At 45.6% G+C, this 119888-nt stretch overlaps 5 protein-coding genes and 1 long non-coding RNA gene across 17 annotated transcripts; 4 read left to right on the top strand and 2 right to left on the bottom strand.

The window, feature by feature from the left end:
• Window positions 1-12007: 12007 nt before the first annotated feature.
• PDIK1L (PDLIM1 interacting kinase 1 like) lies at window positions 12008-20556 on the top strand. 2 transcript variants are annotated; one of them, XM_081203490.1, is made up of 3 exons: window positions 12008-12842; window positions 16834-17135; window positions 18859-20556. In XM_081203490.1, the coding sequence occupies exons 1-3, from the start codon at window positions 12788-12790 to the stop codon at window positions 19597-19599; spliced, it is 1098 nt and encodes a 365-aa protein (XP_081059616.1). In that variant the 5' UTR covers window positions 12008-12787; the 3' UTR covers window positions 19600-20556. The 2 variants fall into 2 exon arrangements, with proteins under 2 accessions (XP_081059616.1, XP_081059617.1); XM_081203491.1 differs by lacking the exon at window positions 12008-12842 and adding an exon at window positions 13800-13982.
• A 16050-nt stretch (window positions 20557-36606) lies between these two features.
• FAM110D (family with sequence similarity 110 member D) lies at window positions 36607-47007 on the top strand. 6 transcript variants are annotated; one of them, XM_081203835.1, is made up of 3 exons: window positions 36636-36732; window positions 38182-38322; window positions 44087-47007. In XM_081203835.1, exon 3 carries the CDS (start codon window positions 44418-44420, stop codon window positions 45468-45470), a length of 1053 nt encoding a protein of 350 aa, XP_081059961.1. In that variant the 5' UTR covers window positions 36636-36732; window positions 38182-38322; window positions 44087-44417; the 3' UTR covers window positions 45471-47007. The 6 variants fall into 6 exon arrangements, with proteins under 6 accessions (XP_081059960.1, XP_081059961.1, XP_081059964.1 ...); XM_081203837.1 differs by lacking the exon at window positions 36636-36732 and adding an exon at window positions 36823-36922; XM_081203834.1 differs by lacking the exon at window positions 38182-38322 and having other exon boundaries at window positions 36607-36732.
• A 5464-nt stretch (window positions 47008-52471) lies between these two features.
• On the bottom strand, window positions 52472-62207 carry LOC308592544 (uncharacterized protein C1orf232). Of its 3 annotated transcripts, none has more exons than XM_081204117.1 (4): window positions 61744-62207; window positions 56382-56468; window positions 55028-55125; window positions 52472-53083 (listed from the first exon to the last, which is right to left on the bottom strand). In XM_081204117.1, the coding sequence occupies exons 2-4, from the start codon at window positions 56448-56450 to the stop codon at window positions 52783-52785; spliced, it is 468 nt and encodes a 155-aa protein (XP_081060243.1). In that variant the 5' UTR covers window positions 56451-56468; window positions 61744-62207; the 3' UTR covers window positions 52472-52782. The 3 variants fall into 3 exon arrangements, with proteins under 3 accessions (XP_081060243.1, XP_081060241.1, XP_081060242.1); XM_081204115.1 differs by lacking the exon at window positions 61744-62207 and adding an exon at window positions 57625-58823; XM_081204116.1 differs by lacking the exon at window positions 61744-62207 and adding an exon at window positions 57236-57535.
• On the top strand, window positions 58946-66661 carry ZNF593 (zinc finger protein 593). Its single transcript, XM_081204114.1, has 4 exons — window positions 58946-59084; window positions 62630-62918; window positions 64090-64152; window positions 66151-66661. Exons 1-4 carry the CDS (start codon window positions 58949-58951, stop codon window positions 66281-66283), a joined length of 621 nt encoding a protein of 206 aa, XP_081060240.1. The 5' UTR covers window positions 58946-58948; the 3' UTR covers window positions 66284-66661.
• Window positions 66662-68451: 1790 nt separating this feature from the next.
• Window positions 68452-84228, bottom strand: LOC308592553. Of its 2 annotated transcripts, none has more exons than XR_014010540.1 (3): window positions 84093-84228; window positions 75105-75253; window positions 68452-71842 (listed from the first exon to the last, which is right to left on the bottom strand). It is a non-coding gene; the product is annotated as an uncharacterized lncRNA (long non-coding RNA). The 2 variants fall into 2 exon arrangements; XR_014010541.1 differs by lacking the exon at window positions 84093-84228 and adding an exon at window positions 75675-76353.
• A 192-nt stretch (window positions 84229-84420) lies between these two features.
• Window positions 84421-115720, top strand: CNKSR1 (connector enhancer of kinase suppressor of Ras 1). 3 transcript variants are annotated; one of them, XM_081204057.1, is made up of 21 exons: window positions 84421-84558; window positions 86720-86877; window positions 87611-87813; window positions 88839-88923; window positions 94686-94727; window positions 96032-96151; window positions 97495-97554; window positions 98433-98504; window positions 100152-100286; window positions 101384-101469; window positions 103297-103418; window positions 105567-105757; window positions 106395-106425; window positions 107766-107938; window positions 109512-109585; window positions 111116-111187; window positions 111702-111775; window positions 112833-112897; window positions 113665-113803; window positions 113985-114166; window positions 114811-115720. In XM_081204057.1, exons 1-21 carry the CDS (start codon window positions 84507-84509, stop codon window positions 115030-115032), a joined length of 2358 nt encoding a protein of 785 aa, XP_081060183.1. In that variant the 5' UTR covers window positions 84421-84506; the 3' UTR covers window positions 115033-115720. The 3 variants fall into 3 exon arrangements, with proteins under 3 accessions (XP_081060183.1, XP_081060184.1, XP_081060185.1); XM_081204058.1 differs by lacking the exon at window positions 98433-98504; XM_081204059.1 differs by lacking the exons at window positions 84421-84558; window positions 86720-86877; window positions 87611-87813; window positions 88839-88923 and adding an exon at window positions 91042-91251.
• The last annotated feature ends 4168 nt before the right edge of the window (window positions 115721-119888 follow it).

Here is a 119888-nt window from a genome sequence, read left to right as displayed (position 1 = left end):
ATCTTTTTTCCATATGTGGTGGGAATGTAAGAAGGTAAAGGGTTTCTGGGAAATGATATACAATGAGTTGAAGAAGATGTTTAAATACACATTTGTAAAAAAACCAGAAGCCTTTTTGTTAGGAATAACAGGAAGAGAGATAAATAGAAGGGATTACAAACTTTTTCAATACGCAGTATCAGCGGCAAGAATATTAATGGCCCAAAAATAGAAACAAGAGGAGTTACCGACCCTTGAAGAGTGGAGAATGAAACTTATGGACTATGCAGAACTGGACAAATTGACCGGGAAGATTAGATATCAACGGGATCACAAGTTCATCGAGGACTGGGGAAAGTTTACAGATTATCTGAAAAGCATATGTGACGAACAGACATCGCTAGTGGGATTTAAAGAGGCTTTGTGAAAGTTAAAGATGTATTGTAAAAAAGAAATAGAACTGAAAGGTTAATATTATATGGCAATATTAAATTTAGAGAATGCACAAAAATAGAAAATATGGATGATTGGTGGAGAAGCTGGTGGAAGTCCAAAAAGTTGAAATTTGTGAATATTGTTTGAGATGGCGAATTTGTAAAAGGAAAAATTTAATAAAAATTATTATTAAAAAAAAAAATAGAAGGCACTCGGCACTGGACCTCGGTGTCCGGGCAGAACAATGGGGGTGGAGATGATCCTTCATGTATACAGGACCGAGGCCATTTAGGGATTTAAAGGTCAGCACCAACACTTTGAATTGTGCTCGGAAACGTACTGGGAGCCAATGTAGGTCTTTCAGGACCGCTGTTATGTGGTCTTGGCAGCCACTCCCAGTCACCAGTCTAGCTGCCGCATTCTGGATTAATTGCAGTTTCCGGGCCACCTTCAAAGGTAGCCCCACGTAGAGCGCATTGCAGTAGTCTAAGTGGGAGATAACTAGAGCATGCACCACTCTGGCGAGACAGTCCGCGGGCAGATAGGGTCTCAGCCTGTGTACCAGATGGAGCTGGTAAACAACTGCCCTGGACACAGAATTGACGTGAGCCTCCATGGACTAATGTAGCTGAGTCCTCAGTAGCAGCATTAGCTTACAAAAAAATATATCTAATTGGCAACATTGTACATGGTGTTGCTTGGGAACTCCAAGAAACCAAAATATCAGTGTAGTTTTGAATTCATTGTTTAAAAGCCGTGCAGTTTTTAAAGGTGCAGTCCACCATCTTGATTCAAAATGGCACCCAATCATATAAGAAAAGCTCAGGAACCATCACACAAAATTCAGTTATGAAATCTTAAGAGATGTCCAAATGCACAGAGAACAAACAAATGGCTTTCCAAAGGATATGGTGGAGTAGTAGGAGAGGAAGTGATGCATTGTTTTCCTCAAATAGCTGTGTGACTTTTTCTTCAGCCTAAACACTAATTTTGCTACAGAAGAAGAAGAAGAGGAAGGAGGAGAAGCAGCAAAAGCAGCTTGCAAAATATTTCAGTCTGTGCAGCCTGGCTGAAAGCTGAGCAATCCAGATCTAATAAGGAGACATGCATAGGGTGACCAAGGACCAAAGTAGACAAAGCTCTTGCACCTTTCATAGTTGCGGAGCGGGAATTTCAGCAGGTGTAGCTTATCATCCAAGCTGGCAGTGGCTGTTCTACACAGTCTATTAAAGGTGCAGGAGCCCATTTGCACCTGGTCACACTAACTGCAGGGTGACCAGTCCCCTAGGTTTCATTGCAAGAAAAAGAGCACAGTCAAGTTTTACAGAAAACAATCCCAAGGCCAAGGCTGCAATCCAACATCCACTGACTTGGGAGTGAACCCCATGGGGCTTACTTGGAAGTAAACAGACATAGGATTGGGCTTTGCAGGTGACTAGCTGAAGACCAGGAATAGAAACTCACCCAGGAGCACAGATCACATTGCCTGCTCTGTTTATTATTTCTAAGGCCAGAACGTGTTTTTGCCAGGCCTGATTCTGTTTGTTTGAATCTTCCAAGAATGAGAGTGCAGTTACACCATCATTCTCCCGTGCAATTTAGTTCTTGTGACTTTTGAGGGAGGGCACAGATGTCCCTGACAGTGTAGACACATTTTCTCAGACAGCAACAGTATGGGTAAGACAGAAATTCACTGTCTTGGACCTATCGGTTTATAGGTCTCTCTCTCTCTCTCATTTCCAGAAGAGTTAAGCAACACTAACATCTGTTTTGCAGCCTGGGAGAGTCTCAGCTGTTGTTTGGAGAGGTGTTGATCTGGGCTCTCGCATATCTGGCTAGTGAATGAGTTGCGACCTGAACTTTATGACTTCCCCCACCTCCTCCTCATTCTCCTCCACCCCCAGTGAAAATTGACAGAGTCCTCTGGCTGAGGTCAAGGTTTTAGTTTTCAATATCAGTCCCCGGCCATGGGCATTAACTTATCTGCCAGTCAATTAGTTTCATTATCTGTCACTGTTGACATGCTTACTGTTGTTGACATCCATCTGTCTCGAGAGACAATGGAGAGGGACAATGGGAGTGCGTCTCCACAGTCAAACTGCTGTGTTAGCAGCACCAAAGTGACCTCCCTGGAGCACGAGCCTGGGCAGTTTGTGTATGGAGGTCCTAGGCTGCACAGACAACAAGACCCCCTCTCTTGGCCTTGCTGATGTGGTCCAAAGGAAAGCAGAGCAATATGTTTGGCACCAGCTTGGCTGCAGGAGGTGTTGGAAGGAGGTGTACAAGTCGCCACCCAATCATCTCCACTCTGGATTTGTGTAGGGTCTACTCTTTAGCCTTTTCTTCTCCTGAAGATATCCCGCAAGGCAGTAGAGGTTTAGGATCAGAGGCTATTTTCTCCTAGACGGGCTACCTTCCCAGGTTGACGAGTCCCATCTGTCCCTCACTTCTCTCTATGACACGTGCAGAAACCGCCTTTTTGACCATTGGACCCACTCTTGGTGTCATCTGCTCAATTCGCTGGAGCTGGCATCACTGCTCCCCCTTCCAAAGCAGCTTGAGAAACAATGGGGAGAGACTGTCTCCTCTGGCCCTGGTTCCCATCAATCACTTCCTCCTCCTCCTGCGTAGGGGTCTGTCAATCCTAGCCACACAGTGGGTCCTCCATATTGTTTTCAGCACCTGCTAAAAACTTTTTTTTATCTAGGCAAGCCAACCCAGACATGTAATTTTATCATGAATGTTCGTTTTTAAACTTCTGGCTTTATATTTTTAAAGAAATTTTATACCTGCTAGTTTTTAAATGTTTGATTTTATCACTTTTTATTGTTATATGTAAACCACTTAGAGGTCTTTGTTCAGCTGCCCTTTTTTCTCAAACGTAGCCAATGTTGTGCACTGACTATTGACCCTGCTGGCTTGGGCTGATGGGAGTTGTAGTCCAATCATTCTTGGAGGGCACCACGTTGGACTGCCCTGCTTTTGCTGATTAAGTGGGATATACATCTTGTTAACCAATCAGTACTGTGTGGAAAAGGACTTCCTTTGAATCTAAAAGAGCAGAAAGGGTTCATCGTTTGTTAAGTTTATCTTCATTGACAACTAGTGGTACATAGTGATGCAAGAGCCACAGCATGATAGAAAGTTTTAAATGGCCAGACTGTCATGTGATAACTGTGTGATCATCATGTGCATGACCTGCAACTGAATCTAAAGCAGGAATTGCTGTTCAACTGTTCTCTCCTGCAACAGCTAAGCTGCAAGGCGGCCACTGGTGGTGGATTGTCACTGACATGCTGCAGCCAAAGGGAAAACACCAAACGGCCTCATTCCTTGAGGGAGTCACTTTGGAAGTGATACAAGGGCAAGGGCCACTATGTATTTTTAATGTTATTATTGAGATGGTTTTCGTTGGTTTTATTGTATTGTGTATTTTATTGATTTTTTGTAAACTGCCCAGAGGACTTTGGTCAATGCAATAAAATGATAATGTGAGATGAAAAGTGCATGTGATTAGTTGATTTAATTTGTATACTGATTTCTGTTTCAAATTTCTAAGTCCCCAAAGTGAGTTCCATGTGCATAGAAATGTTTGTGTGTGAACTTGTTGTTGTTGTTGTTTAGTCGTGTCCGACTCTTCGTGACCCCATGGACCAGAGCACGCCAGGCACTCCTGTCTTCCACTGCCTCCCGCAGTTTGGTCAAACTCATGCTGGTAGCTTCGAAAACACTGTCCAACCATCTTGTCCTCTGTCGTCCCCTTCTCCTTGTGCCCTCAATCTTTCCCAACATCAGGGTCTTTTCCAGGGAGTCTTCTCTTCTCTTGAGGTGGCCAAAGTATTGGAGCCTCAGCTTCACGATCTGTCCTTCCAGTGAGCACTCAAGGCTGATCTCCTTAAGAATGGATAGGTTTGATCTTCTTGCAGTCCATGGGACTCTCAAGAGTCTCCTCCAACACCATAATTCAAAAGCATCAATTCTTCAGCAATCAGCCTTCTTTATGGTCCAGCTCTCACTTCCATACATCACTACTGGGAAAACCATAGCTTTAACTATACGGACCTTTGTTGGCAAGGTGATGTCTCTGCTTTTTTAAGATGCTGTCTAGGTTTGTCACTGCTTTCCTCCCAAGAAGCAGGTGTCTTTTAATTTTGTGGCTGCTGTCACCATCTGCAGTGATCATGGAGCCCAAGAAAGTAAAATCTCTCACTGCCTCCATTTCTTCCCCTTCTATTTGCCAGGAGGTGATGGGCCCAGTGGCCATGATCTTCATTTTTTTTATGTTGAGCTTTTTTGATGTGTGAACTTAATAACCGGTTAAAGAAATCTTACAGTGCAATAATATCCAAATTCACGGTGAAGTTCTACCCGTTTCAGTGGTGGAATGCTGTGCAGCAGTTGAACTAGCAGAAAACTCACGGTTCAGAAGATTTCACTATGCATCGTGCCACAAACTTACCAGCAACCCACTAGTGCATTCTCTTGCACAGCAACATTTTGCAGAGCAAATATACCACTAAGTGACCTTCCTTACTAATACACTGGAAACAAATCAGTATCCCCATATTGGTGATGAGAGAAGATCTCAGAGACAAAAGATGACTTAGGCCACTTAAGGCCAGAATGGCAAAAGTGAGATTAAAACTGTGCATATCCTGATGAATACTTCCTTAGCTCTCTTGGCGAGTACTCTGAAATAGATCTTCTGCCTCAGAAACCCCTGGATTTATAGAGAACTTGTTTACTAAAAAGTGATTGCCTTCTGGGAACTTCTCTTACAGTGGCCTGGAATTGCTGCTTCTCAGCCAGCAGCTGGTATCCGTCACTCAGTCTTCAATCATCAATAGCCTTCTGGAGAGAGCGCTTAAAACCCAATGCTTCTAATTTACTCCACTGTCTGAAGACACCCAAAGCTGTCCGGACACGTCCTCCTATGCCCTTCTGGCTTGAGAGTTCATTAATGGCCAGGTTCCCCCATTTTTCAGCCACCACCTGCCAATGCTTCCACTCTGAACAGATTGTGAATGATTTCTATATACCGTATTTTTTGCTCTATAAGACGCACTTTTCCCCTCCTAAAAAGTAAGGGGATATGTGTGTGCGTCTTATGGAGTGAATGCAGGCTCCATGGCTTCAGCGAGAGCAACGCAAAACCTCCAGAGTGCAGTGGGCGGCTTTGCGTCGCTTTCGCTGAAGCCAGGAGTGCAAGAGGGGTCGTTGTGCACTGAGACCTCTTGCTCTCCTGGCTTGGCTTCGCTGGAGAGGCGCTGCGCAGCTTTCCCTCTCTGCACAGCGCCCCTTAAGTGAAGCAGGAGGAGAAATGGAAAGGGCTCCGCTTCTCCTGCCGCTTCGCTGAAGGGGCGCTGCGCAGAGAGGGAGAGAATTTTTGTTGTTGTTGTTCTCCCCCTCTAAAACTAGGTGCGTCCTATGGTCGGGTGTGTCAAATACGGTAATTAATCTTTGAAATGCAACTTTCCTTTTGCTTGGAGGCCTTTTGAAAGAAAGGGGATTGGCCATTTTGGTGGAGTCCATGACGTGAGCTTCTTACATCAAGAAAAAACAGTTTACCTATTTCTGCTTTCCATGCTTTAAGCATGGTTTGTGTGTGCCTGTTTAGTGTTGCGGGAATTTTCCTTAGTCTGACACAAAACCCTACACATATATTAAGTAAAACGGAAACATCGCCACCTGACTCCACCCCCACTCACCATGGCCCCCGCCACCTTTCTCCCTTTTCTTCCTAATGTAACACTAATGTCTTAACAAATGAAACTGATCTGTAGAAAATGTAACTTGAAAAAAGACACATTGCAGAAGGAACAGGACCAACAAGCCTCTTTTCCTTAGCAAATTAAACACTTTGCAATACAAGCTCCGCTTCCACTGCACACTGCTAGTTGTGCTTTGTGGCAGTGTGATTTGCATGCCACTTGCATTTATTTCCATTGGCTGTCGTGGGACAGCAAAAAGATCTTTAGCGGTAAATAATCAAATGCATGTACAGGCATTCCTCCCCCGCCGTGGTTGCTGGAGCTCCATTTTGTGCAGAAACTTGAGTCTAGTGCAAAGATGTCTCCTCGGCAGTGGCAGGGAATTGAATGTGCATGCTCAACCCGGCTGTCATGGGAGGCCAGAGGAGGCGGCAACCAAAAAATGGACTAGAAGGATTAATGGGAAATCACAGCCTTTCAGTGGTCCTCCCCTGAAAAAAAACGAGTAAAATCCAAGACAAGCAGTCAGGTGTGAAAGCAGGACCCAACAAAATTATAGCCGGATAAGTAAGTCTAGACCTAGGAGAAAGTTTGGATGGGCTTTCAGGTTCAAGTCCCACAGAGATAAAGGAGCACACTGTGAGAGAATGGTAAGCACATTGTGAGAGAATCCTTACTGGCATTGCCCATCTTGACACACTTTAGAAATGTGGAGCCAAACCTTTGCTATCAGGAGCAAACTTGCAATATTTAGAAGAGACTGGGAGGGGGGGATTGAATGTAGCTCTGGAACTCTCCCCAGGCCATGCCCCTCGTGGGTTTTGCATCATTCTCCCAAGTGGCTTTGCCTGTCTGCAACTCTGATCGTGCCTCCTGCATGTCTGGGTGGAGGATAAAGAGGAGTGGGTGAATACATGTAGAAGCTTTGGCAGACCTTGGGGTCTCCAATTTCAGCAGGGTTTTTTGCAAAGCCAAAATTCAGAACACCTCCACCTCTCACGCTCCATTGTAAATCATAGTTGTGGCATCTCCAAGGTTCTGCACTGCTAAGTCCACCTCTGGTAGAAACTAGCCTATTGGACAAAAGGGAAATGTGTGTTTGTTGCCCCACCCACATTTGCTTTAGGCCCCCCCCACTGGTATGTGGCCCTCAGAAGGTTGTCCAGAAGGGAATGTGGCCCTTGGGCTGAAAAAGCCTTCCCAACCAATTTTAGAGATTTATGTAGAAATTATTTGTTATCTATAACTACCAGTAAGTTCTACCAGTTGTTGTTGTTTAGTCGTTTAGTCATGTCCAACTCTTCGTGACCCCATGGACCAGAGCACGCCAGGCCCTCCTGTCTTCCACTGCCTCCCGCAGTTTGGTCAAACTCATGCTGGTAGCTTCAAGAACACCATCCAACCATCTTGTCCTCTGTCGTCCCCTTCTCCTTGTGCCCTCCCTCTTTCCCAACATCAGGGTCTTTTCCAGGGAGTCTTCTCTTCTCTTGAGGTGGCCAAAGTATTGGAGCCTCAGCTTCAGGATCTATCCTTCCAGTGAGCACTCAAGGCTGATCTCCTTAAGAATGGATAGGTTTGATCTTCTTGCAGTCCATGGGACTCTCAAGAGTCTCCTCCAGCACCATAATTCAAAAGCATCAATTCTTCGGCGACCAGCCTTCTTGATGGTCCAGCTCTCACTTCCATACATCACTACTGGGAAAACCATGGCTTTAACTATACGGACCTTTGTTGGTAAGGTGATGTCTCTGCTTTTTAAGATGCTGTCTAGGTTTGCCATCGCCTTTCTCCCAAGGAGCAGGCGTCTTTTAATTTTGTGACTGCTGTCACCATCTGCAGTGATCAGTTCTACCAGTAGGCTGCTTGATTTTTTAGTGCCCTCTTTTCTCTTTTTCATCATCCTCTGTTGACTGGACAGTTTTCAGCATCCTCTTCTAGGAACTATGAACCAACATTTCGCCTACCTCAGAGCTCCAGCTCTTTCTAGTGCTTGGTGGGGGAAAGGGCTCTTTCTGAAGCTACAAGGCGCCCCCTCCTGACACACAAACCCCCAAACACTCCTGGTTTTTCCCCTTCCCACCATGCACTCTGTTAACAGCTGCTGTGACTATTTTTGAGTGCTGTGTGTGTGCCTCTTGAGGATCTACAAAGGGGCGAGGAGAGAGAAGCTTGCTGACAGCATGTCCAGAATTACTTTGAAATCCACATATTCTAAAACGGCTCTGAGCGCTGCTCCATTGGATAAGCAAATGGCTATAAACACCGAGACCCACTTTATATATTAGAGTTGTATCCAATCTTACGTTCTCCTACTCAGCAGATTGAAATTAATGGGCATGACTAAGTTTGGTCCATTACTTCAGTGAGTATACTTGGAGTAAAACTTAGCTGGCGACAACACTAGGTTTTTACTAAGAATGTAATTCACAGCGTAACATGTATTAACCTGAGAGTAAGGCTGTGTGCATGTTATGAGCTTAAAACACAGCTAGGTAGTTCTTTATCTCCATTTGAATCGAAGATAGATTTGTGGGGAAACACATCAAAATATTGGATGGGGGGCATCAACATATTGGATGATTTGGTTGCCAATTACCTATTGGAACCCATTTGGTCTGTGGGGTGAGGCAGCGTCAAGGGAGTGGTTAGAGCCCAGAGTTTTACCTGTTGCAATCACACACAGAGGTATTTGTGGGCAATGCTTTTTTTTCTAGAAAAATAGGTGCTGGTACTCAGCATAAAGTTGTTTCAAGAAGTGGCACACTTTTTAAGAACTAAAAAAGAGGTGTTGGTACCCTTCAAATTCCCCTGAAAAAAAGCACTGTATATAGGTAGAATCATAGAATCATAGAGTTGGAAGAGACCACAAGGGCCATCGAGTCCAACCCCCTGCCAAGCAGGAAACACCATCAGAGCACTCCTGACATATGGTTGTCAAGCCTCTGCTTAAAGACCTCCAAAGTAGGAGACTCCACCACACTCCTTGGCAGCAAATTCCACTGTCGAACAGCTCTTACTGTCAGGAAGTTCTTCCTAATGTTTAGGTGGAATCTTCTTTCTTGTAGTTTGGATCCATTGCTCCGTGTCCGCTTCTCTGGAGCAGCAGAAAACAACCTTTCTCCCTCCTCTATGTGACATCCTTTTATATATTTGAACATGGCTATCATATCACCCCTTAACCTCCTCTTCTCCAGGCTAAACATGCCCAGCTCCCTTAGCCGTTCCTCATAAGGCATCGTTTCCAGGCCTTTGACCATTTTGGTTGCCCTCCTCTGGACACGTTCCAGTTTGTCAGTGTCCTTCTTGAATTGTGGTGCCCAGAACACAGTACTCCAGGTGAGGTCTGACCAGAGCAGAATACAGTGGCACTATTACTTCCCTTGATCTAGATGCTATACTCCTATTGATGAGGCCCAGAATTGCATTGGCTTTTTTAGCTGCCGCGTCACACTGTTGGCTCATGTCAAGTTTGTGGTCAACCAAGACTCCTAGATCCTTTTCACATGTACTGCTCTCAATCCAGGTGTCACCCATCTTGTATTTGTGCCTCTCATTTTTTTTGCCCAAGGTAAGGAAAAACAACAAAGCATTTTATTGTAGGAAATACACATTTGGATAGGAAAGTTTCTGGTTCTAGTTTAGCTTATTAGCCTATAGCAGAACAATGCAATCATGCAGGTTGCTTTGTCCTTTCAGAAGACAGTCCCAGTATGACCTCTCATCTTGAGGTGCAAGAGAAAAGTATGACCATGGCCATTCTAAGAGAACAAGGGAGGTGTTCATGGTGAGTTCTGGAACCACAGAAAAATAGCATTGCCCTATCTGCTCAAACTTCATGCAAGCCCCTCTTCTGCCAGCTGAGTTGCACTCAAACTACCAAACAAACCACAGAATACCATAAGAAATGATGGGATAGATACAGGGTAGAGGCTATCACCTTGTGTACACTGGCTCAAAAATCAGGGTGGGAGTGCACACTGGATGCAAAGTAAATGGGAATGTAGATACCGCCTAAGTCCCACAGTGCTCACACTGGCTTAGACAGTAATCCTATATATGAAGCGGGAAACCATCATCTCTCCAGAAGTCGTTGGACTCCAGTTCCATCACCCCCAACCACTGGCCATGTCAGCTGGGGGTGATGGGAGCTGTAGTCCAACATCTGGAGGGCCACAGGATCCCAACCCATCCCAGATACATTTACTCCCCAGGACTAGGTCCCACTGAATTTAACAGGACATATTTCTAAGCAGACATGCACAGGATTGCCCTGTAAGCATGAAAAGTAACATGAAACTAGCACTGCACAGCACACAGCAAAATGCAGGTGTGTAATTATCTCACATGATCATTTATACATGCAGGATACATGTCGTTTCCAACATGTAAGTGCATATCACGGACAAAAGGTAATAATTAAGCCCCTATATCTAGATGCTGGGATGTTCAAAATGCTTCCCTTGTTTTTATTTTAATAAGCCTTTTAGGCAGAGCTGTATTGTCCCCATAGTATGGATAAAGGGAGCTGAGAAATAGTGCCAAAAATTCATACTTTTTCTGCCTAAGCTTTAATAGAGCAGATTTTTTTTAGATGCATCCATTACATTTATATTCTACCGTAGTTCCCAAGTGGTCCAAGGACCAAGCAGACCTGCTTAGCTATAGGAATGCTGCTGCATCACGTTTTTAGACCAAGGATGGGGATTTTGTGGCACTCATCCCATACTGGAATGTTGGGATGCAAACTCAGCTTGTCTTAAGACTAATGGAGCTTTGCATGGGGAGAAGACAGGCAGAGAAACCTCCATTTCTGACCTAATTTGTGCTGACCTCTCTCCTCTCCCAAAATGCTAGACTGATATTTCTCAGGGTTGTTGCCCTCATTTCTGCAATTCCTCCTTCTCCAGCTCACCTCTGCAGAGGAGACATCTTCCCTTTGCTTCTTTCTCCTGCAGAGATTCAATGAGCAAGCATGACCTCTTTGCATTCCCAACTTAGCTAGAACTAAGAACTTATTGCAATGGCCAGCTGGATGCCTGTGGGAAACCAGCAAGCAGGATTCAAGCCCAAGAGCTCTCCCCCCCCCCCCATGGTCTCCAACAGTTGGTTCTCACAAGCATTACGGCCTGCAACCGTGGAGGCAGAGAATTGCCAGGGCAGCTATAGACTTTGATCACCCTCTCCCCTATGAATTTGTCTCATCCTCTTCTAAAGGTTAGCGGCCATCGCTGCCTCTTGTGGGAGTCAGTTCCATACTTTAACTATGCCCTGCACATAACAGCTTGTATCTGTTCCGAATCTTCTTGCATTCAGCTTCAATAGATGTCCACGGCATTATGAGATAAACTTCTCTCTATCCACTTTCTCCATGACATGCATAATTTTATAAACATCTGACATGTCACCTCTTACTCACCTTTTCTGCAATCTAAATACGCTGCAACCTTTCTTCATTGGGGAGTCACCCTAAGGCAGGCATGTCCAAAGCCTGTTTTGGGGGGCCTAATCTGGCCCGCCGGTCGATTTAATCCGGCCCCTGTGGCAGTATATGTCCCGGGGGTAAAACCTTAAAAGCTCAACAACTTTGGGGTAAAATCCTAAAAAAATCCGGCCCTCTTTGAAAAGGGCCTAAGGCAGGGATCAGCAAACTTTTCCAGCAGGGGGCTGGTCCACTGTCCCTCAGACCTTGGGGGGGGGGGATTATTATTTTTTTAACAAAGAACAAATTCCTGTGTCCCACAAATAACCCAGGGATGCATTTTAAATAAAAGGACACATTCTACTCATGAAAAAACGCGCTGATTCCCAGACCATCTGCGGGCCGGATTTAGAAGGTGATTGGGCCAGATCCGGCCCCCAGGCCTTAGTTTACCTACCCATGGCCTAAGGAATGCCCTTTTCTGAGTGTTTTCCAGCTCTACAAATTCTTTTTAGAGGTGAGGCAACTATAAGTGTACACAGTATTGCAAATGAAGTCGCACCACAGACTTGTATAATAGCATAATGATGTTGGCAGTTTTATTTCCATTTCCTTTCCTAATGATCCTTAGCATGAGATTTGCCTGTTTCACAGCTGCTGCACACTTGATGTTAAGAGTTGTAGAGCTGCTCCAAAGTAGCTCTACAATGGAAATTCAATGGAGGTACTGGTCTGTGCAGATCCTTCTGCAATTGACAGGTGAGCCCTTCTAATCCACAGCAGGTCCTTCTGCAAAGCTGCACTTCATCTTCCCTCTCCCTGAAGCACAGACAACCACCCCCACCCCAGATGCCATATAGATAAAAGTGATTTCATTCTCCCTTAATAGAGAAAAATGGGAAGACGGTGTCCCTTTAAGGGAAGATACCAACAGCCCTCCATTCTCAGGAGGAGAGGGGTGGGAAAGATCTTACCATCAGATTGCAACCTTCATGTGTCTGCAGCAGCCACAGAAGCATGTCCCCATGGCCTGGTGGGGAGAGGGGGGATAACAAAAGGTGTCACTAAGCTTCCTCACGTTGCAAAAGCTATTTATATAAGGACAGCTGACTCTTTCCTCTCTCCTTCCTTTCTTTAAGAAAGGCAGACAAATAAGAGATTCCAATTTTTTTTAAGCAGCAGCAACAACAAAAGAAAACATTGGCTAGCAATCTAATTGAAAGAAGAAAAATAAATATGAGAAATGCACAAAAATCCAGCGGGGAATCCAGCAGCAAGACTTCTGGGTGAAAGCTACGGTAGGTATTTTGCAGGGGCAAGACAGCAAGTAGGAGGCAGCCGGGACCCAAACGGTGACAAGTGGTTTATTGCGCACCATTGCAAATAGGCCTCAGCACCTAATTTGGGAGGTGGGGTGGCGGGAGGAAAGGGTGGCGGTGCGTGCAGATAGGCTCCCCATTTCTGCGCAACCTCTTTCATTCTTCACCAGGCGCCGTGCACTTCTCCGGAATCGCCTGTAGGAGCCGCCTCGAAAGCGGTGCATAATCCGCCGTTCCTTCGCACGCTTTAACGCGGTTTGCGGCGGCTGCGCTCTCGCAAAGGCAAGCGGCTCGCGTCTCCCCGCCGCTTCCCGTCCTCTAGCAGGGAGCTCTCATGCTCCATGCCCGTTCCCACGCCGCGCGCTAAGCAAAGGCTCCCCCGCTTTGCCAAAGGTACAAGGGCTGCCGCGCAAGCCCGTCAGCGCGCTCCTCAAAGCTGCGCATCGCGATCCCGAATATACGAAGCGTGCTAGTCAAAGTCAGGAGCAATCCGCATTAATAATAATCATCATCAGACAGGAGCAGTGAATAGCAGCAGCCGTAATAAAACGTCTCGCAAATAAAGCACGGGAAATAATACAGCATTAAAAAAATAAGCAAAACCCGTAGCAACGAATGCCGCTTGCTTGCAGCAACGTTCCACGCAGTGCATGCAATCTCTCCCTCCCCCCTGAAAAAACACCCCCCAAACTCTCCCTAGCGGACTTTGAGTCATTCTCGCTCCGCGAGCAACCCGAGGTTGCCCAAACTCAGCGCAGGTTGGGTGACAGGAGCTCGAAGCACCGGCTCTGCGGCTTCAGCAGCCAATGAGAAGCAGCGCGCGCGCGCGCTCTCTCCGCGTTGCGAAGGGAAAGCAGGCGGACCGCCCCCTTTCTCCGTTTTCAGCAGCCAATCAAAAGAGGGGGCGGTGAGTTTGGTGTCGGCCTGGCTTGTCTGTCTGGTTGTGCGCGCGCGCAAGCGTTCTGTCCTTGGCGCGAGTGCGCGCCTGCGCGCGCTGGCCCAGAAGGGGGTGTGTCGGCGAACCCGGGAGAAGCGAAGGCGGCGGCGGCGGCGGCAGGAGGGGGGGAAGGGAGCCTGATAATGGCGGCCAGGAGAAGAGAACGCCGCGGCGCCTCTGAGGTAAATGTTTGACACATTCGGGCCTCGGCGCCGAGTCCTGGCACGGGAGCAGCGCCCGGAGCTCCGAGGACGCTCCGTGACAGGCCCTAGAGGCCGAGCCAGGAACGCCGGGCGTCCCAGGGGCCTGGGCCCGAGGAAGCCCCGAGCTAGCGTCCCGGGCCTTGGGCGCTCGGAGCAGGCAGCTCGACGCCCGGCAGGCTTCGTAGCTCCCTTCACACGCCTTCTTGTTGTCCTGGGAAGGCGGTCGTGGAAAATTGCGGAAGTGTTTGCGTGTCCGGAGCGCCGGTTCAAACGTTACGTGACGAATACCCGGGTTGGCTTTCCAGGGGCTGGGCGGGGAGGGAGCCCGAAACAAGCTGTCCTAGCCTGGCCTTCTGTCGCTTTAAGGGAGGTGGGGTATCAGCAGGTGAGCTTTTTTTTTTAATGATACGGAAGTAAACACGGCCACCTGCTCAGTGCTGCAGGTCTAGCGGCAGTGGCATCGCTGGTTGACTACCGGCTGTCAGCTCCGTAGGTATGTCACCAACTTTTTTGCATGCGGCGGAGGGCGGGCTGCTTTTGTCTCCTAATCAGCTGCTGCTTTTGCGGCTATTGCCAGGTGATAATTCTGCTGGAAAGCTTTGCCTGCTGGTTTCTCTGGAGCAAGCGGCTGTTAAAGACGCAGGAGGAGGCCAGGCCGGGTGCTGTCATTCTTTCCTTCCTTCTAGGCTTTCCTCCAGGTGATTTTATATATATAGGGGCACCCATCCGCTCCCAAAGCAGTCTTCATTTTCTTCTCATTATGCCTGTGTGAAGAATGTGTTTTGCAAACAAGTATTTTGTGCCATTTACAGGTTGGCTGAAAACACTGACATGGCAAACGAGGCTGCAGCTATATGGGTTGGATCCAGACTTTGTCTTCCGTAGTGTAGGTTTATGGGGGCTTGAATTAGTCGTGGATCTAGCCCTGTGCACACTAACCTGTTGAATAGAATCAGACTGCTGCAGGTGAGCTGCAGTGTCATCTCTGTATACAGTATCTTCCAACTTCTGCAAGAGAAATCTGGGTGCCTGTATCTTTTAATGGTTATGCAGGGATGGTGTAAGCTGGCCTTCCCAATCTGATGCTTCAGACATCCAACTCCCCGTCAGCCCCAGCAGCCATGGCTAGTAGTCAAAAGGGATGATGGGATCTGTAGTACAAAATATCTGGAGGACACCAGGCTGCGAAAGAGTGATGTAAGATATACTGCTTGCAGTTCTCCTTCTGCATAACTAATCAAAGGGATGGAACCGCGACCTCGTTCTGCTGAATTATTTCACTGGTTAAAACAGGGATATGCTCAATTTAGATTATATGGAAGAGCTGCCTTTCAGTGAATGGTAAAATTATGCTGCTTTTCACAGTGATTTGTTAGAGATTCATGAAAGGATTTTGGAAAATCCTTACCATGGGTGTATTCCTTTTCATAACATGTAGGAAACATGTAATCTTTAAAACTCGGAATTTGGTACTGGAGTCTCCAGAAGCTGCTAAAGTATTTATTCCTGACAAAGGAAGCTGATATTTTTACCAGCTAAATAGGCATACTTGGAGAAAGCATACACATTAGATACACAGCAATGTCTAGTATACATAAACAAAGCGACCCTTGGGGAATGGAGATAGGGAGAAGTCTAGCTGATAGGGAGCTAAGAGAGTTAGAGCAAAACCAAATTGGTATGTGTAGTTCAATGGACCCAGAATTCTGTGCTTTGTAGCAGGGGTTAGGAGCCTCTGGCCTACAGGCCATCTGTGGCTTTCCAGGGAGTCCAGTTTGCCCCATGAGGCCATTTCCCCCAAACCACACTCACTTTTCAATCAGCTGACATCACTGGGTGACGTAGGCAAGGGGTCAAGGTTCAGTCCTCAGTCTTGCTGAACACGATCCCCGCAGGGAACGTGCTGAGGAAGCAGATCCCTGCAGAGAACAGTATTGAACTCTCTGCTATCAGCTATCAGTTCAGTCCTTCAGGGTGCTGCTTTAACATATTCCCTGCAGAGAACATGCTGGTGAAACAGAACCACCTCCCCTGCCCCATGGGTCAACTTTGACAGGTGGGCAGGAGTACCCACCTTCTAGGCACCTGACGGTTGTCATGATGTCATCATTGCAGATGATTGACAAGTGAGTGGCCCCTCCCACCTGTCAAAGTTTGCCTCCACAGTTGGAGGAGATAAAGATTTGGCCCACTGGGGCAAAGTGTTTCCTACTCTTGTTTTATAGGTTTCCAAGGATTGTACCTGCCACATGCTTTTGACAGCTGTTTCTCCTACTGTATAAACTAAAATGCCCCTTCCCAAAGATCATACCCCTGGATGGGCAGGGTACAAATAATAAATTATTATTATTAATATTATTATTATTACTCTTGTCCAAACCATGGCATCATAGAAAATATTTGGTATGTGTCCCATGCTATGTGGGAGTTCTGTCTTTGGTTTAATATCTGTTTTGTAGTTTTTTGTATATTTATATGTTCATCTTCAATATTGAAATGTTTTGTTTCTGAAGAGCAGCTGCCAGTCTGTAGTTAAGATAACAAAAGATTGGTGCAAAGTCCTGTCCCATCTTAAATACTAACAGATGTTTAGAAGTGGGGTGGGTTATATAGATATTCCTAAGAAAAATATGTGTGGTCTGAAATTACTACATCAACAAATAGATACAGCCACCACACAGTAGCACAGAAATGAACTGAGAAGTGAGGTCCACAGTTGGGGTAGAGTGTATATTTATAGCACTGGGATGGCAGTGATGGGGCATAATCAGTGGTAGGACATCTATCAGCCAGAAATTTCTTAGTTGTGCTTGGCTTTTTGTTCTTATAGATACCTTGACCTTGAAGATGGTGAGTAGCCAGCCAAAGTACGATCTAATACGGGAGGTTGGTCGTGGCAGCTATGGTGTGGTGTATGAAGCAGTAGTGAGGAAAACCTCTGCACGTGTTGCGGTGAAAAAGATTCGGTGCCATGCTCCAGAGAATGTAGAGCTTGCCCTGCGTGAATTCTGGGCACTTAGCAGCATCAAGAGCCAACACCCAAATGTTATTCACTTGGAGGAATGCGTTTTGCAAAAAGATGGCATGGTGCAGAAGATGTCCCACGGCTCCAGCTCTTCGCTTTACTTACAGGTAAATGAAGTTGCAAGTAGTGGAAGAAACACAGTGGGTTAGAAGTAAAGGGAGGCAGAAAGGACAACAAAGACACAGATGCCAGAACTGTGCATACTACAGTGTTCTTTAGAATAGTGTTTGCTTTTCTGTTTTTACTACAGTTAGAAACTGAAGCAGAAACTTAGGGAAAGCACACAAAACTGTTGTACGCAAGGCTGTCATTGAATTTCACTCATCGCGGTGCCCCGTTGCACCAGAAGCGGTTTAGGAAAGCTGTCTGCGGACAAACGCTGGCTCCCTTGGCCTGAAGTGAGATGACCTCTGCACCCCATAGTCTAGTTTGACTGGACTTAACCGTCCCGGGATCCTTTACCTGCATGAGATTGTAAATACAACTGATTTTTCTAAACTTTGGCTGTACTTGAAAGAGGAATGAGATGTAGGAAACTGCTGTCCTGCTGTCCAAAAGTAATAGGTCTCCCAACAGTTGTAAATGACAGCCATGCCAACACAACATTGAATAACATTATTTTTGCATGGCAGGAATGTTAGTGGTATTATACCAATAAGTACTGTTGGGATCATCCTGGGAAAAGAAGCATTAATAACCCTTTTAATAATTTTGTATCTGCTTCACAAAGTCATCACTGTATTAGGCAATGTTATGATCAAATCATCTCTAATGAAATACATTTTTCCATGCCTTGAATGCATATTGCATTATTTCCAAAGGGTTGTGTTGTCTAACAGCACTATAACAACAAAATTAAAAATAAAAAGCCAGTCAAAGAATAAATTAATCATCTTTTTAAAGTCTTTCTATAGGCTAAATCATTGTTCTAATGTTAATTCTTATTAGCTTCTTTCCACTTGATATTCTAAAGAAGGAAAAACAGTCTTTTTTAAAGGATAGCAGAACGAGCTTTGTGTCAAGCAGATTGTGAAAACAGCTGCTCAGCAATCTGCATTTCATGCAGTAAAATAAGCAGTAAAAAAATAACTTTGAGAACAAAAGCAAAGGCCTCTAATTTTTTTGTAGTTGTGCATTTTTATTGTTCTGTTAGGTTGGTCTGATGGCATTCATTCATGCAGATGGAGGGGAAAGTGTGTATCGGTGTCCCACTAGATACATATTCCATTAATCCAGAGTCAGTAATGCTCATAATAGTACTCATAATGGAATACTGTAGCTTCATTCACACAGTACACTAAACCATATCAAAGGAAACTTAACTGTGGTTTGTTGTCATGTTTGTTGGTTCACACTATTGCTTTAATCAGCCAGCAAGCCAGAAATGGAAACCATCCTTTGAAGTGGGTTTACAAGCCATAGTTCCAGCTGAGACTAGAGGTCCCCTGCGCTGTAGAGTCCCCTGCGCTGTAGAAAGGAATGCTGAGCAGATAGAAAATAAAAGCAGACAAGCAGCTCCAAACCATGATATGTCTGCATGTTTGGAAGTTCAAACCACGAGTTTGTACTATGGTTTAGAATTAAGTCTGTCCTTCCATGGAAAATGTTGGTTGAATGGGTGAGATGATTCCTATGCATATATGGTGGCATCAGATGTCTTTTGAAAATACTGTTTAAAGAAGAAAGTTGGGAAGAAGGATGAGCACAAAAGGGGTATTTATAATACATGCATTAAAAGATAATGGGTTTCTAGCATTCCTTTTCATCAGCTGCTTTCTTAACTTGACTCCTACTTGCTGAACAGATTCCTTAAATGTTTTCTTATTACAGCTTGTAGAGACCTCCTTGAAAGGTGAAATTGCCTTTGATCCCAGAAGCGCCTACTACCTTTGGTTTGTGATGGATTTCTGTGATGGAGGTGATATGAATGAATATCTCCTGTCTCGAAAGCCTAGTCGTAAGACCAATACTAGCTTTATGCTTCAGCTCAGCAGTGCCCTGGCTTTTCTGCACAAAAACCAGATCATCCACCGTGACCTCAAGCCTGACAACATCTTGATCTCTCAATCCAGGGTGGATGCTAGTGACTTGGAGCCCACTTTGAAAGTAGCTGATTTTGGACTGAGTAAGGTTTGTTCAGCTTCAGGACAGAACCCTGAAGAGCCAGTGAACGTGAATAAATGTTTTCTTTCTACAGCTTGTGGCACAGACTTCTACATGGCTCCTGAAGTTTGGGAAGGTCACTATACTGCCAAAGCAGACATCTTTGCATTAGGGATTATAATCTGGGCGATGTTGGAAAGGATCACTTTCATCGACACAGAGACCAAGAAAGAACTGTTGGGGAGTTATGTGAAACAAGGAACTGCAATTGTACCTGTTGGAGAGGCATTGTTGGAAAATCCAAAAATGGAGCTACTCATTCCTGTTAAGAAAAAGACAATGAATGCTCGTATGAAGCAGCTGATTAAGGAAATGCTTGCTGCTAATCCACAGGATCGCCCAGATGCTTTTGAGTTGGAACTCCGGTTAGTTAAAATTGCTTTTAAAGACAGCAATTGGGACACGTGACCTCCGTAGTGCTTTGAACTCTTGTCAGGATTGTGTCTGTAACAATAGGGCAGTCCTCTGTGGAAGCAAAAAACAGACTTAACCCAAAATTTAAGGTGTCAGGGTTCAATATTCCCCCCCCCCATTGCATTTCTCTTGATTTTTGTAAACAAAGCTCAAGGTGGCTGTTCTTGTTTCAGAACCATATGTGTATATTTCCAAGCTGCAGCTGTAATGCTATCCACATGGCCAGGAAACTTGACATTTTAGGAGGTGATTGCTTTCTAGGAATATTTCAAACATTCCAGTTTCATACTGCAGAATTTGGAATGCCCATTGAAGAGAAGGTTTGCATGCTGGTAATGCAAATTATTCAACTTTGTAGAGTAAGCATGTATATATTTATGTCTGTATGAGTGACTTGACTTCCCCATCTTTCGAAAATGTCCCCATTATTTATATTGTCTCATATTGAATTGGGTGACTATAGATCATCCGTAAATTCCACATCATAAATATTCTCCACTTTTTTTTAAAGAAAAAAAAGTTGATGGCACAAAATATGATAAAACAAATATGATGCAAAGGGAACCTCTGGTTCTAGCACTAAGCTACTGTTGGGCAAATCTCTTAGTTTGGAAGGCTGCAATAGGAGTCTGATGCAACTTCTTAGTTCATTGAGCATTCAGGTTCATATTTTTTTTAAGGTAAAGGAAGTCTTGTGCTAAATCTCTCTCTAGCTCCTCCCCCCATCCTTTGCATTTGACATCCAGCGTTACCTTTAATGCATTGTGTCCCTTTTTATCAATTTTTTATTTTATTTTATTTTTTACAAATGTAGATCATGGGGAACAGAAAAACCTCCCAAATTCTGCTGAAAACTTTGCAAATGAGAAAAAGGTTCCCATATTTTGTTTCCGCCCTGGCTTTTAGAGGCCAGTCATGCTAGCTACTCCCTCCCTTCTTAGCAGAGGTTCTTTTGGCTAATCTAAACCCTTCCTCCATCACCTTGGTGCTTCCTCACTACTGTCTCTGTGTGCACCACATTACATCTGAAGCCTTTACTCTGCAAGAAAGCCCTTCCCTTTCTTGACTGCTACTCTGAAGTTTTCAGCAACCTTGATTCTCCCCCTGTGGTTTTTGGGTATGCAGGCTACTCTGCCCATGGCTCTCCACGCGCGGGGTAAACAAAAGTTCCACGTTATGTTGTTTTGCATTAATATACAGGACTTGATAGCAGACAGGAATAAATACCTTGATTTCATGAGTAAATAGAACTTCCACAGGGAAAACTGGCATAGTGTGTGTATTGATTTCATTGGGGAAAATAACTGTATTGTCTCAATTGAAATAGTCTTGATGCCATCAGCTGCAACCTGGAAACTGGAGTGTGAATTGACCTTTCCCCCCCCTCATGAAAGGCACTGGAGCAGATTATATCTTGCCTAAAATAACTGAGGAAATGTCATTCCAATGATCTTGGATTTCACAGAGACAAACTTCAGGAGAATATCAACTTGTATCACTTGACATATATCCGTCTGCCCAGCTTTCAGTGTGATGCTATAGTATATTTTGTCAACTGAGGATCCTGTCGATGTCTGTTCTTTGAATGCAAAGGTAATACACAAGCCAGATTTCTTCTCTGCAGTTACAATGTAAATGTTCAGAGGCGGAAAAAAACTCTTTAAAGCACCACCTGTGCCTTTAGAGACAAGATTATATTGCAGGTAGGAAGGCACTCCTGCAATTTTATCCATCAACAAATTTCCTTTAAAAATGTGTCAAACAAAAAGAGCACGACTTGCAGGAGTTTGGCAGTCTTTTCTTTGAGGACTGGAAAAGCAGGAACTCTCAGTCATGTACGTCCTAACTAGTCTGATTACTGTGTACAATTTCTTGGCACTTGCAAATCGTCAGCAAATCCAGATTCTGGATACATTATTGCATGTGCTTCATAGACACAGTGCAGTATCTAGTAATAGAGCAAGTTATATTTATCGTACAGTAAAACTGTTAATGCCCAAATGCACTGCTACTTCTTAAGAGTTGGGGAGGCCTCACCAGGTCACCTCCTTTCATGGTGCTTAGCCCCTTGGCATTGAATGCTAACTTGATTGTTCATTAATTATCCACTGAAAAATTGTCCCTGAGATCTGTGTGTGTGATTTTTGTTGTTGTTGCTTCTGTTTGCTTTGGGTTCTTGTAAAATCTCCAAAATCAAAACTATTGTAGCAGCTACAAAACAATTCACCAGCGTAACAAAGAAGTTGAGATACTCATCAGCACTTCAGAAAGAAAGCAAACTTTCAAAGCTTTTCCTTAAAAATTGTAAACTCTATTTTGTGAAAAAATTATTAAAAAAGGGTGGAAGGAGAAATGATTGTGTAATTTATTGAGTTCGTGACTTTAAAAAGAAATAAAGTCTGAATTGAAAGAAATTGTGTTTGATATGCTTCTTTTGTGCTAAATACAAATTTATTTCCATGAACTATCCCGCTTTCTCGTGACACAAAATTAGCATTGGGACCAACACATGGTGGCCTTGGGGTGTGATAGTGGTGGCTTTGTTATGTAGCAAAGGTGGGAGAACCTCAGGCCCAGGGGCCAAGGCACTCCTCCTTGGGGTTTTTTATTGGTTCTGCTTCATACCCTGAGGGTTTTTGTCTGTCTGGAATGTGTCTTTGAACTCTGATAATGCCTCTTGTTTGTCTAGGCAGAGGATAGATAAGAGTGTGTGAATGTGGTAGAAACTAGCCCATGGGACAAAGATAAACTTTCCACCCGTTTTTTTCTGCCTGTTTTTGCATCTGGCCCCTCCCACTGTTGGCATGCGATTCCCCACCCCCAGATGGTTGCCTGGAATCCGGAAAATAGTTCCTAACCCCTGAAATGTTCAGTTTCTTGTATGTAGAGTACAGGGAGCTCCGTTTGAGCAAACCCTGTTGTGTACTAGTATTACTATTTCTAGAGGCAGCTTGACAGAGGCAAGGTGAGAGCTGTTCCAAGTGGCTGGTTTGGGGTACCAATAAGGGCAGCAGAGTAGGGGAAACAGATCTGCCCCATGAGATGTACCGTATTTTTCGCCCCATAAGACGCACTTTTTCCCCTCCCAAAATGAAGGGGAAATCAGGGTGCGTCTTATGGGGCGAATGCCTGCAAGCCTCGCGCGCCCGGCAGGAGGTCCCACCGGGTGCGCGAGGCTTGGGGCGGCAGCGGACTGCTTGCGCGCACCTAGAAGCTTGGGGCGCGCTGAGCTCAGCACGCCCCAAGCTTCTAGGTGCGCGCAAGCAGTCCGCTAGCCCTGGGAGAGCCCCGCGGCTCTCCCAAGGCTAGCGGACTGCTTGCTGGCACGCAGAAGCTTGGGGCGCGCTGAGCTCAGCACGCCCCAAGCTCCTGGTGTAGCGCAGCGATCCGCTAGCCCTGGGAGAGTCCCACGGCTCTCCCAGGGCTAGCGGACTGCTTGCCGGCACGCAGAAGCTTGGGGCGCGCTGAGCTCAGCACGCCCCAAGCTCCTGGTGTAGCGCAGCGCACCTGGGAGGGAAATAACATTTTTTTCCTTTATTTCCCCCCCAAAAATCTAGGTGCGTCTTATGGGCCGGTGCGTCTTATGGGGCGAAAAATACGGTAACCCACCTGCAACTTCTGCACATGCTTCACTGAAATCTCCATGTGGAAACATTGTTATTGATAGGGAACACTGATGAGCCACCCTATAAATACTTGTTCTTCAGGTAATGCTATCCCTGTTCAAGCACCAACAAGTATGTTACTTAATATACATTGTTTGTTCTGGTTGCCCAATCAGGTTTAGCCAGAGAAATGCAGCCTTTGCGGATAAGAGCTTTGCAGTGCTCCTTAAGCTTTGACATGGAGTGTCTCTTATTGGTGTCCAAGAAATGACCTGTGTCTGGTACAATAAGGAGATTTGGTCGTTATAATTCCCATCCTCCCCAGTGCTGTTTTCCCAATTTCAAATGCCTCTTTCAAGCTTTAGTGTACAGTCGCACCTTGGAAGTCGAACAGAATCCGTTCCAGAAGTCCTTTTGACTTCTAAAACGTTTGAAAGCCCAAGTGCGGCTTCTGATTGGCTGCAGGAAGCTCCTGCAGCCAATCGGAAGCCCCATCGGACATTTGGCTTCCAAAAATCATTCAAAAAGTGGAACAGTCACTTCCAGGTTTGAGTTGTTTGGGAACCAAAACGTTTGGGAACTAAGCTGTTTGACTTCTAAGGTTTGACTGTAGTGGCATTCTGCATGTTTCCTGCTCTGAGCATAAAAATAATAAAAAAAATAAATTTAAAATTTTAAAAAATAAATAAATATATTGAGCGTTACTGTTCTTGAAGGAAATGGATAATGAAACAAGAGAAGCTGGGTGTAGATGGGGGTTTCTTGGTCCGTCAGAAGCTGACACTCTTGACATTCAACCTCAGAGACGAAAAAGAAGCACTGAACTCCTTAGAGGGAAGGTATGGTTTAAAAAAAGCATGATAAAACAATGCATCCTTATTCAAACAGCAGTTTAAAGTTTAACCCAGTGCTGTGCTCCTAACAATTAATCTCTTCTTCAGAAACTTGTTGGGAGAGAAAGGACTACCCAACCCTCTCAGATGTTCAGGCCCAATTATGAAGTTGGCTCCAAAGCCCAACGGTATGGAGGACAGTTATTTGGATGGTATATTTAGATTATCAGCTGTGTATGTGCCAGAGGGGGAGGGCCCTGAGGAATAAATGTGGTTCCTGAAAGAGTCACCCACAAAAGAGATCGGAAGTGCAGGTGCTATTCCAGACAACTCACAAAACTGTCCTTGCTTTACAACAAGAAAAGAAAAGAAAAAGAAATTTATGACCAATGCAAGAAGTATGGCTTCAGTATTAAGCTAGCCTTTCCCCCCCTCCTACATACATACCACTTTTGTTCAGAATCCAGCCTGGTGCAGAATTCTGTTGGACTCAAAAGCTTGCTCTCACACATTTATGACATTTTGGTTGGTACAGTGGTACTTCGGGTTAAGTACTTAATTCGTTCTGGAGGTCCGTACTTAACATGAAACTGTTCTTAACCTGAAGCACCACTTTAGCTAATGGGGCCTCCTGCTGCCACCGCACCGCCGGAGCACGATTTCTATTCTCATCCTGAAGCAAAGTTCTTAACCTGAAGCACTATTTCTGGGTTAGCGGAGTCTGTATCCTGAAGCGTATGTAACCCGAGGTACCACTGTAATTACAAAGGGCCTTGGGAACAGTCTAGTCCCCAGATCAAAGTGGTCAGGTGGGCACATATGGGGTAAGGCAATCTTGCAGGTAAATTAGTCCCAAGTTATAAGGGTTTAATATACCAATCGTAACACCTTTAACTTCGTCCCAACCCATGCAGCTCTCTGAGCATAGACGTTTCATGCAGACAAAGTCTGACTCCTGTCAGCAGTCTTGTTGCAGCATTCTGCACTAACTTCAGCTTCTGGTTCAAGCACAGGGTCTAGCCTCACGTAGATTTGACTTCAGGTGTCTCCTAGTCCAACGCCCTAACCACGACACCCCACTTATTCTCCTGTATTCAGAGCTTGCTCTTGCCTTTTGTCTACCCTGTATGTGCCTGCAGATGTCACACGCAAGGTGTTGAGTCTGCATGGCTGATGTTGAGAACTGTTCCGCTCGTTCCTCATTGCAATCTGTTTCCTTTCTACACACATTTCAAATGGTGCTCTCCTCTCCGCGCCAGCCAATCAGGGCTTCCGCCTGAAACTGCAGAGTAATGCTAGACCGTTGGTTTGTGCGGTTAGTTAGATAAACTTTGAAGGGAAGTTGGGCAACAGCTGAGGCTGCACCTTTTTGGAACGCTGCTTTCATAAAAAGTCACGCCCTGTCCCTCAATCCTGTTCAGTTTTGAATCTTGGAGGCTGACTGAGGATTTGCTGTTCTCACTTGGTTCATGCATTAGCTTGTGCTTAGAATGTACAGGTTTTTGCTAAGTCTTTGTGTTAAGGTATGGAGAAGGAACAGGCAATGTATGACGGAGTGCACAGGGTTCACCTTATTTCCCTGTGCTCTGCTTAGGGAATGGTGACGAGTCAGTCCATTTCAATCTCTCCCCCTTTATCATAGGATCAGAGGATGGTAGAGTCGGAAGCGATCCCAAGGGTCATCTAGTCCAACCCCTTGTAATGCAATTTACCATTTTTTCAAAGCTTAAATTCGGTTCTCCACTTTTCTATAGCAGTTTGTGAACTTTTTGTAAAAGTCCTCATGAACCTTCTCCAGCATTTTAGTGTGTGATTTTTTCCCTAATGTACACACGTGTCTGTATGCAATTGTTCCTAATACGTACATTTTTGCAAACCAATTTCCCCTAATACAATGCACAGAATTGTATTGTTTCAGAAAGTGCAAATTGGGTAAGTTCACATTTAAAAACAAACTGAATCAAACTCCTCCCCTTTCCCAAGCTCTGCTTCAGGTCCTCATGTCCTACATCAGGCTTCCTCAACCTTGGCCCTCCAGATGTTTTTGGCCTACAACTCCCATGATCCCTAGCTAGCAGGACCAGTGGTCAGGGATGATGGGAATTGTAGTCTCAAAACATTTGGGGGACTGAGGTTGAGGAAGCCTATCCTACATGCTCACTGAAAACTCGGTGGTTGGTGGATTACAGTTCTAGAGGGCAGAAAACAACAAAGCATCAAAACAATAAAATATAAAACAAAAGAAATAAAACATTTCAAAACAGTCATATATCATCACAGCTAATGATTCCAAGGTTGTCAGGCATAGTTATGTTTCAGCCATCTCCAAGCATGGATCCTTAGGCCAGTGTTTCCCAACCACTGTTCCGTGGCACACTAGTGTGCCGCGAGATGTTGCCTGGTGTGCCGCGAGATGTTGCCTGGAGGGAGGTGGGCGAGTCGGGCGGCGAGAGGCGGGGCGGCGGCGGCGAGGAGAGGCCGCCCAGCACGGGGCTCTCGCCGTCTGCCTGCCTGGCTGCCTGCGAGCTCGGCGGGCAGCGCCTCCGTCCGCAGCGCCCGCTTCGCGGCTCTCATTCCCTGCCCCTGCCAAAGCTCACCCAGCCAAGCCGCGCTCTCCTTCCTGCCTCGCTTTGCTGCCTCCTCCCCCCCCCACCCCCAAAGCTTGGAGGTTCCCCGGCAAGGGGGAGGGGGAAAATTGAAACTTACACTTTCGTGCGTCCCTCCCGGCGTGACGCTGCGCGCTGACGTCACGGGGCTGTAATGGTGGTGTGCCTCGAGATTTTTTTCATCAAACAAGTGTGCCTTTGCCCAAAAAAGGTTGGGAAACACTGCCTTAGGCAGCGAAAATGGCTCAACCCAGGCACAAAAGGAAGGTATCAACAGGCTTGGGGGAAGACCATGGTATCAATCAATCAATCAATCAATCAATCCTTAAGGCAGGGGGGGCCCAAAGAATTCACTGAGGACTGAGCATGCTTAGTGGCCACAGATTGCTAACTGCCTGCTGAGAAGTGGGGCTGAGTAAATGGAGAAAATGGGGAAGGGGGTGGAATGGAGTGTCCTGGAAGAGGGCTTGGCTGGCAGCTAGCCAACCAACCAACCAACCAACCAACCAACCAGTAAGTCACTGCCTCTCAGCCTAACCTACCTCACAGGGTTGTTGTGGGGATTAAATGAGGAATGTGAGAATCATGTATGCCCCTGTCTGCTCCTTGGAGCGAAAGATGGAATATCAATGAAATAAATAGCTAGCTAGCTATTTAGGGCAGCTTCTTGGAAGGGTTGCAGTATACAGGCTAGCCACAAGGTGGTACACTCCCCTTAAATTTACTTTCAGCTGTCCCAACTCTCAATTTTAGCTGCTTACCAACTGAACATTTACTCTGCATCCAGTAGCTTATACCACTGATTTGGGAAGCCCTGTACAAACTATGTAAGCCACTATACACATCTATGCAGTTAGCTTCTTATGAAATACTGCGTTTTGATATGTTCCCCCAACCCAAAATAGCTATGATCCAAATTGAGACATAGAAAAACCTGGGGCTTGTTTGCATTTCAGAACTAGTTAGTTATTAATCCAATTTCTCTCATACACAGACACACCCACCATATTAATTAGACCAGAGTAGTCCACACAGGCATGTATAGGAGTAGCAACTTTGCTCTTTTCTGTCTATAGCTAGAGTAGATGTTCGCTTTTGGAATTGTCTCCACCTTTTAATTTGTTGATTCTATCATACTGCTCAAATAACAACAAGCCATGTATGCATGCAGATAGTTTTGAACACCTTGCTTTTTAAAAAATATTCTGCCCAGGAAGTGTGCAAAAGCACACAGAGATCAGGTGTAGTTCCCCACTTTTGATCCCTCAGAGTTGCACAAACCAGAAAACTGCCCAAGGAAACCACATTAAATGTATTTACATAAATAAATAAATGTTGGATTTTACAGTATTTTACATATTTCCGTGTGTGTGTGTGTCTGGCACTGCTTGCTCCTATCTCATTTAAGTACAGCAAAGCCATCTCTCCCGATCCAAAATAGAATGTTTTGCAGAACAGAGTTAATTCAGTTATATCTACTGATTAAAAGACTTTTTAATCTGTTGACAAACCAGTTAAGCAGCTTAGATTTAGAAAAAAAGTGTGCATTTTGCTGAACCTCCAAACAGCTGCTTTTCTTGAGACATTGAGGGAAATAATTTGGTTTAACAAACAAAAATAACCACTACTTGTTAGGTTGAAATGACATACCTGATTATCACTCCCATCCTAAACATCAGAGCCAAGCAGCCTCAAAAAATAAGAAAATTCTTAACTCAGTTTGGCCTCTCCCATTAAAAAAATTGACTTTCCAATTTGTATAAGAATGTTGACGACTTTTATGTCCAGGCCAGGGGGTCAGGAACTATGATGGGCTAGTGGGCCCGATCTTTATCTCCCCCTACTCAGCAGACCATCTTTAGAGAGCACCCTGTGATGTCAGCTGATTTACAGGTGGGCATGGTTTGGGGAAAATGGCATCACAGACCAAAATGGACCCCCTGGGAGATCAGGATTAGCCCATGGGATGGAGATTCCACACTGCTGGTCCATGGCAGAAAATCCAGATAGTGTTGTTGCTTTTGCTCATTCGACCACCATCCACTGCTATGTTCTCCTGTGTAGACTGAAGCCACACTTGTATAGTTTGTTAATTTTAGGGGTGAGAGGTGGGCCTTAAATCACTTAGTCACAGTTATGGTTACAGTTACAATTTTTTTAATATATTCTTTTGATTGACTTGCGCATCTTAGTGACTTTTTAAAGCTCTAGTCTCAAAAAGTTCGTAAACCTTTATTTAAAAACAGCAACAACTTGAGAAGTGGCTCAAACCATAAGGAGAGAACGGCTCCCAACACAAGCCCAGATGGACCACTGGCTTAGCCTTGTCCTCAGCGGTGTGGGAAAAGGAAGAAACTAGACAATGCCTGCTCACAGCACGCTTACGGTTACGGTGTTTGGAAAATACGTTGGGGGGAAATAGATAGTTTTGCCATTCATCTCCAATGCTGTCCACTGACACAAAGGCCGGAATTCGAACCTTCCTGTCTTACATTTATTAGAAGAGAAGATTGCCATTCTGCCTCTTCTGGCGCAAGCCAAATACTCATTCCAGGGCAGGTTTTGTAGGCTGGGCTCTGTATATGCTGTGACTGTTGGAAGTGTGAAAGCAGGGATCATTCAGTTTGTAATTTGGGGGTTAATTCTGTTAGTGTTAAAGCCAACTAGCCAAGAGAGGGACAAGTGGAGGTATTGCTCAGCAACCAAGGAGAGTGGCGCAAATTCACTGAGGAAGCAAGTGCTCTGATTGGTTGTGTAGTTCTGAGAGATTTTCCAAATATATTTTCCCCTCTGTGTGTTTGGTTGAATGCCTCCCTGCTATGTATGCAACCTGACCTAAGAAGCACAAAACTTCTCTCTCCCTTTCTCCTCAAATTATATACACTGATTCTCTTAACTTTACTCAGCAAAGTTTACTCAGGGCTCTTCTTTCTGGACTCCATCTATGTTATTTAAGTGCCTTTGCTAACAGTGACTCCACAAAGGAGTGAGACCCTGTCAGCATATAAAACTTCTGCTCAGAGATTGGCACCAGTAGCTTGTTTGCTACTGACCCCAGTTCAATGTATAACTGTTAGCATACAAAGTCCTTAACAGCTTGGAATCAGTTTACCTGTGTGGGATCACTTTATCCTTCATATGCCCACTTGGCTCCTTCAGTCCACAGAACTGCCGCTGTTAATGGTTCCACATAATACTAATTAAATCATTTTTATTTTTATTTTACTGTGGCAGCACCTATGTTTTGGAACACCCGACCTATTAACAGGCAAAGACTTCATTGTACTCTTTTTGGTGTCTGCTTAAAACAGTTTTGTTTAAGCAAGCCTATCGAGACACATAGACAGTTCACATACATTTTATCTCTTTCTAGCTACTGTTGATCTTAATCACCTTTGAATTTCCTGTTTTAAACTGTTTTTATTAATTATTTTAATGCTTTATTTTATATTGTAAACTGCTTACAGGTTGTGGTGTTTTTTACAGTCAAGGGGTATAAAAATGTTGTTATAAATAAGCAAGCATACATCGACGTCAGCTTGTTAAGAATTCCATCTTTATATAGCAATCAGTGATAAGAGATATTCCATCACAGATCTATGTGTAAATGTAATAAAGTTGTGCAGTTTTATTTTTCTAGAAAAAGAGGTGCAAGAACAGCTCCCTTGTTCTCTTATAATGGCAATGGTGCCCTCCCTAGAAGTGCCGGACCTCAGTTCCAGTGAGTTCCAGCTGGGGGGAAAAGCCCTGAAGTTTTGTCAAACTTCAAAAAGGGAGAAAGGAAATAGTAGCTGGTTTTCCCATGCCTCTTATTAGGCCCATCCCCCCCCCCGCAATTTCCCACAAATATATAATTCAAATCCTTAGCTCCCTCCTGATGGGAATCCCTCACGCAGATGTGCGAGTCATTCACTTCTGCCTTTGTGAGTGTTTTGCCACACTGAAAATAAGAAGCCATTGGAAACCGAGATGATTCACACCACAGGAGGCAGCAGTCAGACTATTTTAAACATTTGTTTGTTCTTGTCTGGCTTGCTATTTCCAGCCCAGCATCCTCTCACTTCCCAAAAGTAGGATTTGCCAAGCCTGTGTGCTCTGTTGCCTGAATGCCTCATTTCCCTATCACTGACCATTTTCCTTAAGTTGCATAATTATTATCATTCTTAACATCATCATCATCACCATCATCATCATTTTTCCACCCAGGGAAAGTAGCTCCTCCAGATAAAGTCTAGGTGTGAAATAATTTCCACATCAGCTCTGGCCCTGTGGATTTGGAGCCTCTTCACATTGCTGTTTTATTTCCGGTGTATTCTGCAACGCATTTTTGACACAATAATAGTGCACTGGTGGTGGATTTGTTCTGCTTTATTAGTTCTGCTTTACTTCCCCACATTGTTGCTGTCTGGAGAGTCTGCAGCACTACAAATGCCACACAAACAAACAAAACCCACAACATTTATGGGATTTCAGCAGCAAATTACAGGATCTGCCTGATTGGAAATGAAACGGTATGACCACACCAGAATATTTGCAGTTGCAAATAGTATTGAAAGCAGGATTGTGTATGGGGAGAAAACTGGAATTTTTCAGATGGCTCTGGCTTTCGTTGGCTCCGGCTCCCCCTAGTGTTGACCTCCCTGTGTTCTGCCCTACTAGTGGGTGCCAGCCACCACCGGCTAGATCAGGGGTTGTCAGCCTGGTCCCTACCGCCCACTAGTGGGCGTTTCAGGATCCTAGGTGGGCGGTAAGGGGTTTTGCAGCACAAGCTGAATCCTCCTTCCATCGAGCACTGGTGGGCAATAAGGAAATTTTACCATCAAGAAAGATGCATTAGTGGGCGGTAGGTATAAAAAGGTTGACTAGATGGACCAAAGGACTTGCTCTGTATAAGACAGCTTCCTATGTTCCTAGTAAAAGACATGGCTTAAAAGGTTTGCAATTGGCTACAGCTTATGTTTAGTAAGGATAACCTTGGCTTAGCTCATACTTGGCAGGAGTGACTGCGAGCTCCTTTTGGGGAGCAGGCATGTTCACGCAGTCCGGGTAAGCCGTTGTTTGGCTTATTGTGCTGTGCAAGCCCAGACCACAGATCAAGGCTTTGGTTGCTCTCTAGGAGATTACTTATTTTGACTAGCCGTAGTAAATATATTACTGCTGGTGGTTTGCTTTTCCTTTTCTCAGCAAGAGATGCCCATGTATCCTTCCACATAGCTGGGTGCGATTTCCCCCTGCCCTTTGGCCTTGTTATCTGGACAGCTGGAGTAGCTTTGGTGGCAGCATCTGTCTCTGTCACTCAAGCTGTCTTTGCAAGGTTTCCTTGCACCGAGACCTCCCACCCCAGCCCCGGATGGCTATTTCAGATGGGACATGTGGAATCTTCCACTTTGGAGATATGACAATGGAAGAAGGAAAGGGGGTCTTTCAGCAGGAAGTCATGCTTAGGGACCCTGGTTTTGGCTGGCGAGTTTTAAATCTTTGGAGGTTAAGGAGCAAGGGACCAGTTCCTTTGTGTTTGCTCATTCATTCATTTAGCAGCATTTCAAAGCCAATGAGTGATTTAAAATCTCAAAGTGGCATACAAAATGCAACAACAGAAAACCCAGTATCAAAAAAGCAGAGATGCAACATCAAAAACAGGTTAAAAGAAGAATTCCGAAATAACAGGGTCCAGAGGAAGCCTAACAGGTAACAGAGGAAGCCTAAGCAAAATAGATAGGTCTTTAAAAGACACCTGAAGCAACTGGTGGGTGATGCTCCATGACTGGCAGAGCAAAGGACATTCCACATGGCAGGAGATACCCATTTGGGGTCACTGCCCTGTGATATTCTGTAGGGCGTGCTGCCACCAGTAGAATTTCCCCAGATGATCTAAGTGATCTTAGTGGTTGCCCAGTACCTGATCAACAGCCTCTGCAGCTGTCTCAGCCAGGGCCAGATTTAGGTTTGATGAGGCCCTAAGCTACTGAAGGTAATGGGGCCCTTTATATGCCCAGCTGTCCTTTGTCAGCAACAAATTGTCGCTGCTTTTTGTGTTGGATATATGCTATATGGTAATTTATGGACCTAATAGATATCTAAAGCCATTTGCACATGCAGAATGTAGGTACCCTATATATATAAATGAGCAAACTACAGTGGTACCTCAGGTTACATACGCTTCAGGTTACATACGCTTCAGGTTACACACTCCGCTAAATCAGAAATAGTGCTTCAGGTTAAGAACTTTGCTTCAGGATAAGAACAGAAATCGGGCTCCGGCGGCGCAGCAGCAGCGGGAGGCCCTATTAGCTAAAGTGGTGCTTCAGGTTAAGAACAGTTAAGAACAGACCTCCGGAACGAATTAAGTTCTTAACCTGAGGTACCACTGTAGTGATATTTTAGGGAGCAGGCTAGCAGGCGGGGCCCATTACTTACATCATAGGAGCCTAAACAACACAAAACACTGTTGCTGTATGTAGGTTTTATTTTATTTGTTTCTTATCTTACATGAACGTCATCTATGTCCCCTTTTGATCTCCAAATGAAAATTCCCTCCAGAGCACTTGTGGCATAAAAAGTTACATGATTTCAGCAGGAATGTATGGGACGTACACTGATGGGGAACGAAGTGTGGCTGCCCCAAAAGTGGATTACACACAACCTCTCTGATACCACCATGAGCAAAAAAATATAATGAATATACCATAAAAATGATGTCCAAAGGCTCTTTATAGAAATGGAGCTGCTTTGTTATGTATTGGTGCTGGGGGAATTGCAGTTTATGTCAATTATTTTTTATTATTTCTGGGAGCATTGATATATATGCACATACACACACACTCTTTGATTGTAGCAAAATCTCTAAGCGGTCTAAAATAAAAATAAAAAATATCTATAAAAACAGTTTGTAGTTCTTTTGTTTATTATATACTGTGTGATAACAGTTTAAAAGTAATCTCCTGTATTTTATATCTCAAACATTTCTCTTGTTTTATTTTCCATTTGCTATAGTAACTCTACTGGGGGGGGGGGAATATAATTGCTTTTCATAAAAAGGAGCAACATTCTGAGCAGTTCAAAGACCAGCCACAAAAATAACCTCTGGCAACTGCTATAGGTTCTACTGTGGCTTCCTGCAATTTAAATCTCCCCAGGAAAGAGTATGATCAAAACTTCCTCTTGACTGGGAGGGAGTAGGGTGGGGTGGGGCGGAAAAGAGGCTTTCACTCTTAACCCTGTCAGTGCCAGACAGACCCAAGGGCCACAGTTAGATCAATGCATCTGAATAAGTTGACTTTCTGGTCCATAAGCGCTTAGGCCATTTAATGCATTTGTTTGTCTTTAAGGTGCTAAAACACACTGTTTTTGCTGCAAAAAGAGACTCATGTTGATACCTGCCCTATATAGTAAAGGTAAAGGTACCCCCTGACCGTTAGGTCCAGTCGTGGACGACTCTGGGGTTGCGGCGCTCTTCTCGCTCTATAGGCCAAGGGAGCCTGCGTTTGTCCGCAAACAGCTTTCGGGTCATGTGGCCAGCATGAATAAGCCACTTCTGGCAAACCAGAGCAGCGCACGGAAACTCCGTTTACCTTCCCGTCGGAGCGGTACCTATTTATCTACTTGCACTTTGACGTGTTTTCAAACTGCTAGGTGGGCAGGAGCTGGGTCCAAACAACGGGAGCTCACCCCGTTGCGGGGATTCGAACCGCCGACCTTCTGATCAGCAAATCCTGTAATCTCAGGGTCAGTGGTGGCTGGTGTCCACTGAAGCTGGTAGCATTGTAGGGAGGGAGGCTCCCAGTAGGTGGTGCCAGAGCCAATAACAGGCAGAGACAACTTCTTCTAGTTTTGTCCCCATTCTCCTCCCAGCTGAGTTCTACAAGGGCAATACTAAGAAGGGGGAGAAAGCTGACAGCTCATGCCAGGTTGTAAGTAAGAGGGCAGGCCAGTGGGAGCTGTCTGAGGTTAGCAGGGCAGGCCCCCACTCACCCAAACAGACTTGTCATTTGATGGGGATAATAAGCTTTCTGTACTTCAATTAATTCTCTGTTGTTCATCTTACGTTCTCCTTCAAATGACTCCCTTTCCACACTTTCCCATCCCTCAATCCGGATTTTATTATATCAGGGATGCTCTGAAAAGGAGAGAGTATGAGAAAACCTGAAGGGAGCGCGGGAAATGCACACCAGCATAAAGTGTGCATTGAGATGCACATGGTGGTGAAAGGAACATACAAGAATGTGTTTTATTTGGGATAATTGAGGTGCAAAAATGTATATGTTAGGCAAAATCACATACAAATGTACACTTTATGCTGATGATTTTTAATGAGGATATGTGTTTGTTTATATGTTTGGGGGTTGTTGTTTTTTTAAAATTAAACTTATGTGGAAATGTAGAGAACTGAACTTAAGAATAGAAAATATTAGAAACTGACAGGGGGGAAAACTGGCGGATTTACCCATCCTGCAGTGCCTGGAGAGAGGCAGGCAGACAGGTCATGTATCCACAGTGGTGACCAGAGGAGAATGACTGCTGGGAGAAGTGCAAGGAGTTGAAACACCATGGTATACCTGCAGCAGCACAACCAGACGCCTTCATCTGCCCCAGCTGCAACAAAACATGTCTCTCCTCTACAGCCACAGCAGGTGGTACAACGTTCTAACAGTTGCACTTTGCTCATAAAGGCACACTTCTCCATTGTCTCCTGAGATGGGAGAATGCCAACAACAAGGCCATTTATTTATTTATTTGATTAAACCAGCCTTTCACCATGGGGCCCTCAGGAAAAGGTTACAACAACCATACGATTAAAAACCACAGAGAAAGTCCTTTCCCAGGCTGCCATTCCTTCCACTTCTGAGGGTGGTGGACTACCATGAGGGGCCCCCTCTGCTCATCTTAAAATTCAAGAGGGTCTGTACGGATGGAGGTGGGTGTCCAGATATTCAGGGCCCAAGTTGTTCAGGGCAGCAAGGCTTGCCATGGCACCTGTGGACACACATATGCCCCAAAAGGCCCTGCTATCCACAAAGCCCCCTCTCCCTATTCATCCCATGTGCTTAAATTAAGCTTGAAAGAAGTGTTATACTATAGCAGGGGTCAGCAACCTAAGGCCCATGAGCCACAAGCTGCCCATGGGGGTTGTTTAACTGGCCCATGGACTCTCGCCCGCTCGGTTGGCTCCTATGCATGGGGACCGCCTTCCGTGACGCAGGCCGGCTTCCCATTGGCTGCAGGCACGCATGCCTCCTCCACGCTGGAAGGAGCGCTGGAAATAGTGTTTGCGCATGCATGCATGTGCACACGCACACACACTCCAGCCCACCGTGGCATTTGTGGGACCGTGAACTGGCCCAAGCCACAAAAACTTTGCCGACCTCTGTACTATAGCCTATATACCAGGCTGAAGTGTGAGCTTGGTTGTAGGGAATGTCATGCCCACAGCAATATCTCCAATTTGAAAATGTCCCCACAACCCCCAAAATATTTGATTTAGGGGTATGTGGGTGTGTAAACACACACACACATGGAACTGTGGTTTATCCCCGACAGAGCTGCAGTTCCCCGCACCTTTAACAAACTACGGCCCGCAGGCTTCGTAGTGGGAACCATGTCCTTTACACATGCTTTGAATGTGGAATTGACCATCAGTATACTTCATCAGCTTCTTGCAGACACAATAAGTCAGTTTTACACCTAAGTTTCAGGTGCAGCACATGCAAAAATTGCACACCCCCAAGTCCTCCTTGCTTTTTGGATTTCCGAAAACAAATGTCATTAACGCAACACAGAGGGATGTGTGAGAAACGGAAGGGTTAATGCTGTTGGCAGAAATGCAGGAAGGCTGGGGGGGGGCAATAAAGACTGTGGCATAGAAGGGGTCAATAGCATCATGCCTGGGGCAGCTCAGTTCAGAAAGGGTTAAGGCAGGGGAGGGAGGGAGCTTGTTTGTGTCTTCCTGCCCTGGCAGCCCATATTTACCAGCCAGCCTGCTGCTGCTGCTGCTGCAGCTGCTGAGCTCACTTTGCCCGTCTGTCTGGCCATCTTTTGCTGGAGATGGCAAAGCAGCGTTGACATGTCTTTGGCCAGGATAGCAAGGTGAGTGCCTCTTCGGGGATAACTCTACCTGCTTCTAGAGGCTCCCTGCCTCCAAAGCCAGCGAGGGTGGGTCATAGGAAGCATCCGTCCTAGACTTACCTGGGGATGCCACGGAGATTGAACTTGGGACCTCCTGCATTCAAAGCAGATACTTTTTTGGAAGGGTGGTGATGTCTGATTAACTGCTCAGGTAGGGGTGTGTGTGTGTGTGTGTGTGTGTGTGTGCTTTATGAACTTGGATGAACTGAGGATCTTCCTGCTGTAGGCAATCTCCCAAAAGGAAGCTTGTGCTGTATGAATTTGGATGACATGTAGATTTTTGAGCTCTAGGAACCCAGCCCCCCCCCCCCAAAAAAATAGGAGTCTTGTACTGTAAAGAAATACTAACAAATGCATTGTGGTAGCATTTTTGGTAGACAAAATGGGGAGGTTCGAATAATGGGTTTTTATGAGCACCATAATAATAATAATAATAAATTTTATTTATATCCCGCCCTCCCCAGCCAAAGCCGGGCTCAGGGCGGCTAACAACAATCAAATAATCAGTCAAATAATCACACAATCTAAAAATATTTCATTATAAAAATTAATTAAATCAAATTGATGGCAACCAATTAAGCAGAATTATGTGCAGGTTGCCAAAGGAGGGAGTCAGGCTGCGCCCTGACCAAAGGCCTGGCGGAACAGCTCTGTCTTGCAGGCCCTGCGGAAAGATGTCAGGTCCCGCAGGGCCCTAGTCTCTTTTGACAGAGCATTCCACCAGTTTGGAGCTGCAGCCGAGAAGGCCCTGGCTCTAGTTGAGGCCAGCCTAACCTCTCTGAGGCCTGGGACCTTGAGGATGTTATTATTTGCAGGTGAATACCTTCTTGTTTTCTCAGATCTTTTAATTTAATTTACAGAGCAATCCTATGCAATCAGTTCCATAGGGCTTACACCTAGGAAAGCGTGTGTGTATAGGCTTTTAGCCGCAACCTATTTGATTTTTGCTGATGGTTGCATTGTATGAGTCTTTTAGTTTGGTGTTGCTCTTGTAGATCCTGCTGTTCTTGGTGTATTTTTGCTCACTTTAAACATTTTTATATATTTTGAAAATCTGTAACTTGCCCTAGAAATTCTACTGAAGGGCAGGAGGCAGATCCCTGGGATCAATCAATAAAGACCAGTGCACAAACGTCAAGAAAACACTTTATATGCATGTGACAAAATGAGATTTAGTGTACAGAAGCACTGGACGCAATAAACGTGTGTGCCACCCTCTGGAAATGGGTAGAATATTGTAAGGTTCCTAGGTTGAATCCTCATCATCTCCAGGCACAGCTGGGAGAAAATCCTGTCTGAAACACTGGAAAGCTGATGCCAGTCAGTGCAGACATTGCTAAGCACTCAATATAAGGCACCTTTCTATTTTCCTAATGCCTTGGGACCCCATTTTCATTATTGTCCTTACAGGCAGAACTGGACGGACCACCCATCTGCTTTGCTAGCAGGTATTTCCTGTGGTGAGCAACCCAGAATGCGACTCTCTTTCTTTTTTAGCCTCCTCTCGGGGAACGGAGCTTGGAGTTCTTCTCTCTTCTCAGTCCGCTGCACGTAGGTATCCCATTTGGCCAGGGCTGCCCTGTAGTTAAAACCCGCCTCTGGCGGGTGTGTCGCAGGGAGGAGGGAGGCTGCTTGCCCCAGGCGTGCTTATTTATAGCTGTGGATTCAAGAGGCAAAAAGTTCAGCCGTAATTGGGGGGTCTGGTTCTGTAGCCTGGAGAGGATGACTTCTCTCCTGGCATCCTAGGGAGAAAGCTGGCTGACCTCTGCAAAGTTTATAAGGAGGTGGATGTCCTCCTCTTGGGGTCAGCCTACAGAGTGCGTGGCAGCAAGGAATCAGTTTTTTTGCTTTGCCACAGAGTGAAAAAATGATGGGTGGCTGAGGGCTCCTCTAGACGGTTGGGTGTGTGAAGACTGTGTGTTGGTCAGCATGCACTGATCTACACACATAAAACAAATTCATGCATATGCGTCTTCCAAAAACCCATCCCAGCCCCATGCTTGTATTCTGCAGCATGTTATGGACACAATAATAAGGCTACAATTTCATGCATGCTTTAGCGATTGATTCCTCTTCTCAAGAAAATCTGGGGGTTGTAGCTGTTAAAAGGGAATAGCCTCCCCCTAAAAGCAACTCTCAACACCCTTACCAAACTATAGTTCCCAGCATCCTTTGCGGGGAAGCCATGATGGTTTAAAGTGGCATGATACTGCTTTAAATATATAGTGTAGAAGGGCCCAGTATTGAAAGCAGGACCCGGTCTTCCTATATAGCACTTTTATTAAGTGCTGGGCTAGCTCAGTCTGTAGGGAATGAGGCGCTTAATTGTGGGTTTGAGCCCCATGTTGGGCAAAATATTCCTGCATTGCAGGGGTTGGATGACCCTTGTGGTCCTTTCCAACTCTACAGTTGATTCTATGCTTAAAGCATAAATTATCTTGGCAATCCTTCCCCAAACCCTATATGCCAATCTAGTATTATTATTCCCTTGGGGTTGAAGGGAAGGACATGATGAAAGATGGTGGCCTACCTAAGGCTATCCATACTGGAGTTTTTTGCGGTTTGGGAAGTGACAGGAAATGCTTTGGCAGTGTGAGATGAGTGGATTATTAACAAGGAGACATGAAAATATCCCACAGCCAGGAGGAATGATTGATAAATACGTTGTCTGGAGGGACCCCTACTAAGGTGCCAGCTCAGAAACGTGGGAATGACTAGGAGTTGGGGCGCAGGAGAAACTGTCTCCCCAGCATCTGACAGTCTGCCTGGTGCAAGGCTGGCTCTGCAGGAGACCCAGTATTAGGAAAGGGGCATCACTTGAGGGGCTGTACAAAGGAATCTGGGTCTTTTCCAGGATGTGCAATTTCTCTCTTTGCACCGATAACCAGATATACCTAGGGTCCCTTCTAAATGTCCCTTCTATTCAGCATTCATGATGATATTGGGGCAGCCATATGCAATCCTGCTTTCGATATTCTTTGCTCCTGCCAAAGTAACACTGCTGCACTTCCAATCAGCACATCTTCTGCAGCTTAAATAATACACCCCCAATAAAACCTCGGTCTGGAGGGGCCCTTAGTGCTGCTTTTTATCCAAAACCATGGGCAAATACAAGATAAAAGTAAAAAGTTGCACAAGGCAAAGAGGAAGGGAGAGGCAGTGGGTAGCAGACAGCTCAGGAAACAGCTGGTCTTTTTGCTACAAGGGATGGAGCAATGGGGACCCTCTGCAGCTTCCTCTCCTCTTGCAATAGGGCTGGGAAGCTACAGGAAAGCTGACATGGCTGATTGCGTAAGGATTAACATTGGACTCACATTTGGGGTGACTCAAGGAGCCAGACAGTTGCTCAAGCCACTTGCAGAAGCTGTGTTTGAAGACCTGTCTATCATGGCATCCCCGGAGGATAATAGCTTTCACTGGGTAGGGGTTAGGTGGCCCTATTTGTTCTCATATAAAACAATGAGAGGTTTTACTACTATTATATATAATTTTTGCTAAATAAGATGAATTAGTCATGCACAGTTTGGTGACAGAATAAATGTTCCCCGCATATGAAGCTTCTCCTTTGAAACCCGCCCCTTCCCCCAGTATCTGCAGTTAAGGAATCTTGAATAGCATGGATGACGAAAAGCCCTGGCCTAATTCCCTAGGGAGCTACATTTGAGAACTGCATCCAGAGGAAGTTCAGATTGTTGGTCCATCGACCTCAGTATTGTTTGTTGGTCTTCAAGGTTGATCGGTCTCTGGAGTAGGATTCTTGCTTTGGGTTCAAGAGGGCCCTGGGTTTGGTTCCTAGACATTCCCATGAGGTCAGGAGAAAGAGCCAGGCTGGATCTACACTGACCTGTTTAACTGAGCTGGATGGACAGAGGCCTGACTCAGTGTAAGACAGCTGCCTTACGTTCCTATTTAACTCAGACCTTTATTCAGAACGATGAAGACTAGAATCTCACTTTATGTTTAGGGCCGTAGCACATTGGGAGAGTGCATGATTTGCCTGCAGGAGGTTTCAGGTTCCATCCTGGCATCTCTAGGTGAGGCTGGGAATGTCCCCGTCTCAAAACCCTGGAAAGCTGCTGCTGTCAGCACAGATAATACACAGCTAGATGGACCAAAGGTCTCAGTAAAAAGCAGCTTCCTAGGTTCCAAAAGTGCCCCCCCAGCCCCACTATTTACATCACACATTATTTGCAAAAACAAGTGGCCAAGTGTGGCTTTTTTATTTGTTTCTGAGAACTCTTTAAGTCTATTTGGATGAACGTAGCAAGGAAATACTCATTGCATTTCCCAGAGACAAATGGCTTTGGGCTACTTAGCATGTGCCAGATATTTGGTGTGAATCCCATTTACTCTTCTGTTCTGAGTATCCCCTGTGTATGATGAAGTGGCTGTTGCTGTACCATTTGTGTCTCCTAATAGAGAAGTAACCATCTGTGACTCCTACTGGGTGGGAGGAGTGAAAGAGGGGGAGGCATTTGCCACCTCTGAACTAAGTGCCAGGACCTGGTTAAGGCCTGCCGAGATCCCAGCTATATCAAATTATATTAATAGTCTCCACAACAACAAAAATGTGCATTATTCCAATAGGAAGGACCATGAGAATAAGACAAAAAATTATATTTGCATATATGCTGGTTCTTAGGTGAGGTTGCAGCTAAAAACATCTCAAGGGATAGCTCAGTTAGTAGAGCATAAGACTCTTAATCCCTGGGTCATGGATTCAAGCCCCACATTGGGCAAAAAATTGCTGCCTTGCAAAGGGCTGAACTTGATGTCACTTGTGGTTCTTTCCAACTCTACAGTTCTATGATTCTAAGGCTAACAATCTAGCTGTGTACACATTGTACCTTTAAAGCAGGGGTCGGCAACCTAAGGCCCATGGGCCACAAGCGGCCACGGGGGTTGTTTTACCGGCCCATGAGCCTCCCTCAAACCAAGCCTCCCTCAACTAAAGCGGCGCAGTGTGGCGCGGGGACTCGCTTCCGTGGCGCCGGAAATTGCATCTGTGCAGATGCAGATGCCGGAAATCACACTCACGTCCACCCACAATCCAGCCCACAGAGGGGGCTCCACAGCAGTGAACCGGCCCAGGCAAGGTCAACCTTGCTGACCCCTGCTTTAAAGCATGTATTCTCCCACCTCAGAGAATTCTGGGCCCTATAGTTTACCCCTCATAGAGATGCAATTCCCAGAATTCTTTGAGGCAGTCAAATCAACCTTAGTCAGTGATTGAAGTGGGAATCAAAGGCCATTGCAGGGGGGAGGGGGAAAGGGGCCTGCTCTGAATTATGCCAGCAGGTGCAGAGCCCAGGAGATTGCACCATTTCCTCCCTAGAGCTGGGAGGAGACCATCAGAGCCTCCAATTCACCAAGAGGCCAAGGAGTGCTGTTGCTGCCACAATGGCAGCAGCAACGCGTTCCTTGGAGGCTGGATCTGCGCTTTCAGATGGCAATGAATGTAATAACATTGGGGAAGCACCGCAGAACAACTAATAAAGGGGACTGGTGCATGGACATTTCAGTGCAAATCCACCACTAATGCCCTATTAATGTGTTAATGACATGCCACACTGCTGCAGAATAAACCTGCGCGCGCACATAATCCCCATCAGTCTGGAAGGGCCCTAGACCCTAGGTTAGCAGTCATGAAATCTGACAAGCCAGTAAGCTTCCAGTTCTGCCATGGTTAGCCAATGGATTAGTGGGTCTTACCGATGAGGTTCCACCAGTGACCTGCCATCCCTGCCTCTCCCCTGGACTCATCAGATTGCCCCAAGCTCTGCCCTGCTAGCCCTGAGATCAAAGGCAAGCCATCCTGTCCAAAGGCACCTCCCGAGTTTCTTGGCATTGCTTTCTGAAAAGGAAGCGGACATCAAGGTCCCGCGTCAGCCAAAACCCCTTTAGATTGTTCCAAGCTGCATAGAAGCGAAGGCGAATCCATGACACTTTGGTGGCTTTTTCCAACCTCCCGCTGTCTCCTCCTTCCTATAACTGACCGCCTGGAGGGGAGTGCAAAGATACCCTTTTCCATGGCAGAGTTTGCTTTGTTCTGTGGACGGCTGAGACCGTAAAGATAAGATTGCTGGCTCCTTTATTTTTTCCTGCTTTGTTTCCTTTTGGAACCTCAGCACACAAAAAAAATCAGAGCCCTTTGACAACATGCCCAGTAGAGCTTCCTTTTCCTGGTCGGGTCATTCCCACTTCAAGTGCTGCTGTCTAGAGTTTTGTCTTGGCTCTTGGCTGCACCTTCCTTGGGGCAGGTGCACTGGCCTGGTTTTCACATACGGAGTCTTTTGATGCTAGAACACAAAACTGAAATTCTTCCCCTGCTCATGCTTCCACGACTGTGAGTCACCTCTCTAGAGGGTCACTATTGTTGCATGCCACCCCAGCCTCTGAGGGGTGCAAGATTCATTGGCTTCCATATACTTACCCAGGGTTAGTTTTCCTTGGAATGAGGGACAGCATAGGAAACTCATTGCTGATCACAATTTCCATTTAAATGGCATAAGGAATGGTAGCTCTCTGAGGGGAATGGGGCCTGCTAATAACTCTCAGAACCCTTAACAAACTACAGTCCCTGGGATGCTTTAGGAGAAGCTATAGCTGTTAAAGTGGTATCATAGTGCTTTAAACATACAGTCATACCTCATGTTACGTTTGCTTCATGTTACGTCTTTTCAGGTTGCGTCCTGTGGCGACCCGGAAGTACCGGAAAGGGTTACTTCTGGGTTTCGCCGCTCGCGCATGCGCAGAAACGCCAAATCGTGCCACGCACCTGCGCAGATATGGTGCTTCAGGTTGCGGGCTTTTCATGTTGCGAATGGGCCTCTGGAACTGATCCCGTTTGCAACCAGAGGTACCACTGCACTGTGTGGACATAGCCTGAGTCAAAACATTGCAATTCACCGAATCAGTTATAAGTCCATAGTGTATCAACACCAGAAACTGCTCACCTCATTCAACAAAAATCATTCACTGCTAGGATTATTATTACAGATAGGTAGCCGTGTTGGTCTGCCATAGTCAAAATAAAAAAATTCCTTCCAGTAGCACCTTAAAGACCAACTAAGTTAGTTCTTGGTATGAGCTTTCGTGTGCATGCACACTTCTTCAGATACACAGTGTATCTGAAGAAGTGTGCATGCACACGAAAGCTCATACCAAGAACTAACTTAGTTGGTCTTTAAGGTGCTACTGGAAGGAATTTTTTTATTAGGATTATTATTGTTAGTCACCAACTGTTCCATTCTTTCTAGAGTCATTTCCTCTGACAGATATTATTTCACTAATTGACCACATTCTCTGCTTCTAGGGCAACTGTTGACCTGTTGATACCCACCCACTCCTCTATTCACAGAAAAGGAATTTTCCTAATCTTCACAGCGTGAGTGAACTTTTAATGACAGGAAGTAAGAAACAGGAAGCTGGTTACAAGGGCTGCCATAGGAGTTCAGCTGCAGATTCTGAAGAAGCCAGCCAAAACCTAGAGTGGTATAACCACCAACTTAACCTATTGCCCAGTTCAGGGCAAAGCTCTGGCAACCATCCCAACTTCCCAGAGATACCTTGACATCGCAAAGTCTCCTCACAACTCTCCTTCTGAAACTGAAGGTTGCTCATTATCCCAGTACTGTGGACATAAAATGAGGCCTCTGTCTCCCGGAGAAGGACTTTCCCCTCTTGGGCTGCTCAACCGAGGGCCCGACTACCTCCGTAAGCAGCTGGAGGGGAGTACCGGGGGGCGGACCCCAAGTGCCGTGGAAAGGCTGGAGGCTGATAAAGCCAAATACGTCAAATCCCAACAAGTCATCAACAGCCGCCAAGAGCCAGTGCTGCTCTGCTACACCTTCCAGTCGCCTGCTTGTGGCAGAAGAGCCTTGACCCTCCACCAGCAAGGCGAGTTCTCTCAGGTAGGCCAAGATGGCCTTGGGCCCAAGAAGCTGCCTCCTTCTCCTCAGTTGCCCATAGCACGGAGAGGGGGCGGCAGGCGCATGCTGAGGCCCGATTCGCTTGTTATCTACCGGCAGAAACGGGACTGTTCGGCTGTCAACAAGGAGAACACCAAAGGCTACAGCCTAGTGAGGCGGCTGTTTCAAGGCCCGTTGAGAGATGGGCATGGTGCCTCCCCTTCCTCTAGAGGCATGTTGGGAGATGGACAGCTACAAGTTACACAGGAAGAAACCTCCATGGTCTGGGTGCCAGCAGAAAAGGAGGAAACAAGGACCATAAGTTCAGTAGGCATTCTAATGAGGACGTCCGTGGGACGTGCTTCTGAACGCAGCTTGGGACACCAGCCTAGCTCCCAGCGGGTTATGGACCAAACCTCTTCTTCCACGAGCCCAGAACCATCTGACTCCAAGAAAGAGCTGGCACCAAGTTATTCTCTCCCTCTCTCGGAGAAAGAGCGTTTTTTTAACTACTGTGGCTTGGACCAGAACCTGGTGGAGATGCTGGGAGCTGAGCGGTTCAAGCCGGGGAGCTGGGAATTGGGGTCCTCCTGTGTGATCCTGGGGAGCGTGGGGTCAGCCAGTTCTGAGCATGACTGTCTCTCACTCAACGAAGAGGAGCTGTCTGTAGAAGAGCTGAGCGAGAAGCCACTCACATCGGTCTCTGTCATTGAGCGAAACGCCCGTGTCATTAAATGGCTGTACAGCTGCCAGCAGGCCCTGTCTGTGGCCAAGGAGTCCACTGTGTGAATGGAAACATGGTCTCAAATGCAATTCTTATCACAGGAAAGGGAGGGCCAGTGGCTGGGCCTCACTGTTCCTGTAACCTTGCAAGTGCCAGTCATGTGCCTAAGTGAGGGCCCAGTTCTTGCCATCTTGATGATGGCAACATTCCCATCATGGGAAGCCAAGCAGGGAGCGTCTCTCACCATGGAATTATGGCAATTGGTGTATGATGGATGCTGTTTAAAACAGTCCTGCATTGCCTGTATGCAAATATGCCTGTGAAGTAGAAAGGGATACACATGTCAGGACCAACGTGATTTTCAACTGAGGCCTAAATTATGAGGGCAAAATTTGGGGGTTTGGGACAAATAATTTTCCTCCTCTCTTTCCCCGCTATAAGTAGTGGTGACCAGCATATAAATGATACGTTCTACAGCAGCGATGGGGAACCTGTGGTTCCCCAGATATTGCTGGACTACATTTCCCATCATTCCTGACTCTTGGCTATGTGGACTGAGGTTGATAGGAGTTGGAGTTCAATGATACCTGGAGAGCCACAAGTTGCAGGAATATGAGTAAATCTTCCCCTCCCGCAGTTATCAACAGTGAGCATGTTGTAGGGGGTTAGAGTGTTGGACAGGGAAGGCTTGGGTTCAAATCCCCCATGAACCTGCCTGGGAGACCCTGAGCCAGTCATGCATTTTGTCTAGCCTACCTCACAGGGTTCTTATGAAGTTACAACCAGAGTATCTCTTGGGATAACCCCAAAGTTCTGTGGAGGGGTGTGATGCAAACGTGATCAACAGGAGATCATTAGTGTTACAAAGCACTTCTCAGGCTTAGCCCTTCTATGTTTTCAAGCAACAAGCTGCCGGAGAAGCACCACTGTGACTAGTGGGGTGTATACAAGCCCCAGTCTAGGCTGTGTGGTTTTTGTACAGTCTGGGAGAAACATTTTGTGGTTGCCAGGCCCTTGACTCTACTGAGCCATTCCGTGAAATGAAAGCAGGAAGAACAGGAGCAATCTCTGAACTGGCACCATCTCTAGGGCAGGCCCCCAGTGCTGCACCCAATTCTGTTTCCTTCTGTGCCTTCCTTCCTCAGACATTCTCCAGATATTCAAAGCAAAACCCATGTTTGTATCTCTTTCCTTGTTTTCAGAACCAGCTTTGGTAGCTCAGGATGATGGGATTAGCTTTATGAATGGGTATTAATAAAAGCGCTCAACCTTTTTCTCAGTGATCGGCCATGAACATAAGAAGTGTCCTGCTGGATCAGGCCAAGGGCCAAGTAGTCCAGCATCCTGTTCTCACAGGGGCCAACCAGGTGCCTCCATGGGAAGCCCACAAGCAGGGCCTGAGCACAACATCACTCTCCCCAGTTGTGATTCCCAGCAACTCGTATTCAGAGGCGGACTGCTTCCAATGGTGCAAAGCAGAACAAAGTCATTGTTGATCCGAAACTGATGGGTCCTCCTGAGGGCCAGCTAACATCTTATTTACAATTAAGAAATGTTACCTCTGTCCCCGAATTCTTAATAAAAGTGAAGCTTTCTGAAGAATCGCTCCATGTCGAAGGTTTCTGGCAGAAATGTCATAACTTATAGAATCAAAGAATTGCAGGGTTTGAAGGAATCCAGAGGGTCATCTATTTCCAATCATCTTCAACTACGGGTTCCTCAGCTCCAGCATCTCTCTATAAAACTTGAGTGAAACAGTTAGAACAGCTGCTAGGTTGTCGTTGGTCAAGGGATTGGGTTCAAAAAGGCAACATCCTGCGCTGCAGTTGGGGACATCAGGCTACTATTAAGGGTTGTCAACCCTTTGGAGCCAGTGGGTGCATTTGGAATTTTGAGCAAGTGTCATGGGTGCCCATCACAAAATGGCTGCTGTGAGGCGTGGCAGAACACAAAATGGCTACCCCATCTGAAAGCACAGAAAATGAGGCTAGACCACAAAATAATGGGGCAACTCCCATTAGCTGGCACTTCAGAGAGGGAAAGATACCTATGCTGCCCACTGCCACATATGACCACAGAGAGACGCTCTTTGTACCTCTTCTCTTTTCATAATGGTTAGGAAAGTAGACAGTGAAATATGGGCCTGCTTCAGGGGGCGTTTTCATTGTAGGTGGGGCTGATCCAGTGCAGAGCAGGAAGAGCAAGGGGTCTCTTGTGCACTGTGGGGTTCTGAAGGGATAGTTACTGAAACCTTCTGTGGGCACCATAGACAGTACTGGTGGGTACCTTGCCATCCATGAGTATAATGCTGGTGTCTCTCCACAGCTAGTTTAATGGCAGGACATGTGACATGCAGGGTTTTATACACTCTGACACCTGACTGACACTCCTCAGCATCTGCCCCCCCCCCCCGAGGCAGCTGCCTCATTTTGCCCTATGGTTGGGCTGGTCCTGGGCTTCATTTGAAAAGTGTGTAAACGTGGATGCCATTGTAAAAGTTCAGCACCCTAAGAGTTCCACAGCCTCTCTGATTATGGCCAAACTAGGGGATATATGAAACGTGTGATTACGTTTCACGTTATCTGCCGCTGGTGGTTGTTTTCAAATAGCAGCTACAGGAGGGCTCTGGTGATCAAGACCACAGAGGAGGGAGGGTTTAACCTTTTCCACCCTGTACCGTGTTTCCAACAAAACTAACCCCTTCATGCTGATGCTGTTCACTCCAGAAGTAAGCAGTGGTAACGTTCCATCCAGATGAATAGAAGTTTTGCAGGGAATGTGGGGATTTTCCTGAGACCGCAGCATGGGGAGGAGGAAAGGTTTGGTGGTCCCAAGTCTCATTGTGTTAGGCTCTGCCTCCATTTATTTATTTCTTAAAACCGTATGTGCTATGTAACAAACCTGGGTTTCTGCCATGTAATGCATGGAAAGTTGCAAATAGAGTGGAATCTACACACATTGTTAAAAAACATTGTGAAAATGTTTTTTTAAAAACCGTTTTGAAAAATGCATTGAATTTGCTATAGCTCACAGTCGCCATCTAGTGTCACAATTGTATATTGAACTTTACAACACATTCAGAACATTTTATTTTCAGCTGTATAGCTGAGTCCTAGCTGTTCCTCTTTTGCTTCCCGAGACTGTACAAATACTGCCACCTTGTGGCAGCCCTAGGAATACAGGAAGATCATCTTATGTCAAGACTGTACCTGCCTTTACTTGGGAGACTAGCAGGATTCTCTTCAAATCCACCTCCTGAGAATCTTGGATTTCATGTTAAAACAAACCCAGGTTTCTAGCCCTCATAATTAGTAGAAGCAGACTAAATTACACAGACTAAATTATTCAGGAGAAAGTTGGAAGAGATTAAATTCAAAAATTTGCCAGAAAATTATTTTCTGATAAATTTCGGCACAGCCCTAAAAGCACAAGCACAACCTGATCCATTCCACCCTGAACCTTTTACTTCAATACCCTGTGATTGGTTTCCTCTTGCTTTCAGCTGCACCCCTAATCTTCAGCTACAACTGAATTCAACCTCTTCCATCTTTCTCCTGAATAGCTGGGGGACATTCAGTAGAATGGTGCCTGCAACTTTGTCATCCATGTATTTTGGATGCAACTGCGGATCCAGTCTTAAAGTGGTTTAACTGGCCAGTCTCCACTGGATATGGGAGGCCCCCTCTCTCATTGTCTGTTGATTCTCATATCCAGTGGAGACTGGCCACAGGGCAAATGGGGCAGCCAGCACCCAAGTGCCCTGGTGGAATTCAGCAGGGAGGCGGATGGGGACAAAACCAAAATCAGTTGGCACTGCCTGTCGTTGACTTTGGCTCCCCCTACTGTTGGGCTCCCCACCTTCCACCCAATGGGCACCAGCCCACCACTGCTCATCCACCAAAAAGAACATAGAACAACACAGGAAGCTGTCTTATACGGAGTCGGGCTTCTTGGTCCATATAGCTCAGTATTTACACTGTCTGGCAGCAGCACTTCCAGACAGGGGACAATTCCCGTTCCTAACAGCAGAGTTTTGCTCAAGTGAGCCAAAATTCCCCAGAAGATAGATAGATAGATAGATATAAACTATTGGGAAAATTTAATCTCCCCATTCCAATAATATGCATCAACAATCCCCACTCTCAAAATTTGTTGACCACGAATGGCACGGAGAATTTTAAGAGACCATTTTTGCTCATTCCTGTTTATTATTATTATTATTATTATTATTATTATTATTATTATTATACAGTTGTCAATGAAAATCCAGAGAAAGATTCTGCAAATAAGAGGGTCACCATGAACGGTCAAGGTAGACATGCCCCCTTTCTGCTCAGCTTGCAGGCCAGAACCCAGGGAAGGCTGCTGAACTGCCCCCACTCACCCAGTCGCCAGCTGGTAACAAGGCAGCAAAAGGGCACCCCAAACCCAAAGGCCCTTCCTTGCTGCATAATGGAGCCAGCACCGATGGAGATACTTTGTGAAAGGAGAGTTGGATAATAGAGCATCTTCAGTGACGGACTCAAGAATGCAAAGCCAATGCTCTCTCCGGGCTTATCCATATTTACCTTTTCCCTCGCTTTTTCCAGGCATAGGTCCACAATTGAAATCTCTACATCCAAGCACATATGTAAGCATGAGCTTTCTCCTGTGAAAAGCCGCTCTTTAGTGCTCAATCAGAGCAAATGTCAATTTGGGTTTTCCATGGATTGGCATTTGCTCTGACCAAGCTTTAAAGAGTGGGTTTTCTCAAAGCACCGGAGCAAAAAGAAGCGTGCTCAGACACAGAGCTTTAAAGCACAGACCATGCATGGAAAGACTAGAGAAATGGTAAGTGTAGATAAACCCTGAGTCTTCCCTTGGTGACTTTCTGTTCCCTTGGAACAGGGCTGGGGAAGCCATGGCCCTCCTGCTGTTGTTGGACTCCAGCTCCCATCAGCCCCTGCTAACATGGGCAATGATCAGGAATGATGGGAGCTGCAGTCCAACAACATCAGTTAAAAGAGGACTAACTAACCAAGAACTAACTTAGATGGTCTTTAAGGTGCTACTGGAAGGATTTTTTTTATTTTAGTTAAAAGAGGAAACTTTGGTAACTAAAGAATATCTGCTCTTGGGGCAATTGGGGAAGTTCACATATGAAACTGCCTCATACTGAATCAGGCCATTAACCGGTCCAATCCAGTACTGTCTACTCTGATTGGCAGTGGCTCCCAGATTTCAGGCAAAGCTCTCTTCTGCATCACCTGGTTCTTTGAAACGGGTTGAACCTGGGACCTTCTGTGTGTACAAAGTTGATGCTCTGCCACTGATCCCCTGGTCATTTCAAAGCCATGTCCCTAAGACAGGAGTGGCTAACATGGTCCTCCAGAAGTTGTTGGACCCCAACTCCCAGCAGCCCAGGTAACCAGCATGTCCAATGGTCAGGGACAATGGGAGCTGTATTCCAACAACCTCTGGAAGGCCACAGGTTCCCCATCCCTGCTGCCAAAGGAATACCTTAGCAGGAGAGAAAATGTGGTATAGGGATGGATGGATGGATGGATGAACCAACGAACCTAAGTTCCTTGATGTGAGTGGTAGTCCTAGGCTGTCGACAGGCTATGGATTAAGTGTCATAATCCCAGAGTCCAGCAGTAACCAGGACGATGAGTTGGAAGCTGCAGTGTCACTGGTTAAGATGTTGCATTCCTGGCTCTGACTCTGATGCTGGTGATCAGCAGCTGACAGAAGCTGAAACTGAACCCCCCCCCCCCGGGCGCCTTCCTGTAGGCTCAAGGAACCAAGTGCCGCCCAAACTGCCTTGTCCATTCCATGGTGCAGGGAGTGTGGCAGGCAAGAGTCCGTGGAATGCAGAAGAATGCAGAAGAAGTGCCCGTCTTTGGAGGCTCTAGCTCCCCACAAGGGGATGAAGCCCAAGAAAGATGGGCTGGAGGCATTTCCAGCCCTTGTCAGGGCAAGTTGCTCACTAGAAGTTTGCCTTGAGTTGTGTGACTGGAGCATGATGATAGCCATAGCAAGATCTGCACCCCCAATCCTCCACTGTTCTAGATTGCGAGTGTGTATCTAGTGCAGGCATAGGCAAACTCCAGCCCTCCAGATGTTTGGGACTACAATTTCCATCATCCCTAGCTAACAGAACCAGTGGTCAGGGATGATGGGAATTGTAGTCCCAAACATCTGGAGGGCTGGAGTTTGCCTATGCCTGATCTAGTGTAAGGCCCCCATAGAGAAAGGGTCTCCATCTGGGGTTTTCAGTGATGAGCCCCTGGTCAGTCTCACCTGGCTCTTTTTAGACTATGCTCCTGCTTCTTGCCCAGTTGGGCTGATAGCCAGATCCTCTTAGGCTAGGAACATGAGAAGCTGATTTATACCAAATCAGACCATCTAAATGTCGGAGCCAAGCAGCCTATATCTTAGGAAGCTGCCTTCTAGCAAGTCAGGTAATTGGCTCACCTAGTTCAGTATTGTCTACACTGACTGGCAGCAGCTCCCTGGAATTTCAGGAAGGTTTCTCTCCCAGCTCCACCTGGGGCTGCGGGGGGGGGGGGAGGTTGAACCCAGGACCTTCTGCATGCAAAGCAGGTGCTCTACCACTGAGCTAAGGCCCTTTTGCTTCAGATCCTGGGATTCGAACACCACAGAGCCATTCTTCAACTGCAAGGTCAGCCTGTCAGTGCTGGGGCGCCATTGCTGGTCCCATTAGGAAGGGTCTTGATGCAAGGATTTGTTTATTTCCTATTGAAAACCCCTGTAGCCCAGTCATCCTCCAAGGACAAAATGCATGGAGCTATCCCATTCAGTCCTCGTAAGAACTCTACAAGGGAGGTTAGACTGAGAGATGGTCACTTGCCCACAGCTTCTGTGGCTGATCTGGGATTTGAATCCAGGTCTTCTCAGTCTATCCAATGCACCATTTTGACTCAGGATCCCCTGCTGCCTCCTCCACACTTTGATTGGACACTTGGGTGATCAGCACTCAGGAGGAGGAAGCTTCCTTAGAAAACACACAGGAGTGTCGTCAAACCATGCAAGCCTGGAAAACAATGAGACTGTCCAAACTCTATCCTTGCTGGGCAGAAAACCTCTGGCAGAAGCTTCAACCTGTCTATTTTTTTATCTCAAGAAAACAATGTTCAGAGAAGGGGAGAGATGGAATGGATATGGTTTGATACACGAAGCACACACATTTGGGGCATCCTAATGTTTTGAGGGTTATATAACACTGAGCTCTGGCCCTGGGACTTTCACATCATCTCTGACTGTTCTGTCAAAGATACCTGGAGAAACAGGGGTGCAGAGAAGCTAAAAACGCTTGCCCTGCATGGAAATAGGTTGTCTCTTATGTCACAAAGTCCATTTCTTTCACATTCATTCCTAGTTGCTCTTAGAGGCACTTTTGTTCTTTATCTCAGCCAGCTTGCTGGTCAGGAAGCTCCACTTGAAGGCCACCCCTTCAGCTTCTCGAAGGTCGTTGTCCAGGCTGGTGCAGCTGGCTTCCTCAGCCGCCATTTCTCCCGATGCCCCAATGCCCTCAGACATCTGGTCTCCACTCTCAGCCTTCGAAGCTGCCTTTTCCAGAGCTGAAGTTTGCTGCCACTTTGTGGCAAAGACGTCCCAAAGGCCAGATGTCTTCTTTTCAGAAGGGGAGTCCTCTTCTGGCCTGGCTGCCAGTGGGCTGTGAAAGCAAGAGGAGAATTTAGGAAGGAAAGAGGTGCAGGCAGTGGCTTTGAATGAACTGGCTCAGATTAGCTAATTCACATAATTCTAAAATCTCTGACTTATGCAAAATGACTGTGAATTAAGTTCCAGTGGAACTTTGGGCAATTTTTTATTCAGTTCAGTTGAATCCTGCCCCCAAAGCACAATTCCCAGAGTTTCCTGGGAATATGGACAGATTGTTAAACTACTCTGCAAACTGTAGCTGTGTGAAAGGAATAGGGGTCCCCCCAAAATATCTCAGCACCCTTGGTTACCAGGATTCTTTGGGGAAGCCATGACTGTTTAAAGAGGTATGGTTGTGCTTTAAGTGTGTAGTACAGAAGGGGCCTGACTTTCAGATAGGAAGCCTTGCTCAGCCCTACATGGAGAATGAACCTGGTAAAATAATTAAAAATTAAAAATTAAATAGAAGAGAAGAGAAGAGAAGAGAAGAGAAGAGAAGAGAAGAGAAGAGAAGAGAAGAGAAGAGAATGAACCTGGACCTTTTGCATGTGAAGCCTGTGTTATGACACTGAGCTAGGGTCCCTTCCAATAAGAATGTTTCAGAAGCGTTGCTGGTTCCACAGCAGAAAGCTACCTATGCCTTTGTGGCATTCTGTCTAGAATAGAGGTGGGGAACCTATGGCCCATGGGCTGAATTAGGCCCAAAAGACCATTTCCCCCAAGCCGCACCCACCTGCTAATCACCCAGATTGGGAGGTCTTGTGCAACCAACCTGCTTCCCCTAAGGATCAGACATTTTGCAGTAAGGAAAGTTATGGGGAAATGCACTGGAAAGTGTGGGATAACACGTCCTTGGGCGCAATTTATTGATCAATTAACAGATTCTCAGGAAGCACCCAAAAGCTAGTTTCTAGAAAGGAGCAAGGATGGTGCTGCCCCAGTACTTTCCTTTCCACATTCTCTCTCTCTCTATCTCTCTCTCTTGAGATTATGTCTTTATTGTTTTAAAATAAACACATTTATAGAAAGAAAAAAGAAAAACAAACAAACAAGCAAACAAACAGAAAAAAACAAACAAACAACAATATAAGAAACAACAATAATAATATAACAAACATAATTTATACACCCAACAATGCAAATAATTATGAAACTTGTGAAGAGAAAAATTAAAAGTGACTTCCAATTAGTCTCACTGTACTTTATCTATTGATTACCTTATACCGCACAGTTCTTATATAGTTTCTTTTTACATCCCTGCGAACTTATATTTATACAAGGGTCATTCTAGTTCTACCAAGAGGTTTCCTTTTATACCATAATTTTTAAAGTATTCTTTAAAAATTCTCCATTCCTTATAGACTATTTGTTTTGTTTGGCCTCTTATCCTTCCTGTCACCTTTGCTAGCTGCAGGTATTCTACCATTAGGATTTGCCAATCTTCTGTGTTAGGTATTGTTGTATTTTTCCAATTTCTTGCTACTAAAATTCTGGCCGCCGTTATCCCGTACATGTCCACATTCTCTCTCTTCTAATGTCAGCTTTCTCCTGCTCTTTTCCTTGCCAACTGTAGGCAAGAGAGGAGCCAACCCTGGGAGGTTTAAAAAAAGGGGGGAAAGGAAACTGTACTGTAATTTTCTTCTTCCTTAAAACATGGCCATGAGTGTGTGAGTAGGTGGTGGCTCCCTCTTAGCCCAGAGTGTGGGGCAATTTGAGGGCTGGATGGAGGTTCTCCGGCCACGAGAGCCTGTTGTGGCTGTGAGAACCAGCAGCCACTCTAGGCACTCAGAGGCTTCTGTGGATATGCTGCAGTGGGAAACTTCTCTGTCCCTTTCAGCCAAACTACCATGGAAGAGTTGTGATTCTCATGTGATAAACAGTCTTGTGAACTAGCTGGTTCTTTGAGAAAGAAACATTGGGGAGGGGAGGGGTGGAATTAGGGAAGGATTTCACTTACTGGTCAGGACAAGGCTCAGGAGCCAGCAACTTATGTTCGTCTTCCCGGCTGAACAAAGATGAGACACTTCTCCAGCCTTTGACTCCAACTCCCTGGACCTGCAGAGGGAGATGGGAGAAGAGGGAGGGAGATCAGGGTCTACTAACCACACCCAGGGTCATACGTGCTAGATAGTGGGAAATTCCTGGCCCTTTCCCTGAAGTTTTAGCTTTCATTTAAAAACAAAAAGTCCGTCTTTATTCCTTTTTACATGTGGAGCTGAAACGAAAGGAACAGAGTGCTGTGAGTATTCAACCCAATTGCTTAGTGTGAAGTGCTCCTGTACTCTGGCTGCAGTCTATTGCTTTCGCTGTGTGCAAAGCACTGATGAGTGACAAGCCTTTGACACTTACTAAACTTATTATGCTGCTGACTTGTAGTGGGTGGGTGGCTGCTTTCCATTGAGAGCCCCTCCCCTGACCCAGTATTTTGCCCCATTTCCTCAACACGATGACCACACATTCATATGTCTGTCTGCAGTCCCGTTAGCCCTCCCAGGAAACAACAGGCAATTGAAATTATTTTACAAGGTCATGACTCAGTGGAGCTCCACATAGACCACAGTTTAGATATGTTTCACACAATATTCAGTGGTTCTCATGTGGTCTTTTCAGGAGGATGCACTCAATGTTTTTGCCCTCGTCTAAATTTTGCTATACATTTACGTATGTAATTTAATATATCTTTAAATATAGTTTCTCATAATTATTGTTAGTATTATTTTAAATGCTGATACATGCAGAAATGGGGTAGGGTGGAATTATGAAAGAACAGCTAAGCAATTGACACTCACTGCAAATAAGTTGACCCCCACCCCATATATGTAACAGTCATATGCTGATGCATACTGAACACAGCCTGTTTGGGGTGTGTGTGCCAGTAAACACCTCATTTTTGCTAGTTGCCTGCAGTAGAGGTTGGTTCTTTTGGGTGAATGGGGCATTGCCTCACCAACCTCAGTCTGCCCTCAGCATTCTCACCTACAAATCATTCCATGAAGTGGCATCAGTCACTAGTTTCAGTGTTGCCTGGTAGAACTCTGCAGGAAGGAGGATGGGGACATTGTCTCTGGTGCCACCTACTGTCAGCTCCCTGTCTTCTGTGCAACCAGCCCCGATGGGCACCCACCAACACAAGTTACCTGAGACCTGTCAGTCACTCAGCAACCACACAATACAGCATTAGTGGGTTGATTGGCTGAGGCCAGCATTATGCCAGGCAGGCCTGCTTTGGGGTCTAATAAGGCCACCACCGATTACAGCTCCAAGCTCAAAAGCAACTTGAGTTCTGGAGAGAAATAACTACTGGTCCTTACCCGCCGTGCCAGCTGAGAAACAGGATTTGACCCCTCCTCTGTCAGCAGGGTTGAGTCAGTGGTTTCCATCAGTTCAGGGTTATCTCTCTGAAACAAGAAATCAGCTTCAGGAGTGCTGGAGGAGACTTGATGGAATAGTCCAGGTGTAGCCCTTTTGGACAACAATCTACGGCAGTGTGGAAAAAGCTTTTTCCTGCTGGGGCCTGAACTGAAGAGGGATTGATTATTAAACCACTCTGTGCATTGTAGCTCTGTGCACCCTTAACAAACTACAGTTCCCAGCATTCTCTGATAAAGTGGTATAATAGTGCTTTAAATGTATGTTATGGGTGTGGCCTCCTGTTCTCCCTCTGCTCCCTGTGTTTGCCAGTCTCCCTCCACCAGTTTCATAATGTAGTTTCTGCCCTACCAAAGACAATTTCCTTTCTAGTAAAGCCTTAGCTTTTTGTCAACTAATCCATTAAATAAATCACTTTAAACATTTCAATCAGCTAAAAAGGGGGGGGGGGCAATTATCGGCCAGCAGGTGTTTATTTACTTATTAGTAAACATTTAATTATTTCCAATACAAGCTCTTATACAAAAAAATAACAGATGGCAAACTCCATCTTAGAAGAAGTATTCTGTCATGTATGAGAATGAATGGGAATGCCTCCCCTCAGACAATGGCTTTTATGTACAAGACAGACTCATCTGTGTTATCTGAAAACAAAGAACGGACTCTTTTCTTTCTTTAGATCTATGCTTCTTTCTTTAGAATTCCCCCCCCCCAATCACATTTCTTAGATTTAAATAGCCAGCCTTCCCCAACCTTGTGCCCTCTGGATGTCACTGGGCTGCCAACTTCCATCTACCTCAGCCAGCATAACAAATGGTATGGGATGATGAAGTCCAGCACAACACCTGAAGAGTGCCAGAAGTAGGTTAATGTATAAATGGATCAACTAAAATGCATGTGATCACGAGTTTTCTTTAACCAGGGGGCATGACCCCAGTTCATAGACATCTTATTCTTCCCCATAAATCAGGCACAGAGAACCTATGGCCTTTCAGATGGACTACAACTCCCATCATCCTTTGTCTGTGCTGGCTAGGGCTGATGGGAGCTGGAGTCCAGCAACATCTGGAGGGCCTTAGGTTCCCCTTGCCTGCCATAAATTAAGAGAGGGCAACCCATTGCCTGCTGCTACCCCACGCTCAATGACCAAAGGAGGGGAAAGGGCCCAGCTGAGGATGCCTCTACCTCATCCTGGAGTTCCTCTTCCGGCAGCTCTCCGCCAAGGGTCTGTAGAACTTTGGCCTTGTAGACCTTCCAGAATCCCTGAGTCATCCTGGCCCCGCTTACTCTCAGGTTCTTCTCCCAGGAGCTAGAGCGTCTCACAGTAAGTAAGCCCCTGAGATCCCGGCAGTTTGGAAGCCTGGGGGCTTACAGTCCCCACTTTGGATTCTCTTCCAAGTCTAAGCGGGTCAGGTTCCGGTTGCCATTGGGCCTCTGTGCCCAGCTGCTTCGGAGACTCTGCAGGGAACCAGGAGCTCAGGCAGATGCTTGTGCGCCCTGCAAATTCACACCTGTCACTGGCTGCCTCTTTCTCGGATCTGGTGTCTTCATTAAAATTTCAGAAGCTTCCAATGTACATCTCAAAGAACTGAGAGGAATCGGATCCATGACTGACCCAGAATACCAATGAATTCCGTCAATGAAGGCCCCTGGAACAGATGAAAATGCAGTGGACACGGATCCCAACAATCTGACTCCTCCGATCACCCTTTATGCATCCCATCTCCAGCCTCTTTTGCCAAAAAGACCCGCTGGACTTCTTTCAATTCCAGATTTGAGACGTGAATCTTTGTTAGCTAGTTCTCTCACTAACATTGAACTTAGTAGCTGCACCCTTGCTTGGTGTAGAGTCCCCTCTTATTCAGAAGAGTGATGTGCTCCCCTCACAGTTCCTGAGTCCCCCTACCACCCCCATGCAGAATCTTCTACTTTCAAGTCTTGAGGAAAGCCTCATTCTGGCAACGCTACGCTCTTGTATTACTCTCCATTGTCTGAGTCCTGTAACTGATCTCCAGCAAAAAAAAAGGACTTTGGAATGCGGTAGCTCAGCAACAGGCTCTCAAAATAGTGCCTGGCAGCTAAATTATTTCTTAGGGCTGATAGCCTCGCAGACCTGTGTCGTCTTCTCCTTTGCAGATTTAGTTTCTGCCTTAAACAGGAAGCTTCGACTCCTGCCCCAGAACAGCTTCGTGCAAGTTGCAAACAAGGGGTGCTGGTTCTTTGCTTGCTGTTAAAACTATCAAGCTCTCCTAGCTCCTTCACCCCCAACTCATGCTCCGATTGTAGGAGCGATGAAAGGATGGGTTGTCTTTCCATTGCCCATCTTTCTTCTCCCCGCGGCTAATCACAGATGCCTGTCTGCTGCCTTTACATGCCTGTAAATGTATTATTGATTTCCCGGCCTGGTGCAAGTAACGTGATCGCGAGTAGTTCACTGACTGGCGGTTGTTCCTTTGTCCTGCTCTGACAGCCACATCCTAAATGCACAGATCCATATTGGCTATGCTTGATGCTGCCGATAATGCTCCACTGTGTGCCTCTCCCCGAGCTGAGTTGCGCTGGGAACAGTAGTGCTCAGGGCAGTGTGGTGACCCACAGAGTTCTCGTCCTTCAAGGATCACTCAAAGTGAAATCACTGTTGCTGTGTGAATGCTTAATTCAGGAGGGAAAAAAATATGGCAGGGGTCAGATTTGTGCCTACAAATCACATAATGTGTGTTAGAACTGGACACACAATGCTGTTCATAAACTCACAACGAGCCCGTACTTGAACAAAGGTTCTTCATCTAGGGTTGACTCTGGGCTCAAGGGAACTCTCAGCATAGTACCTACTTAGAAACATAGGGAGCTGCGTTATACTAAGTCAGACCATTGATCCACCTAGCTCAGCATTGTCTAACAATGACTCATCAGGGTTTCAGACAGGGGACATTCCCAGAGACTGAACCTGGGACCTTCTGTATGCAAAGCAGATGCTCTACCACCACTGAGCTGTGGCCCAGTGACAGTGTGGATGGGCCTATCCAGAAAGGTTGGTGCTCCCTTGGCTGGTAGAGGCCAGGTGGGCACTATAGGTCATATCCATATTAGTGTTACTCAAAGTTGCCCTGTTGAAATTAATGGACCTGACTAACTTCTTGCCATCATGGGATGGCCATTTCCAAAAGAAATCAAGGGGAGGGGGGCTTTCTGACCTTCACAGTTGAGGTATAAAAGATTGATGGGGGATTTGCTAGGTACAAAAGTAATTAGCTTTGATGATACTTTGGGTATTTTAAATTGACCTACTGGCAAGCGTTATGCTCACTTAAATTCCGATGTGTTAAGTGAACTGTTAATTATTATTATTATTTTTAAATTGCAACACAGTTGGGGAAAATTTATAGTTAAGCTATTCAGTAGCTGCTATGCAGCTTCCTGTACCAGGCAGGTTCTGTTCTAAGAAAATACAGATACTGTATGGTAGAAAAAGTAAGAAATTTTTCACCACAAAACTAATGGTTACCACCAGTTAAAGTTATACACGAAATATATCTAAGTGAACTGTTAATTGTTGATTTATTTAGTTTTACTGTTGTGGTGGTATTATATTTATAATTTTAATAATTTTATTATTTATCCCCTGCCCATCTAGCTGGTTTGCCCCAGACACTCTATTGTTATAGATCTGTGAGTGCTAAATGCCTGGGCTCAGTACCATCTGGAGGGCACCACATTGGCTATCCCTGTTTAACCCATGGGAAAGTGCATTACATTTCCCTCCTACGTGGCCCAGCTCAACCTTTATTACATGTCTCTCACACTACAACATCTTCCCTAGTTAATTTTTGGGGTGGGAAACGAATCCAGGATGGATTTAGGGTGTGTTCACATTACTGCCTCCGAGCACAGCGATGCTACTGCTTTTTCGGTGTGTTTCACAGTTCTTTCTGCACCTAGGTGTCCACATCAACAGGACTTCATTAGTGTCAGAATGAATTCTCAAGTAATTGACTGCAGTAATTCTACATAGTCATTAGCTACTTTTTACTCTGTGTTTCATCTATAGATTGTAGTTACAAATATGCCATTTTGTGAGAACTGCTGTTGTCAAACAGGAGAATGAATTAGCAAGCAAATCAATAAACAGCATTTGTTTAACTTCACTACTGGGGAAGCCCAAAGAAACTATGGAATGCTGATTCCTCAGTGTCCCAGCACCATCAGTGGGATCTTGCTATGGAATTGCCCCAAGACCAATTCTGACTACATCTCTAATCCAGTCTTCCTCCGCAGGGACTTTTAAGCTCCATCCACCCAAGTGTGAAACATTGCTCATAATTTTGCACACGTACATCACCTTTTGTGCCACTGGCATTCTGAAGCCCTTTCGAGGGACACCATAAATCTGCTATTTCGGTTAGGCAATAATATATAGGAATGGTTGTACGACAGGAAACAAAGAACACCGTATCCAATTCAAACTGCAGGGGAAATTTAGGTCAGCCGAATCTAATGACCCACACGGAAACCTGGCCAGGACACTGGGGTTATCGCCCTTTGCTTGCAAAGAGTGCTACGAGATCTTTTGATGGCCAGGCCTCGGGGTTTAGATTTCCTTCACGAAGGATTAGCTGAACACCAGAAACAACAGTTACACAGGTCAAAGGGTCATCCTTTGCGGTGACGGGCCATTAATCAGTGGTGAGCTGCAACATGATCTCCCTATGGAATTACATTCCACTCGTTTTCATCTCCGAGACTTAAAGTGGACTTCCAAGGAAAGACAAAGAATTGGGATGGATGTTTTGTTTTCAAGGCAGAGCTGTGGATCCAGAATCATAGTCATGCCAGGAAATCTGCAGGCCAAGACTATATTTATATTAATTGCTTTTTAACATTTAGATGCTACTTTATTTTATAAACAAGTGGCCAAGTGGCTAATAGAATCATTAGAGCAATAAACACGAACTGCTGAAAAATTACATGCAACAACAGAACAGAATTAAAAATAAACAAACTAGCCTTTAGGGGAAAGGCCATAGCTCAGTGGTGGAGCATCTGCCTTGCATGATGGTGGTCCCAGCTTCAATACCTAGCATCTCCAAACTAGGACTGGGAATTTCCGTCTGAAACCCCAGAGAGAAGCTGCCAGGCAGTGGGCAATGTAGACAATACTGAACTAGAAGGACCAATGGGTTTGATTCAATATAAGGTAACTTCCTATGTTCCTAACCTACCTGTTAGCATAAATAGAAACAGTAATCACTTAAAAATAGGGAAAACTCTATGTTAAAAAAGTTAACTGTCAGCAGGTTGACTGACCTCAAAAGCCAGGTCACCAACTCAATGGAATGTCCTTTAGGTAAACACCCAGATGCAGTCAGTGTTGAGGCCATAAAGGCCTCCCTCTAAAGGACATTCTATTGAGTCAGTGGCACTACTAAAAAGGGCCTGCTCCTGGTGATTGGCCTATCACTGTTCGCCTCCCTGCCTTGTGTCCCACCAGTCCCAATGGACATCGGCCATGACCAGTCAAGCAAACCACTGGAAGGACAGGTGGTTCCAGCGTCATTCAGTGTCTCAAACCATTTATGGGCACCATCCCATGTGCAGGCAACCTTAGGCTTATGTTTAAAACACTCAGAGGTATTTTGTTCTAGTAAACAGTATATATATTTTGTTAAAATAAAAAAATACTCTGCTCTTGCAACTGCTTATGTCTATTAAGATAACAGTTACCTCGTCCAGCCCACGTTTTACCAGCTTCTCTGCAAGAATATCATGGAAGACTTTGTCAAAAGTCTATTTTATTAGGTCTTGCTGTCCTTCATTTGAATTTCAGTAACTTTACGAGTGACATCCAAAGCTGGACCTACTGAAATGATGTTGGATATCACACATTTTTTAAAAAAACCCTAAAAAAACCCAAGCCTACTTGTGTTTTCTTTGTTTCAGCTTGTTTTGTTGAGCTTATGTTACATATGTTTTATTCATCTATGTTGTGGACTGGCAGAATATACGTATAAATAATTTAAATAGATACATATTAGTTCAAGTTATGCCCCATTAAACTGGACGGAGGAGGGAAGACAGAAAGTACACAGGGGAGCTCAGTTATGGTATCCACAATAATGTCAGCAGGCGCAGACAGTTGCTTTATTAATAAGCGATGTTTACAAATCGCCACCTTAAAAAAAAAAAGTTTCAGGGGTGTCGGCATGTGATGACGTTGTGAACAGTCGCCGGAAGCGGAAGTTCCCTTCCCTCCTTTCTCTCGTTGGTGAGCCTCTCGAGCGAAGTATGGCCCCTAGCCGGTGTCGCCGGACAGGCTCCCACAAGGCACATTCCTTGGCGCGCCAATGGAAGACGAAGCGGCGGCGCCGGGATCTGGATCAGATCCACGAGGATATGCTGCCTGAGAAATCGGCCAAGCTGCTGCGCCAAGAGCCGGACCCTGACATGCCTGGGAGCGCCCAGCACTATTGCCTGCATTGCGCGTGCGTAAAGGGGAAAGGCGGGGCCGGGGTTCGGTTTGTCTCGCTACGACTTCGTTTTTGCTTACAGCGCCTGCGTAAAAAAGAAAGCCGCTTCGAGCGCGACCCTGCTCTTTTTTTAGCACAGAGATACGAAAGTTTAAAGTAGGCTTCCTCAGACTCGGCCCTCCAGATGTTTTGACACTACAGTTCCCATCATCCCCGATGACTGGTTCTTCTAGCCAGGGATCATGGGAGTTGTAGGCCAAAAAACATCTGGAGGGCTGAGTTTGAAGAATCCTGCATTAGGAGCTTAACTGATGTATCCCTTAATTGGTTAAAATGAAAGGGGCTATTTGTTCCTGGGAGGGAGCACATGTTGCTGGATCCGGCACTCCTAACTGGGCAGAATCAGGGCAGTTTCTTCTGCATTGCCAAGAAAAGTGGACAAGTTTAGAGCTTTGCTAGAAACTGAAATATGAAAGCTAGGAGCTAAATGGCACCTTAAACCTGGGTTATGGGCACAACAACTGAATGTCTAGGTGCGCTTTTTAATAACAGGAATGCAAAGCTGAAAATGAATGAACTGCAGCTAAAATATTATGTTCATTTTTCACAAGATCTAGTTCTTCCCCTGCTCACCCTCCTAATATTCATAAAAGGGTCTCTTTTCCAGTCTTCAGAGAGTAGCTGGGAGTAGGGAGGCAGAAAAAGGTCCTCCTTTCCTTCCACTCTGCAGTTTTAATTTGAAATCCTAGGCGCAGTACTGCGTCCAGAGCTCAGAAACTGCTATAATAATAATAATAATAATAATAATAATAATAATAATAATAATAATAATAATATCTTTATTGTCATTTCCCCCTCTTGGGGACAACGAAATTACTTGGCTGCTCCATCCACCCAGGTAGGGCACTCCACACAAAATCAAAACAACTAAATTCCCTGTCGCAAAATGAACCTAGAACAATGGGAGTTTCGAACACTGGTTTAGAGGGTTGAGGTGATGTGAAATGACATGAAAGCTCAGCCTGCAGTTCTGATGTCCATTTTCATGCATTCAAATATTTGCTTGGTGCCGTTGCAATAGGCACAGATAAATGTAGGTCAACAAAATGATTTCTAGGAATGAACTTTCTGTTTTTCAATAGGCATCAACCAGCTTAACTTTTTTTTCCTTTTTCTCCCTCAACAGGCGATACTTCGTTGATTTAAAAAGCATGAAGGATCACTTCAGATCTAAGGTTCACAAAAAGAGGTAATATGAATTCAGTGTATTATACAGAATAGCCTTTTTCTCTAGGGAATTAACACCTGTAGACACATAGGCTTGCCTATGCACCCTGCTCTTTTAACCTTACAGCGTTTTGGAAAAGCACTTCACTAATTTTATGTACGTTGCCTGGGTGCTGTCTGGTTAATATATGTTTGTTATAAAATACAGTGGTGCCCCGCAAGACGAACGCCTCGCAAGACGGAAAACCCGCTAGACGAAAGGGTTTTCCGTTTTGGAGGCGCTTCGCAAAACGAATTGCCCTATGGGGTTGCTTCGCAAGACGAAAAAATCTTGCGCGTCCCCGCGGGTTTTTTTCGCTCCCCCCCTTTTCCTAAGCCGCCTATCAGCTGTTCCGCTGAAAAACCCGCTTAACAGCTGATCACGGAAAGCCGCTAGACCGCTGTAGCGCTAATCAATGGGCTTGCTTCGCAAGACGAAAAAAATCGCTAGACGACGAGAATCGCGGAACGGATTCTTTTCGTCTTGCGAGGCACCACTGTAAGTGAAAAAGATGGCAGTGGGGGCCCTCTTGGCATCTGTGCTACTCTCAGAAGTTTGGGGTGGGATTTCCTCTTTGTAGAGATGTGCCTGGCACCTTCACAACATAGTTTTTTGTGTACTTCTCTCTTCCCTAACCTTTAGCCTGTGATACATATTTTAAGGACCCACAGAAGAGGAAAGGAACCAGAGTTAGTGTTGTGTGCAAACCAGGATTCATGGATTGTTCTTCTGAAAACTGTTAACTCATTTTAGCATGTCTGTTTCCTGGGAGAGTCACCTGAAAAAAACCAACAATGACAAAATACTGTATTTTTCGCTCTATTGGACGCACCAGACCACAGGACGCACCTAGTTTTTAGAGGTGCCCTAGCTTCCTCTTTAGCCTTGCGCAGCTTCCCGCGGCTGGAGAGGTTGCGCAAGGCTTTTCTAGAGGAGGGAGAAGGGACTGACTGGCCGCGTCAGTCCCTTCTCCCTCCTGGGGAAAAGCCCGCAAGAGCCGTGCGAAGTTTGTGCGTGGCTCTTGGGGGCTTTTCCTGCCTGCCTCCTCCCTGCATTTGCTCCATAGGACGCACAGACTTTCCCCCTTAGTTTTTAAGACGGGAAAAGTTCGTCCTATGGAGCGAAAAATACGGTACTGATTTGATTTTACATTTGACTGATATCATATGGTATCCATTCTAGATGTCCAGTTTGACTTGCAATGTATTCATTATGTTGCTAGTTAATTTTATTAAATAAGTACATTTCTTGAAATGGGAAAGAATGCAGTGGAACAGTTTCCATCTCGGTGCATCAGTGGATCCTCCTTGACTTATAGCACTGCCATCTAAATGGCTCTTAACCATGCAGTTGGTAGAATATGGGCTGTAGCCAATGCTAGTTAAAATTAATGAATGTGACTAACTTAGGTCCATGAATTTAAATGGGTCTACTTTGAGTAGTAGGGGATGTGGGTGGCGCTGTGGTCTAAACTACTGAGTCAAGGGCTTGTCGATCGGAAGGTCGGCAGTTCGAATCCCCACGACAGGGTGAGCTCCTGTTGCTCAGTCCCAGCTCCTGCCAACCTAGCAGTTCAAAAGCGCGTCAAAGTGCAAGTAGATAAATAGGTACCGCTCCAGCAGGAAGGTAAACAGCGTTTCCGTGCGCTGCTCTAGTTTCACCAGAAGTGGCTTAGTCATGCTGGCCACACGACCAGGAAAAACTGTCTGCGGACAAACGTCGGCTCCCTCAGCCATTTAAAGCGAGATGAGCGCCACAACCCCGGAGTCATTCGTGACTGGACTTAACTGTCAGGGGTCCTTTACCTTTTTTTACTTTGAGTAGTACTAGCACTGGATGCAACTGTAAGGAGAAAAGTAGTGGAAATTGGCTTTATTAAGACTTAAGTAAATCAGTTTAAGCAGCTTCGGGGTGGGAGGTGGAGCTCCAAAGTTTGCAAGCTCATTTGACTTAAGTTGATTTTATTTATTTGCTTTGTAGACTGAAGCAGCTGAGTGAGGAGCCGTACACACAGGAGGAAGCAGAGAGAGCAGCTGGAATGGGGTCCTATATACCTCCTAAGAAAGTCGAAGTCCACACACAACCATTGGACGAGATGGAGGAATCTGGCTGAGAGACGTGGAGCCCATCTGAAAATTCTGTAGATAACTTGAGACGGGGGGGGGGGTGATTTGGCATGTGACATGGGACTTCAAACACAACTATTTCATGGTAGTAGAACATAAGTGTCACTTTTATTTTTTGTGGTGGAACCAGCACTCTTATCCTGTCCTTTTGGCAGAAGATGGAGTTCAGCTGGAGGTCTGGGAGCGGATGAGCAGACCTCCCCACTGTCCTATTGACCTGCTTATGTAACTAATTGCGTCTCTTATAGCGGCTCATGTTTGTAAGCCGTGACTGTGGATTTTTAGCATTCTGCTCTGAATGTGACCTTTCTCCAGCTTCCAAATGAGTCCCTTTTAATAAATGAGCTGGCAAGCTGCTGGGCTGACCCTGGGCCTTGTGCTTCGCTTGATTTGATTGAATGCTCTAAAGTAGACTTTCAAGGGCCTGGAAGAAGAAGAGCAGCAGATGACACACAGAAACCATTCAGTTTGCATGACTTACTTGAGGAACAATTGCTTTGGGTTCCGTGTTCAGAACAACTAACTTTGCTTAGAGCTCTCCATTCATCCATTAAGTGTGCATTGGTGGGTTAAGAGAAATCTTGCCAGACTTTAGCGTCTCTTATTGTGAGTGCAGCCAGATATTTAGAATGGGATGAGGTATTCTTGTGCGGGGGAACAGGTGGAAGAGAGAACAAGCCATGTTCTTGCATGTGCCCTCCTCACCTCTTCCCTCCTCATCGCATGCCTGGTTTTGTTGCTTCTGCCCTGGGCAGATGGGGCTTGTCCACCTGGGAAGGTAGCTCATCCAGGAGAAGGAAAACTCTGATCCTAAACCTCCGCTGCCTTGCGGGAAATCTTCGGGAGAAGAAAAGGCTAAAGAGTCAACCCTACACAAATCTGGAGTGGAGTCCCTAAGAAGGTTGGATGGCGCCTTGTACGCCTCCTTCCAGCAAGTCCTGCAGCCAAGCTGGTGCCCAAATGTATTACTCTGCTTTCATTTGGACCACATCAGTGTGGCAGAGAGGGGGGTCTTGTCCCAAGACCTCCATACACACAGCCCAGGCTTGCACCCCAGGGAGGTCACTTCAGTGATGCTAATGTGTTGGGTTGAAATGAGCGACAGATGAGTAGCAAGTGTCATCTGGGAAGCATCCCCCAAGCAAGTCTCGGGGAGTCCCTTTTATTGAATATTACAGCATTGCCACGTATGTGCTTATTGCTGATTGGTTAACACAAGTACAAAGCAAAGGTTATGTATATAGGCATTAATCACCAATAGATTAAAGGCTGGGAAAGGGAGCACAGAACTAGACAGGCATGAAAACCTCCTAATTAAATTATAACTAGTGATTGATATAGCAAGACTTAAACAATTACATTCCGATAGATGTGGTCAACTATGCATTAAGAACAGGTCAGAGTATAATGTTTTCATGAACTCAATATGAACTGAACAATCTGGGATGATGAGGGAATGTCTTAGTATTAGAACGGTTTGTGCAGCATGTGCAGAAGAAAAGCTTAGAAGCAAAACTTCCCATCATGCCACAGTCGTGCAGAAGCAAAGCTTCCCTTCACTAATGCATAAGTTTGACTTGACGCCCGCAGGAATCCTCTGTTGTCTCTTGAGACAGACGGATGCCCACACCAACAACCTTTGCTTGTTTCGATGAAAGGGAGCAATTCACACAGCACATAGTAAAGCTTTGGACTTGCTCCCACAGGATGGTTGGTTGGTTGGTTGGTTGGTTAGGAAAAAAATATATACCACTGGATTGTAAGGGGGGGAACCCTCAAAGTGGTTTACAAAAAAGAAAAACAACAACAAAATTATCAATAAAAACTCTTTAAAAACCACAAGTGGAAACATTTAAAACATAGTAAAAATCAGTGATAATCTAAAAACAGATTAAAACACCTGTCACCATTCTACATGTCTGGGTAGGCTTGCCTAAACAAAAATGTTTTTAGCAGGCTCTGCAAAGAGAACAGTGAAGGCAGCTGCCTGATGTCAACAGACGGAGAGTTCCGAAGTGTGGGCCCTGCAAACATTTAAATAGGTAGTTGTGTAACATTATCAGTTGATAATTGTTTACAAATGGTCTGCTTGCTCACAACAAGGAATATTACATTGCAAGGTCTGGATGTGTTTGTGGGGTTTTTTAAAAACCTTTTTCGGTATTTAGGTGGTTGAATGAGATACTGCAAATGTACATCTCATTTAGGTAAGCATGGAACTGTGTACCAGGTTCAGATTTCTGGGCTGTATGGAAGTAATTGAATCATTTTGGGTTACACTGTGGTGTATGCTACATGCCGACTTTCTAGGCCATATGGAAGTATCATTAAACGTAAAACTGCTGTGATTGAGTGAGTTAGGCCCTAACATCTTCTATACGCCGTGTGCCTTGTCATGCCTGTTGAATCAAGATATTGCTAGCCCTTTTAGACCCTGGAAATAATGGGAGAGGATCCTGCGGCCCTCCAAACATTTTTGGACATTTCTGTTTGCATCATCCCTGACCCTTGGCCTTAGGGCTGATGGGAACTGGGGCCCAACAACACCTGGCGAGCCAAAGGTTTCCCACCCCTGCTATAAATGGTTGGCATCCTAGGAGCAGAAATAAATCCTTTGCCACAGCCGTTCGTGCATATTGCTGCAACGCGTTTAGCTGTTGACATCTGCTGAAACAAGCACATCATTTGCTGTGGATCAGCAGAGATTAAGCCTCTATACAAAAAGGCTTTTGGAAGAAGAGGGAGGGATGCTTTTAATCGCCACTACTGCCTCTCCCTTAGCTATTTAGGGGGGACACAGAGTCAAGAACTATTCTAGCCTTTGTTTATGGCTCTGATCATGGAATCTGTTGCAAGTCTCTAAACTATGATAATCTGTGTTGTTTGTTTTTAACGGGTGAGGGGTGTGACTTGGGAGGGGCGTTGCCTGCACAGGGTCCCAAGGAGCACATAGAGAGGTCTGAAGGTTCACATTTGACCCCTGGGGTTTCCCCACCCTTGCTTAAGGAAAGACTGGCTTTGGTCATGTAGCAAACAGCTGCTCCCAGGGTGCAAAAATGACACAGGCAACATTCTTTAAAACAGAGATTTATTGTACACAGTGCAACACGTTTATTCCTAGCATTGTTGATATGAGACAGATGAATCGGCTAGTGTGGTTGAGAGCTAGCTGCCTTAGCAAGAGCCTAATCCAGAGAGGAACAAGGGCAGATTTTGGTGTTGAAGATTTAACGGGGGCCATAGCTGAGTGGCAGAGCACCTGCTTTGTATGCAGGGGTCAAGCCCTGGTATCTTTAGCTTAAGGAGCAGTGGATAGCAGGTGATGAGAAAGGCCTCTGCCTGAGAATCTGGAGGGCCTCTGCCTGCCAAAGTAGACAATACTGGGCAAAATGCAAAAACCACTCTGATCTGGTAAACGGCAGTTTCTCGTGTTCTGTGGGTAAATTGGTCTGAAACTCCCTGAAGAAGGCAACAATTATTTTCCTGTAAGAGGTGAAAGATTCACCTGCCTCGCCTTTGCACCCTTTGAAACTCCTCGCCAACCCCAAATCATGGGTGCACTTTTTAAAACGGAAGGCTGAGCGCCTTTAAAAATCCCCCTCTCCTTAATTGCTCATGGGAAGGCATGATGTAGGTCACGGCTGTCTGGCCACATATTCCGTTACGTAACAGGCAGTCTGCAGTTCCTTTTGGTTTTCCCATGATGCACTGCTTTGGCCAAGTCAAGTGGGAGGGAGCAGACAGCGAATGCGCTCGTTCAACCGTCTGTAATACATTCGCTTGCCTTTTAATGCAGTGCATTATGCTCATCCGACCTTTTCTCCCTGCCCCTCTGCATAGTGTGAGGGGGTGGGCCTGGCCCTCCAGGAATAAACCCCTTTTCTTTGGGAATTGTGTAAGACTTCGATCTTAGCCTATAAAAGACCCACCTTTAAACCTCCATCTGTAACAAAGGATCCATATTTAATTTCTTACTGTAGATCTATGTCGTCTTTCTCCCTCTTTCCTATTCTCTCAAAACAAGTGTGAGGGATCTTTTTTGACCCATGGGCCACATTCTCTCCTGGGCAAGCTCCCGAGGGCCACATGCTGGTGGTGGGCCAGGCTGGAGGCAGAAGTGGGCAGAGCAACAAATGCAAATTTTAACTTTTGTACAGTATCTGCACACACCCCTCTACATCTTCCATCCGGACAAGTGAGAGGCTTCATCAGATTTCTAGGACACAATCCGGGGTGTAAAGCAGGGCCAGGGAGGGGTGTAGCCTGGGGAGAGTTCGGAGGGCCAGACATTTGGCCTCTGAGCTGAAGGTTCCCCTTCCTTGTCTTAACCACTGCTCCAGCCCCTTTAGGTCAGGCTGGTACCCATGTGAGGGTCCTAACACTGCACTGAAGATCAGTGCTGTAAGGCAGATGCAGGGAACATCTGGTCCTCCAGGTGTTGCTGAACAACAGCCATTGGCCATGCTTGCTGGGGCTGGTGGAGTTGCACTTCAGCAGCATTTAGAGGTCCAAAAGCTTCGCCATAACTGCTTTAAGGCAGCAACTGGCAGGAGTGTGCATGTCACTCTAGCAGCTTAGGATGATGCTAAGAGGAGGACCTGCCTGCTCTGCCATGACAGGGTGGCTTCTGACTTCACAAACTGAGCAGCTGAGTTGTTGATACTGGCAATTTCCCCTTTTCTCCATTGGGCTATATCACTTAATGTATGTCGTCTTTCAGGTGGTTCATAAAACAAGTGGGGTGGCCTTTGTGTTTAGCAGGGAGGTTCTGGGCTACAGGATCAACCCTGCTGATGGGTGGGCAGGTGACACCAGCTCAACTACCACCATGTGTGGCTGTTAATCCCCTGTGAAGAAAATACCCAACTCTATTACAGTGTCAAATAATAATAATAAGTCCCCTGGAGGGCAATCTTAACATGCCCAGGCAGAAAGCTTCCTGTGACAAGCTAAGGCAATATTGGACCCGACCAATGAGGTTAGCTCTTCAGCTTCCTTTCCTGCGTGGCCATCCTGGTTTAAATCCATTTCTGGGCTTTGAATGAGGATCAGATCCAGGGGTGAATTGGGGCAGAGGAATGCAACCCTGGTAGTGGCCCCCTGAAACTAGAATGAAGCAAGTTGGGCAATAGCTGAGTTGACCAGGAGGATCCAGGAGGAGAGAATGAAACTAGCATGGCCGGAAGGGGCACTAGCGACACACTGTCTGTGAAAGAACAAGGAAAGTTGGCGCTGAGTTTTCTAATGTGAGCCACCCAGCCGGCGCATGCACAGGATACCTAAAGGATGCTGCTTGTGCCGCAGAGTGTGTGCCAGGGTCTCTCTCCAACCTTGTTTCTTTTCTGTGCGTTCCTGGAATCCTCTTTGGCCCGTGCAGCTGCCGCTTGGCAGCCCAAGCGTCAAGGTTCCGGATTTGGTTTGGTCTCTTCACTCATTTGCCGGGCGCTGTAATAGGAGAGGCTTAATCCCATAATGGCCAGCAGTAAAGCCAGGTGATTCAGCAGCCGGTCTTGAGGTTCCGACTCCAGTCCACTGGCCAGTTGCATCTGTAGGGATGGAAAAGTTGAGGTGTAAACCTTTAGAACTGGGTTGGAGAATCTCCTTATACAGTACAGAGTCAGAGCCACTTGACCCATCCTGACTGGCAGTGGCTCTCCAGGGTTGTTGGGCATCAAAAGCGGTGCCCTCAGGTCTGCTTGCAGGCTTCCTGTTGCCATCTGGTCGGCCACCGTAAGAACAGGATACTGAACTAGGCGAACCTTTGGTCTCATCTAGCAGGGCTTCTAATGCTGCAGGACTCCCAACTTCCTTCAGCATGACCAGTGATCAGGGATGATGGGAAATGTAGTCACCATTTTGAGAGCCATGGGTTCCCCATCGCTGCTTTAGAATGTCAAAAGCAAACCCGGCATTTGTGTAGTGCAAATCGGTCAAATTCATACTACGAATTATACCCCAACACCAAAATACAATGCTGTATTGCAAATTACACTTTTAGGCCGCGGGAGAGAGGTTTTTCAGTTTTTTTTGTTTTTGTTTTAACCCTCTACCTTTTTTAAATGATTGATGATAATAATTTGTTATTGATACCCCGCCCATCTGGCCGGGCCTCCCCAGCCACTCTGGGCGGCTCCCAACAGAATATTGAAAACACAATAAAACATCAAACATTAAAAACTTCCCTAAACAGGGCTGCCTTCAGATGTTTTCTAAAAGTCAGGTACAGTAGTTGTTTATTTCCTTGACATCTGATGGGAGAAACCGTTCCAGTAGCTAACAAGTGCTAAATCCCTTTCCAAGAACGAGCCTTTCTTTGTTTACTTTTACACTGTGTTTTGGCAAACTAGACCATACCTTCTGCATTGTGCAGCACCGGTTTAGACTTAAGACACACCCTCTCTCGACATCCTAGCAAACGGGGAACTTTGCTGAAGAGTTTGCCTCAGGGATTGTCATCTTGGTTAGTTGTACATCATTAACTTTGAAGTAGCTGATATTACACAGGCTGCTGGAGCAATTCTGTGTTAATTCAGTGATTAGAGCTGTTTCCGTATATGACACTCGGGGGAGAAATAGGGTTGCCTGTTTAATTTTGCAGTGGACCTTGCCTGCAGGTCATGCAAATCAGCCATGCTTGCCAGCCAGGTAGGTGGTGGACGAGAGTGCACACAGATTGTGAGCTCATGCCAAGAACCAGAAATTTACAGCATGATCCTTTATAGGTCTATCCGAAAGCAAGTCCCAGTGTGGCTTATTCCTGGGGGAGTGGGTACAGGTTTGCAACCTTAATTTCTAGAAACCTGACAGAGGGAGGCAGAGATGAAATCTGAAAGCTGCCTGGCATGTTTGGCAGAGAGGTGGTGGTAGTGTGAGGTTTTTGTGTGTGTGTTTGTACTAATAACGTTTTAAAAAGGTATTCCCAGCAGTTCCCCAAATGTCTGTCGTGTACCAGGGACAGGTACCAAGTGTAGGATTAGCCAGTGGATCTATTCTTTTTTGATGATGCTGAAAATCCCATTTGGGTACCCTAGAGTATGGTTAAACTAAGTGCAGTCTCCAGCGCTGCAGGGCTTTGCATGAACCAGCGAGCATCTCCTCACGTGGCTCTGCCATACGCAGCATCCTCCCCTCTCCTCCGCTGCCCAGAAACACACAGCTCTGTTCGGCAGGCAGTGCGATCTAAGAGATGCATGTTGCTAGCCAGCTCTTGTTCACGTGAACTTGGAGTGTTAAACTGACAACCTGGTTTGAAGGCAGGTGTGCAGGTGTTAAGTTAATATTCATATTAACTTAATAAGCGTGCAAAGTTAATATTCAGGCTTTTAAAAAAATCTATGGAAGCTGGATGTCAGAAGATGTGCAAGTGGGATTTAGGCTAAGGAAGGCCAATTTCTTAATGGGGGTGGAGAATAATGCTGCTTCCTCATTCACCCACCCCATGTAGGAAGCCACCTTACACTGTTTCAAATCACTGGTCCATCTAGATCAGTATTGTCCACACTAACTGGCAGCATCTCTCCAGGATTTCAGACAGGGTCTTTCCCAGGCCTACCTGGGGGTCAAACCTGGGACCTTCAGCAGGCAAGTCATGCACTCAACTGCTGAGCTAGTGCCCCCTCCCCTAAACAGAGTCAGAGTTGGTCCACCTAGCTGTGCCTTGTCTGTAGTGGATTTCAAACAACAATCTTTCCCAGTCCTGCCTGGACACACCAGGGATCAAGCCTGGGACCGTCTGCTTGAAAAACAAATGTTCTGTGGCTGAGCTATGGCTCTTACCTCTTTTGTTCCCCAAGGAAAAGTAGCTGGGAGATAGCGGGTTTTGTACAATAAAACAGAACAGCCAGCGGTGATAGGGTTAAGCAAGGTGTTCCCCAGCTCAAAGTGGCAGCAGCCTATGGTCACTTTTTGTCAGCTGCAAAACTAAAATGATCCTCACTGTTGATACGTATCTGTTGCTGTGAAACAAGTTCCATTGCAATCAATGAATTTCTGGTTAAGACACAGCTGAGACCTAGCTCGGAGAGCTGCAACCCTTCTAACTTTATCTTTACGTCAAAGTAAGCCCCACTGAGCTTCGGTGTTAAGTGTTCCTTGGCTACTCAGTGGATGGATCATGGCAAGTTCTCAGTGAATGCATCAACTGAAAAACTCAAGGCTCTCCAAAGGTTTAGTTGCGGCACACCTTGAAATTGCTAGGAACTGGAAAGGTGAAACCACTTATCGACAAGAACTTGGCTTGATAGAGTCTGGCACTTGGCACTTGGTGAAAAGATGACCCAAGAGTGCAAACAGGTGTGGGGCAGGGTTAGCATTAACTGACAAACCATGGTTGCTAGCCATCTATGCCCTCCTAAATGTTGTTGAACTCCGGATCCCATCAACTCCAACCAACATGGCCAATGGTCAGAAATGATGGGAGCTGTAATCCAGCAACAGCTCAATAGCTGCAAGGCCACAGGTTCTCCACCTGAAATCTAAAGAGTTTCCCCATATTATTATTATTATTATTATTATTATTATTATTATTATTATTATTATTAGCCCACCCTTCACCTTAAGGACCCAGGGAAGGTTACATCAATTTAAAACACAACATTAATAAAATAATTGAAACTTAAAATCACAAAATACAATCACAAAAAATAGGGTGGGTCCTGCAAATATACATCACAGGTGTCAAAAGGGCAGGGTAACAATTCATTCAGAGTCTAAAATTACCTAACCACACTACTTTGGAACTGATTCTGCTCAAGATCACAGACTTTAAAACATTCTAACACTCCACAAGGTAAGAAGTATTGAGCTTACTTGTAGGAGGCGGAAGTACCCTGGGGTTAAACACTTTAGACGGAAGATCATAGCCCAGAGCAAGTGAGAGAGAGGATAGGTTGCTGTCACCTTTCCCCCCTCTGATTCCTCCCTCGTAGCTTTGTAGAGTTATTTTAAGTTGATTCAGGCTGTGGGAGGAAGGGGAAAGAGCTCGTTAGAATATGGTGACCAAGAACAGAAGGAGGAAGAAGAGGAGGAGGTTGCAGCAAACACCGACTGAAATTTTGTAGTGGAACTGTCTATAGATCTTGTCTACAGGTAGCCCAGTTGGCAATCAATGAATTATCTTTGGGGAGTGCCCACCATTGCTAAGGGCTAACTGCACGGACTGTTTTAGAGTTAAGTAAATACAATTCACATTTCAGCCACATCAGTCGCCTACTGCAGGGCAACTCCCTGGGTCACAGCGGTGCACGGTGGAACATCGTCCTACATTCCCCCATTGCTCCCAACCATCTTCCCCATTCTTCAGCCTGCCCTGTTCCCATCCTGTTCATTTTTTACTCAGACACAAGGGCGATATTCATAAGCATTCATCCCACCACTCACCAGCTTCTGGATCCCGTTCCTTGTGTGTCGCGTTCCAGCAGTACAGTCGGGCAAGTGTGTTATGGGAGCGCTTAAATATTGCCCTCCTCCCATCGCTGCCCGATGACGATCCCTTCCGCAGCCAGCCTCAGGAGCAGCTGTCACAAGAGATCAGTGCCTGCTGCTCTGCCGACCGCACGCTATCCACGTGTGAAGAGGAGTCGGCTTTGGTTGCGGAAAGAAAACTTGTGAGTGCTTTGTGCTGCTCGCACCATCCAAGGAGAACCAAGTTCCACCCCGATGCAGCAAAAATTTCAAAGCTGGCCTTTCCTCTTCTAATTTTATTATTTTCAAAATCATGTGCATATATGTCTGAGAAACAAAGATAACCCAACAAACCCAATGGAGTTTTCCCTGGAGAACCCCCTAAAGTACATTATGGAAGTCAGCATTCCCATACATACACCAGGAGTTATAACAGTATACAACTGTAAAACATGCTCTTATGGGATCTACAAATTAGTAGAAACCTTTGGGACTGGTCTTTGGTTTTCCAGACAAAATAAAGCTCTGCCATTCTCCAGGAAAGATGTCTTTGTGCTTCGTTCCTCTTGCCAGTCTCAGCTGGTGCGGCTACAATACTACAGTGGTACCTTGGGTTAAGAACTTAATTCGTTCCGGAGGTCCGTTCTTAACCTGAAACTGTTCTTAACCTGAGACACCACTTTAGCTAATGGGGCTCCCACTGCTGCCACACAATTTCTGTTCTCATCCTGAAGCAAAGTTCTGAACCCGAGGTACTATTTATGGGTTAGCGGAGTCTGAAACCTTAAGCGTCTGTAACCTGAAGCGTCTGTAACTCAAGGTACCACTGTATTCCATAATGGCAATACGCCTTATGCCAAGTATTCAAAGTTTGCATCTTTTAAGTCTTTCCAAAATGCGGCTATAACTATACAACACAGGCTTTTGTACCTGTAGGCCTTACCAACAAAGAGTGCTTTCACAAGGTTGCCACCTAAAGCAGATGCATTGTGGGAAAGGTCAGTGAGTGTAAAGATGGGGAGGTGACCTAAAGATGCATCCATCATCCTCTGAAATGTTTTTTTTTTCATTCCAACTTTTTAAAAACTGAATATAAAAGCATAAAAAGAGCCTTGCGGAATCAGGCCAAAGGCTCGTCTAGACTAGCATCTTGTTCTCACAGTGACCAACCAAATGCCTATGGGAAGATGTTCCTTCAGGTATTGCGGTCCTGAGCTGTTTAAGGCTTTATACTGTAGGTCAAAACCAGCACTTTGAACAGCGCTGGGTTTAGGGTGGGTATGGGCAGTTCCCCTGCACAGGACATCGTGCCAAGGAGCGCAAAACAACAACAACAACAACAACAACAACAACAACAACAACCTACACTTATACAGGTACCTGCTGAGAAGATCCATAAAAAGCAACTGTACCAAAAGAAATTGTTGTGAAAGTAAGAAATATGGGAAGGGGTGTCATAATCATATTACCAGAGTCTGTCTGGAAACTAACTGGAAGCCAGTGCAGTCAGGTCAAGATCCGTGCAATATGCTCATAATGCCTTGCCCCAGTGAGTAACCTGACTACCGAATTCTGCACCAGCCGAAGTTTCTGAACCATCTATAAAGGCAGCCCTACATATAACGTGAGGCAGTAATGTAACCTAGAGACTGCCAGGCATAGACAAAAAGTGATGAATGTTCCTGTCCTGTCCATAACTACCCCCCTTTAAAAAAAATGCAGAATTTTATAAGGTGATTCAATTGTGGAACCTATTCGTTGCAAGTGGCATGAGTTTTGGAGTGATAGTTCATCAGCATCAAATATTTAGCCAGTTATGCCTAGGCCCTACACTGTGAAATATTTTGAAGCAACTCCAGTCTACACACAGAGAGGAAACCCACCAGCTCCAATCAATGGACCAGCTGCAGATTACTTTGAGCCATACAGTTGCCTGAAATAAATCACTGGCGATTATCTTGATGCTCTGCTTCCTGTTAATCTGCTGGCCCCTGGTCAGCTTCCCCAAATAAGGTGGGGCAAAAGATAATTACTGTGGAATGATCTTGGAAGCACGGAGACAACATCTGCCTTCTGTTATATTTACCCCCACTTCTCTGGGCAGTGAGCAGCCCAGGGTAGCAGCGATAGTGTTTAACTGTCTTTGAACGAGAGCTCTGAGGCAAGCTCTGGTCTCTTGGCAATATTTGTTTCATGCATCAATGTACAAGCAGAGGGCACTGAAAGTGATCCCTAAAACAGGCTGCAGATCTGCCAGCCCCACATCAAATTTGACTGATTGGATGCTAGTCTATCAGGGCAAATGGGGCACTTCCCCACCGACCTGTCAGCTCTTCGCCAGCCCCCACCTGTCTGCCTTCTTAAAACCAGTCTAGAAGGTGCCCATTGGCTATCAGCTTGCTCTGCCTTAGATGCAGTGTTGTCCTTGTAGAACTCAGCAAAGAAGAGGATAAGGGAAAAACTAGAAGTAGCTGGCTCTGCCTCTCACTGGCTCTGGCTCCACCTAATGTTTGTCTCCTTGCCTTCTACCCTGCCAGCCCTAATAGGCACTAGCCATCACTGCCTGATGCTGCTCGACTCCAGTTCCTATCAGCCTCAGCCAGAGATTGTGGGAGTTGTGGTCTAACAACACCTGGTAGGTCATAGGTGCCCTTCCCCTGGTTTCCTGCCCTTTGTGAAAAATTCCAGGGCTGTTTGCAAAATTTCAAAACCAGAAAAATAGAGTGTATTTGTGTGCGTGCCATTTCTATCAGATTTCTCCAGACAGGACTATCGGTGTAGGGGGCCCCAAGGCAAATATGTGGGCAGCTTCCTGAAAGTTGAGAAATGAATGCTGATAGCCGATTCTGGCGCTTTGTCTTCTTGGGACTCTAATAAGGCAAGATGGTTGTCAGAAGAGATTACTCATCCAGATAACCATCCATGCTAGCCAGGGGGAAGAGAACAAATTGGTGTGAAAACAAAGAACAATAGGCTACAGCTTGGAGAAGGACACAGAACTGAGGTTTAGGCTCAGAACTGTGGGGATGCTAGAGGTTCCCTGGAGAAGCTACGAAGGAGCACCAGGAAAAGGCTGTAGCTCAGTGGTCCCAGGTTCAATCCTAGTATCACCAGGAAGGGCTGGAAAATACTCTGTGCCTCAAACCCTGGAGAGTCCGTGCCTGTCAGTGTAGGCAGTACTGAACTACATGGACCACTGATCTGAGTCAGTATCCATCTTCTATGGAATGTGCAAGCTTCATCTTCAGCTGTGCTCCACCTGTATATTTGTAAATAAACACAAATATTGCAGAACGCTGATAAGATTGTAGTGATTGTAGATTGTAATTCCTGGCAAAGGAAACCAGCCCCCCCCCCCCCGAAACTTCTCGCTGTTTGCAGAACTTGGTTTTTGTGTTTCACACTGGTGTTAACTGTGGGATTGCATTTCCCCTGCGTGGAACTGCAAGGTGGTGTGATGAACAGCAATACTGCTCATGCAATTTGATGTTGGAGCCCTTGCAAGAGAAGTTTGAAGAGAGTCTCAGAAGACACTTTGAATCCAATAGAGCATACAAAATTCTCTGAGAAAGGTACTTCACCTTCAGCCAGTTCACAATTCTCTGCCTTGACGTGCATTCAAAAAATTATAATAATTCAAAAAGGACCATTCTGTTTCCAAGGGATATTGATTCAGTTTGCATTTACGGTAAATTGTACACTTCCCAAAACAACATGAGAACCAAAACACAGCCATCCTTTGAAATTCTCACTTACTGTGCGATGCAGTTCTCCAAGCAATGTTAACAAAAATGTACATATTAAGGGGGAATGTGCCCATAATTCTTTGAGGGAAAGAATGTGCTTTGAATGTGTTTTGAAGGCATACTGTGTACACAGCCTTAGTGCAAAAAAAATAAAATAAAAATGTAGCAATGTGGTCACCAACTTTTCTTTTCACTGGTCCTGCTCTGATGCTTTTAGTGGCAATAACCTGCAGAAAACAATTAAGGACATAAGAAGAGCTCTGCTGGATCAGGTCAATGACCCATCTAATCCTGAATCCAACCAGATGCTGATAGGAAACTCACAAGCAGGAGCTGAGTGCAACAGCAACACTCCCCACTTGTGAGTCCCAGCACCTGGTATTTAGGGGTGTGTGCCTCTTCTGACAGTGGAGGTAGAAAACAGTTGTTGTGGCTACTAGCCATTGATAGCCTGACCCTTCATGAATTTGATAATCCTCTTGAAAGCAATCCAGCAACTCAACTTTGACACAGAAATTACTGAAGAATTATTCCATGATGTAACAGCATAGATACGTAGCTATGCATGCAGTGATGTCTTCAGTGATGAGTAGATCTCTGGCATTCTTTGTCTGCTGATTTATCTCCCTCTAGCGGTGATTAGAGCTCATCTTCACACCAGCATTGAATAGTTTGAAGATCATTATTTGATCATGTGGAGGTTTCTTTCTTTCCTTATTTTAATATACTACTCTGTAGGCATTGCCAGCTCTGAAATTATTGCCGCAACATATTTTTGTAACCAAGGGGCGCGGGTGGCACTGTGGTCTAAACCACAGAGCATAGGGCTTGCCGATCAGAAGGTTGGCAGTTAGAATCCCCATGACGGGGGTGAGCGCCCGTTGTTCTGTCCCAGCTCCTGCCCACCTAGCAGTTCAAAAGCACATGAAGTGCAAGTAGATAAATAGGTACCGCTCCGATGGGAAGGTAAATAGTGTTTCCGTGCACTGCTCTGGTTCACCAGAAGCGGCTTAGTCATGCTGGCCACATGACCCAGAAGCTGTCTGCAGACAAACGCTGGCTCCCTCGGCCAGTAAAGCGAGAAGAGCGCTGCAACCCCATCCGCGACTGGAATCATCCGTGACTGGACTGGTCAGGGGTACCTTTACCTATTTTTGTAACATAACTTTCAGATTTCAAGAGTTTGCATCCAAGTGATTAAAATCCTCAGATTTCCCTGATGTTAAGATGAACATGCCATAATGTAAAATCACCACTGCAATTTCAGCTCTGTAGTATTTGCAAACACAATGAATACTTCTGGATTTTGTTTGCATTGAGCTCAGTGATGGGAAGCCTTCGAGGGCTATATCTTATCACCTGGTTTTATACTTGGCTATCTCTTCTAACATAACCAAAGAACAGGAGCTGCTGCTGCTGCCCCCTCCACATCTGCTGCCTGGAACAGTTGCTTCACCTTGTCTAATGGCAGAGCCAATCCTGCCTGGTTAGGATTAGCAAACTGGAGTGCTACTGCTTAGCAGTAAAGGCATAGAGAAATTACCTGAGAACATGCAAACCCTAGACTTGAAATCTGACTTTGGAAAAGCATCTGACTTGGTATAAGGCAGCTTCCTGTATTCCTTCCCAGGAAGATATGCAGGTAGGAGCTGGCTTGACTGTCTATGGTGAATGGTCACCAGCCACAGGTTTCGTCTCCAGTTCACTGATGTGCCAAACACTATTCCTTTACCTTTTTCCATGTGAGAAATGGTTGAAATAAATGCCAATGGAGGGTACAATATGAATGTTGATAGTGCTGTGGAAAATAAATGATTTTTTTTATTAAAAAAAATTATTGTCTGACACCAACATTACAATCTTTGCTATTTAACCAGGAATTTTAGATAGAATTTTAGGCAGAACTGCTTCTTCATCTTTTTTGAGACCCAATGTGGTGTAGTGGTTAGGACTTGTGAGGCCAAGCTTCAAATCCCAACTCAGCCATGAAACTCACTGGGTGACTTTGGACTAGTCACAGTCTCTTAGCCTAGCCTACATCACAGGGTTGTTTTGAGAATAAAAATGGAGAAGAGAACCATACCTTGAACTCCTTGCAGGAAATGGCCAAGCAGGCAAAAGGAAGGGAGATAGTAGTAATGGGGGACTTCAATTACCCGGATATTTGTTGGATGTCAAACTCAGCCAAGAGCATAAGGTCAAACAAATTCCTCACTGGCCTTGCAGACAACTTCATTGTCCAGAAAGTGGGAGAAGCAACAAGAGGAACAGCCATTTTAGATCTGGTCCTAACCAATGTTGATGACCTGGTTAGTGGGGTAGAAGTGGAAGGATCATTAGGCGCGAGTGATCATGCTCTTCTGAAGTTTACTATACAGCAGAAAGGAGCAGCCAAGCATACTAGGACTCAATTTCTTGACTTTAAGAAAGCCGACTTCATAAAACTTAGGGAAGTACTGGGTGAGATCCCATGGACAGTAATACTAAAAGGAAAGGGAGTTCATGGTGGCTGGGTGTTTGTTAAGAGGGAGATAGTAAAAGCACAACTTTAGGCAATACCAATGAGACGGAAACATGGAAGGTGCCTAAAGAAGCCAGGGTGGCTATCTAAAGAACTTTTAACTGAGTTAAGATTAAAAAAGGATGTGTACAAAAAAATGGAAAAGGGGGGAAACCACCAAAGAGGAATTCAAACAAATAGCCAGCACATGTAGACACAAAGTCAGAAAAGCTAAAGCACAGAATGAACTCAGGCTTGCTAGAGAGGTTAAAAGCAACAAAAAAGGCTTTTATGGGTATGTCCGTAGCAAAAGGAAGAACAAAGAAACAGTGGGGTCACTCAGAGGAGAAGATGGTGAAATGCAAACAGGGGACACAGAAAGGGCTGAACTCCTCAATGCCTTCTTTGCCTCAATCTTCTTTGATAAAGAAAACAATGCCCGACCTGAAGAATTTGGAGCAAATGATTCAGCAGAGGAAACACAGCCCAGAATAACTAAGGAGGTAGTACAATAATACTTGGCTAGTTTAGATGTATTCAAGTCTCCAGGGCCAGATGAACTGCATCCAAGAGTATTAAAAGAACTGGCAGATGTGATCTCAGAACCACTGGCAGTCATCTTTGAGAATTCCTGGAGAACAGGCGAAGTCCCGGCAGACTGGAGGAGGGCAAATGTTGTCCCTATTTTCAAAAGGGGGGAAAGAGAGGACCCAAATAATTACTGCCCAGTCAGTCTGACATCAATACCAGGGAAGATTCTGGAGCAGATCATTAAGCAAACAGTCTGTGAGCACCTAGAAAGGAATGCTGGGATCACCAATAGTCAGCATGGATTTCTGAAAAATAAGTCATGTCAGACTAACCTGATCTCGTTTTTTGACAGAATTACAAGCCTGGTAGATGAAGGGAACGCAGTGGATGTAGCCTACCTTGATTTCAGCAAGGCATTCAACAAGGTGCCCCATGATATTCTTGTAAAGAAGCTGGTAAAATGCGGTCTTGACTATGCTACCACTCAGTGGATTTGTAACTGGCTGACTGACCGAACCCAAAGGGTGCTCATCAATGGTTCCTCTTCATCCTGGAGAAGAGTGACTAGTGGGGTGCCACAGGGTTCTGTCTTGGGCCGGGTCTTATTCAACATCTTTATCAACGACTTGGATGATGGACTCAAGGGCATCCTGATCAAATTTGCAGATGACACCAAACTGGGAGGGGTGGCTAACACGCCAGAGGACAGGATCACACTTCAAAACGACCTTGACAGATTAGAGAACTGGGCCAAAACAAACAAGATGAACTTTAACAGGGAGAAATGTAAAGTATTGCACTTGGGCAAAAAAAATGAGAGGCACAAATACAAGATGGGCGACACCTGGCTTGAGTTGAGAGCAGTACATGTGAAAAGGATCTAGGAGTCTTGGTTGACCACAAACTTGACATGAGCCAACAGTGTGACGCGGCAGCTAAAAAAGGGCCATCGAGTCCAACCCCATGCCAAGCAGGAAACACCATCAGAGCACTCCTGACATATGGTTGTCAAGCCTCTGCTTAAAGACCTCCAAAGTAGGAGACTCCACCACACTCCTTGGCAGCAAATTCCACTGTCGAACAGCTCTTACTGTCAGGAAGTTCTTCCTAATGTTTAGGTGGAATCTTCTTTCTTGTAGTTTGGATCCATTGCTCCGTGTCTGCTTCTCTGGAGCAGCAGAAAACAACCTTTCTCCCTCCTCTATATGACATCCTTTTATATATTTGAACATGGCTATCATATCACCCCTTAACCTCCTCTTCTCCAGGCTAAACATGCCCAGCTCCCTTAGCCCTTCCTCATAAGGCATTGTTTCCAGGCCTTTGACCATTTTGGTTGCCCTCCTCTGGACACGTTCCAGTTTGTCAGTGTCCTTCTTGAACTGTGGTGCCCAGAACTGGACACAGTACTCCAGGTGAGGTCTGACCAGAGCAGAATACAGCGGCACTATTACTTCCCTTGATCTAGATGCTATACTCCTATTGATGCAGCCCAGAATTGCATTGGCTTTTTTAGCTGCCGCGTCATATTTTAGGTGGACTTGCTCTCCCATAAGCGTGTATAAGACTGCAGGTTTACCTTTCCAGGCAAACTTCAGAGTGATAAATGCACTGTACCTTTAAGGAAGTTAGGCAAGGCGGTGAAACTGGTTTGTGTGGCATCCTGTTGAATCAGACGCTCGAAAATGGGGAGGGAGTGTGTGACTTCTCAGCAGCCAAAAGGTTATCAGCACCCAAGGATTGGAGAATGAGAGCTTCTTTGAACGTGGGTGAACTGCCCCCTCTACCTTTCCCAATTCCCCAAAGGGGGACAGCTGGACAACATTTACTAACTGCCTTAGAGAATCCTGCGTTTTAGAGAAGGCGGGCTTTACTGCCGAGTGACAAGTGGGCGGACTAACCAGAAACCCAGCTGGGAGTTACCTGCTGGAACCTGCAGGTGCGTCTTGAGTTTCATCCGTGATTTCCCTGGAACGGAAACATATTCCTCGAATAGGAGTGTCCAGAAGGGACTAAGCCAGGGCTTGGAACATGGATCCCATCTCCACCTGGAATACTAAGATGGTGGTGGCCTGGATGAGAGGTGAGAGGGAGAGCGGAACTTTGGGGGAATCTTTTTAAATCGGACAGGTGTGTGTTGTTGGGAGGGTGCTGTATCCGGCTATTGCGCCTCCATGGGACTCGAGGCTGGCCCATACTCGAGGAACTGGTAGAAACCAGGAGGTGTAAATCTGAGATAAAACTGCAACTATGACAGAGATGGCAGGAGTGAATAAGAGCCGACCTCTTTGCCCACAGGAATGAAGCACATTCCTGCTCTGGGCAGGCCCTTCTTACCTGGCCGGGCGGTTACTACGTGTTCAATGGAGTGGGAGGAGAAGCCACTCCCCCAAACAGTGTTGTGATTGCCATAACATGCCCGATTTTTCCATGGGTTGACTGTGGAGAGGTAAGGAAAGGATCTGGAGGTAGCTGTCAGACATGACTTTCTCCTCCTCCTTTGCCCACTTCTGGCTTCTTAAGACAGGGCAGCTCTCTTTCCAAATTTGCAGACCTGGGAGAGCAAGGAAACCAGTGCCAGATTTACGTATAAGCTAAGCAAACTATAGCTTAGGGCCCCACTCTCTTGGGGGCCCCCAGAAAAATTTAAAGGAAAAAACCCCCACTGGATGTACATTTCCAAAATATAAGATAAAAAACTAATAAAATAAAACCTACATACAGCAACAGTGTTTTGTAGGCTCCTATTTGTTATGTGCAAATGGCTTTAGATACCTATTAGTTCCATAAATTACCATATAGCACATATTCAACACAAAAAGCAGTGACAATTTGTTGTTGACAAAGGACAGCTGGACATATAAAGGGTCCCATTACCTTCAGTAGCTTAAGACCTCATCAAACCTAAATCTGGCCCTGAAGGAAACAGAATTGGAAAACTATGGGGGTGGCTGGGAAGAGGAAGAGAGATCAGCCAAGTCCTCATTTGTTTGCAAAAATAAGATTCTAATTAGATTTAGGACAGGGATAGAGAAGCCTTGTCTTCCAGATGTGTTTGTTTACAGAATTTATGTTGCTACTGTTAATCAATTTATTACTCGACCATCTGTATGTTTTTAACACTCGATTGGGAGCCGCCCAGAGTGGCTGGGGAAACTCAGCCAGATGGGCGGGGTATAAATAATAAATTATTATTATTATAAATTATTATCACCAGCAGGTTGCAGGGTGGGTTGCCACAAATGAAGTTCAGCATTCTATCCCACTTCTCACTTATCCTGCCCTGAGATCTTACAATGAAAGGTAGTTAATAATAATATTAATAATAATAATCTCAGGACAGGTCAAAATCATTTAAAATAAAATAGCTGTAATTTCTAATTAGATTTAGGGCAGGAACATGGAACCTTGGCCTTGTAGAAGTGTTAGTTTAAAGAATTAATGTCCTACTCCTCCTCACAACTGATTTCAGTGTGGGTCATTGCATTTTAAAATGCAGCAACCAGGAAAAGGCAAAAAAGTAATTGCAATGAAAAATCACAGCTGTGAATTCATCTGTTGTTTGACTCCAACACCTATCAGCTACCCCCACCTCCCAAAGCATGGCCAACAGTCAGGGATGATGGGATTTGTAGTCACACTATTTTTTAAATTTTTTTATTAATTTTCCAAACATGGGATTTGTAGTCACACTAGATCTTGAGGGGCACAACTTCTCCATCTCTGATTTTGGGGAAGAAATCAAAGTCATAAAAATATTTGTGGCCACATGAGGCTTGACAATGTCTTTCTTCTGCTCCCTTCCCAAGACTCCCCCAAACATGTGATTTCAAAGTTAAAATATAAGATTCTGTAAGCCTTGCCAAATTTGTTATCAGCTGTAGAAAACAGAGTCCTTGGACTCTGATAATGCTTCTTGCATGCCTGGATGGAAGATGGGGGCGGGGGGGGGCCTGTGTGAGTGTATTTGGAAACTAACCTACTATGCAAAGGTAAAAATGACATTCATTGCTCCTGCCACTTTTCAGCCTACCACTGGCATGTGACCCTTGCATGGCTACCCAAAAAGGATCCCGGGCTTTAAAAAAAATGGTTCCCCACCCACCTCCTAACTGAAGATGCCAAAGTTTGAACCTTCTGCATGCCAAGCAAGTGCCCTGCCATTGATCTATAGCTCTTTCCAAAACTTCTGGGCCAGTTTCATGAAAGAAAGAGGATCAAATGCTTTCCTCTTCTGCGTTTAGGTTTGGATCCAGCGTTACAAGACTATCCCTTTGAGACGTGGGGCCTGACTGGGAAGGGGCTGCTTCATCTGTCATATCGGGACCTGGAGGATCTGGGCATGAGGCGCGTTGGCCATCAAGAGCTGCTTCTGGAAGCTGTGGAGCAGCTTTGTGTATTGGTGAGCACATGGCTGTGAACCTCAGTGCGGCTCACAAATCCCTCAACAACTTGGGCCTCTGAAGTACCTTGAGGACCATCTGATTCCTTATATTCCACCTCAACTATGACGGGGCCCTTAAGGTAGTTCCACCCAGTTGACCTTCACTAGGGAGCAAACCTTTAGCGTGGCAGGCCCTGCCCTATGGAGATTCATCGGGGAACCTTCCCTCCCTTCTTTCTTTTGAAAACTTTATTATTTAGACTATCCTTTGTACTATGAATTTTCTCTATTTTAATCAATCGCTCCTGCCTATCTCTCACACAGATCTCTTCCATCAATCTTCTCTGTTTATGTGTCTTCATAAAAAAAATCTCCAGCATTTTCATGCAACACTAAACACAGTTGTGCAGTTGTGACCACCTATTTTTGTGAGCAGTTTCTCCTAATATAATGCATTTTTGTACGTTATTTTTACCAATATCTTCATTTTTCTGCATGTTTCCCCTTGCTATATGTAATTTTTTGTAAGCATTGTTTAGCTGGGAAACTGCACTGCAAAGTTAAGAGAAGTGTCAATTTCAAAGCATGGCTGTGTTTGAGTTCTCGATTTGAAAAGTGCAAATTTGGTTTAATTTCTCCTTTAAATGCGAACTGAACCAAATCCCACCCCCCTACTTTGAGTGAAACTTAGCTGTATACAAGCCTTTGTTTCCTTTAGTGAGGGTAGCTGGGCTTGTTTCCCTCTCCCTAGAACTATGACCTGGCAACGACCAACCTGCAGGTGCTGACTGAGAAGCTGCAAGGCATTGTAAGGACGATTGAAACCTTCATCCTGAGCCATAGAAAAGTTAGCACCTACGATGGATACACTATGCAGAAACCCTCCTCGGACCTCCTGGGCTGTGTGGTGGAGCTGATTGGCGCTGCAAAGGGTCTCTTCTTATGGCTAAACAGGTTGTCATGATCATCTTCTCCATTCCCTTTATTTATAATGTTCAGGCTGTGGGTGCTGTTTATGCCATGGAAATGGCACCTGCCATCCAAAAGAGCAAAGCTGTGTGTTTGTGAATGAATCTCCCAAACAGTCAAATGAGGACTCTGTGGTCCTGGAACACTGACTGGCTCTTAGGGGAGAACGGAAAACAAGTTGGGAGATGGAATGGAGTGGAGTGGCTGGGATCCTGAACAGTAGATTTCCACGCTGCAGCGTTTTGTCACAGACCCCATTGGTGTAGACCAGGTGTGGGAACCTTTGGCCCTCCAGATGTTGCTGAACTATAGTTTCTATCATTCTTGGCTATTGGGCATGCTTGCTGTGGATGATGGAAACATCCAGAAGGCCAAATGTTTCCCACACACAGATACTGCTTCTTGTTATCTACTTTGGGGCAGTGGAGAGGAGGTAGTCTGTACACTGAATTAACTTAGGAAAATAATATAAAAGGGCTGGAGAGGGGAAAGGTTTCATGCAGATTTAAGGGAGATGGGTGTGTTGAATGGAAAGGGTTTGGGAGTGTTTAAATGATGATTCACTTGTAGAGTTCTGTACCCGAGGGAAGATAAGGAGTAAACATTGAGCTTGTGTCTTCATCTCTTTGGTCTGAGAGAAAAGGTACCAAGGGAAATTGGAGGTCCTGTGTTCAGCTTCAAACACCCACTGGCTGCTGGGCCAATGCCGGAGCTTGGCATAATCAAGTAGGAGGCCATTTTTTCGAGAGCCAAATTGGAGCCAGATGTCAGCAGTTTTTCAGACTGTCTATGAGAACATAGGAAGCTGCCATATACCACGTTAGGCTGATGGTTTGTTTAGCACAGTGTTGTTTATTCTTGCAGTGTTTCTCTTTTCAGTGCAGTATTACTTACCTGTAATACCAAAGTCAGGTGGAGAGTAGACAGAAATGGTAGTAAAATGGGATCTCCGAGTATCAAGTAGGAGGTATTGGCATGTAGGAAGCAGGCTCATTTATCTTTTCTTGCAGGTATCTCTTCTCCCACCTAAACGATTTTTCAGCCAGCAAAGACATCATCTGGCTGTGTGGAGATCTAGCAGAGATTATGAAAGTGGTAAGTTGTTCAAAGACAATGCCTATAATGTGCATTTTCTGGAAAGCTTAGCTTTGGCCCTCTCTGGGAGAAGAAGTGCCTATTTGTGCCTCCAGCTGAAAGTATTCTGAAGGCCAGAATGTCCAGTGGGTCTTTGACTGCCATAAATCTTTGTACTACTATCCAGAGGTGAATAGCTGCCCTGCAATGGCAAGGCAAGTGACTTGGGTGTGCTGGCTCTGTTGGGTCTTCTCTAGTCCTTTCTCACTCTTAGCAAGCTGGGCTTACATGTTTTGGGGGGCATTGGCTTTATAGATGCAGGTTGTGCTGTGACTCCAGAAACTGACACCTGCTCTATGCTGCTAATTCCATTTGCTGGGAATCACAAGTAGGAAAAGCCCTGCTGATTTGGTGTGCTCAGATCCTGTTTGCGGGCTTCCCATGAGCTGAATGCTTGACTTGAAATGAGTTTGGTCCACAGGAGGTTGTGGACTTTCCAACACTATGTGAAGAATTCATAATTCAGCATGCTTTAGGAGGGGTTGGACAGATGTTTTTCCCAAATATGTGCTGTACCCTATGATGATTTGCTGACGGCTCACTACAGATGGAGATGCACCTTATCACAGGCTTTCCCCATATGAAGGACACACCCAGACTATCATGTGGTTTGGTGAAATTGAAGCTGGTTTTATTTTTGTGCCTCTTGAGCTGGTGTTATGCTCCCACACCATGGCCACATACTTAACTGAAGCCTCACCCTGGGACATGGTGAGTTGTGATCCAGTTACATTGTCGAGAGCGTTCGTAAGACTTCCTCCGTATGTCCCAAATTCTTTCCCACCAACACACAGAAAGGCAATTTAATATTGATTTCCTTCGCTCCATTTGGACAGTGCACCATAGGTTAGAACACATATCCTGATTTGAGCCTCTCGGTGTACAGGTGATCAAACTATGATTTCATTTTTGGTATGTTTGGCATTCCTGTTTCAGGGGAGGAGTAGCAGACCAACTATGGTTTATCATTTCAGGCATCCACACTACAGCACCTCCTTCATTTAGGTGTCCCTGTGTGTATTCTCCATTCAGTGCCTGAGGCCTTATTCGGAGTGACAAATGTGGTTCAAAGAGTGTCTTGCCCAGTTGAAGAACCTAATTGTGAAATACTGTACCTTCCCTAAGAAGGCTGTGGTTCTTTATTCTTTTTGGTGTTTTAAACAGAACATGCATGGCTATGAATTTTCTTTTCTCCTTTCTATCTAGCTATCTTTTAAGTGTTCATGTGATCTGCTTTTGTTTGCTGTTATAGTAATTGGAAGAAATTACTATGGTGTTTTATTTTGTTTTTTGAACTTTGTGTGAAGTGTTTTTTTGTGTTAAAATGTAACTCATTTGGAGTTTATGCTTATGAGGAAAAGTGGGCTGTAAGTTTGAATAACAACAATAATAATCAATAGGGAAACTTCATTAACTGTGGTTTGGTGTGATTTCAAAACTGAGGTTGTATAAACACCATACATTTAAAACCTGCCCCCAAGAATGTTGAGAACTGTAGTTTAAGGGTGCTGGAAACTATAGCTCTATAGTGCTAAACAGCAGTTCCCATTATTCTTTTTGAGAGAAGGTGCTTTAAATATATTGTATGTACATAGCTGAGCTGTGTTAAGAAACAGTCTGCAAATTGGCCTGAAGTTTAATGAGCCTCCTGCAGATACTATTGCATCAGGAGGTTTGTTTTATGATGTAAGAACTGGGTCAATCCTTCGGAACTCCCTTCCGCAACATATGAGACAAGTGCTGTCTCCATTGTCATTTCATTGTTTTTTTCAAAAAACCTTCCTTTTACAACAAGCCTTTTAAGTGGAGATTCTTCTCCCGGTCTGTGTGTGTGTTGGATTTGAAATTGGATTGATATTTCTATTGTTAATCCCTTAGTTTAGGGTGTTTCCTAGGAAACTGTTCAGAAAGGAAATAAAGGCTGTGTACGTACTACACCTTTAAAGCACATTCGAAGTACGTTCCCCCCCCTCAAAGAATTCTGGGCCCAGTAGTTTGTTAAGGGTTTCTGGGAATTTTAACTCTGGGAGGGGTAAACTTACAGGGCCCAGAATTCTTTGAGAAAAAGAACATGTTTCGAGTGTACTTTAAAGGTATGCTGCTCCAGAAAGATGGTCGCCCCCATGTTTGGGTCAGAGAGGCCATCCATCTGTGGGTTGTAAGGTGCCAAGCTCTGTGGCTCATTGTTGGCTGACAGAGGATGAGACACCCTATTCTGAACTTGAATGAACTGAGGGAAATGGCAGCTGACCAGAAATGGGTGGGAGGAGTGAGACCGAGAAGAGTGAGGTAAACAAAACTGGACGGGGGTGAGGGAGCGACTTGTTTTTTGTAGAAATAATCCAGTGAGTCACGCTTTGGGATCGGGGTCAGGGCTGGATAGCTGAGTTTGGGGAATCTCCATTTTTAGTTGGATGTAGCCCAGTGAAAGGAAGCATATGCGCTGAGGGGAGACAGAGAGAAAGTCTCTTCAGGGAAGCTTTTACAGGTAGGCACAGCGGTAGGTAGCTTCTTTGTAAAATGTTCCTTCTCTGTGTGACCTTCTGCGATGGAATCTGTGGAATGAGCTGGAGGGACTTGATGACAAATGGTCCTACTGGAAAATCCCGCCAGCTCTAGATGAGAGCATAGGAAAGGAAAGAAAGTGTGAAGGTCGTAATAGCAAGAAATTGTCAAAAGCTCCATGCTATAGATTTCTTAAAAGAGCTGGGAGCAGAGGGGAGGGGCGTGAGAAGGTGTGCCATGTTGCAGAAGAAACTAAAGAATCTGGCTTCTTTATCTAAGTAGAAGTAGCTAGAAACTTGAGGTGAGTTCCCCCCTCCCATTGTAGCATTATAAGTGGAAATGTTTTACCTCTACAAAAACCATTTGATCTTTAGGGGTGCCCTACCAGGTGAATGATATTTTATGGCATTTTGAAGCAAAGGTTGTGTGTGTGTGTGTGTGTGTGAGAGAGAGAGAGAGAGAGAGAGAGACAGACAGACAGACAGACAGACAGACAGAGAGAGTTTGTGTCTTTTTAGGGCTGTATACACCCTGCACATTTGAAGCACATTTAAAGCACACACACACACACACACACACACACACACACACACACACACACACACACACACACACACCAAGAATCCTGGGGGCTGTAATTTGGTAAGGGAATTGTAGCTGTGTGAAGGGTAAATTACAGTTCACAGGATCCATGGAGTGGGTGTGCTTTAAATATATGGTGGGCATGCAGCCTGTATTGTTCGTTCTGTAGTGCTTTTAAGATAAAAAACATACAAATGACCAGGAAAGAAGAATGTGCCCAACTCATTTTGACGGATGGGAAGGGAAGCTGGGAATGCGGTGGGAGAAGGTCTTCATTCAGCTGTGATCTGCAAACCTTCTCCGGCCTGTAGGGTAGGGCTTGGATGTGTGTATTCTGAAATTTTCATATTCTTTCATAGTGTCTCTTAGTACTCTGCTTTTCACTCTTCCTTTTTTCCCTTCCCCACTTCCCACAAGTATTTGTTTTGTTTGTGCAGTTGGGTTCCTGTCATTAGTATTTGCTGGGAAATCTGAGTCTCTGGTCCTGAGACTTTGGGCTTGAGCCTGGGAGCCTGAGGGTGGTGCATGTTGGAGAAGGGGGCAGAGACTTTAAAACTTAAGTGTTTGTATTTTAAAGAGATCTCAAGACTCCTTCTAATTGTGCTGCAGTGCAGGATTGTTATATCTTCAAACTGTCTCTATTTAACTGGAACAGTCTCTGAATTCTAGCGCCTGTCCCTGACAATGCATTGTCTCCATTTTGTCCTTTTGCTGGAAGCATGAATGAGAGCCAGTATGGTGTAGTGGTTAGAGTGGAGTTGCACTAGGACCTGGGAGACCCACGTTCAAATTCCTCACTCAGCAGTGAAGCTCACTGGGTTATCTTGGGCCAGTCTTTTTCTCTCAGTCTGGCCTACCTTACAGGGTTGTTGTGAGGATGAGATGAGGAGAGGGAGAACTGTTTGTGCCACTTTGAGCTCCTTGGAGGAAAGCTGGGATATGAGCTTTGTGGCTGTTTGGGGTTTTTAACTCTGGTCTCCCAGGTCCTATTCCAGCACTCTAACTAGTGCACTTTCTCTCTCTCTCTTTTTAAAGGGGGGGGGGTCTAAGGTGATATTTTAAAAATCCATTGGATCAGCATGTGGTGAGCAGAACAGAAAATAGTCATTTTACCTCCAGTATAATTGCATCCAAAAACACATCATTTTGTGGAATGTGTACCTCCCTCTGAGATGTGTGCATGGCATTACTTGGAACCTAATACCCTACGTTAACTGGGGGAAGGTCAGTGTTTGAAGATAAGATGCCCTAGTGTGATCTTTCTTGATCCTGGAATACCATCGAGTGGAACACACATGATTGATGACTGCGCAATCTTTCTGGCTATCATAGCTGAAAGCCAGATCCCTCAGGGCAACTTGCCTCTAATGCACACGCATGCAGATGCACGCTTGTGCACATTTAAGATGCCATGTGTGCACAGCTTGATGAGACTTGCCTTGAGTTGTGGATAGCAGATGAAAAGACAGAGCTGTCCTCTATAGTACAGCTTTCCTCAACCTGGTGCCCTCTAGATTGTATTTTGAGCTACAGTTGTGCTGGACTGGGCTGATGGATGTTATATACCAAAACATCTGGAGGCCACCAGATTTTGGAAAACTGTTTTAGTCTCTCTCACACCAAAATAAAAACCCTGAAATGCATTAATGGTGTTCTTATTTTTCTCTGTGTGTTTTTAATGCTGCGGGGAGAATGGTCAGTGGTACTCCATGTAGAAAATATATCCATCCCTTGACCCTGAGAAGGAAGCTGAGCCAAACCTAGGATCTAGTAGCCATTACCCACCATTCTTATGGCTCCTCCAGATATTCTGTTTGCTTTAGCATTCAGCTTGATTTGCTTGCACAAAACGTGCATGGTAGTTGGAATACTGTATGCCCAGCCTTTACTGAGTGTTCTTCTGATTTGTTTGCAAGGCAGTTATCTGACAATGGACATTTATCCTGATTTGCTTGCAGGATTGTCTACACATCTTCCTGTTGATCATTTGTTCACCCCACACATTTTGGGGCATTTCCCCATCACTTTCCTAACTGCAGAAAGTCCTTTGGGGCCAAGCACTTTAATTGTGCAAACCTAAGTTTCTGGTATGGACCTGCAAGATAAGGACTGCCTGGAGGCACCCAGAGTTAGGTGTGTGGATAAAGCAACTGGCGGGGGTAGACATTGGAGGGAATTAACATGCAATCTGTACTGCACCTGCGCAGGTGAGCTTGTTTCCCTGGTCACTAGTACACTCAGAGAGAATCCCTGCTGCTTTTGAATGAACAATTGCTTCCAGGCTGTTGCTATCTTTGGGTGGGTTTCAGTTGCATACTGGCGAATTCAAGCTATCCAGTTAGTGTTGATTGAGAGGTCTTGTGCAACAAACCTGCTTCTCCAAAAAGATCAGACTTTTCATGATAAGCGAAGTGATGAGGAAAGTGTGGGATCACACTTGCTTTGATGCAGCAGCATTTAACTTCCCCATAAACAAATCAAGAATGGATTCTCATTGAATAAACAACCTTGTCTAATCTCCCTGCAAACAAATCAGGATAAATGATCAGGTGAACAGGTTATCTGGAAGGACCCTAGTTCTTACCTGTTTCTGGGAGAGTTTGAAGAGTCTAGCTTGGTTTTCTTTGTACTTGCAGGACTGCACTGTGTCTGAGAGGGAGGACCGGATTTTACTGATTGTAAGTACTGCAATCTGCGGATGGAATGCGCTATGAGATGAAGCCTGATGTGGAATCTTGCTTTAAATTCTTGGGCTGACAGCTATTTTTTGGGGGGTGGGATGTTCGGGTCCCTTTAATCTAAATTGGACATTGTCAAGTACACAAGCCCCCTCAGATGGCCAAGTATGTTTTACTGGCATGAGAAATGTGTCTGCCGCCTCTGTTCTGGACTTGTGCACACCAGGGATGTACAGCAGAAAATGTTCCAAAACAGCATATTTCCCATTTCTTAAGTTCATTAGGAATGATGAATGCATGCCAACTCCAAGCTTGACAGTTTCAAAGTTTTGCTTTTGTTTACTAGATACAGATAAAACAGCTAAACTAGATCATGCTGTAGGACCGGAGTTCAGTGGTACCTCTAGTTACGAACTTAATTCGTTCCAGAGGTCCGTTCTTAACCTGAAACTGTTCTTAACTAGAGGCGTGCTTTCACTAATGGGGCCTCTTGCTGCCGCTGCGCCGCTGGCACACGATTTCCGTTCTCATCCTGGGGCAAAGTTCTCAATTCGAGGTAACTCTTCCAGGTTAGTGGGGTTTGTGACCTGAAGCGTTTGTAACCTTAGGAGTTTGTAACTTGAGGTACCACTGTAGTTGATATGATGCCTTCTAGATATTGTTGGACTACAGTTCCCATCATCCATGACCATCGGCCATGCTAGCTGATGAAAGTTGGAGTCCAGCAACATCTAGAGCGTACCACATTTTGGAAGCCTGAAACAACCTATTGAGATATATATATATATATATATATATACTGAATAGTGTGGAGAGTGTGAACTGGGAGCAATTATTTTTCTTTCAAAATTGAACACTTGGTGTAATCTAGGTAAATAGCATAGTCTTACGATGGAGTAAGCTGCATCAAAACCATATTTATCCCATTTGCGAGACAGCAGGAGACCGGTCTGCATTATGCTTCCTGGCCCAGGTCACATCCACACCATACCTTTAAAGCATGTTGATTCTCACTAAGAACCCTGGGAAATGCAGTTTGTTAAGTGTCCCGGGAATTGTAGCTCAGTGAGTTCCCAGGATTCCTTGGGGGAAGCCATGACCATGAAAGTTCTGTAAATGTGCTATAAATTTATGGTGTGCATGTAACCTCCCGGTTAGCAAATGCATTTTTAAAAAATTGGGGTAGGGGAAGATCTAGGAGGATCTTGTGCCTCCAATTGCATATGTTCTTACCTTTGTCAGAAGGTTCATAATCCACTTGGCTTCTTCTAAAAGAATGAGTTTTCTCTCTTTGCGCCCTGCAGGGCAGACACATCTCAGGAATCTGCGAGCACATCTTGAATTACAGTCCAGCTGAACTCCTGCATCGAACTGCCATCTTGGAGACAGTGGAACTTGTGGCAGCAGGTCCAGAGGACAGTCTGGTGAGCCTGCCAGGCTATTTTATTTTATTTTATTTTGCAAGGCTGTCGCAGGCAAAAGAGCTGAGTGCAAAGCCCCCACTCACAGTTATAAAGTGCATATCCAGCACTTATAAAGGCGGCTGTGATATTTAGCTGCTCCAACATGAAATAAGAAACAGGAGCAGGAAATCAATAATAAATAACAATCACAACAACTAGCACTTACTTACCTACCGGAGGGGATGGGAAAGTCCCACAAAGCAACATGATGCGGCTAAACAGCATTTCGCGCTGCTCAGCTTTATCTGTACTGACTGGCAGCGCCTCTTGAGGGTGTCAGGCGGAGTATTTCTCAGCCCTACCTGGAAATGTCAGGAATTGAACTCAGAACCTTTTGCATGCAAGGCAGGTGTGCTGGCCCTGAGCTGTATGGCCTTCCCTGTTTATGTATGTCTGTCAAAGCTGGGTTGGCAAAGTAAAATGTCACGTCCCTCTCCTGCAACCTGGAAGCCCCCAGAATAATTGTCCTTTATTGAAAGAATGTTGACCTTCATCACGGGCAGGGTGAATGAACTCTTCTCCCTCCTCCCTTTAAGTTGTCTTAAACAGAGTCAGGCAGGGATGTTGTTGGGTACTTAAAAGCAGTGAGCCCATGACATAAAATTGCTTCTGGGCAAATTAAGACAGTTGGAACTTCACTGTTACTGTGCTCTAAGCACACCTAGCTGCCCTGTAAACAACGGGTGTTTTTAAACAAAACAAAGATTATAGAGAAGAAAGGACAGGAGATCTGGGTGCCAGTGCAAAAACCCCAGGGCTCATGCTGTCTGCCCCCCCACCCCCACCCCCAAGACAGGCTTCTAGTCAGTTAAGCCCATCATTGTCTGTTCTGCAAACTGATCCTTTTAACCAGAGATACTGGGGATTTCACCTGCAAACTTCTGCATGCAAAAGCAGCTGCTCTGCTGCTGAACTACAACTCTTATTCTGCTGATATAGCAAGATGCCTTATACTGAGGCAGGCTGGGAAACCAGGGTTCAAATCACTACTCGGCCATGAAGCTCATTGGGTGACCTTGGGCCAGTTACTGTCTTTTAACCTAGCCTACTTCAGGGGTTGCTGTGTGGATGAAAATGGGGAGAGGGAAAACCATGTGTGCCACCTCGAACTCCATGGAGGGATAACTATGTGAATATTTATGGGTCTCCAAAGCCTCAGATACGGGTCTTTCCCAGCCCAGCCTGGCATTGCTGGGAACTGAACTAGGCAACTTTTGTGTGCGTAGTTAATGCTCTTTTACTGAGCTAAGCTATCTTCTGCCACCATCTCAGTGACCATTTCTGCTACATCTTTTCCTCTGCAGGGCATTGAGATTAAGTCCTCGCCCACCTGTCTCCATTTCATATCGGGAACTGCCCCAGAGGTGAGTCAGAAAGAAGATACAGGGGGTTATTTGTGTCTTTGGGGCATTCCCAGACTGTCACTATATTTCACAGGGATTCGGTTTCATGCTGGCAAATTGAAGATGCACAATTATAGTTGACTGTGGGAGGTCTTGTGCAACAAACTTGCTTCCCTGAAACCTCAGACTTTTCACGCTAAGGAAAATGCACTGGAAAGTTTGGGATAAACACTTGCTTTGGTGCAACGTCATCTGTCCTCCCTGTGAATCAACTGGCATAAATGCTCATAGCCAGCATCACCTCATCTCCTCGCAACAAATCAGGATGAATGCTTAAGCCTTGAAACGCACTCTGGGTTTTCCCATAGGGAAGAAGGGAGCATTAACTTAGGTCCTAAAATAGTGCCCTGCCCTGCCCTGCCCTGCCCTGCCCCACCACAGTGACTTCAGGTCTCTGAAATCAGCCTGTGTGGGAAACCTAGCAACTCATCTAGAGGTGGGGGAGCTCATATTTCTTCCTCAGATTGTGCCAGCCAGAACGTGGCTTAGCCCACCTGCTTTGCTCCCCCCCCCCCCGACAGTGACTCTGCGTCATCCGAAGCTTGGCCAAAACCTTGGCATGTGTGTGTGTGTGCACGCTGTTCAGCCCAGCTAGTTTCTTCATTCCTTTGCCTCCTTGCTGAGCAGGAATTACCCCAAAGGTCAGAGCTTGAAGTTAATACTTAATCCCCTCTGCAGCAGCTCCCCAGCCCTCCCCCAGTCTCAACTTTCACTGTCCAAGAAAGCTGCTTACTTGGATTTGTCGAAGAGTGAGAGTGTCCAGGTTGCCTCCTTCTCCCTTCCAGCAAAGGAGATCTTGACGTGTTTGTTTGTTTGTTGCACGTGTTGCTTCCTTCCAGTCCCCGGCTGAGCACTGCAGCAGCGGGATCCTTCCGGGGGATGAGATAGTGCAAGTCAACAACCAGGTGGTGGTAAGTGTGGGCCTCTTCCTCATTTGGCTCTGTGGCTGACTACTTGGGCAGGACAAACTAGGATGCTAAGTTGGCTACTGCGGTGGGTCGCAGCCAAATTCAATGGGTCTTCATTAATGCCAGGCTCAGATTTTCCCCTCAGTGCTGCTGCTTGACTGCCTTGTCTTGTCTTGATGTGGGTTTGGTAGTAGTGATAGAAAGTCATGGAGGCAGAGCATAGCCGTCATGGCTAGTAGCTGTTGATGCCTTTATCCCCCATGAATTTGTCTAATCCTCTTTCAAAGCCATCCAGGTTTCAGACAAATTTGCGAAGAACAAGATAGGCTATCGTGCTTCACCTCCTTAAAAATGGCAATTGGTTGCCTCCTATAGGTAAATTTGCAGCTAGCAACTGGTGAGTGCAGCAGCTCAGGTCTGTAGCCAGAAATATTGTGGTGGTGAGGGAGCCTAAGGGTACATAGAAAGTTACCGTAATTAATTGTGTGACACGTCAGTAACAATTTTTAAAATAAATCTTAAGTGCCTAGCGCTTGCCAAAATCAACAAATGATCTTCTGGCATCTTAAGACTAATACATTTTAATGTGGCACAAGCTTTCAGGGGCTAGAGTTCCCTTCATCAGGCATATGAAGTGTAATCCTCAGTTGCAGATAAATGGCTGCAGAGTGGCTAGTGTTGCACGTGGAGTAAGCAGAGGAGAGAAGGACCTGAAATGCAAATAGTACAGATAGTGGAAGTTCTGTTTGAGCTAGAATGTGTGCAAGTTAAGCAGGGTGGTCCTCTACAACAGCCCCGAGAGGTGATAAAACAATCAACTTGGCAATGCTGAGTTAACTACCATAACCTTTGAATGGGAAAGGAAACTATTATCTCTATTGAGACCCAAATGAATAGATCAAACTTGAGGAATTGCAATTCCATTTCCTGTTGGAGCCCCCCACTCCCTTTGGAATTCCTTTAAGATCACTGACAGAGTATGCTGGCACACTGAAATGTTTTGGGGGTTTTTTACTGGTTTATAAATATTGCCAGTTCTGTCAGTGTTTTTATCCCAGGGGTTTGCATAGGGCCAGCCTTATCATTAGGCATTGTGAGGCAGCCACCTGAGGCAGTGGATATGGGGTGGGGAATGGTACTGATGTGTTGGAGCAGGATTGGCCCATGATGTTTCGCTGCTGAAGTTTAACAGTGTGTGGTTTAACAATCAAGCCCTCTCCCCAGGGAACTCTGGGAATTGTAGCTTTGTGGAGGGAGCTGAGGCCTCCTAACAACTCAGCACCCTTAGTGAGGATTCTTTGAGGGAGGTCATGGCTGTTTAAAGTGGTATGATACCACTTTAAATGTCTAGTGCAGATGAGGCATATGACTAAGCTAGCCTGCTACTGTTCCGTCACCGGTGTTAACATAAGATGTGCCCAAGCCCTGAATTTTGCAGCCCTCGTTTAACTTAATCTATTTGACAATTGTTGTTTTTATTTACAGTATTTGTAAACTGCCTTTCTACATTGGCTCACCAAATAATAGTGTAGTTAGATAGATAAATACAAAAATATTTCAAATAGAATAATGTTGAAAAATGTGAAACTTAAAGAAAAGCACTTTGAAGCTAAAAAATATTAAAGGCAAGACAATCTGTCAACCATGTAGGTGGGCTGGACCCGGATGAATCTGGTGAAAAAGCTTCTTGAGACATCAAGTCAGGTGACTTTGGTGCTGAAGAAAATACCACTCGTTTTCCCAGTGACTCCCAGTTCCCCTGAGTCTTCTCCTCTACAGCCGAAGGTAAGCGAGGCCTAGAACAGCCCAAAGGCCACATTTCCCTGTGGGTACTGCTCTGGGGAGCTGCTTCCCAGTGGTGGGTGAGGCCAGAGGCAAACATGGGCGAAGCAAAGGACAGGACTCTTACATTGTACAGTAGGCAGCATTCAATCTACAGGAAAGTCAAAGGTTTTTGCACCTCCATATACCTCCGTCCTGCATCCAGGCATACAAGAGGCATTATCCCTATTCAGGGACATATTCCAGCCTAGAGCAAGCACCTGAGGACCTCCTGAAGCTGTCCCATGTGGTAAACCACTGAAGCTGCCCCATGTGGTAAACCACTGAACATCAGCTAGCAGCTTCTCAGATCCTGGACTGACTCCACCTCCATTTTTTGGCATAGGAGCCTCCTGGAGAGGAGGTTATGCACTCCCTCCTTCCCTGGAGTTTTTAAGCAGAGGATGGGTGGCCACCTGTCATATATGATTGAGTTGAGATACCTGCATTGCAAGAAGTTGGACTAGATGACCCTCAGGGTCCCTTCCAACTCTATGATTCTATGTAAGGGGTGTTTATCTGATTACTCCCTGTATAAGTCCTGACGACAGCTTCTAGAGCCAGATCTACCACTGCTTATCATCATTATCGTTGTTATTATTATTTATTTCCCTCCCTTCAACCTAAGGTCTCAGGGCAGGTAACAATATTAGAAATGGTTGAAAACAACTTAAAATCACAGAAAGAAGGTGGGTCCTAAAAATATTCACCTCAGGTGTCAAAGGCCAGGTGAAGAGGTGTGCCTTCAGCATTGGATGAAGCACAACTAGGGTAGTCTCCTTAGACCTTATCTTTACAGCTATGGGTTGCTTACTCTGAAGTGAGCAAAAAGGAAATTCAAGGGCTTCAGAGTCTTAGTAATCTCACATTTCCAAATAAATCTGTGACTAATCTTTGCTCGTCTTTGTCAGGCTATTTTTGTTTTTTTACGACTCCCCTGGAGTGTCATTTCCGACCCAATGGAAAGGCGAAAGCAGCATCTCAACAATATACAGAAGGCACAGTGTAGACTGTCCCCTTGACTGTAACAGATAGGTGGCTTTTGTCTGTTCGTTCCATAGGTGCTGGAAGCTTTGTTCGATGTTGTGGAACCCCTGAGCTTGCGCAGTGATGAGTCTCCGACTAGTTTTGCTTCTTCGACTTCCAGGTTAGGAATCCAACATTTCTGGGGATTTTAGGGTTTCGGGCCTACTACTGTGCTATCTAGATATTGACATGTGGACTGTGGGTCTGGTCCATCAAGGATTGCTTTCCCTATCACAGAAAGTGTGGTATTTTTTGTGCCGGGGGGTGGGGTGGTGGGCAGCAAGTTTGCTGTACGAGTCAGCTTTAAATGCTCATCTCGAATTTGCTAGTATGTGGTCAAATGCCCCCCCAAAATGGCCTAAGTTGGTGGGTCATCACTGCACCCCTTGGGAGCAAATTCTGTATAATCTATGACTTAGAAGCTGTAACAAAATCTGCAACTCAGTGAGTTCTGATGATGTCACACTGTACTCATACTTTCAGTGGGAACGAAACTGCAAAGGGTCGTGCTGGAACTTGCCCAGGGAGGGGGCATTCTCTGGTTCAACGCGCAGATGGAGTATCTCTTGAATAAATTAGTGACCTTTCCCCTTCCTGTTGCGCAAACCAAGGTCTGTCCGAGTTAAAACATCCCAAGAATAAAATATTTTCCATCCTCTTGGCCTCTCACTCAGCAGAAACTAGGGGCAGAGGTACTGAGAAAATCCCTTTGTGGTCTCATGCTGCAGGGAGGGCTATCTTGAGGGCTGTTGCATGGAAGATGGAGCAAGCTTGTTTTCTCCTGCCCTAGAGGGTAGGACTTGAACCAATGGCTTCAAGTTACAAGAAAGGAGATTCTGACTAAACATCAGGAAGAGCCGTTTGACAGTGGAACAGACTCCTTCGGAAGGTGGTAGACTCTCCTTCCTTGGAGGTTTTTAAGCAGAGGCTGGATGGCTATCTGTCATGGATGCTCTAGTTGAGATTCCTGCATGGCAGGGGGTTGGACTAGATGACCCTTGGGGTCCCTTCCAACTCTACAGTTCTATGATTCTATCTCAGGCATAACCAGTGCTTTTTTTCTAAAAAAAATATTTAGGGGCACTCTCATTTTGACTCAAGAAAATCACCAGTTTATAGTTTAAATTGGGAAAAATAAATACAGTAAAAAGACAAAAGGACAAAGATTCACAAAATGTTTAGGGGTATGCATACCACTGCGTGTCCCCCAGGGGAAAAAAGCACAGGGCATAACCATTCTTGTTTGAATTTTGCTAGAACCTTGAGAGAATTAAGGATTGTAATGCTTCAGAGCACACACACTGCTCAAGAATTTCTTTTTGGGACCAGAACTAATCTTAGTTTTCACCCATGAATCTACTCCTGGTTCCCCCACCCTCAAATGTTCTTCCTTTCAGTAACCTAATTTGGAAGTTGTATCTGAAGAAGTGTGCATGCACACGAAAGCTCATACCAAGAACTAACTTAGTTGGTCTTTAAGGTGCTACTGGAAGGAATTTTTTTATTTTTCCAAATTTGGAAGGAAAAGCTTTTTGTTGTTGCTGCTGTTTTAAGCAAATGGTTGCAAAACAAAACAAAACAAAACAATTGCTGATCTACTGCAAATTGCCTTGGAATCTAGTGATGGATCTTGATCTACCTTCTGCCTGTCCTAGATTTCTGGTGGTTAGGGAGAATAGCTATGTATGTGTGATGGAGAGCCAAGATCTCTCAAGGTGTGGTGTTAAGGAAAGAAGGGCAAGGGGGAAGGCAGGGGCAAACATCCATCTCTGTAGCTGTCTGGGTCCCAGCATGTTTTGCTGCCAAATCGGCATTTGCTGGACTCCTTGTGGCTGAAGTGCCAGACAACTGGGATCTGAAGTTCTGGTAAACAGTGCACAGCTGCTATGAAAGATAGAGCTCCAAGTTTGTTTGTTCCTTTTCTCTTCTTTCTTTTGTCCTTTAAAAGCATGACTGCTGAGGTGGATGGGAGACCAGATTTTCTTCTAGGTCTCCCTGCTGATGAAGAGGAGCAGGAAGCAACCAATTCATGGCATTCGGACGGCTCTCTAGAAGAACCTTCTGGGGCAGGTAAGGATTTGGGCATTGGCTTGTTGGTGGTGGAGAGCTGCACGTTGCTGTGACTTCTTGGACTCTTTTAAATTTACGTAATTATTTTGTGTGTTTGTTACATTTTAGTTTAAACCCACCCTTCCTCCAAGGAGCTCAAAGCTGTGTCCTTTTTTATTATTTCCCCACAACTCCCCTGTTATTCCCACAATAATCCTGTGAGGGAGCTTAGGGTAAAAGAGAATGTAGGTTCAAATGATGCCGCTCCCTCTGTCCCACATGTGCAGGAAGAGCAGAGGCCATTTCCCCAGCTGGTCACACCTTTCCGCTGGGGTGTGAAGAGCCTCTGGTATGGGGAGCCTGTGGCATTGCAACTGCTGCTGGACTCCATCTCCCATCAGTCACAGCCAGCCTAGTCAGTGGTCAGGGATGATCAAAGGTAAGAAAATGCCTTACATCAGTGATGGCCAAACTCGGCCCTCCAGATGTTTTGGGACTACAGTTCCCATAATCCCTGACCACTGGTCCTGTTAGCTAGGGATGATGGGAGTTGTAGTTCCAAAACAGCTGGTGGCCAAGTTTGGCCATCCCTGCCTTACATGAAGCAAGAGCATATCATTGTCTCACTGACTGACTGTGACACTCTGGGACTTTGGACAGGGGGCATTTGCTGCCCTACTGGAGAATCTAGGTCAGTGTTTCCCATACTCTGGTCTCCAGCTGTTTTTGGACTACAATTCCCATCACCCCTGTCTTGCTAGCTAGGGATGATGGGAGTTGTAGTCCGAAAACAGCTGGAGACCCAAGCTTGGGAAACACTGATCTAGGTACTAAACCAGGAACTTTCTGCATGCAGAGCAGCTGTTTTGCCACTGGGCTGCAGTCCTCTCACCATTTGAGCATTTTTAACAAAGGTATTTATCAGCTTGGGCTGGCTCATTACCTGTGGCCTTCTCTAGAGAGTAGAGGCCTCAGTTAGGCATGCTTTGGTTACATCCAGGCTAGATTACTGTCGTGCACACCACTCACAACAAAGAAATGACAACTGGTGCAGAATGTGGCAGCTAGAATGCTTGTTGGAGCTAGGCATTTAGAGCGCATTATGCCTATTCTGTTCCCGTTTAAATTGTCTATTTGTTCCCAGGCCTAATTTAAGGCTGTGGTGTTAACCTGGTTCCAAACCATTTAGAGCAATCTTCACTCTAAAGGGTTTAACTCAAATCTGCCCCAGCCAGCACTTGAAGGGTGCCAGCTTGACGAAGGCTGATTTGAGGCTCTGGAAGTTGACTTACAGCTGTACACAAACCTGCCCAAACTTTGAGATCAGCATCTGAGGCTGTATATTTTATTTATACTATATAGTGATTAATTTCAAATAAGCAGTTTACAAAGAATATAAGATATACATTGAATTGTCAATAAAAATAGAAGTTAAAGACAATGTTTTTTCAGAAAAAAAGATCAAAATATGAGTAAGATCAGTGGTTAAAAATATTATGAACTAAAATTGTAGATTAAAATACATGTCACCTTTACATGTCAGGGTATACTTGCCTAAACAAATGTTTTTAGCAGGCACTGAAAGGAACAAAATGCCTGCTTAATGTCAATGGGCAGGGAGTTCCAGTGGGTAGTAACTACTACACTGAAAGATTGGTGTTTTTCAAGTGCAGAATGAACATCATTTGGCAACTGTACAAGTTCTACGGGTCAAAGTCCTCATGTGGGCATACATAGGGTAAGGCGATCTTCCAGGTCAGCTGGTCCCAAGCTGTTAAGGACTTTATATACTAATAGTAACAACTTGAACTTGTCCTGGGAACAAATTGCCAGTCAAGTGTCTGAATTAACATGTTACATGCAGACAGGATCTCACTCCTCTCAGTCAGTAGTCAGGCTGCAGCATTCTGCACTAACACCAGGCTCCAGTGGAGCCCCACATAGATCAGGGTTGCTTTCATAGTTTAGAACTTCAGAATATTGTTCGCTGCTATGCTGTTATGGGATTGATGTATTTATTACTGTTGCAAAGTGACTTTTTGAGGACAAGTGTGCAGAAAGGTGGGTTTTTAAATATCTAATGAACAAATAAATCCTTCTGGTGTAAAATCTTTTTCCAGACTGATGAATTGATGAGCTTTGGTTTGGGTTTTTGACTAGTTCTTCCAGATGCATTTGCTGAACCTGTGCTGGAAGGTGAGAGCCTTGTCAGGGTCGATCCTAAAGGATCCAGATCCCCTGAAGCTGCTTCCCCTGCCAGACCCAGTACCCTGAAACTTGAATCAGAAGACTCCACAACCCCTGAGAATGGGTTTGTCAGAGGAATCCGAGGGCTGGGATCTGCAGATTCTTCCAAAGAGGTGAGAGTTGCATTGTGCTTTGCTTATTTCTAAGTTTTATTTAGACCCTTTGGCTTCAGGTCTAAAAAGGCCTCCCTGAATTGCTGATGCAATAGAAACAAAAATGTAAACTAATTCAGCAGGAGCTATCCCTGCATTGTCTCCAGACTGTCAGCGTTTTGCAGGAGCGATTCAGTCACATGCTGTAAATTTGGGTTTCTGCAATTAAAGTGGATTAAAGCACGCTGTTGCTCTGGTGCAACAAATTCACTTTACAAACGAAAGAGGTTTTTGTGGCCAGAAAAGTGACAGGGAACTGCATAAAAAGTGCGGAATAGATGGTTGATCGATGGGAAGTTTAAGGGCATGTTTTATTTACTGCATCCAGTGCACTCCCACTGCTGTTAGCCACAATCCATATCAATTTTAAGATTTCTTAACAAATGCTGCTATTTGGTGAGTCGTCCCCCCCCCCCCCCGCCTTCGAACCAGTCTTAAACAAATTGTAAAACTGAGTTTGCATTTCTACTGAATTGTAGGGTGATTTCTCCCACTCACTTTTTATTGTGATGTGGGGTGGCTGGCACCAGCAACAGGAACACTCAGCTATTCTTGCAGATCCTGATAAATTGCTTTTCTCCCCTTTGATTCCTTTCAGGGCAGTGTTGAATATCGACGAAAGCAAAAAGGTGAGTACCGGTAACATCAATTCATCCTTCAATATTACAAGCATTTCAGCCTATGCTAAAGCTGTCTAACATGTCCATAAATATATCCTGGTTAGGAGGAGGAGGAGAACAGTTCTTTTTTGTGTGCCGCCATTCACCAGACAAGGGAGGGGGGAACTTTTATGTCCCCCACGGGCCAAGTTTGACAGGTGGGTGGTCAGTCTCTTGGCATGATACCAGGTCACCTATGTTTGCCCTCGTGGTTGATCAGCTGGTTGCCAGAGCTGCATACAGCCACGCATGGGGAATGTTGTCCCAGAGTTATCTGAAGGATTATGAAGACTAGCAGAGCCTTCCCTTCCAGAGGCTCCTGCCCCCTTGAGAGAGCTGAATGCAATCTTTAAAGGACCCGTGGTCCATTCTACAGCTGCATGTCCTGGAGTAGCTGTGAGGTTACAGGGTCACCCTCCAAGTCCCTTGCAGATAGGGACCTGCTGTCTGGAGGGCATCAGGTTGGTGAATACTGGTCTAGCATAATGAGGAAGCCACAATTCTACAGGCAACAGGAGAAGGGGAAGCAAGGAAATAATGAAAAGGAATGGGATTGTGCTTGAAACTGGCAGTCCTGTTCTTTGTAAAGTGTCATGCACACAGATTTCAGTTTGTCTGAACCGGAGTCCTTCTCATGCCGTCCCTGGGGCAGGGGATGTGACACCTGGAACCCTGAAGAGGCGCATTCTACACTGCAACATTTTGTTGCAGATACCTGTTACCTCGTCATATGGGATATGTAGACCAAACTCACACCCACACTGTATACATTTAAAGCTTGAGGCTTTCTCCAGAGCAGTGGCGTAGCGTGGGTTGTCAGCACCCGGGGCAAGAAAAGTAATTTGCGCCCCCTAACCCGTGGATTTGCGCCCCCTAACCCGTGGATTTGCGCCCCCTAACCCGTGGATTTGCGCCCCCTAACCCTAACCCCCAGATGTTGCTCCCGGTGCGGCCGGCCCCCCCTGCACCCCCCACGCTACGCCACTGCTCCAGAGAATCATGCTGGAAACTGTAGCTCTGTGGGAGTTAAACTACAGTTTCAAGGATCCTTTAGGGGGAGCCTTGGCTGTTCAAGTGGTATTAATGTGCTTTAAACCTATGGCGACCAAAGCTGCATCCCTAGAAGGATGGGTTGCTCTTGGCCCTTCTATCAATGCCTCCCTAAGTCAGCAAAAGTTTTTTTAAAAAGTGCTTGTGGTGGAAAAATCGCAAACTGTATACTATGAGCCTGATGTTTTTTAGTGAATTGCATTGTGCACCCTGTCCTTCCTTGTTGTCATAATAACACACCCGCCCCCGCTTTTGTTGAGGAATGGCAACCCGACTGAGTCGCCGCCGAATCTCCTGCCAGGATCTGGGCCAGGTGGACTGCGATGGCTGGCTCCTTAAAAAGAAAGACCACGGGGGCTTCATGGCCCAGAAATGGAAGCGGTTTTGGTTCGTGCTGAAGGGTCAGTCCCTCTACTGGTACAGCAACCCCAACGTGAGTGCATCGTAGGTCGCTAAGTATTTCAGAGAGTCATGGATCACCAAAGGGTAGCCCTGTTCGTTGTTGTCGTCGCTGTAACAGAGCGTCTGTCCACGTTCAAGCTGTTAAATCTACTTTCCCCTCATTTGAATTGGAATGGAATAGTCCACACATATTTGAACTTGTATATGAGGAGCAACTTCTGTCTTTTTTGTTCATATCAGTAGATGTTCGCTTTTGTGTTTGTCCCTGCCTTCTAATTTCTTGACTCCTTTACAGTGGTGCCTCGCAAGACAAAATTAATCCGTTCCGCGAGTCTCTTCGTCTAGCGGTTTTTTCGTCTTACGAAGCAACCCTATTAACGGCTTAGTGGATTAGCGCTATTAGTGGTTTAGCGGCTATTAAAGGCTTAGCGGCTATTAAAGGATTAGCGGATTAGCGGCTAAAAGGCTATTAGCGGCATAGCAGCTTAGAAAAAGGGGGGGGGAATAGCGAAAAAAAATCGGAACACTTGCAAGACGTTTTCGTCTTGCAAAGCAAGCCCATAGCGAAAATCGTCTTGCGAAGCAGCTCAAAAACGGAAAACCCTTTCGTCTAGCGGGTTTTCCGTCTTGCGAGGCATTCGTCTTGCGGGGCACCACTGTATTCCAATTAAGTGCTGATGCGGCACATACACTTTTCCCCGCCCCCCTGCCAAGGAAGTGCGCAAAAGCACACAGTCAGGCAAGTGTAAATTCCCAGCATACACCTCTGTGGTTTTCTGGTTTTGTGCAAATTTGAGAGCTCCAAAGAAAAAATACATTTTTTCCTTCTTATTTATGTATTTATGTAATACTTTCTAATACCGCCTTTCTGCCTAGGCAACCAAAATGGCTTACGGTGTTAAAATACTAAAGCAAATGAACACTATAAAACATAAAATTGGTCAGGGGAGGGAGCAGTCTGACTTTGGAGCTGGCCCCAATGTTGTTTTTGCCTGCCTGCCTGCCTCCCTCTCTTCTTACAGAGCAGAGAGTGTCCTATACAACATTCAAGATACAATGTACAGAGATAGGCAACTATGCTATGGGATATGGGGGGCATGCAAAGGGGAGTAGCAGGAAGTGACAACTGATCCACCAACCACCAAAACAAATTGTCTGCAATCCTGAGTGGAGCATTTTGGAGCACATTTCCCACCAGCTTATCAAATTATCTCCAGGGCAGTTCACAACATAAAATTACATGATAAAAAACACAAAATGATTCATTCTCTGCTATTGCTAGTTGCATCCAGGTTGCAACTGGTCAGTTTCAGTGCAAGCTGAAGGCCATGCCCATGGGAGCTGGCTGCATCTCTATGATCATTATGGGCGCTGTGGTCCCGCAACGTTTGGCAGTCTGCAAGCTCCCCTTCTTTGCTTTATAGCTTGCCCATGGAAGGTTAGGAGCAGCCTGCGGGTCCTACAGCTTTCCCTTGCTTTCTGTAGTAGAAACCTGTTCAGCATTCCTGGGCTGCCGCTTTATATATGAGTAGCAGCAAGTGGAGCCAATCAAGGTGTGAAGTGCTGCTCTGTTTTAATTGGTGCTTTCCCTTCTCTTACCCCAGGATGAGAAGGCTGTGGGTTTCATCAATGTGTCGGCGTACAGACTGGAAAGCAAAAAGGAACAGAAGAAGAAATAGTGAGTATGTGCAGTGAGCCTGATGGGTGGCTCTGGAGAGATCTTGAACATTTAACAAACAGGGGAAGCTGACTTCTACAGAGTCAGGCTGCTGATCCATCTAACACAGTATTGTCTACAAAACCCTGGGTTCCCTAGAGGGATGTGCACATCATAAATCCAATAATTCACTGACTGGCAGCAGCCCTCTGGGGTTTCAGGCAGGAAATCTTTTCCAGCCCTTCTTGGAGATGCTGGGGATTGAACCTGGGAACCTTCTGTATGCAAGGCAGATGCTCTTATCACTGAGCTACAGCCCTGCTCATAAATGAAAGGGAAATGCATCCATTAAGTAGGGAGAAAGAATGGCTAGGACCAACTACCCTCTGAGAATCACCCCAGCGTGGGGTTTCAACTAGCAACAGTGTAAGATGCTTACTATTTTTGCTTGCTTCACCTACTTATTGCTTCATGTAAAACATCCTTGAGCAATTTAATAATAAAAACATCAATGGTATATTGTGGAATGTGAAACAGGGACCTCAGGTGTCTGATCTGGTCGGGAGGAGGAGGAGGTTTGGATCCCAAAGAGGGCTGTCAGAGGAGAGTTCAGCTCCCATAACAGAGTTCCCCAAGCCTGACATCGTCCAATGTGGAGCCACTTCCAGCACCTCCACCTGTCGGCAGGGAGGCTTCCCCTCCCAGGGTGGTGTTTGGGGAAAAGTCTGACATCAATCTGGCTCCAACTCCACTCCTGACTCCCAAGGATGTGACAGTGTCAGCACTGGAGCAAACAAACCTCACAAATCCAGCCTACATGGAGGAATAACATTGGTTTGCCCAATCCCGAGGCTCTAGGTGCAAACTGCATGAATTGAAGGGCCCAACCCACCCTTCAAAAGGAGGATGCCAGGCGCATGTCAAGTGTTGGATCAATGTCTTACCTACCCCTAGCCAGGGCTTGTTCTCCTCCTCTGCACTTCATCTGTTTGTAGTCTGTAGAGCTGTGTTGGGACGCTGTATTGATTTGCACAATAAAGCTTTCAAAATGGACATAGTGTAGAGTCCAGTTCCAGGTCTAAGGAGAATAGAGCCAGGATAAAGGGGAGGAATATGCAAAGCAGCTTAGTGAGGACCGAGCATGCTCATTGGGCATGACTGACTGATGCATGTGACAGTCGTCATGGGAAAAGGAAGAGGGAAAGGAATACCCTGGAAGACAGCTTGGCTGAATGGCACCCTGAATGTGAGCATTCCATGCTGCAGCGCTCTGTTGCAGGTCCCACTAGTCCGTCACATTGTTCAGTTCATCAGTCATTTTATTCAAGTTCTTGGACCATAATTCTATCACTCTTTCATATGCCTAGAATAGAATGATCTATCTCGGCATATCCTGAGCCAAAGAGGTTGGGAGAGTGAAGTTGCCCACTGCAAACATTTTCAAGCCTTGACACACAACTGTAACCATGCAGATTTGTAGCTGGGTATGGGCGGGCCTTGCAAAGAATCATGGGGGATTCCACCACAGCCACCTTTTCTCTTTTTCTGCAGTGTCTTCCAGCTCACCCATGAGAAATACAAGCCCTTTATCTTTGCAGCAGAGAGCCTGGCGGACCTGAGCATGTAAGTAGCCAAATGGGAGGGGCCTGAGCAATCTCAGGTGGGAGGGGCCTGAGCAATCTCAGGTTCCACCCTAGAAGCAACTTTGGGGACTGATGCATCCCATGCAAAGTTGTCTCGAGTAGTGTTGCCATCCTTGACAGATGTTGCTTGATTTCCCTAAAGGCCTCACTGCAACCTTATTGTGGAGGGCCATAAACCGAGAAAGATGACCCTAGTCAAATTCCAGCCAGGGTTTGCACAGAAAAACAAAAACTGTGAAGAAATCCAGGGAGTATCTGTTATCAGCTGCTTCAAGCTGACAAATTCCTGAGTCTGTGGCTCTCCAGCAAATAACCAAATACAATTTGGGGAATGAAGTCATCAAGGGGAGTTGAGAGGCAAAGCAGCGTTAATACTGCAAATAAAAATATCATATTCAAGTAGATATTTGTTTTTAGTGATTTCATATACCGCAGTGAGGAAAATTGTCTTGAGCATCTGGGTAAATCTCAAAACAGACTGTTTCTCTTCCCAGGTGGGTCAGCCGTTTGATAACTTCTATGATGAAATACACTCCAGTCCATAAATCTGTTCCACATAGTCAAGAAGGTGGGCTCTCAATACTTGTTTCAAAATGTTTATGTCTCAACTTTGTAATTTACAAAAATCACTAAAATATATCCTTGAAACAGCAGTATCAGATCTATTCCTGCATTTCAGGGGGTTGGACTAGATGACCCTTGGGGTACCTTCCATGATTCTATTATTCTACTAGGAGTGCCTAAAATGCATTAAATTAGGTGCCTGGCAAGCATCCCGGGATGTGAGAATTCCAGAGGCAGGAGAGTGCCCTTTCCACAGTTGCTGTCCACTTCTGATAGAAAGGTTATCTGCAAAAGGGCTTCCACTTCATAAACAAAACCTATACAGCATATTCTCTCTCTGTAAACTGAAGGGACTCTATTGCCTGTGATTCCTAAATCCATCTTGATTCCTAAATTCAGGTCCAGAGATGTTCCATTTGGTTTTGGCTGGCAAGAGTCAGTGTTGTAGGCAGCGCTGAGCTACTTCACCAAAGGTCCAACACTTGGTTCATTTCTGTGTCATGCTAAGCCAAACCATGGTTCTCAGAGAGATCACAGCCACTTTGCTCCTCCTCAGATCCTGCTCCTGTGAGCTTAAGCCATAGTTAAGCAGGCATACAGTTTGACTTGTTCCAGGCAAACCACAAGCTGCAACCAAGGTTTGTTCTTGGGTTTACAGTTCATGGTTTTCCTGGAGGAGGCAACCCACAAGATTGGTTTGGGACGCCACACTAAGCTAAACCATGGCACAATTCATAGGAGCGCAGCAGCAGCAAGACTGAGGGGAGGAGTGCAGCAGGAACTCATGCGTTCACACGAAGCCATAATTTGGCTTTGTGTTATGTGCAAACTGGCCCTCTGAATAAGGCAGCTTCCTCCATTTCTGTCTTGGGATTTTCAGAGACACTAACTTATGTGTTTTGACAGTGAGAAACAACAGTATCACATTCTCTTTAATTGCCCCCTACAGAAAGGTAGAGAAAATATGTCTCTTGCTGGGACTGAATTTCATGGTGAATTTCATGTAATGGAATGTGATTGGACATTGAGAATTTTCTTTTTAAAAATTCCCCTTTGAACAGATTGCTACAGTGAAACAGAAGCAGAGGACCCTGAGGATGACTCTCCTAGGCATAGCTTTGATCTGGTAAGTATCTTATGGATGGATCCCTGCACCCCATAGTAAAGAAGTGTGACCCAAAAGAGGTCCCCTGTTTGAAATTTCGAGCCCATCCCCATTTACCTGAGCTATGGAGGTAAGTGGGAATGGACTCACAGACTCAGTGCCTGCCAAAAAGTTGTGATAATGCTATATTGATGGTGCAGTTGAAATGTTGCTGTGGGGAATCCCCTTTTCACATCAAACGCAATTGGGGATTCTCCACATTTTTTCATTCCTCTTGTTCAACGCATGATGTATTCAAGTAAAAATTAGTGCTGATGTTGATTTCCCCATCTTCCCTCCCCATCCTTTTTTCCTCCAGTTTCATGACTCTTAAATTGTGAGCCTTAGGGAAGGGGCTGTCTTCTCGCTGATATTTGCAAGCAGCTCAGGGGAGCCTTTGGAGCTGAATCGTGGCATAAGATTGCCAAAATTGGCTTATCCACCTTTCTTCTTGTCTCACTGCTTTCCCCCTGGGAAAAACTGCTCTTTAGCAGTCAATTGGAGCAAACAGCCATTTGGGTTTTCTCCGGATTGATGTTGGCTCTGATTTAGCACTAAAGAGTGGGTTCTCCCTGGGATAGGAGCAGGGCAAAACCACTCAGACATGTGAAGTTCAAGCGGAAAACCGCTCAGACTCATGCTTTCTAGACATGGGACAAGCAGAAGGGTAGACGAGCCTAGTGATAATGAATTTAGCTCTTCTTTACTCCATTTCTTGCATGCTATAATAAAATCTTACTTTCTTTCAGCCAAAGCGGAGGGAACTGGAAAAAGATCAGCTGCTAACAGGAGCCACAGGGAATAACGAATCCCCAAGCAGGAGTCCTTTGAGTAGTCCCCTCCCAAGACAAAATGCAGACCACAGCCCAGCATTGCCCTCTCCCACAGGTGAGTTTCACATTGCCTCCCCCTTCCAAGTTTATGTAAGAAGAAGAAAATGCAGCCTTCACAACACAGTTCATTATTCATCTCTGTGAAAGGCTGTTCCTCTTGTACTGGCCCTGCCCTCTAGGGCAGCAGAGTTCTAGAACGCTTTTGCTTATGGTTTTCAACCTTCTGCCTCGTGAAGATCCTTCAGGAGAAGAACTGGAGTCTTTGATCAAGTGTCTGAAGCAAGGCGGAGTGTCTCTCATTGGGAAACAGCAGGTGTTCACCCGCGAATATTACCGGAAGTCCTTCGTCAAGCGCAACAAGAACCCGGAGATCAACGAGAAGGTTCATCTTGTTCGGACCCTCCAAAGCACACTCAAGGTAGGTGGAGCATCACTTTACACTGGGGAGGGGAACATCTTTCCGCCTGAGGGCTGCATTCCCTTCTGGGCAACTTTCCAAGGATCACATGCTAGTGGTGCTCAAGGCCAGAGGCAGAAGTGGCCAGAGCAATAAATGTGAATTTTACCTTTGTACACTCAGCTAGTTTCTATCAACAGTTGCACACACTATTGATCATTCATCCCTCCAGACAGGCAGGAAGCATGATCAGAGTTCAAGAACATGTTCTGCATAGGCAGAAACACTCAAGGAATGTGCAGAAGAAGGTCAGAGAGGGGGGGGGTGACCTGGGGAGAGGAGGTGTAGCATGGAAAGTGAGGGGTGGACTAGAAGTCAGGTGTGGGGAACCTATAGCTCTCAAGTTGTTGCAGAACTACAACTCCCGTAACCCCGGGCCATTGGTTATGCTTGCTGGGGCTGATGGGAGTTATAGTTCAGCAAGATATAGAGGGCCAAAGGCTCCCCACACCTGTGATAGATACCACAACCAGCATGGAAAAGCAACAGGCTGGCATTTTCCTAAGCTTTAAAATCCTTGCAGTTCTGGGCTTCAAAGACTTAAAAATAAATTTAAAAAGAACAGTGCATCAGCATTAAAGATGGGACCTTCCTTCCTCCCTCAGGCAAAAACAGCTGAACTTCAGCTACTTGATATTCTTCTGGATGACTCTGAACTGACCTCTGAGAAATTCAGAGCATGGAAAGAACAACATCAGGAGTTGTACCAGGAAATCCAGGCCTGGTGGGCCAAGAGGGTGAGCCAAGAGGATGGCGCAAGAACAGACTATGTGTCAGACTTCAACCCAGAGGACGCTGTTGCTGCTGCTGCTGCTGCTGCTCCATAAACTATTTTGTCAGCAGGATATGTGCTCTGTGGATATTACCTTCCTCCCCGTTCCCATAAACAAACTCAGATGGTCCTCTCACCCTAGAGAGAAAGAATATGAATGACAAAGAAGAACTTCTTGCTGAACTGAGAGATTAGGAAGATTGTTTGTTGTCATGGCGGGCATTTTGATTTCATCTGGGTTTATTTTTTTTAAAGAAGACAGACACATGTTTCTGACAGTGCAAAAGAGAAGCCAGACCCAAGGGAGCAGGACACTAACTGCTGTCTGTGGACCAACATCTTGAAAAAAGCTGAAAAAGCAAGATTTTAAAGTTGCTTTCCGTAGTTTTGTTTCCCTTGAAAAAGTTATTCAGAAAGCAGCAATTTCACTGACACGTTTCAAGTTGAAACTCTTATGTGTAATTTTAATAACTAAAAAGGCATCCTAGCAATGTGTGGTTTTCAGTTTTAAATGACCGGTGGTTTGCATCAGGAACTAGCTTGGGTGGGATAAGCATCTGCAAGAATAAATAATACTGGCTACATGTACTATTAAACTGCAAAAAAATGCTCTGGCAATATATACATTCAAGCCTATCAAACATGTTACTTTGCATATATCTTCAAAATGATGGCTTTCAAATTGTCCAGTCCCAAAACAATGAAGTGTACATTGAGCTATAATAAATCAAGTACCGTATTTTTCGCACCATAGGACGCACTTTTTCCCTCCTAAAAAGCAAGGGAAAATGTGTGTGCGTCCTATGGAGCGAATGCAGGCTTTCGCTGAAGCCTGGAGAGTGAGAGGGGTCGGTGCGCACCGACTCCTCTCGCTCTCCAGGCTTCAGGAAGCTATCTGCTAGCAGAGGGAGACCCAGCTCTCCCACCGCTAGCGGAGCGCTGCATTAATCCCGAAGCTTGGGGCGTGCGGAGCTCAGCACGCCCCAAGCTTCTGGGTGCCGGCAAGGTCTCCGCTAGCCCTGGGAGAGCCCCGCGACGTCGCACGGCTCTCCCAGGGCTAGCGGACCACTGCGCTAATCCCGAAGTTTGGGGCGTGCGGAGCTGAGCGCGCCCCAAGGTTCTGGGTGCCGGCAAGGTCTCCGCTAGCCCTGGGAGAGCCCCGCGACGTCGCGCGGCTCTCCCAGGGCTAGCGGACCACTGCGCTAATCCCGAAGTTTGGGGCGTGCGGAGCTGAGCGCGCCCCAAGCTTCTGGGTGCTGGCAAGGTCTCCGCTAGCCCTGGGAGAGCCCCGCGACGTCGCACGGCTCTCCCAGGGCTAGCGGACCACTGCGCTAATCCCGAAGCTTGGGGCGTGCGGAGCTCAGCGCGCCCTAAGCTTCTGGGTGCTGGCAAGGTCTCCGCTAGCCCTGGGAGAGCCCCGCGACGTCGCGGGGCTCTCCCAGGGCTAGCGGAGACCTTGCCGGCGCCCAGAAGCTTGGGGCACGCTGAGCTCCGCACGCCCCAAGCTTCGGGATTAGCGCTCCGCTAGCCGTGTCTAGGCTGCGGATAGCAGCCTGCTTCCCGGAGCGTCGGGCGCCCTGAAAGCAGAGCTCCCGGCGCTTTGGGAACACATCCGCAGCATGGGGACCCTTGCAGGAGCTCCCCGCAAGCTTCCCCACGCTGCGGATAGCAGCCTGCCGCCCGGCGGGTGGGGCACCCTGAAGCAGAGCGCCCCTCGCGCCAGGCATACATCCGCAGCGTGGGGAGCCCTGCAGCAGTTCCCCACAAGGCTCCCCAAGCTGCGGATAGCAGCCTGCCGCCCGGCGGGTAGGGCGCCCTGAAGCAGAGCGCCCCGCGCGCTAGGCAGACATCAGCCAGCCCCACAAGCTCGGGGGACAGCAGGGAGGCGCAGCGCCACTATCCCGCTGTTCCTCGACCTGGTTCGGTTTCCCTGACCTGCTTTTGGGGGGGAAATAAAGGGAAAATTTTTTTCCTTTATTTCCCCCCAAAAAAACTAGGCGCGTCCTATGGTCCGGTGCGTCCAATCGTGCGAAAAATACGGTATTTTTTTAGGGCAATGCTTATCCTTTTTAAAAAGAACACTTTTGGAGAAGTATCATCTCCTGCAATTTGAATACACCCTTTTTATCTTGTATTTATATCAGCTTCCAGCATGTTTGTGTTAATTATAGCCATCCAAATAGATTTCCATTTTCAGTGCGCCCATGTAGGCTTATTTGGCAGAAGCGGCTGTAATGATGAGGCTGTAATGATGCATAGATAGTGTCTGGCAGGACATGCCCTTTTAATACCCTGCAATGTCCCTGTTGCACAGTCACTGTAGGCATTGTGGGAAATCAGCTGATTGGTGCTGACAGCAAACCCCACTATCCAATCAGCAGCACATTTTAAGGCCCCTGCTTTTTCCTTTATAGCCACAGCTTTAGCTGCCCTATACAGGGGCGTAGAAAGGGAGGTGCAGGGGGTGCGGCATGCTCCAGGTGTCATCCTTGAGGGGGCTGACAAAATGGCACACCGTGGGAGTCGGCACTTACCACAGGGCCTGGCCTGCAGCACGCCCAATCCACGGGTCTCTCCTGGGAGCGACGCTGTGGCCTGGGGCCCCGCGCTGCCCGAAGTGGCAGCATGGGGCTTGCATCCGCCATTGCGGCGCCCCCATATGCAAATTGCCACGGCACCCCCGCATGGCGCACCCGTGGGCAGCTCGCCCCACCCCCACCGCTCCTGGTGCCGAAGCGGCTAGCTACGCCCTGGCCCTCTACTTGGTCACCTATGTCTTGCTCGTTGGGCTGGAGTGCTGTTCCAGGGTATCTGGGTTCAAACCCCACCTGCCCCTTTTAAAACTTTGGGCAAGCTGGTTTACCATAGACAAGACCAGAAACAGTGGTTACCTTTCTGTTCAAGGAGTTTCCTCCTAATTATTTATGTTGCTGCTGGAATTATGTATATTTTTTGCCAGGAGCTTGTATAATTTAATATGCCCTTTTTGTGTTGGTTATTTAAAGTCCTTTGTTGATCTTTTTGTAAGTCACTGCATTCTTTTAAACAAAAAAGTAACTTCAGCTTCAAAAATAATAAAATATTTAATAGGGATTTGTTGCAAGATCAAAAAACTTGCAGAATACTTTAAAAAACACACCCTGTAAGTGCTGAATGATAAATATTTGTTTCCGACTTCTCATTTCCTGCAATTCTTTCCAGTAAGTGGATGGGTTTTGTTTTGTTTGCTCCAAAGCTCTGCATACCTTCACTATTATCTAAACTGAGGCACCAATACAACGCTGGAGGAACAAGTATCCTGAAGACGGAACTCTTGGCATTGCAGTGCAGGATTCTATCACAAACATTCCTTCCTAGTTATTCATTGATAGGTGGAGGCAGGAAGAGAGGGAGTGGCAGTGTTAAATTACTGACCATAGTAAAGCTTAAAACCACTTTATTTCCAAAATAAACACAGAATCTCAAAAAGAATCCCACAGTCTATTAATGCTTCCTCTTAGCAGTAAGACTTTGTCAAAATAGGAATGCTCCATAAATCTAAATCCTCAGGGAAATCAAAAAGCCAAATTTTAAAAGGGTAAAGGATTTGATAAAGATACATGCAAGATAAAGGGGAGATCCATACATCTTTAAAGAACATTCAATGCACATTCAACTTGACTTCCCCCAAAGAATCCTTGGAATTGCAGGCTCATTCCTACCCATTCCTGGGAAGTCTGTTAAACTAATACTGTATAACTATCAAAAGAAATAAAAGCATTACAATTATATAAAAATAAGTGAACCACAGTATTGTTTTAATGAACAAAGCAGAGCAGTATAGATCCAATAAAAGAGGTGAGTCTCATTTAAAGACGAGGATAAAGAGGTATGAATCTTCAGCATGCAAGGAAAGCTATAGAATGAACATGCCAGACTCACTTCCATGGGGAGGGGTCCGTAGGTATGTAGTTTTTCAGATATTTGGGGCCTAAATCATTTAGGGCTTTAAAACACTAAAGTGAGCACCTTGAACAGAGCCAGGAAACAAACTGGCAACCACTGCAGCTGTTTTAAAACGGGTTATGCGAGTTCTAATGGCAGTACTATTTTGGGGAGTGCTTTTTGCATGTTGGATAGGTTTCTAAATTGTCTTCAATTGCTGACCCATGTAAAACACATTTTAGTAGTCCAACCTGAAGTTCACCACTGCATGGAGTATGGTGGACAAGACATTTCTCTTTGAGAGGGACCATAGCTAGCAAACCAGCTGAGCTGGAAAGAGGCACTCCTAGTCACGGTGGCTATCTGAGCTTTCAGTGACAGTGCTGGATCCAGCAGTACCCATGAGTGGCAGACCTGTTCCTTGCAGGAGAATGCTACCCCATCCAGGACAGGGATATGATGAGTACTGTTCATCAACGAATCCTTGCAGCGTCAACATTTCAGTATAATCTAATGTCTAGTCTAGATTAGACTTGAATTCAATTGGATTTACTCCCTGGTAAATGGGATTGCTGTCTTAATCCTCATGTTCCAGCCCTATCTCAGTATAATCCCCCCCCTCTAATTATGGTTGAAATGTGCAGATACATTATATTCTTATATCCATTACACCCTACCTGTTGACCTGCCCATTTCAGCCTTGACAGGTTCATCTCCCAGTCTTCCTGTCATGAAGCACAACACACATTTCCTGATAAGCTTTTGTATCTTCAATTTGCAAGTCATCACTGAGCCACATCCTACAAATATTTTTAAAGAGTGCATGCTACCACATACAAAGTTTGGATTAAAAGACCCACCAACCCATTTTGTTCTACCAATTATCCTGAAAGACTGAATTCAGTTCCTTAATAATCCACATAGTAGGGCATAGGTAGATTCCTCAAGCTGTTGTCATGCTCCCTTTGGAAACTTGTAGCCAGGCAC

The sequence above is a fragment of the Podarcis bocagei genome (assembly GCF_964188305.1).
Source record: "Podarcis bocagei genome assembly, chromosome: 7".
NCBI classification, from domain to species: Eukaryota; Metazoa; Chordata; class Lepidosauria; order Squamata; family Lacertidae; genus Podarcis; species Podarcis bocagei.
Note: the sequence above shows the minus strand (reverse complement) of the source record. Positions and strands in the feature narration are given on the sequence as shown.

What these genes read in the sequence shown, in the direction of transcription:
- LOC308592544 (XM_081204115.1), bottom strand. Translation starts at nt 57,711, where the DNA reads ATGACTCAGGGATTCTGGAAGGTCTACAAGGCCAAAGTTCTACAGACC. An exon ending in TTTCTCAGCTGGCACGGCGG is followed by an intron (nt 55,126 to 56,381) that starts GTAAGGACCAGT and finishes CTCCCTCTGCAG; the next exon opens with GTCCAGGGAGTTGGAGTCAA. An exon ending in CCTGAGCCTTGTCCTGACCA is followed by an intron (nt 53,084 to 55,027) that starts GTAAGTGAAATC and finishes TTGCTTTCACAG; the next exon opens with CCCACTGGCAGCCAGGCCAG.
- PDIK1L (XM_081203490.1), top strand. Translation starts at nt 12,788, where the DNA reads ATGCACAAAAATCCAGCGGGGAATCCAGCAGCAAGACTTCTGGGTGAA. An exon ending in ACTTCTGGGTGAAAGCTACG is followed by an intron (nt 12,843 to 16,833) that starts GTAGGTATTTTG and finishes TTGTTCTTATAG; the next exon opens with ATACCTTGACCTTGAAGATG. An exon ending in GCTCTTCGCTTTACTTACAG is followed by an intron (nt 17,136 to 18,858) that starts GTAAATGAAGTT and finishes TTCTTATTACAG; the next exon opens with CTTGTAGAGACCTCCTTGAA.
- ZNF593 (XM_081204114.1), top strand. Translation starts at nt 58,949, where the DNA reads ATGCTGCCGATAATGCTCCACTGTGTGCCTCTCCCCGAGCTGAGTTGC. An exon ending in AGTGAAATCACTGTTGCTGT is followed by an intron (nt 59,085 to 62,629) that starts GTGAATGCTTAA and finishes AAAAAGTTTCAG; the next exon opens with GGGTGTCGGCATGTGATGAC. An exon ending in CACTATTGCCTGCATTGCGC is followed by an intron (nt 62,919 to 64,089) that starts GTGCGTAAAGGG and finishes CTCCCTCAACAG; the next exon opens with GCGATACTTCGTTGATTTAA.
- CNKSR1 (XM_081204057.1), top strand. Translation starts at nt 84,507, where the DNA reads ATGGATCCCATCTCCACCTGGAATACTAAGATGGTGGTGGCCTGGATG. An exon ending in CTGCAGATTCTTCCAAAGAG is followed by an intron (nt 105,758 to 106,394) that starts GTGAGAGTTGCA and finishes GATTCCTTTCAG; the next exon opens with GGCAGTGTTGAATATCGACG. An exon ending in ATATCGACGAAAGCAAAAAG is followed by an intron (nt 106,426 to 107,765) that starts GTGAGTACCGGT and finishes GCTTTTGTTGAG; the next exon opens with GAATGGCAACCCGACTGAGT.
- FAM110D (XM_081203834.1), top strand. Translation starts at nt 44,418, where the DNA reads ATGAGGCCTCTGTCTCCCGGAGAAGGACTTTCCCCTCTTGGGCTGCTC.